We start from the raw sequence: 139,699 nt of genomic DNA, 5'->3' as shown, positions 1-139,699 counted from the left end.
CCTCCAGTACCCTGGTTGCTTCCAATAATTACAATTTCTGTCCCTCACTTTACCCCAGCCTCCCCCTCCTCCTATCCCCCGTCCAAGCTGTAACATGATTTTTCATAGGTGCTGCAGCTCCCATTGACTTCAACTGAAATTGTGGGTCCTTAGCATCCCTGAAAATCTGGCCCTTGGAGTATTTCCCTCCCCCCCATAAGTGTTAGATTTTTGTGAGCAGGTACATAACGAGAGAAGACATGTGATGTGCTGTTGTAAGTGGCTATAGGGCTCTTAAATCTCATAATCCTCTCACCACAAGATGTCAGTGTAGATTTATTTTATCAGGTGTAAGGTAGGTGTATTGTTTCCCCCTACAGATTAAAACACAAACTATTAGAGAGAAACAATAGGCTTGATTATGCTGTGGGATTTATTCCCTGTGGAGGAGTGGCATATCAAGAAAGGGAATAATGGAAGAGATGTTCAATCACGCACTAAAATGTGAGCAGTATCCTTTTTGTAACTGGTGGCACATTTTAACACTGGACAAATGCATCACATACAGTTCAATTAATGCTGAAATTGGGGGTGAATTTTATCCCCATCTTCTCTGAAACAAAATGTTAAAATATTGCACTCGAAAGAAAAAAAAGCTGAACTTTATCCATAGTAGAGATGTGTCCAAAATATTTTTTTACTTGTAAGACCTGAATACAGTTCTTGGTTCTACCTCTGACTTCCTGTGTCCCCTTTAGCAAATTCCTTAATTCCTTTGAAGCACAATTCCCCATCTGTAAAACAGGGATGATGACCTTTCCTTTCTCCCACCCTGGCTCTCTTCTCTATTGAGATTGTAAGTCCTGCCCTGAAGAATTTATCTGTTGCTATGTGTCTGCACGCTGCCTAAAACAGAGGCTCCCAACTTGTATTGTGGTAAACCTAGAGACCCCAACCACATCATGGGATTTCTGTTCACATTTTCACAGCTTGGAGGTTTGGAACCCTAGGAACAAGCTGGAATGACGGTCAAGATTTTGGGAATGCCCGTTTTGCCAAATAAAACGGGGGGAATAAAGGAAGAAAAATAAACTGAACAGACTGTTTCCTGATTGTTTGATTCAGAGCCATGTGAGCAAAGGCAAAGCTCCCATACGCGTCAGGGCTACAGAAGGTCCTTTAGTTGGAAAGTTACATTGATAACTCATTCATGATACAGTAGAATTATCGATATCTTTACAGTGTGGATGCAGAGCTACTGTCAGATTATTCTGCAGTAAAATGGGTGTTCAGGAAAAAACAAAACAAAAGCTAAACACCTATGCTGACATCTCAGTTCCCTCCCATGGTTTGAGCTTCCTCCTCCAAATCAGGGGCCCCCTTCCTGTGGATCTTGCAGATTGCTGCATGAGTTAGGGTTTGCAAGACTGATGCCTGGGTATGTACAGCTGTTGTTAAAATCTACAGTCTTATCATTTAAAGACATTGGGTCTCATCTTCTCATAGGCTGCAGCTGCTTTACGTTGTATGGTAGAGTAATCTGGCCTTATAGCAGGTCTAGGGAAAATCATCCAGTGCAAGGGTGATTCTTAAAATTGTAGAGCCAGCCTAGGGGCTCCTAGACCATTCTCCCTCCCTGTTACTAGCATAGCAACAGGAAAATAAAAACTGGCTGGAGGAAAAGGGGCTTGTTCTGACCATCCCGTTACTATGCAGAACACTATTGGCATTCTCCATTTCCTGTGACTTGACTCAGGAAGTCAGGCTTGTAGCGAGCAGGAGCAGGGGAGTGCAAAGAGGAGCTTTGTACTGATTTGTGCTCTTTGCATTTTAGCTGTAGCCAAGCCTTTGGCCTAGTAAGTTTCCCTAGCAATAGAAATCCCGCACCTCATCTCCACCTCTGGGCCATGCTGTCTCCAGTCACTGGGTGGAGTGGGATGGAAGATGCAAGAATCCTACTCTTTCCTTGCACCCCACTAAATGGGCAAGGAAGAGGCAAGTTCACACATCACTGCCCACTGGTGGGTGGGAACACATGCTATACCCTCTGTGATGCAATAGGCACGCTTCCCCTTGCACGCACAGGAGCTCTGGCAGGCTTGTTGAGGCACAATGCCTCTTAGATCCATCTCTGCAGAGGAAGGGCTGCATCTGAACAGTGCAATCTGGCTGTGTCTTAAGGTAGAGGCAAAACAATTCTCTACCTTTCCAGCATTTCATACCTCCCACCTTTTATGGCCATATTTTAAATAAAAGTGGAAAAAAAGTACATACACTTCCCCACCCCCTTTTCTTCTGCTGTTTCCCCAGCACCTGCCACACTGAGCTGTCAACCACAGATGTGAGCGCCTTACAATGTGTGGGTGGACTGAGATGTTCAGTGCTGCAGTCCGTAACTGACCTTGGTGTTCGAAAGCAGTAGGAACAAGAGCCGAAGAAAGATGATTCATTTAATGTAGTTAGCATTCTAGACCAGTGTGTCACCAAAAGGGGGATGGGAGGAAATCATGTATTTTTTTGTCAGTAGTATCAGATATAGTGGTGTTTTAGACCGGGGGGGGGGGGGGGGAGGAGATTAATATTCTTATATATTTCTGATGCCACTGCCGCTCTTGCACTTATTTTAGGACAGTCATAGTAAGATGCCCCATTTTCCTTGATGGTTCTAACGTGGATAATTCCATTCTGCTTACTTACATTCTCCATGTAGTTTTCTAACCTTCTTCCCCCCAACCCTCCCCGCTTTTTTTAAACCTACAGGTCACTTTGTAAGAGAGGGAACCTCTTACGTGGACTATATCTCCTCCCAGTCCTTCCCCCAATATCAATGCATTCTGTGGGCAACCAAGAAGAGCTCTCTGGGACAAGTGCTTGGCAGACCACAGCTTGAAATACTAGGAGATGGTATTCTTTGCTGCTTGCTGAAACTGTCATGCAGTATTGCTTTGCATTGTTATAGAGCTGTCTTGTTCCACTCCACTGGTAGTTATGCTTCATCATCATCATTTTGCAACGCGACTCTTTTATATAAAGGGCCAAATTCTGCTCTTGGATCCATGTGCTTGTCTCTCACTCAGTACAACATTTGTAAAGTACTTTGGGATCCCTTGGACAGAGGGACATCCTATACGGGTACTGTACTGTAAAATGTTATGTTAATGCTTTCCTTTAGCCACTGAGTAAATAGGGTGTGGGTGTTTTTCTTGTAAAAACGAGAAAACAATCCTATGTTTAAGGGCTAGATTGCAATGCTCACCACATAAGGAATATGTTCAATTACTCAGTGAAGTCAATGGGACAATGCATGTAACCGCTCATCAACCATGAGTAACAACTAGCCCTAAGTAACCACCTGTTAAAGTGGATATTTCCCTATTATCTTCCAAGTAGGAAGATGAACCTTTTAGGCATTTATTAAGAGTGAAAAGAGGTATTTAAATATCTGACCACTCTCTAGATAGGGTATTAGAAGATACCACACTGTTAAATGATATCATGAGTTTAAAAAAAAAAAAAAAAGATGGGGGGGAAGGGTTGCTTTGGGATAGTCACAAGACCTAGAGACCTAAGTCTGGCATTGTTAAACCAGATTTGCAATGATGTGGGATCAGTAAGTATCCAGATCCTGATTGCGGTACTATCTGCTCCTACCGGTGTAAACTAGGTTAGAACTTCCTATTGCTCCAAAAGCAGAAATAGCTGCCAGACTCATGAATGGGTGGTTTGGATTAAGCAGCACAGGGGCTCCAGTTTAATCAATTCTTCTGTCATAGAATCATAGAATCATAGAATATCAGGGTTGGAAGGGACCCCAGAAGGTCATCTAGTCCAACCCCCTGCTTGAAGCAGGACCAATTCCCAGTTAAATCATCCCAGCCAGGGCTTTGTCAAGCCTGACCTTAAAAACCTCTAAGGAAGGAGATTCTACCACCTCCCTAGGTAACGCATTCCAGTGTTTCACCACCCTCTTAGTGAAAAAGTTTTTCCTAATATCCAATCTAAACCTCCCCCATTGCAACTTGAGACCATTACTCCTCGTTCTGTCATCTGCTACCATTGAGAACAGTCTAGAGCCATCCTCTTTGGAACCCCCTTTCAGGTAGTTGAAAGCAGCTATCAAATCCCCCCTCATTCTTCTCTTCTGCAGACTAAACAATCCCAGCTCCCTCAGCCTCTCTTCATAAGTCATGTGCTCTAGACCCCTAATCATTTTTGTTGCCCTTCGCTGGACTCTCTCCAATTTATCCACATCCTTCTTGTAGTGTGGGGCCCAAAACTGGACACAGTACTCCAGTACTGTGTCATTACAGTACACATGATTTACTACCCAAATAGTTTTAGGAGATAAAGAATGATCAACAAAATTCAAAACAAACTAATTGCATGTGTTTTGCTGGTTGATGGAATATTGGAGGTGCGAGTTCTATGGCATGATGCAATTGGGCCATCCTGAATCCAATAAAAGTTGTTAACTTTACCAGGATGTAACAGAGATGAGAAAGGTTTCCTGCAGCTCCATAAAAGGCAGTGATCCTACTCAAGTTTAATTTTATACTTCCATGTCTTCCATCCCTGAAACCCTGCCCTCCTTTTTAATAAGCAACTTTGGTGGGTGTTTTAAAGCAGTTTCCATATATGTTCTTCTACTTTGAGGGTTACACTGGGAGACCCTTTGGTGACTTGTCCCTACTTAGGAGAAACCCTGCCTGAACAACGTGTGTCTTGTGTGTACTGAGATTTTTAGGGCCGTATCTTATTAGATGTAAAAGAGAAGCAATCAAAATGCTTTCACCCACCCCATTTTTTTTCCCAAAAGAAATCCACGCCAAAAGCACTCTCTTTTCCTGGGTTTCCTGGGGTCTCCGATTTGTGTGGCCTGTGCATCTTGGAACTCGTACTGCAACCTCTCACTCAGGTGAGTGATCCTACTGAAGGGCTTATGTTCTTATGCATTACTGAAATCAGTGGGACCGTCCACTGATGTCAATTAGCCCCAGGATGAAACCCCGTTTTGAGTAAGGACTAATCACATGGGTAAAGGACTGCAGGATTGGGCCTTTAGGCTGTAAAATTCTTGATGCAGGGGACCGTGTCGTCTTTCATGTCTTGTACAAAGTGAAGCTCATCCTTGGCAATAAAAAAAGCAAAATAATAATAATGGCATCTTTTAAGGAGCTCACCCCCATAGTATCTGCTTTGGCCTGCTTGTCTATGACAAACATGCAGCTGTAGATCTGACAAGAAAATATGTTGAAGAGGGAAATACTGGTTTCCAAACTGCAACTAGTTTTCTCTGCAATTATAATATGCAGGTTCAGTTTCAGCATAACTGTCAGTTAAGCCAGTTTTTCTGCAGTGTGACTGATAATAGCACTTATTAAAACTGAAGCTCAAATACCTAGATTAACATTTTGGCAGCATGAAATGAGAAGTTCTAAGGTTTTGGGCATTTTTAAGTACATGCCTAGACTGATTTTTCATTTCCTACACAAAAGATTAAAGGTAAGAAGGCAGGAGGGAAAGCACAAATGAAATCTTCAGGACAAATGAAATTCAAATGCCAAACCCAATGAGTTTAGCTTTGTTGCAAAAGCAAATGTGTTTATCTATAGCATAGGTTCTGTGGGACTGACAGCCGCAAAAACTTTTGTCTGTTAAATGAACAGAGAAGTAGTTCAAGACAAATTGAATTCCTTGCTAGACTTCGAAATATTTTCCAGCAGGATGACTAGCTAGTGCTGTGGTGTAGTGAGCAGACCTTTCACTGCTGGAATGGCATGTTTAAATTTGGCACACGGGAGCAAACGAAATGGGGTTTGATGGTTGAAGCTTAGCCCACAGTTAACAGTAGCCTGCATCATTAAACCACACACGCACATATTGACACATATACAATTTTGGGTCCCCTGGCAGCTTTACAGAAAGAAGCTCATGAATGACTGAGCACTAAGTCTTAGTTACCCGCCTGTTCCCCAGGGGCTGATCACTTCAGGTCAGGCATGCAGTTTGCTTTTGGAATGTCGTAAGGAAGCTTGCCTTGAGCTTTTCTGTCCTGCTTCCCAGCACTGTGAATAAACAGAGAGCTTCAGTCCGCCTCCACTGTTACATCAGTCTCCTCAAGCTGCTGCGGCTTCTAAATTCCTGACCCTGAATTTTAACAAAATAAAGATTTTTTTTTCAAGTTTAAATTTAGACCGTAACATTATTTTGGGGTTTAAAATGTGCTCATTCTCATGTCTCAATTAGTTTATTTTAGTAACAATTCATTTTCTCCTTCCTCTCCCCCTGAATATGTCCCCAAAACAGATATGTTTATTCAATTATTCAGTTCAAATGGAGTGGGCACAGAGCTTTGACCTGCATTACCACCACTTCTTCGGTATTTTAAAATTATTTCCTTAAGAAAAAAAACACCAAACATTCTTTCAGCAATCCGTGTGCCTTCTCCTGCTCCCATTAAAGTTAATTACAGTAGTCCCACCACTTTAATAGGAGCAGGATTGGGCCCTATTTCAATCTGGTGTTCTCCATTCCAGTTCTCTTCTTTCTTTCTTTATTAACTGTATTTGTTCCTACTCCTCAGTCCTCCTCTGAGAGTCCCACCCCAGTGTGACATCCCAGTTGGTTGCTGTGGAAATGATTAGATGACAGAGATTTATGACACCAAGTGAGAAATAAACACCAGAAGCAGATAAATTCTAAAGAAACAAAAGTTTAGTGTTTATAGGAATAAAAATGATTTATATCAACTCAGAGCTGCCCATTTAGAAACAATTCTACGTTTTCCATGAAATAGCTGCAAAGCCAGCTTTTGTGATCCACAAAACCCAGGAAGCATATGGAAGTGATTATGGGACAAGCCCAAATGTACCATAGGACTTTGGAATCTGCTTTTGGCTGAGGCCCTGATTCAGCAAGGCACATAAGCATGCGCCTAACTTTAAGCAGGTAAGTAGTCAATGGGGTTATTCATGGGTTTACTTAGGTCCATACTTAGGTACTTGGCTGAATCGGGTTTGAGAGCCTTGACACCCAGCTCACTGTGCCTCATTTTAGGTGCAGTTGGCAGAGCTAGCAGAGTGAAGACCAGTGTTGTCTCTACCGTCCTACTCTGGGAAAACAGTGAGACCTGTTAACCAAGCCTTCTCTACCCTGAGAGAAAGGGGAAGGGAAAATCTGCTACTCTCCTTTTCCAGCCATGGTGGAAAGAACCACAATTTACTTTCCAGTTTTTCACAACCAAAATCAGAAGAGCAAAGAGGATGTGGGGAGAGAAGAAAGGAGAAGTTGAGGAGATGGGGTCCCCATGAATAATTATGTTGGGGTCTACTGAAACCATAAAACCAGCCCAGGCATTGGCTGCTTGCAGGATGGTACTTATGTTTGTAAGTAAGGATAGTGTTTACTTGGTTATACAGCAAATATACAGGGCTAAACTGAATTAAATGGGTTTACCCAGGTGCAACTGAGAAATGTGGCCCATTGGTTGTTATAAAAGGACATTATCAAATGTGATTTATATTATTATTATTTTATTATTACTTCTATTGTTCCTGCTAGAGCCATATTCAATATACCATCCTCACTCATTACACAGGCAAAGCTCCCAGTAAGTAAAGAAGGCTAAATCCATCTTGGAAACTGGAGGTTTTTTTCCTTACCAATTTTGGCCTTCTCCATTTAGCAAACATTGCTATTCCCTCCCAACCCTGTTTTCAATGGAGCCAAAGACAGCCATATTGGCTTCCACTCCATTACAAACACCGGGGGATAGGGGAGGGGTTAATGTATGCCAAATAGAGAATGTCAAAACTGGTAGGAGGAAAAAATTATACTCCCAAATCGATGTCAATAGCAGCTAATACGAACTATGATGCCAGAGGGCAAATCTTGGAACAGTGAATATTAGCTAGCTATCTAATGGAAACCACACCAACAAGGGGAGTTCACACATTGATTTTTCATGGCTATTTATTTTTAGTGGCAAGTGTCTTCTGGGAAAAGAAAGTCTCTTCTACCCAGAGCTGGTGTCAGATTCTGGGACACATGGGTAATGGAGAAGAATACTTCCAGCTGAAGGTCTAAAACTAATAATACTTGATGACACATGGGTCATATTTACTGAGTGTACAAAAAAGGAGAATATACTGACAAGAGAACCAACCCTAGACTGATGAATTTGACTGAGCTGGGGTGTGAGTGGGACAAAGGACTTGGTTTTTTAATTTGACTAGTCTGCATCAGTTTCATGTGCATGTATCCATTCTACAGTTACACTCTCTAAACACAGAATCTTTGGGGTGAGGAAGGAGGACTTTAGGATATCTGTCAGAGACGCGCTGCCATGGAAAAGTGACATTCCTTCGGGCACAGCCTCACAATTGCAATGGCTAATTGGCTCCAGCACTGTCATGTTAATTCCAGATGTGCCCCTTATGGCAGCAACACTTTCAGGAATGACACTAAATAAGAGGTTTCAGAGTAGCAGCCGTATTAGTCTGTATTCACAGAAGAAAAGGAGGACTTGTGGCACCTTAGAGACTAACCAATTTATTTGAGCATAAGCTTTCGTGAGCTACAGCTCACCTCATCGGTGAAGTGAGCTGTAGCTCACGAAAGCTTATGCTCAAATAAATTTGTTAGTCTCTAAGGTGCCACAAGTACTCCTTTTCTTTTTACTAAATAAGAGGGCAATAGCCATTAGTGCAAGGTACTTTGGGTAGGCAAAGTACCTGGCCTCTCTAGGGGGCTCTGATAGGGTTGCCAATTTTGGTTGGAGATATTCCTGGAGGTTTCTTCGCATGCCATAATCTTTAATTAAAGATTAATCTTTAATTTTTGGAGACCCCAGGCTAATCCTGGAGGGTTGACAACCCTAGGCTCTAAATACTGAAAAGCATGGAGCTTACTGCTTGGAACTGATCCTTTCTGCTCTGTCTCAGATGTTAGCATTACATTTGACGTGTTCCAATGTTCCAAAACTCTACATTCACTGCAGCTAGCAAACACTTTGTGGGGTCAAGCGGCCTATATTTTTTTAACGTATGTAACCTGCACCCATGTGGTGTCATGCTCTGTTCCCCTCTAGTGGGGGCTGGAGCACCTAGAGAGGCTGATGAGCCTGTGACAGCCTCAGCTAACAGAGAGGGATCTTTTGACTCAGGCGGGAGAGGCTCATAGACTCAGAAATTTCAGCTTCAATAGCTACTGCTGACAACTGACCCAGGGGCAAGGAGTTATGCTTATAAATAACTGAGCATGAGCAGAGCACTAACAATAGGCCATTAGGCTGGCCACACTGATCACATCTCTATTAATTGTAAAATTCTATTAACCGCATGCTTTCAAATGAATCACTAACTGCTAATGCTCTTTCATTTACCACTCAGCATCAGTCTGTGTCTGTAGTGAGAGAAAGGTGTGGTCTACTGCTCTGAGCACATGAGTGAGAGCTGGGAACTTCTGAGTTCCAACACTGACTCCTGCCATGGCTTTGGGAAGGTCACAACTCCCCTGCCTCAACTTCCCCCCTGTTAAAATGAGAATAAGAATGGTGACTTCTACCCCACAGGTGTAATGTGACAATTAATCAGACAGGCCTCGGAAGATGAAAAGCATTATATAGGTTCTACGTACAAACTCCCACTTCTGTTTTGTCAGACATCCATCATGTGATTCATGACAGTCTGCTCATCATGAGGCACTGGTTGGCTACTAGGAGCAACAATGACAGTTTTGCACATTCCGATAGCGCTAGGGTTGCCAGGTGTCCAGTTTTTGACCGGAATACCCGGTCGAAAATGGACCTTGGCAGCTCCGGTCAGCATAGCTGATTGGGCCATTAAAAGTCCAATTGGCGTGGGGCCGGCAGGCTCCCTACCTGGTGGCTCCCCAGAAGCGGCAACATGTCCATTGGCTCCTAGGTGGAAGGATGGCCATGGGGGCTCCATGTGCTGCCCCAGCCCTGCCCTGAGTGACTGCTCCACAGCTCCCATTGGCCAGGAACCGTGAGCAATGGGAGCTGCAGGGGCAGCGCCTGCAGGGGGAGGCAGCATGCAGAGCTGCCTGGCCGCACCTCCACCTAGGAGCTTAGGGACATGTCGCTGCTTGGGGGGAGCTGTCCGAGGTAAGCACTGCCTGGAGCCCGCACCCTTAAACTCCTCCCGCGCCCCAATCCCCTGTCCCAGCTCCGAGCCCCCTCCCACATCCAAACGCCCTCCCAGAGCCTGCACCCTGAACTCTCTCCCATGCCCCAATCTGCTCCCTCAAGCCCCCTCCCGGACCCAAACACCCTCCTAGACCCTGCACCCTGAACCCCCTTCTGCGTCCCAATCCCCTGCCCCAGTTCAGAACCCCCTCCTGCACTCTGAACCCCTCTTCCCCAACCCCACCCCAGAGCCTGCACCCCCAGCCGGAGCCATCACCCCCCTGCACCCCAACTCCCTACCACAGCCTGGATCCCCCTCCCACACCCTGAACCCCTCATTTCTGGCCCCATCCCAGAGCCTGCACCCCTATCCCAGAGCCCGTACTGCCTCATAGAATCATAGAATATCAGGGTTGGAAGGGACCCCAGAAGGTCATCTAGTCCAACCCCCTGCTCGAAGCAGGACCAATTCCCAGTTAAATCATCCCAGCCAGGGCTTTGTCAAGCCTGACCTTAAAAACCTCTAAGGAAGGAGATTCTACCACCTCCCTAGGTAACGCATTCCAGTGTTTCACCACCCTCTTAGTGAAAAAGTTTTTCCTAATATCCAATCTAAACCTCCCCCATTGCAACTTGAGACCATTACTCCTCGTTCTGTCATCTGCTACCATTGAGAACAGTCTAGAGCCATCCTCTTTGGAACCCCCTTTCAGGTAGTTGAAAGCAGCTATCAAATCCCCCCTCATTCTTCTCTTCTGCAGACTAAACAATCCCAGCTCCCTCAGCCTCTCCTCATAAGTCATGTGCTCTAGACCCCTAATCATTTTTGTTGCCCTTCGCTGGACTCTCTCCAATTTATCCACATCCTTCTTGTAGTGTGGGGCCCAAAACTGGACACAGTACTCCAGATGAGGCCTCACCAGTGTCGAATAGAGGGGAACGATCACGTCCCTCGATCTGCTCGCTATGCCCCTACTTATACATCCCAAAATGCCATTGGCCTTCTTGGCAACAAGGGCACACTGCTGACTCATATCCAGCTTCTCGTCCACTGTCACCCCTAGGTCCTTTTCCGCAGAACTGCTGCCTAGCCATTCGGTCCCTAGTCTGTAGCGGTGCATTGGATTCTTCCATCCTAAGTGCAGGACCCTGCACTTGTCCTTATTGAACCTCATCAGATTTCTTTTGGCCCAATCCTCCAATTTGTCTAGGTCCTTCTGTATCCTATCCCTCCCCTCCAGCGTATCTACCACTCCTCCCAGTTTAGTATCATCCGCAAATTTGCTGAGAGTGCAATCCACACCATCCTCCAGATCATTTATGAAGATATTGAACAAAACCGGCCCCAGGACCGACCCCTGGGGCACTCCACTTGACACCGGCTGCCAACTAGACATGGAGCCATTGATCACTACCCGTTGAGCCCGACAATCTAGCCAGCTTTCTACCCACCTTATAGTGCATTCATCCAGCCCATACTTCCTTAACTTGCTGACAAGAATACTGTGGGAGACCGTGTCAAAAGCTTTGCTAAAGTCAAGAAACAATACATCCACTGCTTTCCCTTCATCCACAGAACCAGTAATCTCATCATAAAAGGCGATTAGATTAGTCAGGCATGACCTTCCCTTGGTGAATCCATGCTGACTGTTCCTGATCACTTTCCTCTCATGTAAGTGCTTCAGGATTGATTCTTTGAGGACCTGCTCCATGATTTTTCCAGGGACTGAGGTGAGGCTGACTGGCCTGTAGTTCCCAGGATCCTCCTTCTTCCCTTTTTTAAAGATTGGCACTACATTAGCCTTTTTCCAGTCATCCGGGACTTCCCCCGTTCGCCACGAGTTTTCAAAGATAATGGCCAAGGGCTCTGCAATCACAGCCGCCAATTCCTTCAGCACTCTCGGATGCAACTCGTCCGGCCCCATGGACTTGTGCACGTCCAGCTTCTCTAAATAGTCCCTAACCACCTCTATCTCCACAGAGGGCTGGCCATCTCTTCCCCATTCTGTGATGCCCAGCGCAGCAGTCTGGGAGCTGACCTTGTTAGTGAAAACAGAGGCAAAAAAAGCATTGAGTACATTAGCTTTTTCCACATCCTCTGTCACTAGGTTGCCTCCCTCATTCAGTAAGGGGCCCACACTTTCCTTGGCTTTCTTCTTTTTGCCAACATACCTGAAGAAACCCTTCTTGTTACTCTTAACATCTCTTGCTAGCTGCAGCTCCAGGTGCGATTTGGCCCTCCTGATATCTTTCCTACATGCCCGAGCGATATTTTTATACTCTTCCCTGGTCATATGTCCAACCTTCCACTTCTTGTAAGCTTCTTTTTTATGTTTAAGATCCGCTAGGATTTCACCATTAAGCCAAGCTGGTCGCCTGCCATATTTACTATTCTTTCGACTCATCGGGATGGTTTGTCCCTGTAACCTCAACAGGGATTCCTTGAAATACAGCCAGCTCTCCTGGACTCCCTTCCCCTTCATGTTAGTCCCCCAGGGGATCCTGGCCATCTGTTCCCTGTGGGAGTCGAAGTCTGCTTTCCTGAAGTCCAGGGTCCGTATCCTGCTGCTTACCTTTCTTCCCTGCGTCAGGATCCTGAACTCAACCAACTCATGGTCACTGCCTCCCAGATTCCCATCCACTTTTGCTTCCCCCACTAATTCTACCCGGTTTGTGAGCAGCAGGTCAAGAAAAGCGCCCCCCCTAGTTGGCTCCCCTAGCACTTGTGCCAGGAAATTGTCCCCTACGCTTTCCAAAAACTTCCTGGATTGTCTATGCACCGCTGTATTGCTCTCCCAGCAGATATCAGGAAAATTAAAGTCACCCATGAGAATCAGGGCATGCGATCTAGTAGCTTCCGTGAGTTGCCGGAAGAAAGCCTCATCCACCTCATCCCCCTGGTCTGGTGGTCTATAGCAGACTCCCACCACTACATCACTCTTGTTGCACACACTTCTAAACTTAATCCAGAGACACTCAGGTTTTTCCACAGTTTCGTACCGGAGCTCTGAACAGTCATACTCCTCCCACACCCCAACCTCCTGCCTCAGCATGGAGCCCCCTCCCACACTCCAAACCCCTCGGCCCCACCCCCGAGCCCCCGCCTGCACCCGAAACCTCTCATCTCTGGCCCCACCCCAGAGGCTGCACCCCCAGCTGACACCCTCACCCCCTCCTGCAGCCTAGCCGCAGCCTGGTGAAAATGAGCAAGTGAGTGAGGGTGGGGGGAGAGTGAGCAACAGAGGGAGGGAGGATGGAGTGAGCAGGGGCAGAGCAATTTGTGCAGTTAGAGACTTGGCAACCCTAGATAGCGCCTTTGCATTAGCTTCTACAATAATATGCTAAGTTATGAGAAACAAATCTTTGACTCCATTGCATTGTTTCTTACAGTGCGGAATGAGGGACAAGTGCCCAGATGTGGAGGTAAGGTCACAAGAAGATCTGGCTTTTGCAAAAGCCAGAATAGTGACTGGGGTTATTCTTCACTGACATCATAGGGCCTGATTATTTCCCTCCTTACACCAGTTTTACACTGGTGTAATGCCTTTAATTCGATGGAGTTATTTCTGGTGTACGCTGGGGCAACTGCAGGCAGAATCAAACTTAAAGGGTAGGCCTATATACAAAAATTAAATTCACACGATGGCTTTTCTCTGGACTTTTTTATTTCCAGGTACACCAAAAGTAAGACCAAAGGGGTATAGGTGCACTTCCCCACACACCTTTCATTTGTCTCTAATTCACATTTTGAACATAGAGAGCCTGATTTGCTGTTGTCCCGCACCTTGGTAGTGCTTTACACAGGAATAATGTGGGTAAAATGCTAGCTTTCTGTTTTTGTAGCATCTGATACCCATTCTGCACTGGGGATCATGATTACAGAAGTTGTGGGGGGCAACAAAAAAACCTAGCACACTAAGTCTTAACACACTTCTCACTTTGATACTCCTAATTAGGCAGTATAGAGCAGTGACTAATTTAAATTGTTTCTGTGGCTCTCCTCAGAGAGACTTTGTAGCATAGTGACTCAACTTATTGCTTATTTTAATTTGGCTGTGGAAAGACATGGCTCCCCTTTGTGGCATTTGACAGAATTCTTCAACCCCACAAATGCTGACGTGATTTTACTAGAATCAAGAATAACAAATCGAGGGATAAACTCTGGTATCTGATACTTCAGGTGACACATGAATTGCCTGGTTAGAGCAAACCGAAATCTTTATGAAGAGACCTGAATCCTTTTTAACTGTGAAACTGAATTGTACGTGTAAAATAAAATGGCACGGTCCCTGCTTTTAACAGGAATAGAAATAAAGAAATGAATCCAAACTCTCTAGGAGAAATTCTGCTCTGTGTTATGGCAGTGTAAATATGGAGTAACTCACTGATGAAGTCAAGAGTAACTGAGTTCTGAATTCACTAAAATTGTTCTGTAAAAGATATGAAAATAAAAGGCTCTCTTACTCTTTTTTCTAGGTATTAATTTACCTGAATTAGGCTATCAGAATAGTATTATCTAATACAAATTGCATACAAATTTAGGACAGAGTTAACTGAACTTAATTTGTACATAACTATGTATACTAATTGTTAAAAGTATCTTACCGTTTACTAGATAACATTTTTATCTGTTAACTTTCAAGCTGCTAGTACTAACACCAGCTACTCATGAAATGAGTCAGCTAACTTTCCTTTTAACCGTTTGTTTTTGCTCCTTAAAGGTGTTATGAAAGTTATGTGATGACAAGCTGGTCGAGGTTTATTCTTTTAAAGCTTATGTAGCAATTTTATTGTTGCAGTAGGCGCTTAAAAATGGGTCAGAGTTATTCAGCAATTGAGTGATAACAGTTACCACTCAAATTTGATGACCTGTTTAAAAAATCGATTTGGTTTAAAGAAAAATACTACAAAAATTATCTTTACAATATTTTGAAGCAGACAGATTTTGCTTTTTATTTAATTTGATTTTTAAAAAATCTCATTAATACCGGAATTATCCAGAAACAGTCAAGGCAGATGTATACTTAAGCTAAGACAGACTATGAAAAAATATAGTAAATTATTAATTCTAATCAAAACAAATCTGAATCATTAAAGGGCTGACAACATTCCCTAAAGGAATTGCATTAAAAGGATGTTACAATTCTCATTTCAGTTCCACCAAAAAAGTAGAAATTTGGAGCTGTGAACCAAGTACAGATTTCTTCTCTGATGTCAGCACAATGGGTTTGTGCTCTGATAGTTAGCTCTCACTTCCTGGGTGAAACTGCCATAGATGTCAATGGGACTTTCAACTATGAAGTGAGAACACAATAGCAGTAGACTTAAAAACTACTCTGTAGATCCTATGGCACTTTTCAAAAGAGAATGTTAACCCTAGTGTCTGGGTCAAATTCCAACTCAGATAAAACTACATCCTGGCTACCTAACTTACCTCTTACATTTTCAAATGTCTGTGGTATTCTTCTTTACTTCCTGTACTAACCGTTGGGTAGTGTTATAGCTATGCACTGTTGAACAGTTACTGCATTTCATACACTACCCCCCTTCCCACACCCTGTGAGGTATGAAAAGGAGATTTTATATAAAATGTATATAATCTTCTTTTTGTACCTCACAAGGATGGTTTTGCTTTGGTGTTTACAATGTGTTTGTAGATCCTTGGATGAAAAGTGCTGCTAAAGTGGAAAGCATTAAGCATTGTTATTTTTTCTAGAGCACTGTGATTTAATTATTCCTCTATCTGTAGTTTTGCATCAGATTCTTTATTTGTAAGTATAAAAACAAAGCCATTAATTGAATCATTATCAGAGGCCATTTTGGGTGGAATGTTGGGACTTTTGCATCACTGGTAAGTAAGGAACCAGAAACAAAATGGAACTTTCCAGGGAAGCATAACAACTACTGAAGGATGCCCCAGAACGGATAATTTATTAATCTGCTCAGGTGTGTTAGAGAGGCTGTCACAGCTGATGGGAAGAATATGAATTTGAGCCATTAGAATAGGGATCAAATGAATACCTAGGGCTGGCTACTCCACTGCAGTAAGGGGAACTGCATCTAGTTACACCAGCTATGATTTTGGCCCATGAAATAGACACTGCATGTGCTTTATCAGTTTGAAGCATATTGCTTTAGTGTTACATACCTGATCCAAAGCCCTTTAAAGTTGATGAAAAGATTCCCATTGACTTTAGTGGACTTTGGATCAGGTCCCAAGATCTCTTTTTATGAATTAGACCCAGACTACATGATATTTTTTAATATTTTTCTTTTTGTTGTAAACGGCTTCTTTCAGGGCTGCTCATCTTAAATCTTTAATCCACAGTGTAATTGGGTTTACCACCCACTGGGCTCCTTCGTTTGGCACCAGCATCGTCGTCAGATATACCAAATTCTTATAGGCTATAGGCTACTCTGTCCCCTCCCTCAGAGAAATCAGTAGAAGGATGGGGCAAGTGGCCAGGAAACTCTGTGAAATTACACTGGTGCAGTTTCAGGGCAATTATCTCCTGAGGTGGAAAGAGTCTTGGGTATTGGGGATTTGAGAGGAAAGGAAACACAGGATGAGTCATCTGTGCAGCTTTGCTGGCTCCACCCACCCTCTGTAGCATGGCTCCTCCTGCAAAAGCACTGCAATTAGCTGGGTCCCCTTTGCAGCAGCCCAACTCAAAGCAGCATCAACTCCTAGTTGGAGTTCCACAGAGAAATCCATGGAGCCAGTAGAAGACAATACTGGCAACAGCAGGTCGTCCACTGCCCTACCCAATCTTGCCCCGACTCCCCAACCCTGCAGTACACTGCCTCCACATTCAGAGGCGGATTAAGATTTATTGGGGCCCTGGGCACAAAGACCATTTGGGCCCTGCACACCCTCGGGGCCCAGAGGTGCCAGAACTGGGACGGCCATGCCCGCCCACTTTTTAATATGGGCATAGTAGCCTTGGGCAGACACAGAGTGGCAGCAGCATGGGTGTAGTTTGGGGGGGGCATTGCCCCCCAAACTGCAAGCCTCCGGCCAGAGGCGACAGGAGGAGCGTTGCTGCATGTGGGTGCTGCCTTGGGCACAAAGCTCAGGTGCCAGTGGGGGGAGCCTGTCACTGGGAGCAGGAGGGACCTGGCAGGGGCAGCCTGGCAGTGGGAACCCGGCTCAGGCACAGAGCGAGCCCAGGTGGAGTACAGCGGCTGCTGAGGCCGGGCCAGTAGCAGTTGGAGCTGCACCAGAGGAGCCCTCCCTGCCTGGCTCCTCACTGCCTGTGACCTTCCTGGGGTTCCCCACTGCCTTCCAGGCCAGGGCAGGGCCTCCTCTGCCTGCAGAGCATGTCTGCAGGTCCCGGGAAGGGGGCATGAGGCCAGACAGGAGCCCCTGCCCCTGGGTCCCACCGGCAGCGGCGTGCCCCGGGGGCTGGAGACATGGCTGGGGGCTGCTCTCAGGCACCCTGGCCCCCACCTAGGGCAGGTGGAGGGTCTGGGGCTCCCCATAGTGGCCTGAGCTCCCTGGGCGGCTCCTACCAGGGCCCGGCTCTGGCTTCTGTCCTGGCCAGAGGTGGGGCTCTGGGGGAAGAGGAGGACCAGGAGGTGGGGCCACAGTTCCAATACCGGTGGCTCCTCCACTTCTACCCAGGTTCTGGCATTCCTGCGGGGCCCCCCAAATTGACTAGAGCCCCTTGGCACAGGCCCCATGGGCGCATACGTTAATCTGCCACTGTCTACATTGCATAGGAGTTTCCCCAAAGTCCATAGGCAGTGGGTATAAGAGGCCAGGGCAGGTTAAACCTCCCCAAACAGCTGGCCCACCACCTTTGGAGCCTGCTGCTGCCGAAAGGGTGGGTGCCCTGGCCGTGGCCCTACCTATGCTCTGCCCCGAGGCCTTGCTTCCGTTCCTTCTCTTCCCCCACAAGGCTCCACCTCTTCCCTTTCCCCACTCTGCCCACACGACGGCCTTGTGGAAGAGGGTGAAGAGGCGCATGCAAGTGGTGAGTGGCCAGCTGGCAGGCAGGGGAGTCTGGGGGAGGGGCAAAGAGGTACATGTGGTAGGCGGGGGCCTCAGGGAGGAGGCCAAGCATGCCGGTGGTGGAGCATGGGAGGGGATTCAGGGGAAGGAGGCTGAGCGGGGGCGGGCCTCAGGGTGGGGCCGCAATCCAGGCATGTCCAGTTTCCCCAAATGAAGGAGTCATGTGCCGCCTATGCCAAGGTCCCAGGTAAGGTGGAAAAGCTGCCATGGGTCTGGAATGTGGATGGGTTGACAAATGGGCACTCCCCACATTCTGGCATAGTTACAGCCATCTTTTTTCCATCCATTTTCTCTCTCCCTTTTCTGCCTGCTCCTTTTCCCCTCCTTCTTGGCATCTTTTCCTTTCTGTGACTTCTTTTGTTTGCCACCTCTTTATCTTTTTGCTCACTTTTCTCCTTCCTATCTCTCTTCCTGTTTCCCCTTCTGTGCTAGCTCTGATCCTTCCCATTCTGCCACTCCACAGAACGCTACAGATGAAGGGAGACCATTAGTGCAACCCACAGCTGAACTGAGGGCCGTTGGAGAACAGAAGAGAAACTTGAGTAGGCTGGCTGCTGCCCTGAGCCTTCACTCTTGAATATGTACACCGCTTTTGCAGACAGCTACATTAGTGGCCACCATGGGGGCAGAGAGGGAGGTTGGTGGCTGGGATGATTTAATTGGGGATTGGTCCTGCTTTGAGCAGGGGGTTGGACTAGATGACCTCCTGAGGTCCCTTCCAACCCTGATATTCTATGATTCTATGATTTTCAAGGAGCCACCAGCTGCTTTATCTCAGATCCAACAGCACTTTTGCAGTATGCATGGCTGAATGGATCTGAATGGTTCTGCAACTTTCTCCATCAACACTGATCCCCTTCCTTTGCCCAAGGTCTCCCCAAGCCAGTTTGGTGTGTCCCACCTCACTCCCTCAGGCTGGGAAACACCACAACACTTTTGCTTTTACTTCATCCCACGAGAGACCCAAAACCTTATGTCAATATTTTCTTTATAGAGATGCTGTTAATTTTCCTTTAATTAATTTTAAAAGATAAAGTCCAATAATAATCTCCTGATAAATTTAAACCATTTACCCTTTTTTCACGGACTTAGGGCTTGTCTACATGGAGATTTAGTGAGTGGCACGCTTGGATATAAATCTACAGCACACTAGCTTGCCATGCACTAACTGGGTCTGTGGACAGTGCTACTATGCACTAAATGTTTTGTAGCACGCTCTGATGTACTGCTGCTGGAAATTTTAGTGCACAGTAGCAGGGTCCAAACAGCCAGCTAGTGTGCTGTAATTTACCCCTCAGCTTGCCATGCACTAAGTTTACATGTAGACAGGCCCTTATATGGGATATGTTCCTAATGCAAGTTAGTGGAAAACCGTGATGCAATCCTAAGGTCAGGACAAGTCAGTGGAAAGGCACTCAGAGCTAGATTCACAAGTGAAACGTAGGTGCCTAACTATCTCTTTAGGCACCTACGGCCAACATTTAGGTGCCACTGGCATTCACAAAACCACTGCTCAGCTGCCACCTAACTCTGCAGGTGCCTAAGATTCTACTGATAAAGTTCTCTAAATATCTGCTGCTGGGCATGCACGCATCTGCCTACATCTTGACATAACTGAATAGGTTTGTGCCTAACTCATGCCTAAGCCCTGGAGGAATGCACAAACTAGGTGTCTTCCTGCCTGTCCCACCTGCAGGCTGCCTATGAGCCTGCCCACCAGTTCAGACCTCACTCAAAACACAGCCGAGGAAGGGAGTAGTCTATATGCCCCCTTTATGCCCAATAGCTCAGTGATAAGAGCACTCACCCAGGATGTTGGAGACCTGATGTCAAATCCCCATTCTGCCTGATGTGGAGCAAGGACTTAAACCCAGGTGTCCTCCCTCCGACTGGGCTATAGCCTATTCTGGGACAGGTTTCTCTTAAGGTCTCCTATTGAGGCTGGTCCATGCCTCCTCCTTGGTTTTCCTTAAGAAAGGGATGAACTGTGTTAGGCGCCTAACTTCAGGATAGGATTCATGGCTGTGAATTCCAAGTGGAGGGAGGCACCTCCCTCTGGTCCAGAGTTAGGTGCTTAATTCCCTTTGAAGGGCAAGGCTTAGGTCACACCTGTCTCCTCAGCATTTGCTACTGGCTAGCTTAGGCAGCTCAGCATGATGCTTTTTGTGAATCCCCGTCTTAAGTGCCTAACTCTCTCCATGCATTGTATAGGGAGCCTGATGCCTAACTTGGGGTTATGAATGTCACTTGGCAGCAGGACACATAAAAGTTGGGCACTGCAATGCTCAGTGTTGTAATGTCTAGATCTCCCTTGTAAATCTCACCTCACAGCAGGGGCGCCGAAACAGCGGGAGGGGAAGGGGGGACCAACAGACAATGGCCCTCCCACTTCTTGAAAGTGGACGGGCCTGTCTTGTCCACTCTTTGACCGAGCCCGGCTCCCTGCCCCTTCTCTTCCTCCCCAAGGCCCTGCCTCCCGACCAGGCCGGAAGCTGGAGTCTGGACTGGGTAAGAGTGGCCCAGGGAGCTGTGGGGCGGCGTGGACTCCGCACCTGCCCGGGGCAGGGGGTGGCCCTGAGAGCAGCCCCAGCCCATGTCCGGCCCCTCACCCAGGGTAGGTGGAGGGTGGCTCTTTGGCCCCTGAGAGCCCACCCCCAGGCCAGGCTGGAAGCTGGAGCCAGGTCAAAGTAAGAGCCATGCGGGTAGCTGTGGGGGGCTGCAGATACTCCACCTATCCTGGGCGGGGAGCCCAGGGGCAGGGACATGGGTTGGGGGCTGCTCTTGGGCCCCCCACCCTGGGGAGGTGGAGGGACCTGAGCTCCCCAGCCAGGATCTGTCTTGCAGCTTGGCAGGGGGCGCGGCCTCAGAGAGGAGAGAGGGATAGGGGTAGGGCCACAAAGGGTGCAGGGCCTTGTGGCCCCCCCCACTTTTAGGCAGAATCTGTTGCTCCTGCCTCACAGACTCCTTCAAAAGGGGCATCATAAACAGATACTACTGTGCATGTCAGTGGGTTCTTTTTAATATTAATTTCATTATTTCAATATTATATGAAGAAAAATCCCCAGAGGTAATTCATATGAATGAAAACTAAGACCTTGCTCTAGAAAGCAATTAAGCCTAAGGGCTAAATTCAGTGGGACTACTAGCAGAGTGAGTACTGCTAAAACTAAGACCTGTCCACACTAAAAGTTAGGTTGACCCAGCTACATCACTCAGGGCTATAAATATCCACATCTTTGAGTGACGTAATTAAGGCAACCTAACATTGGTCAATTTTTGAAAAGAGAACCTGTATTACATCACAGGTCTCTATGCTGACTTTGGGTATAAAATTATTCTTCTTGAAACAGACATGTAGAAAACATTTTTTCAATGAAGTAAAGAGAAAAAGTAAAAACTAATTATCAAGCACTGCATCGGATTAAATCTTGAGGCCTCCTCAGGATGAAAGCAACAAGAACCACTGGATTATAGTGTAACTGTCAAATGTCCTGTTTTTAGTTTATTGTTTAAACATACAATTATTTAATATACAAATGCTATCATGTGATGCAAGTCAATTTTTCCTCCAGCAATATATCAGGGAAAAAACAAATGATGAATTCACTTAAAATGTTGAATGTAATATGTGAGAGAATATTATAATGGCTCATATATACGACAAAACAGAAACATGAGACCCTGGAAAATGCACACACTATTCATAGTATGTTTACTCCCAGGCAGATTGGCCTTTGCATATGGGTGGACCGTATGATTCTGTCAAAACTGAAACCTGATAAACTCTTACCTCCTGCTTTTACACTGAGTCAGTGATTGCACATGACACATTAAAAAGGGATATAACTATGCAGGCATTACTTTTGTTATTTTACTCGTCCATAGTAAACAACATATATAATTGCTATGTATTTTTAGCATTTTTTCATATACTTTAAAAATGTTTGATATGGAGTTCAGATTGCAATGGTTTATAGTAGAGCTGAGAGAATAATTTATGGCAATTTATTTGGTTGATTTAGCTTCTTTTTCTGCTCATGACATGCATATGAGCAGATTGTGATTTCCCCAAATGTATTCATCATATGAGTTCATTCAATGAATATCCTTTTAGTTTTTTTACTCAAAAATTGTTTATGTATAGTGGAAATTTGAGTTGTGTTAGTCACAGTCGGTCATGTTATTGTTTCTCATCCTTGACTGGTATGAATACCTATATGTATGAACTTAACATTTGGCTCTTGTGAGTATTCAAAGGTGCAACTTTGAAATTTTCTTCCCACAAAATTTTTTTGCCCATAAAGCTTATTTGTTTGAATTGTTTGCAGAAATGGAATACAAATGAGTTATGAACACTGCTAAGGTGAATTCGTCAACAAATATTTGCCAAACTTTTTGCATTATTTCCCTAGCTCTAGGTTATAGTGACACCTGTCTCCAAACATTTCAAGCATGCTCTGCAACTAGTACTAATTTAGTATTCAGGACATGTCAGTGGACCAGGTAATTTGGATTGCAGTTATACTGGTGTAAATCCAAGGTGGTGTCACTGTCTTTAACAGATTCATTCTGGATTTACACCAGTGTAACAGAGTGCAGAATTTTTTGTCCATCATCTCTGTTTAAGTTCTATGTTTTTGGTGCACGGACTGTTGTTTCCTATGTATTTGTACAGTGTCTAATGCAGTGACCTGATCTCAGCTGGGACTTCTAGATGCTGCTGTAAATAATAAATAAATTTTTAAAAATTAAACCAAATATTAGTCTTAATGGGCCAAACTCTGCTTGTTTTACTTCCACAATACTCCCATTTAAGTCAAACGTCAGTGTTCAGACCACTTCAACACTGATGGCTCAGAGACCATAGGTGCTGGAACTAAGGGTGCGGGGGGTGCTGCACCACCCCCTGGCTCGAAGTAGTTTCCATTATATACAGTTTGGTTCAATGGCTCTCAGCACCCCCCACTATGAAAATTGTTCCAGCATCTCTGGCTCAGACTGACACCATTGCATAGCTTACTCCTAGCCACCTCACAATCTTGGGGATGGGAGAAGGGAATAATGTATTACACATTTCCTAAGTGATATAAAATGCTTTGTTTTGATGTTCTGCTCATGTGTGGTACATAAAGGGCTGCTTTCAGCCCTGGATTACACTGGCTCCTGCTAGTATAACTAAAACCCAGGGCCCCCACCTGTGAAAAGGTAATCTGAATGGGAGTTGTAGTGACAGAGGACATCCACAAACGTTGCACTGTTAAGAGGTCTTCAGTCAGCCAGGGGAGAAGCCAAAGTGGATGGCATTGGCTGGGGCATTTAAACAGCACTGAATCCACATCTCTGCTGCCCAGGCTCCCATAGATCCTTGATCACAAACTGAAGCTACTCTCCTCTGACAGAAACTTGAGGGAGCGAAAGGGGGCGAGCAATGCAAAATACACCTGGCCCTCCTCCAGAAACGAATCCCTTCTGTAGCACCACAGCACTTATGGTACCTGGCATTGTCACTATTTTCGGTCTTTTATTAAAATAACGCTTTTAAAAATACATATACAAAAAAGGAGATATGCACTGAATACAGTGCTTTCCATTGCATATAATCCTTACTTATCTAATGAAAACTTCAGAAACTAAATTACATGGAAAGTATTAAAAAGAAAGCAGCTTCGACCCTTAATTTTGGTTGCCTCAAACAGGTGTTACTGCATAATTCAATGTTCAGCATGTGAATAGAAGACTATGCTTTATGCCAGTGTGAGCCCCCAAAAGGAAAATACAAAGCAATCTTCAGCCATTTATTCTGGGAAAAATATGAGCCGATGCTGTGGATGATAAAGGAGAATGGTTGGGAATGGAATGTGTAGGAGTAGAAAATGAATTGTGGTGCACCCATCACCATTTAGGGCATTGTGGGAGATGGGATGAACGTGGTCTGTAATGTCTCGTGCTGTGCAGTCTCTGTGTTAAACTATATTGGGACAAAGAACAATGCTGCACCTTTAGTAGAACCAAAAGAGGCTGTTTAGATGGTGGGAGAGTTTCCCTGAAAGTATTCAGTAATGTTGAAAAACTGGGGTTCGAAGTTAACATTATTTATTGTTTTGTGTCACAGTGGTACTTGGATTCTTAAATTGGTGGATGCGAAGGGGCCAGACCCTCCAATTTTTTTAGGTTGTGACTTGGAAAGCACTCCTATTCAGGAAAGCACTTGTGCACCTGCTTAAATGCTTTTCTGAATTGGGGCCTCTCATAAGTAATTCTTATTTAGACAGCTCACGCTGTTGAAGCCAGTAAGACTACTTGCATAAGTAAGGATTAGTCATTTTAGCAAAGTGTACAGGATCGGCCCATCTTTATTCTCTTAATAAAGATCTGTAGGGATGGAGCGGAATTTACGGTATGCAATAAGTCCAACACCCATTGGTTTTAATGATACAGTATTCAATCCTATGTGTTCCTTGTGTCTAGTCCTTGAATTGTCAATAAAATGCAGCATTTTGGAAATTTGGAAGTTTTGTTTCTTGGTATCTGCTTTGGCCATACTTCAACAATCCCACTAACAGGCAGTGCAAACTATTTGATATTTATGTTCACTGATAGGATCTGACCAAAAAGTGAGTGTGTCAATGACAACTGGCACAAACATGACAAAGAATGTGACAGAAGAGGAGGTAAACAATATCAACAATGTAACTGCTTTTCTGATAGGAAAATGCAATGTTAATCCTGTAAAATGGTCAAGGTAGAAAGATCAACACATAAGTAAGCTTGGCAGAATTCAATTTTTTTTATAATTTTGATGGATAATTTTTTACTTTAAAGCTTTTTAATATTTTTATTGATTTATATTTTCATAGTTGCATAAAATGATGAGGGAGTCAGACAGACAGATGTTGAGATTCAAAAAGTTAAAGATTTATAACTGTTAAAACACAAATTGTCAACATCACATCTCAAAATACATGAAGTAAATATTCTTAAATTACACTCTAATAAGCTCTTAAGCAGCATTTCCCCCCTGCTTTGCCTATTTGTAAATTTCAATTATCATCAATGGGAATATTTTCTCATTGGTTTGTGTGTGTATGGTGCAACTGACACTTACCAACATTTATTTATAAAAATCTAGTCCTTCGAAGACTACTGATAAATTATTACTGTAAAATTCTAGTAATCACTTTCTATACGGGTTAGGGAATATATATATATATATATATTTAATATCAATTAGTGTAGGATTTTAGAATTCTTAAATGAAACTCTGGTTTATAAAACCATTTGCTTTAATAGGATGAGTGCTATCTCAGTTCTTAAACCTCTTTCCAAACACCTGTGGAAGGAAAGGGAAAATGTTCTCAACCACACCTTTTTTGACTCCCCACTAAACATATCCAGTTCAGTTGCTGTTTCTTTCACACAGCACTGTAGTTTTCCTCGCTTTTCATTATGTAATCTTTGCTTCTTTAAATCTGGGTGCTTTCTCTCACTACAGGAAACCACTGTAATGTTGTGTAACACTGCTAAATAACTCCTCTCCAAACTGAAATGTGGCATGGAAGGTCTTAGGCTGAGTTGGGAATATTTTTATTTTTACAGAATTAAAAAAAATATTTTAAAATATACTGGTTTTATGTAAATATAACTCAGAAATGACAACTTAAAAACAAATAAACCCTGAAATTTGACAGGCAGCCAGCCTATAATAAGGTTTAATCACCTTTGTCATCCTGGAAAATAAACATGACACATACTGTTACACATTGGATTGGATTTCTCATTTCTCACCATACTTTTTGAAAAGAGTTTTTAAACTACAGACAACATTTATATGTGAATGTATGGTATATCATACAAATTATACATGCTGGGCCTAAATTTAGTCTCATACTGGTTTTACCCCACTGTTGCGGGGTAGATACACCCCATCATGGAGTTTTCAGTCATGTGTGACAAATAAGGGGTTCTGGCTCAAATGGCGAGAGTAGGTATTGCTATCCTAGCCTACAAAGCGGGTCAGAGCTGCCCAGTAGCCAGAGTCCTTGGGACTATCCTTGCTCTCAGAGGAGAGTGGCCTAATAGCCAAAATCCTTGCACAGTGCCCATACCCTGCAGTATGTGTGGGGCATGATGGGGGGACCTGGGCCCAACCATCTGCAATGGCTCCTGACCCAGGGCCCTGTGAAACCAGTGATCCATGATTTGGCTCAGTTTCCTATTTTAACAGTTACTTTCCCTGGGTCGCTTCCTATCAAGGGTTCCTGCTTTGTCAGTTCTCCCGGGGGTGTTGGCCTTCTGGCTCACTCTTGTCCTACAGGGTCAGCAGGGGTTCTGCGGTCAATCCCACTGGCTCGGCCTCCATAGTCTGTAGCTCCAGCCACGCCCTGGCAGGAGCTAGCAACATATATTCACTCTCCTCCTCAGCCAGCACAAACTGAGCTGGGCCACCCCCTTTTATAGCCTGTCTCCAGGTCGAGCATGCCTAGCAGGGGCAAGGCCTCTTCAGCCCACAGTGTGAGGTTGACCCCAGCTGGGTCAGTGCTAGGTAGACATATCCCATTGCACCCAGCTTAACTCTACTGACTTCATTATTGTTTTTCCTGATCAAAAGCTGTTTTTATAGGAGCAATGAGCTACATTTAAAAAACATTAACATTGCCCATCTTGATTTAAAGATAAGGGCAACAGCAACAGATCTACTGGCTGGAAGGTGAAAGCAACCCTGCCTCAGTGGGCTCCTTGAGATTCAACACAGTGGTGGGGTTAGTAATGTTTTAAGTGTCTAGCTTTGTACTGTATTACATCTAATCATTTATTTAAAAAAAAAAACAGTTGGAAAGAAACAAGAAGCCACAATGCCCAACTACCTATTTAGGTACTTATATACCTCCCTTACTATAGCATTCACTGTCCGAGGGGTGGGTGAAGGGCAGCAATGCTGGCAAGGTAACTTTTTAGTAGCTGGGATCCAAGAATGTAGGATTTGAAACCTATTTTTTGCTAGCAAAACCAAGAAATTACAATGTAGGGACCACTAAGCTCACACTCTTTAAATATTTAAACATAAAATTATGAGAATTAAGGATGAACTGTCAGCTGCTACTGATGAATTTTGTGATTTATTATTCCATGTCAAAAGTACATTATTAAATGTACTGCTGCTAGTAAGGACAAACGGGATCTTCTAAAATTTGGAGTTGCCAATTTGTAGGCAGTGTTGAAATGCAGTCATGCATCATCCTTTGTGATCTTTTCTCTATAAGAAAACATCTTTATTTTAATTTTAAATAGAACTTAAACTTCTATGTTCCTTGGAACATACTGCCCTTTGTATGTACATCCTGGAACCGATGTCTTATTGGGAGGGGAAAGTAAAGCCCTATTAAGTTATGTGGCCTTGGGGTTTGCTGAGAAAAGCAATATTAAATGTGTTAACTGTTAATTTGAAAATGTAATTATCTCAAGCTCATATACTGGCACACAATATAAAATATATATTCTGCAAAAACAGAAGGAATTTAAGTCAATGTTCACATCTCCTGGCAATGTATATTGGCCAAAAGGGAAGATGGTGAAGTTACACCAGCAATCACTTTGGTCCTCACTCCTCCCAGGCTGCTTTTACTACTGAGCAACAACCGGTTGTCAGGAAGAACAGAATGTCTGCCTGTGTTGGAAGAACTGTCTTTTAATTTATCCCATAGATTTTGTGTGCATGAGAAAAGGACATTAAATCATGCTTTTGTATGCTCTAAATCAAGAGCTGGCTCAGACTGACAAGACTGCAAAGGGTCTGTTATGCTGATGGTGACTGTTCTGTGTATGTCAGGTGGGTGGGTGGAGTAGTTCAATGGCCTTGTTGCTGCTTACAGCTGTCAGTCAGCAACAGCAAGTAGTCTGGATCTCCATGTGGTCAGGGAGAAATCCAAAGCCAGGATAGACAGTGGTAGCTACAGAAGCTATCTGTGTGCATCAGATCAGACGTTGCATAGTCCAACACTGCTGGCGGGAATTCTCTTTCTGAGGGGGTTGGATGCTGGCTCTTACCAACCCTAAAACCAATTGTCCGTTAAGGAGCTCTCAGGGAAAGCTTTCCCTTTCAAAATAAAGCCAGACAACAGAGTCCCTCACATGTTAAGAGAAAATAGGAGCTACCATAGCAGACTGATGATTTTCATAGAAAATAAATGCCACTGATAGAGGATGTGCGTGCTTGCGTTTGCATGTCTTTCTCTATCTACCTTAGGTACTTGTATAGCTCCCATTACCGTAGTCTTTGAATACCTCACAATGCTTACAGAGACAAGGTGGGTATTTTTTATTAGACCAATTTCTGTTGATAGTTGTTTTGTGTTTCCTACATGATTTCTAGGTAAGTTTCCTGATTTTTTTCTTCCAGTGGGCAGGTGCATGTGATGATTTCTTGTCTGAGATGGCCCATTCTGGAGTACATAAGGTGCAGCAAATGGTTCTTCAGTTTTTCACTCGCCTTGTCTCTCTAATATCCTGGGACTAACACAGCTCCCCCACCACGGCATATCACAGTCCTTAATGTGTTACTGTAATCCTCAAAACACACCTTTGAGGCAGGGAAGCACTGCTATATCCATTTTATACAGAGGAAAGCAGGGGTGCTTGAACAATTTGTATAGTGGGGGTGTAACAGCCACTGAACCAAACTGTAAACCCTGTATATGATGGAAACTCCTTCAAGCCAGGGGGTGCAGCACATATGGGGGGAACCCAGACACAGCCAGATAAGTGATTTGCAGCAGCTCTAGGTTTGTGACAGGGCAGGGAATCAAATCCAGGTCTGGCGAGCCCCTAACCTAGACCATCCTTCCTGTCATTTAGTTTTATTACCTGAGTGATAGTGGGTAACACCCAGAGAACCGATTGCACGCAATAAATTGAATGCCTTGCAGTGATAATTGCCAAATGACTACAGGGCAGCAGTCCAAGGGAAGCCCGCCTAGGAATCAGTGCAATGTGTATGCACATAGAGCTGAAAACAAACTCCTGCAGCCAGGCGAGTCCCGTTGCCGCAAAACCCTGGAGCAAACTCCAAAGCTGCTTCTCTGCTCATTTTGTAGTAAACAAAACCTGCTGCCTGCTCCGGCTGGAGGCACCGTACCACCGAGCCAGGCTCACGCAAACACTCTCCCCTCAGTGACTTACCAGCAGCCACACACACGAAACCCCTCATGGAAAATTGGCCTCTGCATAATGCGACAGGCAAATCGTTTCCTAAGCGGCGTGGGCCGCCCATTGGCTCGGGCGGGCCTGTCAATCACAAGGCGCAGGACGGGGGAGGAGGCGGGCCCCGCCGCGGCTGCGGGGCGGGCGGGAGTTCCAGTAAGTCAGCGCCGGGCCGCCGCTGAGTCGCTGCTGCCACGGCCGCGTCCCGAACACTCAACAGGCAGCTGCGCGACCACGGGGAGCAAGCCAGGCTGCAGCCGCCCTAAGCCCTGCGGACCCCACGGGAGCGCTGGCGGGTGCTCCGGCCGGGCAGCGCCGTCCCTCCCTGGGAGCCTTGATGAAGTGGCGGAGCTAAGTGTCCTTCTCCCTCCCCCGTCTCCGGGCTCCTGCCCCCCCTCCGCTCTCCCCGGGAGCGCTGCGCTCCCTCCAGCCCCGCTCCGCTCCTTCCTGCGGGCTCTCTGCCGGCAGCCTCCCCGGCTGCCCAGCGGGCTCCCCTGACTTCCCCCGAGCCGGCCCTTCCCCGGAGCCCGTCCCCTCCCCGCCACCACCATGGCTGAAGCGCCCCAGCTCGTGGACATCGACCCCGATTTCGAGCCGCTGCCCCGGCCCCGCTCCTGCACCTGGCCCTTGCCCAGACCGGAGTTCAACCCGTCCAGCTCGGCCACCTCCAGCCCGGCGCCGTCCTGCGGGGGGCAGCCCGACGGGGCCGCCTCTGCCTCGGCGGTCAGCGTCGATTTCATCGGCAACCTGAGCCTGCTGGAGGAGAGCGAGGACTTCGAGCCGCCGCCGCTGCCCCCGGCCGCCGCGGGTGCAGCAGAAGGGGCCGCTCCCGGGGGCGGCTGCCTCTGCGGGGACTTCCAGTGCCAGGAGGCCGGCTGCCTCCACCAGCAGCAACAGCCCGGGCCGCCGCTCCAGCCGCAGCAGCAGCACCCGCCAGTGTCTGCCCTGTCCGCAGGTCCCATCCCCGGCCAGCCCCGCAAGAGCAGCTCGGCCCGCCGCAACGCCTGGGGCAACCTGTCCTACGCCGACCTGATCACCAAGGCCATCGAGAGCGCCCCGGAGAAGCGGCTCACCTTGTCCCAGATCTACGAGTGGATGGTCAAGAGCGTCCCCTACTTCAAGGATAAGGGCGACAGCAACAGCTCGGCCGGCTGGAAGGTGAGGCGGTGGGGCGTGGGGAGAGCTTGCCGGCCCGGGACCCCGGCAGGAGCGGGGAGACTTGCCTCTTCCCACCTCGCTTCTTTCAGGGGAGGCAAGAAGCTCCTTCCAGGGCGCACACCCGGCCCCTCGCTAGCGGGCTGCGCCCCGGGCTTAGGGTGCACCGGGAACTGCGGACTCAGCATTGCGACCCCCTAGTGATCGGGGAGCTGGAGGGGAAGCAGGGCAGTTGCAGAGCGCTGCAAATTCTGCTCCCTCGCCCCCGTAAGTGAAGTGCACGAAGTTAGAGGCTGACGTAGTGGTTTGCAGGCTGCCCCCTGCCCTCGCTGGCTGTTCACTGACGCTGGGGTGGCCGGAGCTTACGCAGGTTGGCTTGGTTTGCAGTGTGGCTGAATACTTCTAAAAAGTGTGTCCTCCTCTCTCCCCCCAAGAGAGTTGAGGTAAGAGGCAGGAGGACGTGGCTTAAGGGGGAGATGCAAGGTTTACACTGTAACAGGTTGCATGTGCATGCGGCTGTCCCCGGGGGCGAGGGGGTTCCTGGCACTTTCCCCGGTGCCTAAAAGGGCAGCCGAAGTTGCTTGTGCCGGGTTTGTAACTTAGCAGCCAGCCGGCTATGGAGACTCGCTGTGTCATTTCCCTTTGCAGAGTTGGGACGAACTTAAAGTGACAGAGATTCAAGGGCTAGCCGAGAGCTAGAGAAGTGCAGTGTTAGGGTGCAACGTGCTGGGGGCGACAGGGCAGCAGACGCTAGCTCATTTTGCCTGTACTGTGCCCCGTGTGGAGCTAAAGTTCAAGCCTGTCAATGTGTGCAATGCATTTAAAGGGCCGGTGCCTCCTGCTTCAGATCTAGTCTGAAGACACATGGCAGCGCCTTTCACCCACTGTGTGAGACCTTCCCCTGTCAGTAAGTAAGGCAATACAGAGTCCTTTCCAACACAAACTTTAATTACAGTTAATCTTATTGAGGGAATTTGCCATTTTTTTTTAAAGCTAGCTTAGCTAGAGCTAGTAGTGCGCGAGTGCCATTTCAGGTCTAAGATATAAAATCACCTTTTCATCCCATTGTTCATTATGTGCTCAGGCATTTGATATATGCTTCACAGAAGCAAATAGACCAGTCCTTGCCCCAAGGAATTTCCAATCTAAATTCAGACATGACCCAGTGAATGGGGGAGGGGGTCATAAACTAAAATGGGGGAAGGAGCATAGGCATGACAAGGGTTATAATAACACTGCATGTTTACCCAGTGAGCTGTGTGTTCATTGTAATGGCTTTGTTAATTAAAAAAACCTGTAAACTAAATTTAAGGGGACTCTGTTTCCCTCAGAATGAAGTCTGCCTGTCTAGAAGTAGCAGACTGCTAGGTGACCTGTTGATCATAGGATTTGCTACTCTGCTTTTGTACAGACTGGAATGGGGTAGCAAGCACACACTAGCCCTGCATCAAGCCCTGATTCCAGCTTCAGGGTGGGGGTGACAATAATAACAAATAGGCAAGAGTTCTGGTCTTTGAGACTTCTAAGGCTGTTCAACGGTGGACATGTTCTCTTTAGCAAGTGGCTTGACCTCTCTAATATAGCAGGTTGTCTAGCCATCATTAGAGCTAAAGGCTGACTTTTAATCAGTTACTACTTTTCTAAAACTGGGTATTTGAATTGGATTACAAAGTGCCACTTGTCTGAATACACTGATTATTAATGCACCGCCTTTTCCTATAGTCTTTATTGGGGACAGTATTTAAACAGTTAACGTCTTTGAGGTAAATGAACCTTTGGTTTGATGCTGTATAAAATATGCTTTGTATACTTATTTTCATAACAGAGGTATATAGGGTTTTGTCACTACCTACCAGATTATTTTTAGAAGAGGTCTTCTGTTTTTTTGCCTCTGTAAAGGGAGAAAAATCCCCCACACAGTCAATTACATCATAGTAATTAATTTGATACCTCCACAGTATTTTACAAGTTTTAGTGTTTTCTACTGACTGGTTCATAATATAGTTTCAGTCAATATTAGTTAAACTTTGCAAAGTTGTAGATTTATCAGTTTTTTCAAATATGTTTTAATTGGGTTTCTAGATTAGATAATAATTAAGGCTTTTTAAATATTGGGGTAGTTGTCCATCCAAACAGTGTCTTTTAATTTTTTTCCCCTCTACCTTGGGATATGGTATTACGAAAGGTACGTTTTTGTTTTGTTTTTATAGGTGGATAACATCCTACAATAGTGTTCTAGTATAAAGTTACAAAAACAAAAGGACAACACTTAGCTCCTACCAGTAAATTTAGCTAAGAAACCTAAAGGATGATGTATGTGAAGAAATTTGAATGATAACCATTTCACTTTTGTTAAACTTTAATAGTAGATCTGGCAAAGCTGTAAATGAGAGAGACCAGCATTTAAAAACGAGATCTTTCAGGTGGCTTTGTTGTCTGTTGGTACATATTGAGATTATGTCAAGTGCATTTTCAGTTTGAGTAAAGGAGTATTTCAAAAACTAGGAAGTCTAAGAAGAATGTCACTGACTAATTACTTTGTATTCTATTACTTATCTTTTGGTGGTGCATTGTTTTAACAAGCCAAACATAGTTTCAGCTCTCAGATTCAAGACTTTCCTATTCCCAACATTTGTTTATAGACAAAAAATTGCTACTGTTACTTTTGTTGGATGTGGAATGTTTGAGTGTTTTTTGGGCTGTCATAGTACCCTAACTTATCAACTTCAATTTTGCATATAAATTTATCGTTTAACACAGTTAACTCTTTAAGTATGGCTTTTTAAATGTTTATTGTACTGTCTCCTTGGGCATAAGTCACCGTGATTCCTTTTTTCTCCTCGTGCATATTTTTGACAGGGTGGTAGGAAAGTTGTTAAACACCTATACACCCAGTCATTCCTAATTTCTTGCTTAGGTAGTAGGTGGAAGTTTGTTTTTTTTTTTTTTACATCCCCCACTCCACTTCAGGGTTAGTTATCTACCTCCCGTTGAAATGAAAACCCTGATGCAATCTTAACTATTGTCTTACTACTGCTCCACCATAATATGTTCTAAGAAATTTTGCTTTTAACCAGTTTTATGGCTGAGTTGACTGAGGCACAAGGAGTTCAAGTCACTTGCCTCATTTAACATGATGAATCAATGGCTCAGCTTGAATAAGGGTCTGTTTGGCTCAGGATCTGTTGTTTTAGTACTGTATTGTAATCAGTGGACTTCTTTAGGTGTAATTAAAACATTCTAAATTTCAGTCAGTTATGGGCCCTGAAAAAGGACTGTTACTTGGAAGGCTGAATGTAGATTAGAGAGGGTAAACTTTTACTGACAGAATTTGTAATGGGTCTTGGGTCAATTTATTTATGGCCTGCAATACACAGTGGTATAGCTGCCTCTTTCTCACTTGGATTGCATGTCTTATTTGGGTAAAATGTCTCGGAAAAAACTTTCCATATTGTTGTAATTAGAGTTTAGGTGCTTTTACAATTATAAACCTAATGTAGTGAGCTGTCAAATTACACACCTTGTTTTGAGGAGAAATTCAGAATGAAATGTTTAAACAAGATCTAATTTCCAGTGCCTTCAACCTTAGTTATGATATTCTGCATTGGTAACAGATTATTTAGGTGACTGAATATGTCTCCTCAGTTTCAAGTGTCTGTGATTCTATAACTACCAAATTGTAATTTCAATTGTTAAACTGCATTTTTCACTAAAAGAATTTATCTACGTCAACTTTATCAGGTATATTTCTTGATTAAAACTTCATCTCCATACTGTGAATAAAAGGAATGTGAAAGTCAAAGACAATATAATTTTACATTACACAGAAATTGTCCTTAAGTACATACTTAAGTAATGTTTACTAAAGTAGGTAAAATTGATCTCCGTTATACATGTGCGTAGTCTGCTCTAGAGTTCCTGAGAATTTCTAGTCTGAAATGTAAACTCTGCCAACCCCCCTCAAAAAACCAATGCCCACATGCTCATCAACTCTTCTGAATGAATCATGCAACAAAGGGAGAGCCTAAACATTCTTTACCAAACCCTTTTGTACTATTGAATGCTAACAAGCACTGTTGATAACCATATTTGCTTAAAAAGAATTGCAGAAAGACCAAGATCTGTTGTAGTGATAACAAGAAAGTTACTGAGTGTGTTGTACCATAAATCTTCGTGCTTCTTCACTATCCCAGTCAAAACAATCTCTTACTCAAGTTATGTGGATAAGGGTAGAATGTGGTTAAAAAATGGAGTCTGTTGTGGTGGCAGTAGACTTACCTCTGAGGGAAATAACTATGGGTAACTTTTTTTCTTTTTTCCTTGTTTTACTTCAGAAAAGTTGTGAGATTAATTATAAAGAACATCTATCACATCCCCTCTTTCAGCACTTGCTGCTCTTTGTCTTTTATTCAGCCTTTGAAAATGGAATAAAGCCAGAAGTTGACCCTACCAACATTCTGATATCCTCAGAGTAATTCTTTAGACAGAATGCTCTGTTGAAACAGAAAATACTACTAACTTTTATTGGCTTTTGCTGTAAATTGGGTATATTCTTTAAGTCTTGTGGAGATTAAGAGTGCATCACTGGTTACACCTTCTTGACTTCTGGCTTAGTGAAGGCTTGATCACCTAGATTTACCTGTTGTCCTGGCTATAGGAATGAGACTGGATGTTAGCAAGTTGCAGAAGTATGAGTGGAAGTATGCCTGATAGGGTGAGCCCAAAGCATATGCTGAGTTGAATGTCTTTGTCCATAAGAATTGTTGTAGTGGTCATGACTAACTCATAATTGAATAAGGGTCTGTACAAAGATGATTCTAAGGTGTGATATTGATTCAAAAGCCACATAACACAATCTTAAATAATTCAGAAGCCTTTTGCAAATAGAATACAGAGCACTTTACAAAAATTTGAAAAACCTTACTTTGGTATCTGAATAACTGAAATAACAAAAATACATTCCATGCTGAAGTATTTAAAATAGGTTTTATCGAACATGTAGGGGTTTTTGTAATATGGAAGGTGATAGGATACTAGTTGATAGACACTGAATTTACTCTGCAGAATTGCTATATGCTCAGTCAGTCATGATACAAGAAGTGTAGGTATCTACCTTTGTGCCTTTGCAATAGAAGTTGATACTTTCCTAACTGATTCATGGACTGATAACATCATACATTGCTATATGTCTTTAACTTTCAGTTAGAGGGACTCTGCCAACTTAAAACATATTTGTTCTGATGTCAAAATAAATCTTTCAGAGCCGTAAATGTCTGTCCACTGCCACCTCATTTCATACAAGCCACTAAATAACTCTCAGTAGTAACTTTCAGTCGCTGTCTTTAATAGGCAAGATTCAAACCAGTGACTCCAGTGAGAGGCTCTGTATAGAAGAGTGCCTGCGTTCTTATTTATGTGCTGAGATACTATGATCAGGAAAATAAAGCCAGTTTTGGGAATTGCTACTTGTGGCAAATAGCATACTTGTTTTAAAGGGATGTGTATGTATCTCAGATGCACAGGTTAGTTTAATGTAATATTAAAGCGATTCTGGCAACTTGAAAGCTAGCTAGTTTGGTTTAAAAAAAAAAAAGAATTAAGTGACTTCACGTCTGGGGTCTCCTTGCCAACTTCTGTGGCTTTATAAACTCATTTTCCTATTCTGTTTCAGACAACAGAAGACAAAGGTATTTTTAAAGGCCCACACAAATGGGCACGAAACTGACTATGTTGGGGCAACAGTGAAATTAATGGACAGAAAATGCTGTCAAATGCACATAAAAGATCTTTTCCATCTTTTAGTTACACCTGTTGTAACAGTAGTAGATTTAAAAAACCCTCACTTCTGTATGATTTAAAAAAAAAAAATTTATCTGGCCCCTGTAGGTTGCACAATTAAAGTAGCAGGAAGTCAGGAAATGTGAAAATTAAAAATTCAGACAGTAATGTTAATTTGATCATACTACAAATTCTATATATTTAAATGTAATATTAAGGTATATGATTGATCAAAAAACAAACCAAGACTGGAACATAGTATTTATGTCCAAGGTAGCATGAGTTAATGTTTCCGATTAAATTTTGAATGAGAACCTAAAATGTGCAGAATACACTGTATGCAATTTTGTTGCATTCCACAGTAAGATTACAATTTCTCTTCTTGATAAAGCAGGTGGTTTTTGGTGTGGATTTTCCAGTGTGTGTTTCATTAATGCTTATAATCTTCCTTATACAAACTGTTAATGCAGCAGCAGCCGCCCATGTCTCTGTGCAAGTCCCCTCCTAAGGCTGGGAAGTTTGAACATGCATTTCATATCCTAAAGAGGAACATACTTTCATTAGAATCTATTAAAAATCAGAGATGCATATTGAGCATGCTCTTAAGTGATTTTTTTTTTAAAAAAAGTGCTTTGACATTTTTATTTATTTCCTAATTTACTTGTTGTCTCCTCCCCATCCCCAAGCCCAAGTACTCTGTGGTAAGATGGATCTAGGTTTTGTGGTAAAAGCCCTGGATTCTGTCACCCTCTCATGGTGAAATAAAATTAGGCAATCTCTATGTTAGCTATTGTGGTGGTTGCTGTTATAGTACATTCAGTTTGGTTATGTCCTTTTCTGATATATTTTTTTTTATGTGCTCCAGATTTTTGTATTAACTGCATTGTAGAAGTTGTCAGTGGAGCTGGAGATTTTGGTAGCTGTGGCTTTTGGCACATGGGATGGTGTAAGAGGCAATCTGAGACACTGGGATAAAACTTCTATTTGGATGTTTCTGATAAAATAATCCACAGTAAAATAATTGGCAGTGTTTTCTAGATTTGAGTCAACACTATTGAGATAAATTGGGCAGTTCACGCGTCTATGAACTATTGTTTCAGGCTGCTGCAGATTCAAGATGACACTGCCTCGTTATTTTACAGACCGTGAATGCTAGACACCCTTTTTAAAATGAATGCTTTGAGAGCATAATTGCTGACAAATTCCATGGCAATGGAATTGAAAAATACACAGAACACTGGTTATGACCGTGCTGAGCTTCAGTCTTCAGCCACCTTTTTGTTTTGGAAAAAATGTGAAAACAGGGAGTTCTAATGGAAGTGATTTTGTAACTCTGAGTATAGCAGGTACTGACCCTGCCAGCTAACTCATGCAAAGACCTACCAAATATTTCTGGTAAATACACTTTTCCATTTTTTAAGAAGAAATTATATATGATAGAGACTCTGAGCTGATGATAGGCATCTGTTTGAAGTCAGGAGGAAACCTCAGGTTAAGTTATACATGCAGCAGTTAACTGTGACTTTCTTAGCATTTGCTAGTTTACACTAGAGTATTGATGAGTTGTGTAGAATTTTTATTTGTGAATTAAAATGCAAGGCAGTTGAATTTGATGTGGTATTGTAAGAATTCTGCCCTTTACCACACTAGCTCCAGCTTATTAAATCTAAAATGCACAAGGGAACAATCATGTATGTATTGGAGAACTGCATTTGTGCTTCTGCATATAGAATTTCACTAGTTTGGACTGTATTTAAATATTGTTTACTGCACTTTACCTACTGCAAAGAATATATTTGCTGAGTTTATTCATGTGTTTTCATCCAGCAGAGTTGCTGTGTAGCTGTCTTTTAGACTTGTAATGTGCAACTATCATATGTTAGCTCTGGTGCAGTGTAACATGACTGCTCTAGCACTAGCTTTCAATTAGGTCACAAATGAGGATATAGTGAATGAAATCAAATGTTATGATTGCACTGGAGACTGCTTCAGATTTTTGATTTCACTAGTCTTGGCGTCTATTTTAGATCTGTATATGAATATTGAAGAAACTACATGTCATGAAGTCGCTTAAGTTTGGAGAGATGCTTAAGGGGTGGGTTTATTTGCTCCATTTGAAACACTGTTGCAATAGTTGCTAAAGATTTTGAGGTACTTTACCATTTGTAGATACATCAGGTGACGAGGCTCAGTTTGAAAAGTGTTTGCTGAAAATCTACTGGAACTATGTGCATCGCTGGGTGGAGTGGAGTAGTCCTAGAATTTTGATGTGCAGAGGAAAACAATTAAGGCTTATTGCTGAATAATGTAGGATGAAAAACTGAGATTAAACAGAGGTAATGAGAAGACCTGGCTATGTTTCAGTACTCCTTAAACTTGTGCTGGTTCTGGACTTGCAGCTTACAAAGAGAATAGCTAAGTGGTGGTTGAGGTATCCTATCTGTGCTGCTGCTGCTTCCTATTGAGAAGGTCTCCTTATTCTAAGCCCAAGGCTGGTCATATTTAGGGCTGAAACGTCTCTGAAATAGTTGTTCTTGGCCTAGAAATTAATTTTTGGGCAAGCTAGAAAGTCCATTCAACTGTTTGGTTTGCAACAGCACAGAGTAATGTTCTCAGTGCTTATTGTGGCTGTCTTGTGCTCACATAATTCAAGCAGTTTAAACTCCAAATTTCACATGTATGTACTGAATATAGTATATTGTGCATGTGCAGTACATTCTCCTTACAAGAGTACTTATCCAGACTTATATTTTGAGCACCCCAAAATCTGCCTTACAAGCTAAAGTTGGCCCCTTTCCTGCAGAGTATTGAAACTAAATTATATCTGTGCACTTCAATACATAGAAGCATTTGCTTAAGTGATTAGATATTGAAATACATGAAGACTGTATATTATTCAGAAGTCCTCCCGTATTAGACCTTCCCAATCCTGGCACTGAAATGTAAAAGGACTGTGTAAATCCCACTGTCACTTCCCTTTTCTTTCTCTCTTTTGAAAGGTATTAAAAGGTAAAAAAAAAAAAAAAAAAACTCTGTTAATGCAGTGCAAAAACTGAGATTTTAATTGCCCACCAAAAAAAAGGGGGGGAAGGAATTGAAAGCTGTTGTTCCCACAACAACCAGAGCTCTGTCATAATGGATGTAGAAAGCATTGGGGAAATCAGATATAAAGTAATGAAATATTTATATGTGCAAGCAGCCATTTTATTCTCCATGGAAACTATAACTTTGCACAAAGTTAGAACTTTTATTTAAGGGGGCCAGATGGCGCAGTGCAACTACTTTGCTTCACATAGCCTAAAGTAACTGGTGTGGGGAGGATCACTCCAATGTAAAGCTGATCCTCTGCTGACATAGGCAACGTTCGGCTCTGATGGCACTCCCTCTCCCTGTTGCCCCGTTTTCTCTAATATAGAAGCATGGATGGGGGAAGCTGGTATGCCTGAAAAGCAGTTATACCCTGTTATTTCCCAGGCGTGTTTTCTGCCCCATGCAGCTGGTCTAAATTTGATCAGTTCTTCAGTCCTTATGTTGCACTAAGCCAGCACACAGGCTCTTTTAGAGAGCAGCAGCTGGATCAGGGAAGAGCAACATAATCTTTAAGCAACCTTTTCATCCTTCCCACCTAGTACGCTACTGATCAGCTGGACTGCTGGATCTGGCCTAGTCTCCGTTTTAACATTGCATTCATATAGATTTTATAAACTACATAGAATTTGTCTTTTTTTTTTCTTTTCACTTTATAGTTAATTCAGCAGGATTTTATTATTTAGACTGCCTTACTGCTAGACCACTTGTGACAGTCCTTATTTAACATCTTGTAAAGTAACTTTTCCCGTGGTCGTACATGCTGGGTTTTGTGAGTGTCTTAGGAGTGCTGAGGTGCAAGCATTGGTTATTTAAAGGAGTAGTTAAAATACAGATTACATCGACTTTTCAAATAAGTAATAGAACTACATAGGTCCAATCAGATTTTGGGTTTATCACTGACAATGCTAATTTGTGATTCGGTATTACAACAAAAGTTAGGAAGTTCTTTAATTCTTTCAGGTTTGACTCCAGAAATTATCATGCGGGTGGAGTTTCACTTACCTATCACCATTTAAACTAGGCAGTTAGATAAGACTGAAGCAACTTGTTCTAAATGTGGTGACTTGTTAGACTGCATTTATTGTGCAAATGAGCTTACATCCTGCAAGATCAGCAGAAACGTTTAAGGTTTACTTAAAGGGAAGTGGATTAAATTAGGTGACTTTAATTACTATGAGTTGCATACCTATCAGTAATGAGATTAAGGTATTGGATTTGTTACCCACTACGCTATAGAAGGCTGTCTTTCTATGCTCATAAAGTGAATAAGATAACTGCAAGTGGTGATTGAGCTAAAGCCACCCCAAATTTCATTTGCAAGTTGGCAAAGTGTTGCTGCTCCTGGAGTATGTTTAGCATGGCTTTTGAGCTGTGCTCCGGCTCTACTCCAGCTCCAGGCAAAAAACTGCAGCTCTGCGCTCCACCTCCAGGCTCCGCTCCAAAGCCCTGATCTTTCGAATCAGACATCACTTCTCTGCTAGTCCAGAAGGCAAATTTTGGCCTATTTTAAAGAGCTGAAGGGAGAAAGAGAACACTTACAATCTGAAAACATACTATCAAGGGACCTGATTCAGCTATGATTTGCACCAGTGTTACTCCATTGATTTGAATGGTGCTACTTCAGAGTAAAACTGGAATAAAGCAGTAATGAATCAGGGCTGAAGATTCCTAGTTTGTCTACAGTGGGTGCAATTTGTATATGCCAGATTAAATCAATCCCTTAAATAAAGTGTGTTCTTTGCAAACTCAAGTAATGAATATATTAAAATTTCTCTAGTGCTTGGGACCCAGTTTCACTACTCTTAGAGGGGTTGCTTTAGGATCATTGTGTTATGGAATTACTGTAGTTCTAGGTCTCTATTAAATTAGTGCTTTTAATTTCCAGTCAAGGTATCTGATTTTTGGGTTAAGAGGAACTTTTAATTCTTTTTTTAAAATCAATAGCTGCAAGAAGGAACTTTTTCTTTCCTCTCTGAAGCATCAACAGAGCTTGACTGCTACAGGTCTAACATTACTCACTCTGATTTGTTGAATGTAGTCCGGAGCAACCATCAATAATTCCCCCTTGAATCATTGTCAAATTCAAACCTTGGAAGAAGGAAAAACAGTTGGGAGATGCTTGTGGCAGGGTGAACCTAAATCTTTTCACTCTAAGGAGACTTGAGATTGGCCATCAAAATATTAGTTAATTGAATAGCAACAGGCCAGTTCACCAATTCCTTTTCATTAAGAGTTTGAATTATGAGCTAATAGCCCTTCTACGTCAGGATTTCAAGCTGGCTGGAGTCGTCTTAAAGACTTACTTTTAGTTCTTAGACTAGCTTGCAAATTTTTCATACTCTGGCAGTTCGTGTATCTGGCACTGATATACCGTAGGTAACAGGAAGGAATAAGACTTCCTGTTATGTATTACAGGGAGTATGTTAATCATCTAGTGATAAATATACACCAGTTAAGAGTAATTAAAGTAGAATATTTATGGTGGCTAGTCTTAAAAATATTGTGCTTTTGGTTCATCCCTGTTTATGTTCTTCCAGTAAAGCATTTTGGCTTTTTCTGATTGAACCAGCAAGGAAAGTAAATAGTTGCAGTAAAATGGAAGAGTCATGATAAAGAAGCAATTCAGAAAGAGAATTCTTGGTTAGGTTCCTTAAGGTGAAATCTCTGGTTTGTTGGCAGTCCTGATAACAGAATTCTTTTTTTAAAAATAAATAAATCTGGCTTGGTGTTGGTGCATGCATTTTATGCTAATGAACATGAAGGATTAATCTGCTAGAGACAGGTATGGTGCAGGTAGTGGGTTCTCTGCACAGCTCAGTCTCCAACTATTTCAAATTGCCTCATCTCTCTTAATTTAGACCTGGGCCTTTTGAACCAAGATTGCCTTGTGCCAAAATGGAGGCTTTAGCTAGACCGGGGTGGGCAAATTTTTTGGCCTGAGGGCCACATTGGGGTTCTGAAACTGTATGGAGGGCCAGGTAGGGAAGGCTGTGCCTCCCCAAACAGCCTGGCCCCTCCCCCCCATCTGCCCCCTTCTATGTCCTGTCATCTGACTGCCCCCCTCAGAACTCCCCTGTTCCTTGTCCCCTGACCGCCCCCCCGGGACTCCACCCCCATCCAACACTCTGACAGGCCCCCCGGGACTCCCACGCCTATCCAACCCCCCGTTCCCCAACCCCTGATCGCCCCCCTAGAACCTTTGCCCCATCCAACTGCTCCCTGTCCCCTGACTGCCCCCCGGGACCCCCTACCCCTTATCCAACTCTCCCCATTCCCCGCCTCCTTACCATGCCGCTCAGAGCAGCAGGACTGGCAGTCACGCTGCCTGGCTGGAGCCAGCCACGCCACCGTGCTGCCCAGCAGGAGCGCGCAGCCCTGCTGCCCGGCATGGTGAGCTGAGGCTGCGGGGGAGGAGGGACGGCAGGGGAGAGGCTGGGGGGCAGCCTCCCCGGATGGTACCGTGGGCCATAGTTTGCCCACCTCTGGGCTAGACCAATGTCCAAGAAAGTTTAGGGTGAGAGCACAAATTAGTTTTAACCTAATCAAATTGAACTTGATCTTTTGATTCAAACTTGATTTGAACCTAGATCTTAGGAGTTCACAGGGAAGGGGGAAACCCCCCCCCTCTTTTTCTGAAGGGGGATGGGGGACCCAAAATGTAATTAGATGCCTAATTAGAGGCCATTTGCTTTCTTTCGATTCATTAGGATGGCTTTGTGAAGTCACCCTAATCGAGGTCATAGATGTATAAATGTTATTTCAGAGGACATGGCTATGGCTGCACCGCTGTAAGCTCTCTAGTGTAGCTGCTCTAAACAGATGGGAGCGAGCTGTCCCCTCGGCTTAAATACTCCAGCCCCTGCAAGCGGCAGTAGCTATGTCATCGGGAGAAGCTCTCCCATGAGCATAGCACTGTCCACACCAACACTTAAGTTATGTCACTCAGGGGGTGGCTAATTCACACCCTTGAGGACATAACTTATGTTGACTTAAGTTGTAGCGTAGCCATAGCCAGCGTTATAATAAATTACTACTTTTCAAATAGACATCGTCTGACTCTACAAAAAGTGCGTGTCCTCCTTTATCACTTGCATGCTAAAATGAACAGCTTTTGAGCCCTAGTTTGAAATTAAAAACCTAAACATTCACCCATCTCTCCCCCTCACCCCCACCACTCCTTTTTCCTTGAACACGTATATCCACATTTAACGCTACAATAGACTTGTCCTCAAATTTCTACCACCAGGGAATCTGTGCTACAAGAACTGAACAGTTCTCTTCCAAAATTAAGGGTATTCATAAACTGACCCTCTGGGAGGAGTTTTTAGTCTGAGGCAAAGTGTCTAGGCAGTTTAGTCATCTGTCTAAAGAAAATGTCCTGAGGTGTGGCAGTTACTACTATGAGAGTAAAACAAAGAAAAAAGTATTGCATATAGATATCGTTTCAGTTGAATGCACTGTGCGTTAGCCCATCAGATCAGTATGTGAATGTTCAACATTCCACTCAACTTGTAACTTAATTTGTAACTTCCTACATTGTATTGTATTTCTCTGGAAGACATCCCACAGCCACTGACTCTTCCCCTTTGTGGTCAGGAAAACACAACTTTATTGCTGCTTTTATTTGGGCAAGTAAGTAGGTTTGATGGGGAAGGTGTTTATTAAAGTTACACGATGCAGACAGTCAACTTTTTCACTTCTTCTAACTTCGAAACTTCACTTTGACATACCAGCTGTCAAGGTTCCTTCCCCACTCTGAACTCTAGGGTACAGATGAGGGGACCTGCATGAAAACCCCCCTAAGCTTATTTTTACCAGCTTAGGTTAAAACTTCCCCAAGGTACAAACTATTTTACCTTTTGTCCCTGGACTTTATTGCTGCCACCACCAAGCGTCGAACAAATATAACAGGGAAAGAGCCCACTTAGAAACGTCTTTCACCCCCAAAAATCCCCCCAAGCCGTACACCCCCTTTCCTGGGGAAGGCTTGATTAAAAATCCTCACCAATTTGCATTGGTGAACACAGACCCAAACCCTTGGATCTTAAGAACAATGAAAAAGCAATCAGGTTCTTAAAAGAAGAATTTTAATTGAAGAAAAAGTAAAAGGATCACCTCTGTAAAATCAGGATGATAAACACCTTACAGGGTAATCGGATTCAAAACATAGCGAATCCCTCTAGGTAAAACCTTAAGTTACAAAAAGACACAGAAACAGGAATATACATTCCATTCAGCACAACTTATTTTATCAGCCATTTAAACAAAACAGAATCTAACGCATATCTAACTAGATTGCTTACTGACTTTTTACAGGAGTTCTGACCTGCATTCCTGCTCTGGTCTGGCAAAGGCAACACAGAGAGAGAACCCTTTGTCGTCCGTGTCCCCCCCCCCCCCCCCCCCCCCCCCCGCAGCTTTGAAAGTATCTTGTCTCCTCATTGGTCATTTTGGTCAGGTGCCAGCGAGGTTATCTTTAGCTTCTTAACCCTTTACAGGTGAAAGGGTTTTTCTTCTGGCCAGGAGGGATTTAAAGGTGGTTAGCCTTCCCTTTATATTTATGACACCAGCAATGGAGATATTGCTGGTTGGAAATATTGTATCTCCATATTATCTTGTCAGAATATCGATTTTTTTTTTATTGTCAAGCAATGGAGAATACTACTTGGGTATCTGAATAGAAATCTGTTAAGGATGTTCAAGCTAGATCTTTTTCTGTGGGTAACTGGTCAATGGTCAATCCTGAGGATTTAAGAGAATAAAATCCCTAACTGAATTCTGACTTGTAAATACTAGCATCAGTGCCACTAATAGTGAGCTGGGACATGCCTTCCATGCCTCATGGTGAATTATAGAATAGGAATAATAGCTAAGGGTATGGGGGGGGGGTGGCTCTTGTATCCCTTAATAAAACAACGGCAAGGCAACTTCTTAATCTTCTCTTGCAGTTTAGAGATGACCTGTATAATGTAGCTGTACAGTATCTCAAATGCTTTTTTTCATGTTTTTACTTTTGGAGGTTTATAGTTAGCAACTGAGCCTGTAAAAAGACTGAAGGCTGTTCTTGCCCATGCACCACATAGTCATTAGAAACTGAGGCTTAGCTGTAACCATCCAAAATTGGCTGGGTCTTAGTTGGTGTTGCACTTTGACTTTTTGCCTAACTTGTAGTATTTACTAATTTTTGGTGCAACACTGTGCAATATTTTGGTTGTCCCTGTTCTTTGCTCCTGTCAATATTAATCCTGGCAATAGGAGTAAATGAAAGCTGGTGTCTTCATATTTGCTGGGTGTTTTAGATTAAAAGAACAACTGAACTGCTTTTCAGAAGGCAGCACATATGAAAACATTTTCTACAGTGCAAAATATTGTTTCCCGGCCACATTATGGCTGAATGTGACCAGCAGACTGCACTGTGATCATCTTTTTAACAGGAACTCCAAAATGGTATGCTCCCAACTTCAAGGCCCTTCATATTAAAGTGCCTAAAGAAGTAAATTAACTTACATTTTGTGGGTCTGGTCTGGTCCTTGGCTACATCTATCCAACCCCATTAAAACTAGTGGGGTTATAAAAGTATAACTGAGTGCAGAATTTAGCCTAGTAGTCTTCAAACCAGTGGTCTCCAACCTTTTTGTGCACAAGATCACTTTTTGAATTTAAGTGCAACCCAGGATTTGCCTTGTCTCTTCCCCGAGGCCCTGCCCCGCTCACTCCATTGCCACTCCCTCTTTCGTTCACTCCTCACTCACTTTCACTGGGTTGGGGTTTGGGAGGGGGTGTGGGCTCTGGGCTGAGGCCAAGGGGTTTGGAGTGTGGGAGGGGTATGCAGGCTGAGCCTAGGGCAGGGGGTTGGGTGCAGGAGGTGGTGCAAGCTCTGGGAGAGAGTTTGGGTGCAGGAGGGGGCTCTGCGCTGGGGCAGAGTGTTGGGATGCAGGAGTGGGTATGGGGTGCTGGCTCCACAAGGGGGTTCAGGGCTGGGGCAGGGGATTCAGGGAGCAGGAGGAGCCTCGCGGTACTGGCTCTGGGAGGGGGTTCAGGGCTGGGGCAGGGGGTTTAAGGTGCAGGAAGGAGTACCGAGTGCTGGCTCCAGGAGGGGGCTGGAGGTTGGGGCGCAAGAAGGGTGCGGGCTCCCACTGGGTGGGTCCCAGTCTGCGGTGCAGCAGGGCTAAGGCAGGCTCCCTGCCTGCTCCGTCCCCACGCCGCTCTCAGAAGCGGCCATCACACCTCTATGGCCCCTGGCAGGGGGGGACACACACATGGCTCTGTGCACTGCCCCTGTCTGCGGGCACCGCCCCCACAGTTCCCATTGGCCACAGTTCCCCATTCCTGGCCAATGGGAGCTGCGGGGGCAGTGCTTGCAGGGAGAGCAGTGGGCAGAGACCCCTGCCTCTCCTCCCTTGGGCATGCTGGCCTCTTCCGGGAGGGGCATGGGACCAGGGCAGGCAGGGAGCCTGCCTTAGCCTTACTGCGCCACCAGACTTTTAGCGGTGCAGGGGTGAATGCCCATCATAACATACCCATATAGCAGAGTGTTTAAAGCTGTGGTCACCAACCAGGAGATCACGATCGAAAGGCAGAGGCTCCGGGATCAACCAGTCGATCGCGATCTGCCAGTTGGTGACTACTGCTTTTAAACACTTTGCTATATGGGTATGTTATGGTGAGAATTCACCCTAGAGTCCCCTGGTGTAGAAACACAATTGGGTCTGTGCCTCAGTTTCCCCTAGTTGGCTTTCAGAAAGCTCAGTGAGGCTTGTATACAGTGAACAATACCCCTTCATGGGGTCTAGTTTATTTAATCAACTGCCAAACATATGTAAACAAGCCTTCTCCTTCTGCTGTAAGTCCCCAGGCTTCTCAGCTGCCTGGATCTTTGCTGTCTCTCTCATGCTGACTCATGGTGTTTCCCAGGCCTCCCTTCCTGGGGAGTTGTGTAGGCTGTCTCCTCTTGAGCTTTCTCTCTCTGCGTTCTGAGGCTATTCCTCTCTCTGGAAGCCTCTGCTCTCTAGGTAGATGCCCCTGGGTGTAATTTTCTACCCAGTTTGCCTGAGAAGCTCTCTCCCTGGGAGCTTCCTCTGTGTTCTGGGGTCCTGCCTGAGTCCTCAGAACCCTTTAGGGCCCTGGGTGTTCCTTAACTAACTGCTGCTCAGCCATGTAGCCAGTTAACTGTGCACAGGTGGATCTGGATTGGCTGGTTCTCCTTAGAAGAGACTTAGCTGGGGGCCAGCCCTGGTGACAGAGTACTAATCAGTGACTGTTGCAGAAGAAGGTAATGCCATCTGGGTAGTATTTCTCATAGGCAATGAGTAATGACTACATTGTAGTTTATGAAAGTTCTGGTTAACACATTACATTTTTTTGACTATAGTTACTCTTGTGCATCCATCCCAATTTTTGCTTAATTTTCTTCTAGATACTACGAATACCCAGAGCTGTACTGAAAATTATGTGAAGTAAAGCTAAGACTTCAATCAATCAAATAAAGCCCTTCAAAAAACCTCAGTATTTTAAATATTTCTCTTGGAGAAACATTCTCCATTTAGAGTTTTAACAGAATGTTAGATATTGGGGTAATTTTAAGGGTTAATTGCTTTTTTGATGATAAATTTAAGACTGAGATTGTTCTATTGAGATTCACATGTAATTGGGCCTACGTTATCTCTTCTGCTAGCACGTTAAAATGAAACATAGCTTATATTTTAAAACAAGTATTTTTCAGTGTTGATTCTTCTAGACTGGGATTTTAAATTTCCTTAACGCTTTTGGTTGTTGCATTCAGTTTAGTATGCCAAAAGGATAAACAGAAGTCTGTGTAGGTTTGTTCTAACTTAGAACTTTTTTTAACCTGTTTGGGAAACCCACCTCTGAAGTGAGTTCTGTATATTTATTCTAATATGCTAATACATGCAGTTGCTTAAATATTGATTATCATTTTATCTGCCGTACCTTTCCCCAAAGCCAGTAAATTGCACGTTTTCTTCAGAATGCCTCTCTCTTATGCAAAGTACTTACGACTTTTCAATTTTAATTGCCAGTTCATTCTTTCTCACAGCTACACATCGTATCATGACATGTTACCTCATACCTTTTATGCTGTTTGGAGGAGGTAGACATCCAGGCACAGAATGTTTTAATAAATAGCCAGTCTAGCAGTGCTGCAGATGCTATTCATGGCTGGAAGAGCTAAGTTTGACACAGTCTTTGGAACCAAAATTGCAAGTTGAAGTTGCTGAATGTCTTGGAAGGTATGGATTCATAACCTGGAGGAGTCGGAAGGGATTTTCCTTCTCTCTGGATGTTCTAGTAATTGTTCTTTGTGACAACACTAGCAGTTTCCTCAGCGAAAATTGCATATAATATCAGTCCTTTAAATACTTTTTAAAATTACTGGCTAAGTGAATTTTTATGTAATATTTTAAACTTTTTCCCCTCACTTTCATTTTCTCAAAGCTCTAATTTCCTGATAAATAGACTTAACTGAATGCCTTTCTTTATACATATGTGAAAATACTAATAAAGGTCACTTAACGTTTTATTGACATTTTGAACTTTTAATAGAGATTTTAGCTACACACTGTTTGTTGTACCTCAAAACCGTATTTAAAAACTATCGTTTAATACCTCACTCTAAACACCAGCACATACTAGTGGAGTGTACAGCCATATCCAGAGTGCATACTTGGGCTGGAAAAACCCCAAAAATTAATTCTGTCAAAGCTTATAAAACTCTGCCGGCTGTGTTTTCTTCTCCCAATCAAACAGGACTATTTTAATTACCAAGAATGAAAAGCTAAGATTTTGTCCATTTGTAAAAGTTGTGCTACAGATAAAACTGACACATGGGGAAAGTTCTACTTCCCATAGCTGATGATGAATTTATGCCCTGAAGCAAATGGATTATTAACACTTGTAATTTTATTTTAACTAGTGTAACAGCAGATGCTGCTGTTCATAAAAATATCAAATTGCTCTTTAATTACAAACAATTTGCCTCAAATTATCCTGCAGCCCTGGGTTCCACAGGTTAATTTCATATTCTGTAAAACATTACATTTTTTGTTTTCCATTTGTGATATTTTAGTTTTGAGTGCCTTGCATGATGGATTTAGGTAAATGGGAGCAAATGACTAGCTGTTCTGTTTCAGCCCTTCGAACAGAGGAGTCAGACAACTCAAATTTAATTAGACCGTTAAAATTAATTTGTGCTTCTTCAAGAAAATGACTGTAGGGATACGGGTGTGGATTTATCATGGAAGTGAAATTAAGCATATTTTGTGAAACTGTTCCTTTTGTTTTCAAAATTTGTTATGAATAAATCTTGAAACTGAAAAACATTTCACAGTCTTAGCAGCAACGTGGTGGTGGTGTAACGACCTGTAAGTGAAACAACCTGTGAATGACTTTTGAAACCTTCTCAGTGAAATGCATGTTTTTTAAAAATAAAGACAGAGTGAAAGTTCTTTAAATTTTCATTTGTAATCTAAACTGAAATATAGGTAAGGAATTTTAGAAAAATATATTTAAATAATTTGTGGGGCTCGGCATTTTTTGTTTAATGTTAAATTTATCCCAAATTATGGACAGATAACTACATTCTTCATATTAGTGTCCACAGATCTGTTACAATGGGTACTTCAGCCTGTTTGTAGCTGGGGGCAGAAACAGACTGTCTTGTCCCACCAGCTGAAGGTCCCTCCATATTTTTTCCCCCCCCTTATCCCCGCAGTGGTAGGCAACTTAGCCAGACCTCCTTGCTCAGAGTAGTTTTGAGGGAAATTCCAAACTTCACTTCATGTTTTTAGATTGAGTTTCGTTCAATAATATGACTGATTCCCAGCCAGGGACATCATCTCCTCAGCTCCACTTCTCTTTCTGAGGCATTTGTAGGGGCTGGTGCCCCTGCATTCTTCTGGGAGTGAGCAAGCTAGGCTGAGAAAGGCCAGAGGCAAAAAGAAGGGTCTGTGTATTCTGCTCTCCACCCCATGACTCATTTTTTGGGGTGGGGGTGGGGAGGCTCAGCTGGCAGGTTCCAGTTTCCTCCTCATAGTAGATTTGAGTTATCCTGGCTGTGGAAGTTCTCAGCTGGATGGAACTTCAGGATGTGGGGCATTCCACTGCTGCTGGTGCCTGACTGATCTGATTCTGCTTTCATCCTGCAAGCAGGCTGTAGTACCCATTGTGAACTTTATTACTCAAATAATGGAACTTTATTACTCAAAGAACGGAAGTTTTCACATAAGCAGGAATACATTTTCCTACTGTTCAATGATTGGGAACTCCTTTTCCAACACGTACAAAGTTTGCATTAGTGTTGTTCAACTAGGATAGTAGCGCTAAGGGAAGTAGACAACTTCTTGGCCACTTAGGATTCCCCCTTGTATTATTAGCCCAGTTAAAGAGCATCACTATAAAGCTGATGGAATTCATTTGTGCATGAGTACAGCTAGATTTTGAAAATCTTCTTTCTGACCTTGGAAAGCCACAAAAGGAGGAAAACAGGCAGTCTTGTTTGTCACTGTACAGTGAGCTAGTGTGTGAGCCACTGTCCTCTTCCACACAGAATGTGTAAGACCTGCTATAATGTTTTTCTTCTGCTGATTCAACCAGCAGAGCAGTTTTTTACTTCACTAACTTTCGTATTTGAAAATCATTCAACCTGTTCAACATGCTTCTTGCTTTGAGAGAGGCTCTTGGTTAAGAGGGGATGGGAATGAAAATAGACATGAAGTCCTGGGTGTTTTATAAATTAAACTTACAGCAATTCGGGAAATAGTGAAGAACAATCAAACTTCTGTACAAAATAACAGTGCCACTTTCAGGTCTGTAGTCCAGAGCTTGCAGGACTAACAGTTATGTCTATACAACTCCTGGAGGACTGTGTGCACAATCTGATAACTTTTAGATTAAGCAATTCATACTATAAAATGATCATAACCTCAAAACTGATACAATTCTCAGATTAATTTCGTCTCTCCATTACCAGACTAATGGAGCAAAAAAACCCAAACCACTAAAATTTATGCTCTGTCACAGAATTGCAAAATGCTTATGTCGTCACATGTGCATGCTTTTGTATGGACATTAACCACCAGGCATTTGTCTGAATCCAGAGATTGTCATGACAGCTGTCAGTTGCAACTTTTCCTGCTCTCAGAACAGATGTGAGGAATGTACTTAACTGTAAATTATTTGGTGCTAGTTAGGAAGCCTAAAAGGCTGAATATTTTAAGTATTAGAACAAAGGAACTAAGAGTGCAGTCTTCTGGTAATCTGAAAATATTTCACTGGCGAAAATCCCTCCCCCCCCCCACTTGGAGGTGTGGCTTTTAAAAATGAAAGCTAACATTTTTTTTTTCTTGGCAAATGAAGTGGAGGAACTGAGAAATGATTTTGAAATCTGTTGAGCTAAACAGTGACTGGCATGTTGTAGCATATATAGACAAGCAGAACATAAGGTATATGATGTTGGCTTTTTGGTCACTTTTGGCTAAGTAAAACACTACGCTGTGTCATTGTAAGCAAGAAAGTAAAATTTTCTTGTAAAGAAGAACAGTGTGTGTCAGGAGGAACATTTTGAAAACATCTAATTTGTTACATAATGGAAGATAGTTTTGGAAAAGAAACTGAGTACAACCTATAGGATTTCCCACTATTTTTTAAAGAAGACAGCCTTTACCTACAACCATAAAAGCTTCAATAGTATGTTTTAAATGCATTTGAGATTGAAAGAACCAAGTGTCAAACAGTGTGAGTATTAAACTTCCAAATTAAAAAGTAATCTAATATTACACAATTTTTGTTAAGCACATGTCTGTGCTGTAAGTGTTCCAGTACTAATTATTTTAAAATAAATATACATACTACCATTTTGTATTCCGTCTGGGCCAGGGATGAAAGTAACTTAACAGACTTACCGGTACGCAGGGGAGTCAGGGTCCTGGGCAAGGTGTATGTGTGGTGCGGGGAAGGGGGCAGCCCTTGGCCCCTAGAAGGGGCAGGCCCTTGGGCGGAAGGGGTGCAGCTGGGACCAGACTTCTCCAGCTAGCCCTTCAGCGCAGTCTGGCCTACCCCACCCGGGGCTCTGGTGGCGATTTAAAGGGCTTGGGGCTCCAGCCATCCCTGCAGCTACCATGGCAGCAGCTGAAGCCCCGGGCCCTTTAAATCGCTGCTGGAGCCCAGGGGTAGCAGCAACGGCCAGGGGCTCCAGTGGCAATTTAAAGGGCCAAGGGCTCCAGCCGCTGCCAGGATCCCCGGGCCCTTTTAAATCACTGGGCTCCAAGGCAGCTGCCCCTTTTGCACACCCCCCCACCCCCACACACAATTGGTCGGTCAGCTGTGTACCAGCAGCCACTTTCTTACTTTCGCCTCTGGTCTGGGGCAAAAATAGATTTAGAACTCAAAACCAACTGGAGAGCAGAAAGCTTTTGTTTTAAAAGTTTAAATAAGACTTGCCATCTGTAGTGTTGCAATATGTCTGCTTATATTTGCCAGCCAGCATTAAAAATCTGTAAAATGGGGGACAGACTAAAACATAAATACACATCTTGACTCTGAAATATAGTGTAGTACGGGAGATTTGAAGGATGGAGCAGAAAATGCTAAATGTTTGGCTAAAAAATGAATTGGCATGTATCTGTACTGGGCTTGCAAATTCTCATACTCAAAATTTCTCTCCATTATGAACACTGGCTATTTTTCCTTCACTTTCTGTTGATCTTTCTTTGATTTTATGACTCCTTTAAAATGTGGTTCTAGTGTGACAGGTGTTTTTAAAGTGGCACTGGAATTCCTCGATTACAGTCTATGCCTTCCACATAAAATTTTACTCATTTTAGAAATAAAATAATCTCTTCATGAACCAGAAGCCAGAAATGAATGCAGCTCACTTTCCCATAGCAATGTAGTAATGCTATAGCTTACAGGAATAAGAAGTAGTGAGAACTTATTTGTTTTGTTGGAGCAGTACGTTTCTATGATGAAGAATAAACAAAAGGAGCAGATCTGAGTGAGGTACCATTTTTACATAGTCATTCTAATGTTCTACAGAATTTGTGTATTGATAAGTTTCAACAGAATGAGAATTTTTTGTATTTGGATAGTTTTTCTATATCAGTGTCATACTTTAATATTGTCACTTATTTTGGCTTGTATGTAGTGTATGAATAGTGACTTAGTGTATGAATAGGTGATACTTTGGATGTCTCAAACGACCTCTGTGTGCTTTACAAAAATTAGTTTATCCTGAACACCCCTCTGAGTTAGAAGTACTCCTGTCCCCGTTTTACAGATAGGGAAACTGAGGCATGGAGGTTAAGTAAGTCTCCCAAGGTCATAAGGAGTTTGTGGTAGAGCCAGGACTAGAACTCAAAAAAAATCCTGTGTCTTTACTACAAGATCATCTTTCCTTCTGAATGGATGCTTTAGAGTTAATAGTTTGCCATGGTTTAACAGGGGTAGATAGAGAACACAAGAACTGTTCATTTTTTTTCAGCTAAAAGACAGCAGGGGGTAGAAACCAAAACATAGTGACTTGTCAGCAAGCTGTGGCACAGGTAGGTGGGTGGGTGGATTGGTTTTGTGTGTGTGAGAGAGAGAAAAAAGCAGCCCTACAGCAGTTGTGGCTCTATGTCTTGATCACTGTGACCCAAAAGATCTTGTGGTTTCGACAGTCATGATAAATTTGAGCTCTTATTAAACAATGCTTAAAGAACTGAAGAAACTTTATTCAAGTAATTGAAGATAATGCCTTTTTGCAGTTTTATAAATGTCAGTTTACAAGCTGCTGTTTGCCAAGAGGAGCTGCAGAACTTCAAAAGAAAAGCAGGAGAATATATCTTACACTTGCATCTATATTTTGAATACAGTATTGTACATTGTTCTTAAATACCTTTAATGGTTATGGAGTGAGTACATGCCTCTCTCCTGCATGCAAAGTTGATCGTAGTCTGAATGGAAGGCTTGTTCTATACTACCAACTTTTGCTGATGTAGCTTTGTTGGCTAGAGGTGTGAAAAAAGTCACGTCCCTAACTGATGTAGGTGGGTGTTGTGTAATGTTACAAACTGCTGACTGTCAGAATTTTCACTTTGCTGATACTGAGCATGCTCAGTAACATCTGTTGAAGCTGCTGCCCTGATTCGGTTCTTCATGGGGATAGCAATATGCTCCCTGCTGCTCACAGGAGTTGCAGGGGTCAAACTGAATGCACAGGAGGCTCAAAGAGTGGAGACAGGGGAAAGAGGAGGAAGGGGCCAAATCAGGGATGGGTGGGGTAGGAGCTGGGATTGAGAATGGGGTTGAAGCTCTGCCAGATAGTGGCAGAGGGGAAATCCCCGGGATGGGGAGGAGCAGAGGGGGTAACAGTTACCCCAGATGGGATGCACCATCTTTAGTCCCTGCAAAAATGGGGTCTTGGGGGGCAGAAAGACTTTTCTCCCCTTGAGGGATGGTTCATCTCATCATGTGCTTCCCAGGGCTGTGATCTTAAAGGCACAATTCATCCCAGTATTTGGGCAAGTCAACAAACCATTATTAGTTTGTGTCTGTATAAAGCCTCATTGCACTTCACAGATTTGTCTTATCTGCTGTTCTGATTTCCTGAAGGGTACTTTTTCTTGCAAGCCACTGTAAATGGAGTGTCACTCCTTTAAATGATTTACTTTTTAAAATGTTATTTTTAATACTCTTAGCACTTCATTTATCTTCGTTAACAATGTGGAGGTTGATGCTATTGATATTTTTTGTAGCAATAATCACTGAAAATATTCATGGTCGCTGGTAGCGTCAGCAATCACATTTCAGCCTTTCTAATGTACTGACATTAGTATTTAATTTTAAATTTTTGCTTTTTCATTTTTGTTTTAATGCACAAGTTTATTCTTTGGGATCATATGACATCAAGACTGATTGACTTTCCTGGGTTGATGACAAAAATACCTCAGTTTCCTATAATCCACCAGCGGGGATTGCCTCTGTCAACTGTTGTTTTGCCTCTCTATCTGGCACCCTCATCCTTTTTCACGTCACCACTAGTGTGTAGAACTTGGCTCCCAAATAGTCACTACAGGCCAGATTTTTAAAGGCTGAAAGCATCAAGATGCTTTTGAAAAATCCCCTTAGTCACCTACATTCCTTTTAAAAATCTGGCCCTTAGGGTACTATAGTATCTTGTATAAAATCTTTCTCAAAGATAAAGATTGACAACCACAAATATTCAAAGATTGTGAGCTATGAACCTAAAAGTAATGAAATTAAAACAAATAAATAAATACATTTCTTTTAATTTGCCATTTTGTTTTTGAGTCTTTAGGGCACACTAACTTCATACTTTTTGTTACTTCTCCCAAAGAATCCATATACCTGAAACAGTTGTACATTCCTTTACCATTCAGTTCTATTTTGGACTTCTAGTAACATTATTTCCCCATACCTTTGTAATTGAAAATTTATTAACAATCCTTATTTCTCCAAGTAATTCTCCATCCTACAAATACTGAAGTGCAGAGTTTATTCTTCTGTTGCTTCAGTTGTTGCATACATAAATGTTTTTTCCTACAGAATTGTTTATATTTCTATTTGAATATTTTAATTTAATAGCCTTTTATATATGCTATGTATTTTGTTAATGACAGTTTTCAGTCATGTTCTTCATTCTGACAAGCTTACTGTTCTGTACTACCAAAATCAAGGTGTTTTTTTTTTTTTTAAAGAAGAATTATCCTGTTACTCCTTTGCATTGGTTGCCTTTTGGAGATGCTAAATTGCCTTGTCTCCTTTGTGTTTTTACAGGGCTAATGCATATAAAGTGATGGCACTTTTGTCCCATTAGAATTAATCAATTGAGCCATGTTTTTGATGCTTAAACTGTAAAGATACCTCTTTGATCACAGCATCTACCTGTTTGCTAACCACACTTGATATAAACCTTATCTTGTACTAAGTATGTGCTCCCCGGAAAATTTAACTTATAAACACAGCATTTGTTGTGTGTGTTCCTTTCTTACATTATGAGGGTAATATTAATGTCTATTATTGCAATATCCGTAAAGGTGTGATGACACAGTATGATAGGCTGCAACAAAAAATATTTTCAACTTACTTGAAACATTGTGGTGTTGTGTCTCAGACACCTCACCTGACCCAGAAACATTCATAAATATGGTGTGTTAGTTACTAGACATGATCAGTCTTTGTTTCTGAAGCTGCATAGGATATTTCCACTGTAGGCCAGCACTTGGCAGGTCGCTCTGTTTCCTCACCTAACCAAAACTCAAGAGGGGGAAATGGTATAAATATATCTGCTGTAGACAGCCCTGTGACATCAGTGGCTGATCATCACAAGAACATGCACAATGTATGGCTGGAAGGCACTTTGAGAAGTCAAGTCCAGTCCCCTGGGCTGAGGTGGGACCAACTAACCCCCTAGACTATCCCTGACATGTATATATTTAACCTGTTCTTAAAAACCTCCAATGATGGGGATTCCACAACTTCCGTTGGAAGCATATTCCAAAGAATAACTACCCTTATAGTTAGTTTGTTTTTTTTTCCTAATCTCTAACCTAAATATTCCTTACTGCAGATTAAGCCCATTACTTCTTGTCCTACCTTCTGTGAAAATGGAGAACAACAGATCACTGTCCTCTTCATAACAGCCCTTAACATGTTGGAAGATAGCTCAGGGGAGACCTGTTAACCATCTTTTCTCAAGACTAAACAGCCAGTTTTTTTAATCTTTCCTCATAGGTCAAGTTTTCTAAACTGTTAATCATTTTTGTTGCTCTCCTCTGGACTCCTGTTAATGCACCCCAGAGTGGTATTAGCTTTTTTCACAGTTGGATCATGTTGTTAATTCTTATTCCAAGCTGTGATCCACTATAACCCCCAGATCTACTTCATTACTACTGCCTAGACAGTTATTTCCATTTTGTAGTTATGCAGAGGAAAGGAAATCCTTTGCACTTGTCTCTATTGAATTTCATCTCGTTGAATTCAGACCAATCCTCCAATTTGTCAAGGTCATTTGAATTCTAGTCCTGCCCTCCAAAGTGCTTGTAATCCCTCCCAGCTTGGTGTGGTCTGCAGATTTTTATAAGCACACTCTCTACTCTGTTATCCAAGTCATTAATGAAAATATTGACTAGTACTGGACCCAGGACTGAGCTGTGCAGGACCCCACTAGAAATACCCTCCCAGTTTGTCAGTGAACCAGGTTTTACTATAGGTGATGTTCAGGACATTCTGGTAGTAAATGGTGATGGGAGTACCCCCCAATCACCAGAACTTATTACCACTGCATCAGGAGGTGGGGAAAGGTGAGAGCTATCAAATCGTGACAGGCATACCCCTGTTAATCACAATTTGCTACCCCTGGACCAGAGGGGATTGGGAAAGGCAGTGGCAGCTAATTATGACGGAGCAGCAAAAACGCCTAGATGTTAGGTTTCAGATGTTAGTAATTACTACTGGTAGAAAATTGTAATGGTAGCAGTTTGTAACGTTACACTTGCTGCATCTCCAGTAGGGTGCTTTGCTGACATAGTTACACTAGCAAAGACTCGGTAGCGTAGACAAGCCCTAAGTGATTTCTCAGTGAGGATTATAAATGTAATGTCATGTGATGTGACATTTATACAAGTCAAAGATATTAGAGATGGCAATTCGGTGCTGGATTGTTGGCTATTGTACACTTACGTTTAGGACAGTGTATTTAAAGTATGCAGAGTTATGGAGTTTACATTCAGCCTGGAGTTTACTTTCCTTTGACCTTTCTTATTATTGCTGGTATTTATGCAGTACTTCTTTTCACTATGCTAAATATTTTCACTCCCTCCTTGGTATATGCACGCTTCATATACATTTCAACTTAAAATGTTTGGTATGCACCGTAGAAGTGCATTAAGTCTGACAAATAAAAGATGTCCCCACCTCAAGCAAGGAACTTACGTTCAGATTTTGAGACAAGGTACATGAGTGATGTATGGACAGACATGTAGGGGAATTGAAGGCTGTAGAAATAAGATGAGGTTGTTGAAAATATTGATGCTTTCATATAACCTGCGGGACTGTTCTTTGTAGACACTGGCCCCAACCCTGAGCTGTCACTTCAGCGAGTTGTGTTTTACTTACTCTCTATTTAATCTTTATTCATATCAGTCCCTTCAGCCCCTTGCTTGCTTGCTTTTCTCTGAACTTCCTCAAACTTGTCTTGGTGAGAGAGTGTCCAGGACTAAATTTGGTATTCCAGCTGCAGTCACACTAGGGCAGCGTGAAGTGGGATGAATACCTCTAGGATGTGATGCCCCAAAATATGTAGCCTAAAATTCCATTGGCCCTTCTTTTATAGGGCCACATTCTGTTGCAAACTGATATATTTGCTTATCACATCGCACTTGGCATTGTTGCTCTCTGTTTCCCTCTCCACCTTCCCCACCTCAAACAGATTTTTTTTTCCCCACTCATTTTTCCCCAAAGATGAATGTCTCTTCATTTTCTGCCCACATTTCTAATCTCTGTCTCGTGGTGGTGGTATATCTGACTTTCTCAGAACTCCTCCCAGTTAAGCATCCTCTGTATGTTTCATTAGTGGGCTATTTATTCTGTCACTAATGGAAACCGGACTTAATAGATGCTTACTGTACACTACTAAATGCCTCTACCTCTCCTTTGAGAACTTCCAGTGTACCAACCAACTTGCAAAATTCTGTCCACTCAATAGAGACAAGCCTCTTTTAGGATTCTCCTACTGCCTTCCATACTAGTGAATTTGTAATCCATCCTCCAGGGCTGAAAAATTTAAATAATGATTTAAATAATCAAGTGGAAAGTCTCAAATTTTAAATAATTGATTTAGTCACCTTTTCGATTTGCACGTTGGTAATTTTCTACAGAAAGCTGCATTTTCATTAACTGTTATAACCATTAAAACACATTGATTTACAACTAAATAGAGCCTTTACACTAGATTTGGTGTATTTCTGCTGGTTAGGAGGGTACACTACAACTATATACTTTCATTGAAGCAAGTATGTAGCTTAATATTTTCAGATTTTTAAGTGTACATTTTTACTATGTTAAAAAATGGAGAATGATATATTGCTTATATAATATATTTAATTTTTTGCTCAGGATTTGTCAAGCTGCATTTAATTTAATTAAACATACAAAACAGCATATACATTTTTTGTTTATTAAATAAAACAAACCCCTAATACAGTATGTGACCTATTGTGCCACATTTATAAAGCTTGATCTGAAAAGTTAGTATCTGGGGGAAAACATCTTTCATTATACAGAAAAGCAGACTTTAACTTGGTTTTTGATAGCTCATGGATTCAGCGTAATTATTTCTTGTTTAAATGTTTTAAGAGATTATAATAGTTTAGGCCACAAAATATTTTGTATTAAATTCAGATTTCATGTTAAGCAGGTTTATTTTTAAAAAGAGAAAAAATAAAATAAAATAAAATCCAATTTAAACAAAAAAAATCTTATTTCCTCAAAAAATAAAATCCCCTCATCAGACTTCATTTACTAGATTTTAAAAACTCATCATTATTTAATTTCTCTAAAGCTAATACTTTTTATGTGCAATGTGCGATTTATGTTCAATGATTGGGGTTGGGAGAGCTGAGGAGAAGCAACTGTCTACTCTATTAGCTATTGAAATAAAATATTACATGATCCTTTTTATTTATCTCCACACACAGATTATTATCCAAAAAAATTTTAAATACAGTATGAGATAAAGCCAGCACATATTTGTATCTTCTCATGAATGCTGTATTTTCACAATGGAATAAAAGCAACTTTAGTATGTGTATTGTAGGTAAAAAAACAAAACAAAAACAGTTTTAGATTGCAGGTAGTTGTACCATAGAAAAAGTATAGCTTGTCTATTTAAAATCGTGATATGGAGGGGAGGGTGGTTAAGAACCTAAGAACAACCATACTGGATCAGACCAATGGTCCATTTAGTTCAGTATCTTGTCTCTCACAGTGACTTGTACCAGAGCTTCAGTGGGAGTGTACAAAACAGGGCAGTTGGAACGATATACCCCACTCTTCTGCTTCCAGCCTCTGGCAATCAGAGGTTTAGGGTTGCCCTGAACATAGGGTTGCATCCCTGCCCATCTTTGGCTAATAGCTATTGGTGGACCTGTCCTCCATGAACATATCTATTTCTTTTTAGAATTCAGTTATGCTTTTGGGCATCACAACATCCCATGGCAATGAGTTTCATAAGTTAACTTTGTGTTGTGTGAAAAAGTACTTCCTCATGTTTGTATTAAACATGCTGTCTGTCAATTTCGTCAGGTAACCCCTGGTGGTTATATTGTGCGAAAGGATAAATAACACTTCTATTCACTGTTTCCGCACTATTCATGATTTTATAGAACTCTGCGTATCCTCCCTTAGTTGTCTCTTTTCTAAGCTAAACAGCTCTAATCTTTGTAGTTTCTCCTCATATGGGAAGCTGTTCCATACCCTTAGTCATCATTGTTGTCCTTCTCTGAACCTTGTCCAGTTCCCCTATATTGTTTTTGAGATGGGGTGACCAGCACTGGACACAGTATTCAATGTTTGGGTGCAAAATAGTTATATAGTGACATTATATTTTCCATCTTATTTTCTATCCCTTTCCTAACATTCTGTTAGCCTTTTTGACTGCTGCTATGCATTGAGCTGAAGTTTATAGAGAAATATCCACAGTGACTCCAAGATCTATCTTGAGTGGTAACTAATTGAGTGGTAGCTAATTTAGAACCCATCGTTATATATGTGTAGTTGGGATTATTTTTTCCAATGTATATTGCTTTGCACTTTTCAAAGTTGAATTTCATCTGCCATTTTGTTTCCCAGTCACCCAGTTTTGTTAGATTCCCCCTGTAGCTCTTCGTGGTCAGCTTTGGACATCACTATCTTGAATAATTTTGTCGTCTGTAAACTTTGCCACTTCACTGCTTACTTTCTTTTCCAGACAAAGATGTTGAACAGCACAAGTCTCCGTACAGATCTTTCGGTGACCCAACTGTTTACCACTCTCCATTGTAAAAACTGGCCATTTATTTCTACTCTTCAGTTTCCTATCTTTTAACCAGTTATTGATCAATGAATTACTGATCTTATCCCATGACTACTTACTTTGCTTAAGACCTTCTGGTGTCAAAAGCTTTCTGAAAATCTAAGTACACTGTATCAGCTGGATCACCCTTATTCACAGGCTTGTTTACCCCCTCAAATAATTATAATAGAGTGGTGAGGCATGACTTCCCTTTACAAAAGCCATGTTGGCTCTTCCCCAACAAATCATGTTTATGTATGTATCTGATAATTTTGTTGTTTACTATAATTTCTAGCAGTTTGCCTGGTACTGATGTTAGGCTCACTGGCCTGTAATTGCCTGGATTGCCTCTGGAGCCCTTTTTAAAATTTGGTATTACGTTACCTACAGTCCTGTCATCTGGTACAGAGGCTTGTTGCAGTGATAGGTTAAATACTACAGTTAAGTAGTTCTACAGTTTCATATTTGAGTTCCTTCAGAACTCTAGGGTGAATCCCATCTGGTCCTGGTGACTTATTACTGTTAAATTTATCAATTTGTTCTAAAAAAACCAACAACCGTCGTCTTGCTTTTGTCATTAAAGCATAGGATAGAACCTCAGAAATCTGAATTCAGCTCATGGCTCAGTCGCTGATTTCCTATGTGACCTTAAGCAAATCAACTAATCTCTGTGCCTTAGTTCCTTACCTGTAAAATGATGATGCTTACTTTATCCTGTCCTTTGTCTGTCTTGTCTATTTAGACTGTAAACTCTTTGGGGCAGGAACTGTCGGGTCTCTATGCAGATCCTTGCACAATCCTTTCTATTTTAATTGGAGTCTATAGGTATAATTGTACTACTACCGCTAATATATATGTTAGCTATATATGCTTCTGTAGTAAATTGGAGACCAACTTTTGGTGCCTGGTCCAGTTTCCCTTCTATATGTGAGAAACTCTATAAATTTCTCTGGGAATTCCTGCACAAAGAGTTGTTACTGAACATTTACATTGCAGGTAGCACCCAAAGGTCCCAGTCAGGAGTAGAGTTACTTTATGCTGTACACTGCATGAACACCTAGCAACAGGCATTCCTTGCCCTGAGGAACTCGCAGTCATGGGCCCTGATTCTGCAAACATTTAATTGAGTAACTTTTCAGCATGTATTTATCCCATCAAGGCCTAGGAAAGAAAAAAAAAGAGAGCAACTCCTTGGAGTAAGGGGTTGCAGGATCAGGTCTTATGTTTTCACTTCAAATGAAGTAGTCGGTTGTTTACATTGGTTGAGTAGTTCAGTCATTTTGGCAGAAGAGGGTGTTTATCACAGACTTAATATTCTTGACTGTTTATGCTATTTGCTCTTCTACAGTTTTTCTTGGGTATTGTTTTTGTGCACCATATTGAAAACGTGCTTTTTCTATTCTAATTTGATTGTAGTAAGGGCTTTGTTAATCAAAAATAAGAGCAGTAAGGCAGAATGACTTAGTTATTTTTACATTTTCCTGTAAAAAAAAAAAACAGGCTCTGTAAGTGAGCCACAATGAGCCGTGATGTATTTCCTCCATCAGGATGGAAAATAAGCCACTTATTATTTCAGCTCTGACTCACAGTGAACCTGCTGACACTGAGACATTTTAAAATCATAATCATAAGGAACAGGTTAGGGCAGCAACTTGGACGCCAGGCTAGGATTACCTACTTATTACGGCGTTTTACAACCTGGATGCTTTAGATTTTCTGCCAGAATGTCCTAAACACCACCACCTTGTTGTACAATTACTGCTTGCAGGTTTTACTGTAGATAGAAAGTTGCCTTCATTACAGTTCTTTTTTTATTATATGGAAAGATTTCATCCTTTTAATCCAAACATATTTTACTGTTCTTGAAAGTGACACCAGTAGGTATACTTCCAGCTATACTGTCTTTTGCTGTGTTCTTAAACTAATCTGGGTTGGGCCTGATCAGTATGTAAATGGGAGATCTCCAAGGAAAACCCAGATTCTACAGGAAGAGGTACTGATGACTCAGTAGATGGCACCCAGTAGTCACTGCAAGATCCCTTGGCACATTTTGTAAGAACAGCAGCGTTAACCCCGGTATCCTGGCCTAATTCCAATTACATAATTACATTCTTCTTGCCTTGAATTCCCCCTGTAGCTTCAACAGGAGAAATTAAGCTTCGTTTCCATTCTTATAAACGGTTATGTAGTATTAGGTTTCAGAGTAGCAGCCGTGTTAGTCTGTATTCGCAAAAAGAAAAGGAGGACTTGTGGCACCTTAGAGACTAACCAATTTATTTGAGCATAAGCTTTCGTGAGCTACAGCTCACTTCATCAGATGCAACTCACGATGCAGCTGTAGCTCACGAAAGCTTATGCTCAAATAAATTGGTTAGTCTCTAAGGTGCCACAGGTACTCCTTTTCTTTATGTAGTATTAGTGCAGAATGACTACTACCTTAGATCTTGGAGAGAGCTGTATTTCAGTGGTGGGCAAGTAATTGGATCCCTTTTTAAATATAGTCTGTAAAGAACTTTGGGAACTTTCTGGATAATAGGTGCTCTATTTATTTCTTCAGATTTAAGTGTCTGTCCTGTTGGTTTAGGTATTTATACAAGTACGTTTAAAATATACATACTGAGGATAAAAATGCCTAGAACATGAGTACTTGACAGGCCAAACCACTTCCCTCGCGCGCCCCCCTCCCCCCATGGCCTGATAAAAGTAAAAGGTGCATCAGTGTGCAATCTCTCGCCTAATTACTCCATATATTCTTCTTCCACCTTCTTAATAACCATCTGAGGCTATTGATGACTTTCAGGCCATCTGCAAGGTTCAGCAAACGTAGGTTCTGTTGGAAACAAGGTGTGGGAAGTGAGAAAGGGACTGAGTTCCACATTGGAGGATGTCACAGAACACACTTCCCAGGTCGCTGTTGGCTAAAATACCACTGCTGATCTACTATTTTGGTATCTCCTAGAGATGGAGATATATTACTCAGAGCCCCCAGCATGCTCGAGTCTATGCCTCCTAATGGACTCCAACATGTTGAACAGGAGAAATAGCTAGACAGAACTCGGTAGTATCCCTCATGAGAGAGCCTTCAAGGCGACTGAGTGTGGCTCTGGGCACGCTCGGAAAGAAATGTACTTGCTTTCTCTGTTGGGGGGCCCTTCATGTGTCATTAAATAAAAGCCGTGATCGTACTGACTACATCCAAATGCAGTGCATAAAGATACAGTACCAGCTTTCGCAAGTAGAGCAGATCTGCCAGTATTTCCTTATTCCTTCCTGCAACAACAGTGTAATTCCAATTCTCGCATTTTTCTGAGAGGATGTGACTGACTAGTCCAGAAATTGCTTGGTCCAGGTGATCTCTTTTAACTTGCCACCCAATCTAATTTGTCCCCAGGCTTCCACAACTGAAGGGCTATTGTGTTGAGTAGATTTTTTTTTTTTTCCTTTACGTGATTTTGTTAATGGATGACAAATGGAGTTTGATTCATATGTAGCTGTGTACTTTTAAAACAAAAGATTAAAGTTACAGGAAACAGACTGAAGATGGAAGAATTGATTGACACTTCTGAAGACTGTAGACCAGGGGTGGCCAACCTGACTCTGAGAAGGAGCCAGAATTTACCAATGTACATTGCCAAAGAGCCACAGTAATATGTCAGCAGCCCCCTATTAGCTCCCCCGGCCTCCCACCCACCAGCAGCCCCGCCAATCAGTGCCTCCCCTTCCCTCCCCACCAGCTGTTTCGTGTCATGCAAGAGGCTCTCAGGGGGAGAGGGGAAGTAGCCAGGGCATGGCAGGCTCAAGGGAGGGGGCGGGAAGGGGTGGAGTGGGGGCAGGGCCTGTGTCAGAGCCAGGGGTTGAGCAGTGAGCACCCCCCAGGACGTTGGAAAGTTGGCACCTGTAGCTCTAGCCCCGGAGTTGGTGCCTATACAAGGAGCCACATATTAACTTCTGAAGAGCTGCATGTGGCTCCGGAGCCACAGGTCAGCCACCCCTGCTATAGACACTTTAATTTCATGATAGAGTTTGTATTTGCAAGATCCAGGAGTGTCTGTGTGAGGAAGATTGCACAGGGCCAGGTTCTCACTTTCATGAGAATTAAATTTTGTTCTCAGATTTGTGCAAGGGAAAAACCCAAATACAGTTTCTTTCTCTGAATATTGAATAGTATAAACTAGATCTCCTGGTGACCTTGCCAGTTGTCATTCTGCTCTTAAATGGAAAATATTAGATTTAAAAAATTAGATTTAAATTCACTAAAACTTTCTATGCATATAATAGCTATTTCCTTGCCATCCACCTTCTTCATGGCCACTGCACAATGACTGTCTACTTCATTAGAGGACTAAGCAGATTTTTTTTTGTGTGCGCTTGTGTAACACTATTCTTTAATTAGCTATAGAGTCCACTATTAGTCTGTGTAACTTATTTCTTCTCTTTCTCTACCCCTGCCTAGGTGAGTTGAGATCACTGCTGTTACAGCATTCCTACAGCCTGCCAACATTGGTTTAACAGTGGTTGATATCAGACTGCTAATGTGAAAAAGGAGCAATCTTCTGCATAAATTATATAGAAATGTGGGTTCTGTTACTTCAGGTAATTGATCTTGCTAGGTTTTATGGCTTTGAGACTTTGGCCTGTATCACATATGTCAACAGGAAGGTGGTACCAAACCAGAACTTCTGAAAGAGGGATTTGTTTTGCTAGGATGGATTGAAAACCACCCTCCCTGTCACTGGTTGGAGTAACCCACTGAGTCAGCCATAAAACATCGAAAAGTAACTATCAAAATGTATGAGAACATACTCTTCTAGAGTCGTGATATTACACTCAGAGAAAGGGGGTGGGGGGAAAGAGGGCAGTGACTGAAATACTGTAGAGAAACTTATGAGAGTGCAACTTGTATTTGATTATTCTAGTTTGTGTAGGTACTTAAACGAATTTTAAACTCCATCACCATCAGAGGGATCAGTTTTAGTGGAGTTTTTTTACTGATTTTTTTTTTCCATTAGCATATTCAGAAGTTATAAATACACATAGAATGTGAAGTTACAAACACCGAAAACAGAGTAGGCAGATGAATGCTGTATATTTGTGAATATCTAGTTCCTTCCCCACCCAACCGGTACTATACCATGTTACCTTTCACTCCTCCAAAAAAATGAGGAGAGAGAAAGGAAAAGTTGCCTCTGTATAGTCTGCAAGAACTCTAAACCAGGATTTTCTAAAAGTATACCACTGAATGGTCTGATTCATCTAAACCAACCCTTTTTCAAAAGATCGTGTTTACTGCACTAATTACTGAACAATTTCAGCTGTATAACTGTGAGTAGCTGTAAGTCATAGCTAATGTCTCCTAGAGCCATGGGCCAAATTTGTTCTGCCTCCATGAGCAGCAGGTTTCAGATTTGGTGAAACTGATGCAGGGGTGCAACCTCTGCTGCATCATCCTTCTCTTTCCACATGCCAATCCCTCCCAGGAATCTGACAAGGCAGAGCTACTCTGACACAACCTCTCCCAGATAAACCTGCAGGAAATACAAGATTGTGATGCTAGGGTCAGTATTAGTTTGCTCCTTTTCCTCACTGCCACCCGGGTGCTCTAAAACAACCTCAAGAAGGGGCGCTGGAACAATTTGTATAGTAGGGGGGGTGCTGAGATCCGTTGAACCAAACTGTAAACCTTGTATATAATGGAAACCACTTCAAGCCAGGGGGTGCAGTAGCATCCCCCGCACCTCTAGTTCCAGCACCTATGATCTCAAGGGAAGATTTGGTGACAGCAGTCACGGTGAAGAGGCCTGTGACAGCTTGGCTATGGAGTTGTTGCCATAGAGATACTGGGATAGATGTTGGGACAGGATGCAGTATTGAGTCTCAGCCCTGGCCCCCCAGTGGATGTGCCAAAAATCCATGAGTTTCATGGGTGGAAGGGGAGGGAGAAATCCCATATCCCCTAGAGGGAACTGACAGGAACTCCATGAGTGGGAGAAAGGGGCAAAAAATATGTAGGGGATGATCTGGACTGATGCTCTGTTTGTGAAGTTTCAAAACAGAAGAATGATGAAATAAGAGGTGCTCTTGTGCACATTCTGCAGGGTGCACTGAAGCACAGTACATTTGGTGATGAGGATTTGTGGCATGTTAGATGATTTGCATTTCTGAGCAAGTTAAAGTGATGTAACAATGATCTTTTTGAATACATTATCTCAAATCCTAAAATCAAAGAAGTGTAAGAAGACTGGCTGGCTTGTGCAAATATATAATACACACACACACACCACAAACAGGACAAAGTTCACAAGTAATCAGCAAACTGGCTTTTGAGCACAAATTGTAAAATGCATAGGATTACTGTATACTTAAAGCTTCATGTTTAGGTTATGGCAGGCATGACATGGAAAAAGCAGCTTAAAACATATATTTAAGGACTCTCTTTTTAATTTTGTTTTAATTTGAATTAATTAGTTTGAATAATTTAGATTGAGTCACTTGACTGGATTTCACCATCCTCACCTCCTCCTTTACCCTCTTTAAAAAAACAAACAAAAAAAAATCCCAACCCCAATTAGAGATTACTAGCTGCTGTATGAGTAAGTTTCTTAAGGCCTTGCAAAGTGTGATCTGAAACCATGCTAAAATGAAGTCCTTGGAGAAATATAAAAGTAGCCACTCATTATTATGCCGAGAAGTTAGTTTGCTATAGAATCTTGATGTTACTACAAAGGAAGAAGTGTTAACCATGTGTAGTGCTTTTAAGGCATTTAACATCTTCAGAGTGTTATGCAACTCCTAGTAACACTCCTTTTTCATGGATTCGTTCAGAGATTCAGAGGCTTTCAGAAGGGTCCACTCTGATCATCTTGTCTTACCTCCTGTATACACAGGCCATTTTTGTGTGTGCAGAAGTTGAATTAAAACATGTCTTTTAAAAAGATATCTAATTTCTTCTCTTAAAAATACATATTTAAAGACTACCTCCCCTGGTTAGTTGTTCCAATATTTAATTACCTTTACCGCTAGGCAACTGCAGTAAGGTTACCGAATTCAAGGTTGAATTCGTCTAACTTCAACTTCCAGCCATTGGATCTTGTTATGCCTTTTGTCAACAAGGTTGAAAAGCCCCCCCCCCCCCCCCCGTCAGATATTTTTTCTATGTATAAGTAACTATACACAGTGATCGAGTCACATCTCAATCTTCACTTTGATAAGATGAATATATTGAACTCCTTAAGCCTCACATCATCAGACTTGTTTTCTAGCCCTGGATAATTTTTGTAGCCCTACTTTGAACTCTCTCCGGCATTCCCCCATCCTCCTGGAAGTGTGCAGACCAGAACTGGACACAGTATTCTAGTAGTCTTACCAGTGCTGTGTACAGAGGCAATGCCCCTTTCCTATGTTTACTTATTTACTTTTGTATATGTCCAGGGATAGCATTAGCCCTGTAAATGCGCCAGCATTCCATTGAGAATTCATGTGGAGGCAATTATCTACAATGACCTCTAGGTCCTTTTCTTAGTCACTGCTTTCCAAGACAGTCTTACATCTTGTTGGTATAGTCTGCATTCTTTGTTTCCAGATGTATTACCTTGCGTTTGGCTGTATCAAAGTGCATTTTGTTGGACTATGACCATTTACACAGGCAATTCAGATCACTCTAATAGTAACTCAGTCCTCATTATTTACTACCCCACCAACCTTTGTCATCTGCAAACTTATCTAGATCATCGATAAAAAATATCAAACAGTATTGTACCAAGAATCGATCCCTGCGGGACTCCTGTAACAGCTCCACCCATTGATAGCTTAACTACATTTAGAGATATGTCAGTGAGGCAGTTTTTAACCCATCTAGTATGTGCCCAGTTAATTCCATATAATGGAAGTTTTTTAGTCAAGATGTCATATGATACTAAGTCAAACACCTTGGAGAAATCCAAGTCTAGCATATCAGTACAGTTTCTTTATCAACTGCCCATAATCTTGTTTTTTGAAAAAAGGTAACAAGTTTGCTTGGCAGTACCTACATTCTATGAAACCATGCTGACTGATATTAATTATATTTTTAGCTTCTTAATTTTTTGTTAATAGAGTGAATTAACTGTTGGCTTATTTTGCCCAGGATTGACATCAGGCTAACCAGTACATAGTCCTGAGTCATCCTTTACCCCTTTCAAAATACTGAAATTAGGTTGGCAGTCGTAATATCCTTTAGAGTTACCTCAGTTTTCCAGGATTAGGTAAAAATTAACATTAGTGGTTCAGAGAGCTCCTCAGCTGCTTCCTTTAAGATTTTTAGGTGTAATTGATCTGGGCCTGTTGATTTGAAAATGTTCAGATCTGGGGAATTTCAACCTAGGGAACACTTGCTGGATATCAGCATGTGGCCGTGTGATATCTCATGTGGCCAATAGCAAAACTTACTTAGAATTTCTGAAAATAATTGATTTTTTCTTAACACAAAGTCCTATACACAACACAGGGTAACTCAATATTGGATCTAATTCTGACGGACAACGAGTTAATCACTGAACTAAAAATTAGCAGTTGCTTAAGTACCTGTGGTTCTGGTCTTATTACACTTTCTTTGTCCAAACAGAATATGGCACCTGCTAGTAACATGTGTACTTAAAACTTTAAAAGGGCCAATTTCCCCAAGCTTAAATCAATTTTTGGCATAACTAACTGGGAACAAACTTAAAGTGAAACGTATTAAAAAAATCTGGGACTTGTTCAAGGACATTCATGTTTGTGGAATCGTGGCTTTTGGAGAAAGTTACACTGGTCAAAAAACCATCCTGGCTAAAAGATGACGTGAAAGCAGAAATAAAACATAAAAAAAAAAAAATCACTGTATAAAGAATGGAAAAAAGAAGTTAATGGCAATGAATATGTTACAATTTATAAAAAAAAAAAAAGTGTCTGATGGGGAAGCTAAAGGAATCAATGAAATATCAGTAGCAAATAAGGTTAAAGATAATGAAAAGGCATTTTAAAAACATTAAGAACAAAAAGAACCCTAAGTCAGGCAGAGATCCGTTGTTTGATGCATATGGTAACATCAAATAGTGATGCAGAAAAGGTGGGAATGTTCAATAGATATTTGTTCTGTATTTAGAATGAAGCAGGAGGATATATCCATCCCATATGATGAGGTGAATGGAATAGAAAGCTCTGAATAAAGAAGGATGTGAGGCAGCATCTGCTAAAATTAAACACCACTTTGAGGTAGCTAAGCAATTAGTCCTATTTTACAGATGGATACACTGAGGCAAAGGGGTTCTCTAATTTTCCCTAGACTAGATAGTAAATCAGGTAGTGGCCCACCTGGCCTGGGACCTATCTGAGAGACCACCCCTCCTTTTTCATTATACTACACCTGAGATCTGCAGAGGTTCTTTCATGCTGTATGACTAGAGACTGTTGGATTAGTTTTCTCTGCTAGTTTCCTCTTCCCTGTCTGAAATAGCCCAGGTCAGCCTCTCTGTAGGCCAACCTTGTCAAGGCCAGCCATTGTAGGAGAGTTTTCAGGGTGGGAAATGCTGTTTGATGGATGATAAAAAAAATCATCCCATTCTCATCTAATCATCTGCAGTGTACGTTTTATGTTCTTGTATTATAATTTGTGGGGTTGCTGCTTGCTCTTTTATTAATTGTACTTTCATTGTCAACAGTCCTACGATGTAAAATAGGCACCCATGTGGTTTTAAAAAAGTTGAAATAGGTCATGGAGCACTTCACTCCTAATCTTGTGCTCAGTCCTATAGCCATTTCTGCTACATTAAATTCTAGTGCTTGTATTCACTTTTCACTCCGCATTTAAGGGTACCCGGGGTATTCTGGGAACAAAATGGTTTGTATAAGGCCAAAAAAAAAATCTCATTGGGTGCTTCACCCTAAATAATGTTCACCTGTAAGCTTCTTTTCAAAACAGTCTGAAATATTATGAATGGTAGTTTAAAATTCAACTGCGTGGCATGCATGTGAAAATGGCTTGCTGTGCTTTTGAAGAATTTTTGCAGGAAACAGAACCGATATGGGTACTGTAGTTAATAATCTCCTTTAGCTGCTTATTCCCAAAAGGCCAATTTCCACTGGCAAAATTCTTGCCATCAGAGTATAACTTTCTATACCTACGTGTCTTTTTATGCGTGAAATTATGACATACAGAAGATAAACTGGTGAACTCTTTCCATAAACATAATTGTGTTCTCTTAGGCAGCACAGAAAGGTGGTGTGGAAATCCTTTCTCAAGACTCACTTCTGATGTAATCTCTTGCAAGAAATCTCTCTCCTGTTTAATGGCTGGGCTAAGGAGCAGTTGGGGGAAAACTTCATGTTTGTTAACATATACATGTATGAAAACTGTATATTTCATAGAATCCGCCCATTCTTCATGCATTGCTTGTCTCATTAGAGTTGTGGGTTTTTTTGTTTTTTTCACCAGTGACCCTGTGTATTTCAGTGCCTCTTAAATACCTGGTATAACAAGGCCCCCTTTTGATCAGTGCCTATGGGTGCTACTGCAATATAAATATTTTTAGTAAAAAAATCATAACCATCTTATCAGGACGTTGTTTAATTGTTAGTTCAGCCACATGCCAAGTATTTTAGATTAACAAATGTTCAAACTGGCTGTTACACAAAATGTAAAGACTTCTATGAAAGAACCAGGTGGTCATGTTTACCATCTAGTAGTACGTAGGTACTGCCTGGCTTTTCTTATGAACAAAATGTACATGAAGTGATTTTATTTAATAGCAGTTTGAAAATTTGTGGACTTGATAAGCTTGAGACAGGAGGAATTTGATTATTTTATATCTAAGATGTAAAACATAGATTTGCAGGAGATTTAGAATTAACTATGCATTTGTGTTAAACATTATTTTAAAAATCACTTTTGGCAATGAAGGAGTTAATTGAGGTTTAATACACATTTTCTTTCAGAGGAATTAGAAGAAAAGCCTTCAACTATACTTGACTTTTTTTTAATCTCGATTACTTTTTATTGTTCAGTATTTGCCACTTCTTCTTGGTAAATATCTAGGAAAATCCAGGTGTTCTTCCAGCCAAACTTTTTTACTCCTTACTCCACCTTTTCCAGCCCAGTTTGTTTATTGTTCCATATTAATTCTTGGTCTATATGAGCACTAATACTATCCATTACCAAGCAATGAAAACTTGTAATGAAAGCAGTGGATTGAGTTTCTAGCAACCTCTAAAGTTATACACAAGAGGTATACAAAAGGATACTACTTAACTCCTTGCACTCTTCCATATAAAAAACAAAATAAAAATCAGAGACAAGGTAGGTGAGGTAATATTTATTATTGGACCACCTTCTGTTGGTGAGAGAGAGAAAAGCTTTTGTGTTTACACAGAGCTGCTCTTACCTATTTCCACTAATGACACTTGAATAATCCACAGTTTGAGTGGAATATTATCAGTCATATAATTAACTAAAATGTCTATTGAATACATTTATTTTCTTATTTTTTTTTTTTGTAATCACAGATTGTATTCTAGTGTCTATACATAATAATTTGAAGTGAAAGCATAATAAGTATGGGGAAAGGCTACGAAGTGTCAGCAGTTCTAAAAACTGATACAATTTTCTCTCTCAAATGTAGAGTAGTAGTTTCTACACTTACGTTCCTCAAAGATGAAGAATGAAGCTAATCAAAATGGTACAACTTGTTTCTAAACTTTAGTGGGTACAGTTGACTATTGTGTGCTCAAGTGAAAATATAGTGAGAGTTGTTGCTTTTCTTCAGTGTTGAATGGATTTTCTTCCTCGAAGGTCTCCTTGCTAGAAAATGAGTTCATGGAAGATGCTTTTATAATTGCTACTTGCCTTTTCTTCATTGTGGGCTATATTCTGTCCTCAAAGACCATTCTAGCTAGTGGGAATTGCTCCATATTTTTCTAAGGGTAGAATTTGTCCCAAACTATTTATTTTTTTAATGATGAACTCAAGAAGGGGATGGAAGTACTACTTCCTCTGTCTAGCAGCATCAGCAAATAAATGTGAACACATCAAGGAAAAAAAAAGAGAAAAATAGACCTTTCTTATTACCTTTTAGTATCAAATATTGAATTATTCTTTGTTAGGCAGAGACGTCATTAGAATGGATTATGCTATTTTAAGAATTTGCATCAGATTGTCATGTCTGTCTTTAGCCAGTGGTGGTCATTTCTGTTATGCTTTTACTTTCTGTCAGAATACTTTGGGAATATTTTTATCAGTTTTCATATAGCTTTTTAGTTTGCAAGAATAACTGTCTTGTGAACAATGTTGATATTTGCATCCTTCCTGTACAGTTTTATACCACCTTCTCTCATATCTGAAAAATCAGTGGATTTGTCTATTACTTCAATATTTTTCTGTCATATAAATGTTTTTCTGTTGCAGTCTTGTGTGTGTGTGTGTTTTGTTTTAGTGTTTTTTTTGCCAAAGAGTAAGAACCTGGGACCATAAAGTTATCCTGCAGCTACAGGTTAATAGGAATAGTATTACTCAGCAGGCAGTCTCTTCTTAGCACATTCCTTTCAGGTTGGAGACTGAAGTACTAGATGTTCTGATTATTAACATACCTCTAATCTCTTTCAAAAGACTTTCAGATGGTGGAAGTTTCTGTGGGCACTGAGAGAGAGAGGATCTCAGATACATGTTCATAGCTGTTTGGGTCTTCTAGGGTAACTTAAGTCTTATCCACACAATAGTTGAAATACTGGAAACTGTACTAGAACAGTACTGGCAACAACTATCTCTTGTTTGCTCAGTTTCAGACCTCGCATACATAAGAACCTAAATTACTTTGCCTGAGCCTTTCAAGGCCATCGTGAATCAATATTTGAGGAATTGCTCAGAGGCCATATGTTGGAGCCTGGTCCTATTTCTATTGTAGTAATTGGAAGCCTTGTTCCAAGTGATTAGGAAATCCAGTTTCTACAGTATCCTGTCCCAGGACCATTCTAGCAGGGGTACAGAGGATGCTCAGATCAGGTTGTGATTTAAGACAGGGATATAAGTGTATTCCTTCCTGATGAACTCTGTCTATCAGAATTATCAGGATCTTCATGGAGACAAAGGGGCAGACGACAAACTGAAGGAGAGAAGACAAACTGGTAATGCCGATCATCTAAGGGGAAGAAGGGAAAGTGCCAGTGGCCCAGGTGGATGGGGACATGAAGGTAGATGTCCCATAGTTCAGTTAAGAAATGAAAATCACTCTGAGAAAAGGACATGAGACTAGACTTAGAGGTGTTTCCATTTGAAATTTGCATTAGCAAAAATCAGAGGACACAAGACCCCATGCATTTTCATCCTTCTCTCTAGCCTTGATAAGTGCAACTTTGCCCCTCTCATATTGATGCAGAATGTTGTTGTTGCCAAAATCATTTCGCTAGCCTTTCGCTTTGACCCTATCACCCCTCTCTTTGCCTTTCTCCACTGGCTCTCCCTCTCTGTCACCTCAAACATAAGCTACTTCTCTTCGCTTCCAGAGCTCTTTAATTCCTGCCCCCATTCTACCTAACAGCTCTCATTCACTATTGAGATACTGACTCCCACCTCAGATCAGCCCATAATGCCAGCCGCCATCACCCACTTACTAATTTTTCAACCAGGCACGTTTGTGCTTTCTCCCGTGGTGCTGCTCATGCTTGAGTGGAGCTCTCTGTAAACTTCTGCAGAACCTTCCTTAAAACTCTCCTCTTCCATGATGCCTACAAAAAAAATGGATAACAGGTAAGTTGTTAGTGTGCTGAGACCACTGTCTATCATGCTGACCAGTCTTGTCTCATGGTTTCCTTGTATTCCTCATTTGTTTTGTGATAAGGAGGGCCAGGGAGCAGTGGGAGAGTGGTAGAGGGGAAATATATAAGCCCTAGGCTAATTAAGGCATGGTTCCCTGTAGACTAGGGAGGGTGGCTACAGGTTTAGTAGAGCACCCGTTGTCAATTAAAGCCCTGTCGGGAACCTAATAAACCCCCCTGCTTCAGGCAGTCAAAGAGGAGGAAGGAGAGAGGACTGGAGCTTGGAGGTGTGTTTTGAAAAACCAGAACCAGAAAAACCAGGGAGACCCTGCCCCAGCAGGGGAGGGAGACTTCCTTCCCCAGCGTCTAAGGACCAAAGGTACTCCACCCAAGGGGTAAGAGGGTAAGAACCCTCAGGGGCTGAGAGGGGCTGGGGCTCAGAGTGAGGAGCAAACCCAGACCCCTCCCCCACTTTCCTCCTCTACCACCTTCCCGGGCCACTGGTGGGGCCCCAAGAGCAGGGGCAAGGAGTGGCATCTTAGCCCCCCACCAAGAAAAGCGTAGGACTCTCCATACTAACATCAGCCATCTTGTCACAGTTTGTATCCATCTCTTGCCTTAGTTTGCAATCTGAGGATCTGTGGGTGAGGCAAGGATGGTCTGTTGGTTCTGTGTTTGTACAGCACCAAGTACTAGGGCTCTGGTCTATGGCTAGGGCTAGAAGGCACTATAGTAGTACAGATAATAATAATTAATAGTAAATCCTTGAGCCCTCTCACCTGGGGAGTGGGAAACTGAGCAAATGGCTTCCTTGTCCAGAAGGTCCTGAATTTCAGAGTGCAAATGCTGGTGTTAAAGGGCCTGGAGGAACTTGGTCTAGTAACCCTCTTTAGCAATCTTTCTCACTCAGAGGATGTGGTCAAAATCCCTGCAAATTGCTACAACTGGGGTCTGATTTGAGAAGGGAACAGAGGCTAGGGTGGCCTGATTTCAATATGGCTGATCAAATTATTATTTTTATTAATTGTGTGCAGCATTCAATAGGGGCATCAAACAATATTGAGGCCAACAGGAGAGAAAATAGTATGATTATTTGTGATATATATTGGAATAATTCTGTTGTGTATTCAGGCCTTCTGTTAATCTGATTATATTTATAAAATGAAAACAAAGCTCCTAGCTGCTGCCAGTCTAACACTAGATCTAGCAGTAGTAAAGGTTATAGTAGCTTTTTTCCTGTGTATTAATTTCAGCATGTGCAACATCACTCTCTCCGTATCTACAAACGTGTGTGTATATGATAGTGATTACTCTCTATAATTACAAGCCAAACTGAAAATACTAACAGATGATGTTCTTATACTGCACCCCATCACCTTGTTAGCTTCCTGTCGCAAGCTTAAAGCAGAAATGCACAAATTTTCTAATGTTCTTGTGAGGATTGAAGTGTCCAAAAGATTAATGGTGTTGGCAAACAAATATATATTTTTAATTGTTTTTGAAAGCACGTTTTGCATTTGAAAGCAAAAAGAGTCACCATTACCACCGCACGTAGGACTTTCATTAGTGATAACCCAAATTCCATGTTACTTTAGTGATCAGATCGACACCGTTTTCCTTTAATATTTTAAATATTGCTTTTGAACGTGAGTTATTTCTGACTAACCGTTTTCCGCCATGTTATGTTATAATACAGTTCTGATTTATCTGTGTCATTGGCCTCCTAGATTACTAATGGCTCTTCATCATCATGGCTACTGATACACTGAAGGCTCAGAAATGCCTGTTTTAATGTTCTTAAGTATTCTTAATAGGTTGAGAATTACAAAGAAAAATTTAGTTGTGGTATTTTTCTAAGTGTACTTTACAAGGGCAAAATTGAGATTAAATAAATAGAAGTGACCTCATACTCTGTTTATTTTACAGAACAAAGTTTAAACAATTAAGAATTGCCCCAGCAGCAGCCGGTGCTCCTGGGCCAGCCGCTCTGGTCACTGCAGAAGTCAAGGAGGTCCCAGAAAGTCATGGAATCAGTGACTTCCGTGACCTCCATGACAAACTCGCAGCCTTAATCATAATTGACTTCATGGTCATCAGGTATTTTCCTGCTCTCTAACCAGAGTGTATGTAAGCATGCTTTTGTACTCCTTTCAACCACCCAGAATGCTCATAGCACAGTTAACATAAAAATGAATTCTTCTTAAATGAGAAATGCTAGCTTATTAGCTTGTTTTATTGAAGTACTGGCAAAGAAAATAGTGACTCTATGCCGCAGCTCTTATCACGTACATATGATTAACACGGCACTACTAAACATACGATATGTCCTCAACATACATTTAGAACGTAAGAATGGCCATACTGTGCCAGACCAATGGTCCGCCTAACTCACTATCCTGTCTTCTGACAGTGGCCAATTCCAGGTGCTTCAGAGGGAATGAACAGAACAGGCAATCAAGTGAACCATCCCCTTTCGTCCACTCCTAGCTTCTGGCAGTCAAAGGCTAGGGACGCTCAAAGCATAGGGTTGTATCCTTGACCATCTTGGCTAATAGCCTTTGTTGGATCTATCTTCCATGAACTTACTAGTTCTTTTTTGAACACTGCTATAGTTTTGGCCTTCACAACATCACCTGGCAACAAGTTCCACAGGTGCAGGGTTCAAATTTGGAGAATCCTTGGTGTTTTGGGTTGTTGCATCTGTGGTAGGAATGGATATCAGTAATTTTTATATAAACCTAAGACTTAATTTTGACAAATTTTAAGTCCCCAAGTAAGGGTAAAATATATAAAGTGTTACACCCATAGATGTATTACAGGTTTGGTTTTTGTTCCTGTTATTTCTTTCCCTTGGGCTCTGTTGAATGCAACCAAATCTTTAGCCTGTAAGCATACTGCCTGTGGTCATCTCATAGGCTAAATAAAGTTTGACCAGGTCAATATTGAGACAAAACCTACAAGGAAAAAATGGCACATAGTTAACATCTGTGCCTCAGACTGTAATGCTCTTCCTATCAAGAAATCTCATTCTGCAGTTCTTGTTTCACTTCTCCTTCCATCTTATCCATATTTCGTTTTTAAGTCTGTATGCAAAATGTAACATAACAGTTATTTAGACGTGAATATGACAATTTTGGTTGAAGTGCCAAGCTTGAAAATTTTGGTTATAGCTTTTTCATAGAATCCTAGAATGGAAAAACTCCTGTAAGTTACGTAGACCATTCCTTGATCAATCCATGTCTGTTTCCTACAGTATATTTTCTAGTGTTGTGTTTCTATTTTTTGCAAATAATAATGTATCCAAAAGTTGGCTGCTGTCAAGCACAGCTATTACTGGCATAAGATGTACTTAAGGTAAGAATTCATATATATCGAGTGTCTGTATTTTAAAACAAAAACATATTAAATACATGCCAATCTTCTGCTCTCTTGCTAATTGTTTCAATATATCTTGGAATCCCCGTTGGTTCAGTAGCTTTGCAAACAAAAATTGGGATTAGGTATGGTTGGCTTATTGCATATGTAAAATTTAGTCGTTTTAAAAAAACAAACTACCAAAACAAAACAGATCCAATCTATGAGCCAAGTAGCAAAATTCTAGATGAATTATACAAAGACTTTCCACTATAATTGCTAAATAAGACTTTACAAGCTTCTCTATATAATTCTGCTAGCCTTGGTCCCCTGAAAACGGTATACAAGAACTTGCTTAAACATCTGTGTTTAGTCTTGAGTCATGCTCTGGTGACCAGCCCTAGAACTGTGACAGTTTTCATGCCTCAGCTCATATAATGCACTGTTGATGCAAAACTGTTCATTAATGGAACTTAAAGATTATACATATGAACATGCAGGATTGAGGAAATTGGGAAAGTTAAGACTTCTATGGTTATGAAAATTTAGACTTAGCACATGCATACCTTTTGGCTGCTTGTCTGCAGAGTAGTTGTGTGCTAGCACAGAACTTCGCATGCATGGACATCCTGAAGTGAGAGGTGCAATGGGTACAAGCACAAACTGTCACTTTCTGTTGCTCAGCCTGTCCACCCACATGCTCAGGAGACATCCTGTGTGGTGCCTGTCGTGGCCAATTTTTGTCACCTTTGTTCAGTTTGTATGTGAAATCACTCTGAGAATTCATTTGGTGGCATAGTCCATGTGAAGGTGGTCCCTGGTCCCACTGAATGAAATGTCAAGATCAGGAATGACCAGTTTGGGGGGCTCTCATGGTGTCTAACAGATTACAGTGGGGATAAAATAGCTACCTGATATTTAGTGTCGACTTTCTTTTTGTTTTGTGATTTTGTTTCTGGTGGGTGGCTGGATTAGATTGCTTTCCTGTGTGTCTTGAATTTAGCTTTAATTAAGAGCTCAGAGGCTTGTGGTTAGCAAGAGCCCTGTGTGTGTGCAGGGGGAATTCGAGGGGAGATTGTAGCACAAAGTTAAATGAACATTCAGTTTGGATTAAATATTTATATTTGGAACTGAGAGTGGGTTATTCTTGGATGCTTATTTTTCAGAAATCCATCTGTATGATATGTTGCCAGAATTTCTGGTACAAATATTTTGTCATATGCTCTTGAGACAATCTGGAATTTCAGTCCTGGGTGAAGTTTTCTGAAATGCTGCTTGAGATGTCATAGAAATATCTTCAGTTAAAATCACTAAGTACACTGTCTTTAACCTTCGCGGTAAACAATCTAAGCAGTTTATTTCTGTAGTACCCACTGTGCTGCACCAATTTGAATACTTAGTTATAGGTTGTTCTATCTGTTTTTTCTAGGGAGTAATCCCAGGACTCAAACATTTGGTGTTCAGTTACTCCACCCTTTCTTGTTGCTTTCTGTTCTTGTTAGCATTGTGATCAGAAAGCCTTCTTCCATCGGCAGACTTTATTCTCCTTCATCCTCTCAGAATGGACAAGTGACAAAAGTCTAGCATCTATCAGGCAATGATGTTGTAATATATAGCTTGATATAGTTGCCTTGTGTATAACCCTTTGCATTTAAAGAAGCATATTGAGTCTTAACTCATGGGTTGTAAACCTAGTTCTGGAACTGACTTGTGTGATATTGAACAAGTCTTTGCTTCAGTTTCCCTATATAAAATAGAGACAATACGTATGTCCAGTTGGTGGTTTTACAGCTTAACTGTAAATTGCTTTGAGAACATTGGATGAATTGCTCCAGGGGTTCTCAAACTGGGGGTCGGGACCCCTCGGGGTCGGGAGGTTATTACATGGGGGGGGTTGCGAGCTGTCCGCCTTCACCTCAAACCTCACTTTGCATCCAGCATTTATAATGGTGTTAAATACATAAAAAAGTGTTTTTAATTTTTAAGGGTGGTCGCACTCAGAGGCTTGCTATGTGAAAGGGGTCACCAGTACAAAAGTTTGAGAACTACTGCTCTAATCGGAGATCTAAACTTGTGTACACTCAAGCTTTGCTACATACGGTTTGTCATTCACCTCCAGTTTTATGTTAGCAACTCTGTGGTTGTCTCATTCATGAAGTGGATGGTGTAGGCAGTACTTGCTAGTAGTAATCCCACCAGTATTATGTTGTTCATTGGTTACTGCTGAAGTTCCACTGGACTGTTTTGAGGAGTCATTTCTTTCTTGAAAGGTTTTGGTTCTGCCAAAGCCTCTTAGTGTAACCCAGGCATCCCACCCTAGTTTATGGTGAAGGTAGAAATACTTTATTTTAAAAACGAAGTTTATATTTATGCATATTTTGATGGATTGAAAGTGCATCTCCATCATTTGAGATGTTTTTACAATTATTAGATATATAAAATATAAAAATCCAAAGTGCAGGCATAAAAATAAACTAAGTTTTTGTGTGTCTCCAACTGAACAGCGTGAAATAGGATAGCCCTCTAACAGAAGTGATGACAGGAAAACTGTTTGCTATTGGTGAAAATAAACATAAACTCCTTGGTTAGTATAGGAGTTTACCTGTTCTTTTGGTTCTTCTATTTAACTGACAGGGTCTGAAAAATCCACTCCCAAGTTAGAGGGCAGAGGGAGGGTGAAGCCGTCAATATGTGCAGAATTTAAGCTTTCAGATAAGTGAAACATTCATAACCCTGCAAGGTAATGTTCCAGCTGTTAGCTTATGCAGTGACATCTCCCTGAATCTGCAGACAGCTCCAATATCTGTCACTGCTTACAGCTTTCTCCAGCAGCGACTTGAAATTAAGAAGCCTTTGGTCAGTTTAACATGTCGGAAAAAGCTATGAACAGCAGCAGTAGAAAGCCACTGAAGTTATTAATGGAGAAGAGAGAACTGGAAAAAAAACCATGGAACCTGAGTAAAATATCATCAACACTTAAGAACAAAGGGATGTATAGAGAGCCCCTTCCGGAAGCCAGAGGGTGTTCAGGTGTGGCAGGGAGGACTTCAAATGTTCTATTCACATTTATTATCCAGAAATTAATATGAAATATGGAGCCCTTGTGTAAGTTCCATTGAGAGAACCTCTATAGGAACCCCCTCCCCTCCTCTTTTCCGGCAGCTGAGCTTCTCACCAGGTATTGCCCAGGGTCCTAACCGGTGCCCCTCCAGTCAGTCTCTTGGTTTTGGTCTCTGGATATCATGTCTGGCAAATTGTCAAGCCCTGTTTAACTCCAATGCCAGGAGAGTTCTGAAGGATTTACAGTGCATAGTTTTGCTAGTCTTAACTTTCATTGATCTATCTTTATTTTTTTAAAATTGACACGTTGAAGGGGAAAAGCAGGGGAGGAAAAATGCTAGGAGATTAAAAAATGAAGCTACTTCCTCCTCAACTAATATTTTTGTGTGTTGTTTCTTCTCTTCAAACAGTGGGGTGAGTTTGATCCCCATAGCTATTAGACTTACTATTGTTTTATTCATATATCCTTTGCTTGCATTTGGTATACGTTTCTGTTAGTAACAAATACACTTTATATGCCTAGATTGTGAGCATTCTTGGGCAGGGTCTGTAGTGTAGTGCCTGCTAAAATAGTGCGCTAATGCTTGTTTGAGGTCCTCAGGTGCTGCTTCATTAATACTTATTAATCATGTGGAATAATAACTATAAACATATATTAATGCCTGTTAGTAAAAATTAAAGCTCCATAATTTTGGTTTTGTCCCTTTTAGTTTAAAAAACTATACAGTATTTAATACTTAAGAACATGGAAGTCCAGTGTCTAGAACGTAATTTCTTACAATTAATCAATTTAATCTTATTTTTACAAAGTGTAAGGGGGGCTGTTTGTTTTGCTGAACAGGAGAAAGTTAGATTTGTAGTATAAAACAGGAAGCAGATGGGTACTAATTAAAGTCCTGTTGCTGATGAAAGGGTGACTGAGCTTGAAACAGCTGCTTTCCTAATTTAAACTTATTTTTGTGCATTTTCTATAAGGGCAGACCTCCCTACATTTCATTGTTTTCTTAAAGCTGGAGGAAGTTGCTTGCAAATCCTGAAACAACCCCCCTCCCATCCCCCGATAATTGAAAAAGGTGCATTTTTAGTGTTTGACAAAGATGCCAGACTATTCCTCTTTCTCCCTACGTCACAGAGCAGGTACAGTTCAGACAGCTGTGCTTAGCAATGAGCGGTAGATGAGATCAAGCTTCTCTATGCTACCCTCCAACATTTCTTAATGCAGTGATATGGGAGAGATGCTTCTAGCAGTGAGATGCAAGCTCCGTTTCTCTGATTCTTTCGTCGCTATGCAGAATTTGCCAAACTTGCCAGCTAAGTGTCCACTCTCCTCTATGCATGATGCATCATAATTAAGGCTAAGTTTTATTCACAGGTATTTTTAGTAAAAGTCATGGACAGTAAACAAAAATTCACGACCTGTGACCTGTCCATGACCTGTATGGCTAAATCTTGGGAGGGGCAGCCTGTGGGTGCTCAGGGGGTGGGGGTGGAGTTGGTGGGGCTGGCAGACTCCCTACCTGGCTCCTCTCGGCTCCCCAGAAGCAGCGGCATGTCCCACTCTCTCAGCTCCTAGCTCTGTGCACTGCCCCCACCCCAAGCGCTGGCTCCGCAGCTCCCATTGGCCGGGCACTGCGTCCAGTGGGAGTTGTGGGGGCGGTGCCTGTGGGCGGAGGCAGGGTGTGGAGGTAGGAGCTGAGAGGGAGGGACATGTTGCCTCTTCCGGGGAGCCTCCCAAGGTAAGCGCCCACAGCCCTCACCGCCTCCTGCATCACAGCCCTAAGCCCCCCTCCCACATGCACCCAAATGCCTGTTGCTGTTGAGGGGAGCGGTGGCTCGAGACTTCCCTAGGAGCAGCCAGTGTGGCTGGCCCAGGGGCTGCCCGAGCTCCTCAGGCGGCCCCCGGGTCAGCTGCACCAGCTGCTGCAGAAGTCATGGAGGTCCCAGTAAGTCACAGAATCCGTGACCTCCGTGACAGACTCACAGCCTTAATCATAATTGACTTCATGGTCACCAGGTATTTTCTTGCCCTCTAACCTGAGTGTATGTAAGCATGGTTTTGTACTCCTTTCTATCACCTGGAATGCTCATAGTACAGTTAACATAAAAATGAATTCTTCTTAAATGAGAAATGCTAGCTTATTAGCTTGTTTTATTGAGGTACTGGCAAAGAAAAATAGTCACTCAATGCCTTAGCCCTTACCATGTACATATAATAGTTTAGTAGTGTTAATCCTGTGCTCTAAACATAGAGAACATAAGAATGGCGATACTGTATCAGACCAGTGGTCCATCTAGCTCAATATGCTGTCTGCCAACAGTAACCGGCACCAAAGGCTTCAGATGGAATGAACAGAACTGAGCATTTACCAAGTGATCCATCCCCTGTTGTTCACTCCCAGCTTCTAGCAGTCAGAAGTTTAGGGATACCCAGAATGTGGGGTTCTGTTCCTGACCATCTTGGCTGATAACCATCGATCCTCCAGCAACTTGCTTAATTCTTTTTTTAACCCATGTATACTTTTGGCTTTGACAACATCCCCTGGCCAACCAGTTTCACACGTTGACTGTGTGTTGTGTGAAGTACTTCCTTATGTTTGTTTTAAACCTGCTGTCTCTATTAATTTCATTGGGTGACCCCTGGTTCTTGTGTTATATGAAGTGGTAAGTAACACTTCCTTTCTTCACTTTCTCCAAATCATTCATGCTTTTATCAACCTCTGTCATATCCCCCCTTCGTTGTCTTTCTACGCTGAATGGTCCCAGTCTTTTTAATCTCTACTCACATGGAAACTATTCCATACTTCTAATCATTTTTGTTGCCCTTCTCAGAACTTTTCCCATTTCGAATACACCTTTTTTGAAACGGGTTGACCAAAACTGCATGCAGTGTTCCAGGTTTGAATTTATATAATGGCATTATGAGATTTTTCTGTTTCTGTCCCTTTCCTAGTGGATCCTAACATTTTAGGTTTTTTTTACTACTGCTGCACCTTGAACAGATGTTTTCAGAGAACTATCCATGATGACGCCAAGATCTTTCTTGAGTAGTAACTGCTAATTAAGACCTCCTGATTTTTGTATGTATAGTTGGGATTGTTTTCCAATGCGCATTACATTGCATTTATCAACCCTGAATATCGTCTGCCATTGTGTTGCCCAGCCAGCCAGTTTAGTGAGATCTCTTTGTAACCTCTTTGCAGTCAGGTTTGGATTTAATTATATTGAGTAATTTATTATCTTCTGTAAACTGTCACCTCACTGTTTATCCTCTTTTCCTGATAATTTATGAATATGTAAAACAGCACTGCTCTCAGTACAGATCCATGGGGGACCCTGCTATTTAGAATAATAGAATCATAGAATATCAGGGTTGGCAGGGACCTCAGGAGGTCATCTAGTCCAACCCCCTGCTCAAAGCAGGACCAATCCCCAGTTTTTGCCCCAATCCCTCAGTGGCCCCCTCAAGGATTGAACTCACAACCCTGGGTTTTATTTACCTCTCTTTCCATTGTGGAAAACCAACCATTTATTCCTAACTTTTGTTTCCTATCTTTTAACCAGTTACCAATCCATGAGAGGACCTTCCCTCTTATCCCCATGACTGCATATTTTGCTTAAGAGCCTTTGGTGAGGGACCTTGTCAGAGGCTTTCTGAAAGTCCAAGTACACTCTATTGATTGGATCACCCTTGTTCACACATTTGTTGACACCATCAAAGAATTCTAATAGAGTGGTCAGGCATGACTGCTCCTTACAAAAGCTGGGTTGGGAGGGGGCTCAGGGCTTGGAGTGCAGGAGGGGGTTCAGGGTGCTGGCTCTGAGAGGGGGCTCAGGGCTGGCAGTTGGGGTGCAGTCTCCCACTGGGCAGCACTTACCTCCAGTGGCTCCCGGTTCGCTGTGCAGCATGGCTGCCACTAAGGCAGGCTTCCTGCCTACCCCAGCCCCCACACCTCTCCTGGAAGGGGCCAATGTGCCACTGCGGCCCCTGGGGGTGGTGGGCGGCACGCGGCTGTGCGCGCTGCCCCTCTCTGCAAGCACCGCCCCTGCAGCTCCCATTAGGCACAGCTCCTTCCTGGCCAACGGGAGCTGCGAGGGTGGTGCTTGCAGGCAAGAGCAGCAGCGTGCAGAGGGAGACCCCTCTCCCCCCACCCCCAGGACCACACTGGCTGATTCCGGGAGCGGTGTGGGACTGGAGCAGGCAGGGAGCCTGTCTTAGCAGCAGCCCTGCTGTGCCAATGGAGATAGCGATCGACTGGAAGATCCTCTAGGATCGACCAGTCGATTGTGATCGACCAGTTGGTGACCACTGCTTTAGCATCTTGATTGTCTAGTGCAGTGGTTCTCAAAGCCGGTCCGCTGCTTGTTCAGGGAAAGCCCCTGGCGGGCCGGACTGGTTTGTTTACCTGCCGCGTCCGCAGGTTCGGCCGATCGCGGCTCCCACTGGCCGCGGTTCGCCGCTCCAGGCCAATGGGGGCTGCGGGAAGGGCGGCCAGCACGTCCCTTGGCCCACGCCGCTTCCCGCAGCCCCCGTTGGCCTGGAGCGGCGAACCGCGGCCAGTGGGAGCGGCTATTGGCCGAACCTGCGGATGCAGCAGGTAAACAAACCGGTCCGGCCTGCCAGGGGCTTTCCCTGAACAAGCAGCGGACCAGCTTTGAGAACCACTGGTCTAGTGGACCCACAGACTGTTTGTTTCATGGGCTTCCTGCTTCTGATGTACTTAACTTTTTTTCTGTTAGTTTGTGTCTTTTACTAGTTGCTCTTCAAATTTTTTTGGCCTTCCTAATTATACTTGTGCGCTTGACTTGTCAGTCTTTATGTTCCTTTTCAATTTTCCTCAGTAGGATTTGACTTCCAATTTTTAAAGGATGTCTTTGTCTCTAACCACCTCTTTTACTCTTTGTTTAGACATGGTAGCATTTTTTGCAGGGTCTTCTGTTCCTTTTTAATTCAAGTATACATATAGTTTGAGCAATGGTAGTATTATGGTATTTTTTAAACGTTTCCATGCAGCAGGTATTTCATTCTTGTGACTGTTTTTTAATTTCAATTTAGTTAGCCTCCTTCTTTTTAGTTAGCCTCTTCAGTGCCTACCTGTACTTATTGTCTGTCTTCTACTCTATATCCTATGAAAGAGGAACCCCTTTAATAAATCCCCCCATAGGATATGTCTGTCTGAACCATGTGCTCCTCTGCACCTGTCAGCTTTCCCCCAGCCTCTAGTTTAAAAACTCCTCTACAACCTTTTTAATTTTACGTGCTAGCAACCTGGTTCTGTTTTGGTTTAGGTGGAGCCAATCCTTCCTTTATTGGCTGCTCCTTTCCCAAAAGGTTCCCCAGTTCATAATAAACCTAAATCCCTCCTCCCTACATCATTGTCTCATACGTGCATTGAGACCTCATAGATAAGCAAGTAAATGATAAAACTCCCATTGACTTCAATGTGAACAATATTTTGCCCAGAATCTAGTATAAAATTATATAAGAATTATTTTGTCATCTGCTGTCACTAGCCAAGCAGTCTGTGTGAGCTTTCATTTATGCTGCTACTTACCCTGGAAAGTGTTTGCTTTTCAGTGTTGATGTAGAATCGACAGTCATTACAGTAGCATTTAAGTACTTGGCAAATATGTAAATTGGGATAACATTTCATCAGACATTGGTTTGAGACATTATAAAAGGGGAATGAGCTAGAAAACTTAATTGGTTAGTTGCAACTGCCGGTGTAGGAAAAGTCTGTTTTCCTACAGAGAGATGATAATATGGGCAAAAACTTGAATTTCTGTGCCCTGTACTGATTGACTATTTGCTTCAACTTTCTCCCTTCAGTCTTTTCACCTGTAATTCCATACCTGCTCCCTTTACCCTCTTCTCCCCTGCCTTGTCACTTCACCCTCTTTCCCTTCTCTTTTCTTTCCATTTAACTTATCCCCTCCTACCAAAATCCACCCCTCCAAAAAAAAAAAAAATCATAGAACATTGTTTACTCTGCTTGTGTTATATCCCTTCCCCGACCCCGTGCCTGTCTTTTCAGTTTAGATTGTAAGATCTTCTGGCCAGAGACACTCTGCTACTCAATGTTCGTACAGTGCCTAGCCCAATTCTTTGGTGGCCCTTAAACTCTACTGCAGTAAACATAATTAATAACTAAAAATATTCCAATCTTAATTTCCAAATCAGTGAAGTTCCTAATAGAGAGAAACCCAAATGTCTTTTGTCAAGAAGAAATTGCCCTTCAGTGTCAAAGTCACTAAAGTGGGTGTAAATTCCTAGTTTACTGCTCTTTTGTAGAACAAGTTTGTTTGTTTTAAGAACAATGGTCTGGCTTCTTACTGCCTCACAAGTTAAGCAACATTATTGCTCGGTCAGTAACTGAATGGTAAGTCAAGGAAAAGCTCCACATGTCCTAGGAAGTGGTATTTGATTGAGAAGACAGCACTCTTTCCCTTCCGTCATTATGGAACTAATGCCACAGTAAGGCATAAATGTGCAATGTGCTTCTGATAAGATTTAAAACAGTCTAGAACAGTGTTTCTCAACCTTTTTGATACCAGGGACCAGCGCCAGTCCATGGACTGGTCGTTGAGAAACATTGATCTAGAACACATCTGTTCCAATTCTTTGAGACTACTTGAAAGAATAGAAGTGTTAACTCTGGTCTTGGCCAAATTTGAAGGTGGGTTATTATAATTCAGTCTACCTGGAACACTCTCTGTAGATTTAACTGGATATGCTAATCTTCGCTTCCTGTCCTAAATTGTTAAGCACTGCTTTGTGCAGTTAAATCTTGCGATGATGCATTTTTAATGGTTGGAAAGTACTTTTATTCAATAGCATCTTTCAAACTACAGTATACAGTAAGTTGTTGATATGTTTTGAATAGTTTTGAGTTAATGCTATCTGTGGTTGAAAGGATTTGTTCAGCATGTTTTTCCATTCCTCATTTTTACTTCTTTTTAAATTTATCACTGTTTTTCTATATTTTATTGGTAATACCTTTTTTATTAAAAACACCACACAAATAGGAAAGCATTGTGTGACTGAAGCCATAATACCACTTCTGTAACACTGTATTGAGTATCGTGCAGCATACTCTAGTTGCATTACTACCTGCATTATCTGAATAATTTTAAACTGTTAGTGTATGAAAGATTCTTTAGTGTATAGTGCTGTTAGAATACTTTTTGAATTTTAGTTAGATATAAATATTATAGGATTATATACTTTAGACTGTTCTGGCTGGAATTACTTACACTAAGTTTGCCAGCATGTTAAAAGGTCAAATTTACCTTTGGACAATGTAGTCTTTGACAGTGAAGGCCTTGTATATGAAAATACCTATATTTGTTCAGGAGCAAGGTCAAAGGTATTGACAATTGGACATGTAATTAAAACTATATTTTTTTTTCCCTTGGATAAAAGTGCCTTTTTTTCATAGGGCATATTGACGTATTTAATGGGGCAACATTAAATTTCATAAATATCAATGTTAATGCATATGTGAACCAAACAATGATTTATAAGATGCTAGAAATATTTCAGTACGGAGCTGAAAAATATATTTACCCACATTTGTTAAGTTGCTGGGGGACTCAAAAGATAACTACTTATACATGGTCAAAAATTCAACATATATCAGTATTCAAAAATTATTTAAAACTACGGCTGTAGCAAAAGTGAATTTTAAGATTGCTTCAAAGGAGGAATACTGAAGTTGGTTATACACACTGTAGCACTGAGTGGCATGTTCTCAGATGTTAATACAAATTAAAAGGCCGCCTTCTTGTTGCTTTGTTACATTGCTTTTATATCAAGCACCTCCTTCACAGTTGCCTGTCTTTTCCATGGAGCAGGTTGTAGCGGAAATGAGCTTTTCCTCTCTATGAGGGAGCGAGGCATCGGAATGGCTATCACATGCATCTTTCCCTTATAAATAATTGGAATGTTTGGTAGTGTGAGACATTAAAATTTGTCAGGAATACTTCCTAATTCAGAATCTTCCTTTGTCTGCTGTGACACTTTACAGCAGCGGTCTCCAACCTTTTCTATGCCCAAGATCACTTTTTCAATTTAAGGGCAACCCAGGATCTACCCCATCCCTTCCCAAAAGCCCTGCTCCACTCACTCCATTCCCTCCTCCCTCCATTGCTCGTTCTCCCCGACCCTCACTCACTTTCACTGGCTGGGGCAGGGGGTTGGGGTTCGGGAGGGGGTGCGGGCTCTGGGCTGGGGCTGAGGGGTTCACAGTGTGGGAGGGGGCTCTGGGCTGAGCCTGGGGCAGAGTATTGGGGTGCAGGAGGGGGTCAGGGCTGGGGTTGGAGGTTGGGATGCAGGAGGGGTTTTGGAGTGCTGGCTCCAGGAGGGGGCTCAGGGCTGGGTGTTGGGGTGTGGCCTCCCATGAGGCAGCACTTACCTCCGATGGCTCCCGGTTGGTGGTGCAGCATGGCTGCCGCTAAGGCAGGCTCCCTGCCTACCCTGGCTCCACACCACTCCTGGAAGGGGCCAGTGCACCCCTGGGGGGGCAGGTGGCATGTGGCTCTGCGTGCTGCCCCTCTCTGTAAGCACCGCCCCGGCAGCTCCCATTGGCCACAGCTCCCCGTTCCTGGCCAATGGGAGCTGCGGTGGTGGTATTTGCAGGTAAGATCAGCGTGCGGAGGGAGACCCCTGCCCCCCATACCCTGGGGTTGTGCTGGCTGCTTCTGGGAGCAGCGTGGGGCCAGGGCAGGCAGGGAGCCTCTCTTAGTGGCAGCCACGCTACGCCTCCGGAGATTGCGATTGACTGGGAGGTGACCACTGCTTTACAAAAAGAAAAGGAGTACTTGTGGCACCTTAGAGACTAACAAATTTATTTGAGCATAAGCTTTCGTGAGCTACAGCTCACTTCATCGGATGCATTTGTTAGTCTCTAAGGTGCCACAAGTACTCCTTTTCTTTTTGCGAATACAGACTAACACAGCTGCTACTCTGAAACCACTGCTTTACAGTATCTCAGACTTTAAAGTCTATCAAGTGTCTCTACAGAAACAGCTCTAGTCATAGATTTGCCTGCCCTGAGTGGGAACAAAGCCTGTCAGAAGTGAGAAGAGGGAGCGGCGTTTAGGAGAATGGGTCTGTGCCCTTTATGTGCCTTGACCCTGCAAAAGCAGTATTGTTTGCTAGTTGTTACTATGTTCTCTAAGCTGTCCCTTTCTAAATTTAAATGTTTACTTCTCACCTTTTGAATGGTTTCATCCTTTTGAGGCAGCTGTAACAAGGACCCTGTCCTGCAGACTAGATCACAGAGAACAGCACTAGGAAGAGAGGAACAAGAAACTACAAGAATTTGGGAGAAAGGGAACAGGTTTTTGCTCTCTTCCGATCTAAGAAAATAATGTTTTTATATGAGGAGAGTTGGGTTCCTTTTCTCTTAAGCCAAGTCTGCGGGTCGCAGCCAGTGCTCCATTTCCCACCTATCTCCAGAACTCTCATCCATTCCTCAGCAAGCTCAGTCACTGCATCTCCCACACTCTCCTCTGTGCGTGTGCAGTAAACAGACAAAAATTCAGAAGCTGGAAAGTTTGTGTTCAAATTTTTAGTAAAACTATTCTGTTTTTCATTGCAAACGGTCCCTTTCACATTTTTTTGTGAAACTCATGACAAAGCTTTTACTGAAAGTCAAAAGTCCTCAAAAGCACAGTTCTCAAATGCACATTTGCACGCTTCTGGTGCACCTTCTGTAGTGTTAGACTCTTAACTTTTTTGCTTTATTTTTTGACATACTCCGTAACAGTTTTCAAGTATCTATTGATAGGCGACTCACCACTACATTGACATCTTAACGCAGCAATGCTCACTGAAATAAATCTGGTTTAAGCTTGTTTTCCCACACTGACCCTTTAGCAAAGTTTGGGAACAGTGTTCAAACATAGTGTAAACATGGTTCTTACTGTACTGGCTTCTAGTGTAAAGAAGAAAAAATGTGGATGAAGTCAAATGGTTAAAACCATTCTGTAGCCTGTAAGCTAGAGAGATGCTAAAGGGATGTCTGTACTGATTTAAAAACCATTGTCGGGGGCCTAATTAAAACATGATAGTTCACGTGCATGTTTAAAATCCTTTTTTCATAGTACCTAATGATATCCCCAAATTGTCTCAAAGTTGGATAAACCTAGGCAGTAACACAGGTTGAGGGGCCATTTAAAAATTAGGTCTCAGCTGCATTACAAGGTTGAATTATACCTTTAATCATGCTAGGAGACGGGCATATTGTAACTGGGTCTCTGAGAAGTTTGTTTATGAGGTGAAAGGAATCTAAAAGTGGTTTAAACATGGCTTCACATCGTCCACATTAGTCAGCCAAACCATACAGAAATTGATTTAACTGGAACAGTATTGAAACTGAGATTAAACGTTTCTCCAAAACTCTCCCAAAGGCTGAATGTGTAGCCTTAAAAGTTTTTTTTTTAATCATATGCTTTCTTTTAAATGCTCCTTGAAGGCTTCTCCAATTCAAAGAAGTTAGCAAAAGTGACTAAAATGGGTGAGAGATGCTGCTGTTTCTAGCTTTTAGTTTAAAATATGTTTTTGAAATAAGATCTCTTCCACTGTTTGCAGCGTTGTTGTAGCCATGTGTGTCCCAGGATATGAGAGAGACAAGGTGGGTGAAGTAATATCTCTTATTGGACCAGCTGCTCCTCGTGAAAGAGACATGCTTTTGAGCTTCACAGACCTGAAGAAGAGACCTGAGTGAAGCTCACCATTGGAAGCTGGTCCAATAAAAGATATTACCTTATGTCTTTTCAAAATAAGCCCTAGGGATTGCTACTGATAGATCAGGCTTCTGTAGTCTTAGTTAGCAGAGTAAATGTAGGGATGCTAAAATTCTTCTTAGAAAATCATTCAGATGTCCTTCTGGAACAAGGTTTTTAAGAAACTTTGACCCTGATATCTCAAGACCTCTTTATATGATGTACTGGCATTAAGTTTAATGCTGCCTTTCCCCTCCCTCAAACCAGCTATACAGGGGCCCTTCATGCCCTCCTCTCACTGTCGTCTGCCTTCCTGGGGAAGCCCTAAGCAATGTTGCCAGCTTCCATGATGTTAGTGTGAGCCTAACAATGTTTTGTTAGGTGTTTTTCCTAAAGCCCCAGCTCCTGAAATCATTTGACTACATGAGAATCTCGCTTCCGTTGTAATAAAGTAAATTTCTAGACCTGGTGGTTGTAGAGAAAAGTTTGTGTAAACAATTCATAAAAGCTCAAAAAACAGAATGCAAGTACCCCCCCCCATTCTGTTTTTTAAAATATGATTTTTGAATGCTTGGGGTTGGCAATATGGATACGTGGGATTCTGGATTTGATGGTACAGGAGCAATAATTGGAGAGAAGCGTGCTGGGGAGCTAAGCTCCTCCATTCTAAGTGCCTCATTTGAGGCAGAGGATGGGGAGGCTGGCAAAGAAGAAGGCAAGACAGAGGTGTAAATTTAGTCTCCCCTACCCTGAAGGTATCTGTGCACAGTGAATCTACTGTGTAAAAATGTAAGCCAAACACAAGAAGCAGTGTAAGCCAAGTTCAACAATAAACTTAGAGTTAGATTTGAATGCTGCTGTATCCTTTGGCACAACACTCAAGTGTTGTATGTAATGCTGAAAGATCCAAGTCATCGGTGGGCAGGATCGAACCTGGGACCTCTGGAGCTTAGTGCATGAGCCTCTACCGCATGAGGTAAAAGCCAGCTGGCTGATAGCTAAGGCTGTAGAGCAAACTCATTAATCTCTCTATGTGGTCTCTGTGCCACTAGATGGGACAGAACACCACACCCAGGAGGTGTGTGGGTTACATTATCATTTGGCATTTTTACACTATTAAAAGGCAGCATGGCTTCTTTTGTGGTAACTTGTAGTACAGAATGGCTAAGGCTTTGGCTAGCAGATTCCACGTCATTCTCATTTAAATCAGCCTTCCCACAGCCTTTTGAAAAAGACTGAATCTTTAAAAATAGCTCTTCTACAGGACCCATCTCACAAGATTGTTATTCTCATAGTTTTTCCTTGATTTAAGTATTTTTTTTAAAAAGGATATAAAGTTTCATGCTTCAGAGCATAAGACAACCACCAACTAATGAAAATTAGGAATAATACTTCTGTGGACAAAAGTTTACTCCATAAAGTATCCACCATGGTGTTTTTAGTACCCTTTTAAAGCATCTGGTACTGGCTGTGTCAGACACAGGATACTTGATCTAGTTGGACATTGGTATGATCTGGCGTGTTAATTGCTATGTTCCAAAGATTCTTCTAATGTTGCTCTCTCCAGTTTAATATGCCTAGAAAATTGGGGCGGAGCGGAAGCAAAGATGGATGTTAGAACTACCCTATATAGCCCCAAAACCCTCATGAATAGATGCAGGTGACAATATCCATAGGAAAACTTATTCCCCTGTTGCTAATAATTTGACCCATTCAAATCTCTGATCACTAGTTATTAGAGGTTATATAACATCATAAAATTTAGAGATGGAAAAGATTTATTATATCGTCTTATTAATCTGCATGCAAGGGCTTGCTCCCTCACAAAGGTTTTCCATTGTTTTATCTAGCTAACTTCTTGCATGCTTTATAACAAGCTTTTATGCTGTCTGCTGTGCCAAAAGTATTAGGCAGATGAATTGAGCAAGCTAGTTGAATGTGTTCCAGTTCCAAAAGAAGGGTATTTTTGGATATCCATACTCTGCTGTGATTTAATCAGTAGATTTCCAGAAAAAGTTCATTTTGGCAGTCTATAGAGTCCTTCAATTTGGGGAGTCAAATGGTTGTCAAATGAAATAGCAGAAAAACCTGTTTCTTCCCAGCAAATGTGTTTTTTGAGGCTCAAATTGAGATGATCCAAACATAAGGTTTGTTTTTGTTTTGTTTTGTTTTGTTTTTAAATCGGGATCTTCACCTCCTGTTCTCTTAACCAACAAAAGCAGGTTTGTGTACCTTAGATGAAACTAGTGTCTTGCCTTCTTGCTGTGTGGCCTCTTAAGTGATATGTATTTTTTATTGTTATTTTGGAACTGATTCCTGAGAGTTTTGGAGAAATCTTGCTTCCCTCAAAACTGACTAAAGCAAAGCATTTAATGAAGTTGGAGGGATCTTCCCCATTACTTTGTATTCTGATGACTAGAAGGTTATCCCTCTCTTTATAGGTGATTTGCCAATCTTTATGTTCCTCTTGTTTCATAATCAAACGACAGAAAAAGCTGGAAAACTCTGTCTCCTTCTTTTAAACAACCCGATTTGAGTGTTTATCCTTGAAAATAGTAACTAAATTGGGAAAGCTCTTTACTCTGCAAATCCACATGAAACCCATATGCAATTGATATTTTTTCCCTAAAACTGACCTACAGATTTTCTGTGGTATGAACAAGAATTTAGCAGCACTGGGTGTGAACACCATAACTTTAGGGATAGTATACTGGTAGGCATACCTATCAATTCCAACTTGACCAATAAGAAGACATTTATTTCCAGTGATACCAAAGCACAGTTTACTCTACTCAGCTATATCCAGTTGTTTTTTTGTACTTTGATTTTTTTTAACATAGATCTAGAATACATAATTATTTTGTTCTCCAGTGTTAATAAAAAGTGCCTGTTATTATAATACCATCTTTGGGAGCCAAGTAATGAAAAATAAATGGCTTTAAACGGTGTTTAGTTGTTGCAAAAGAAGGTAGTGGGAAGTGTAGTGGAGACGTGTCTGCAAAGCAGCATTGCATTAAGACAATGATTTCACCAGCTTGAACATTGTTAAAGGTACACGTGCAGTACGTGTAGGTGCATGCATACGTATATTCTCTGTGTGTACTATGTATTCAAATATTTCTTAGAACTCTGCTTTCTTAGTGTTACAAACTGACACTTTCTAGTTAATATTACTATCTTCACCCTTGTTCCTGTTGAATAGGCATTGTATTGCTGCTTAGCCACTAGGTTATATCCCACTGTAAAAACATTCAGATACCGCTTATTTCCTTTTTTGCTGTTCAAAACAACCTGAGATGTTATGACCAGGCCTAAACAATAACCTAAAGGAACAAAAATAAACATTTTAAAACAGAAGAGGTATGGCCTGCCAAATACTGCAAATAATTTATGAATGTATGAATGATCAACCAACAAAATGTTTGAAAACACTCTGCATTCCTGGGGGGAACTTCTTATTTTTTATTTTTAAAGCAAGACAAATTTGGAAACGTTCCCCAAATCTTTTAAATTAAAAATAATAAAATAAGCAAATCATGGACCTTAATCTATGGCCCTTTTTCTTCCAGCTGTTCAATGAATGCTTGGTTATGAACTTGTTCGTAAACTTTGTGCACGGGTAAACTAATGATACAGTAGTGGAAAATTGCTACAGTAACTCTATAAACTGTAGTTTACCTTTAGATGTGATTGTATAAGTAATATTAAAAACTAAAGCTACAGAAAACTTGCATTCCTTTTTTTCTTTCAAGTTTATTTTTAAGAGATTCAACTAGGCCTTAAAATATCCTCCAGTATCTTGGAAGCTGTTGCAAATGGCAGTTCTTATAGATAACATTCTGATAATCTAAAGTTCTAAATTTTAAAAACGAGTGTATCGCATTCCAAACCAATGTATGAATTGTCTCTTTGAAGAGATCTTGTGTCACCATTTGGCTATCTTTTAAACTCTGTATTAAATATCTAGTTTAAATATACGAAAGAGAAAAACAAAATTGGAATCCTTAAAAGAAATAGCTACCAGAAGGGAATGAATAGTTGTAAGGCCTTGACACGTGTGCCTTTATATTTAAAAAACAAAACAAAAAACAACTAGTCTTTTGGGTTGTTAAGATGCCTTTTAACTGTTTGTCAGTATTTTCATTGAAACTGTTTCAGAAATGTATAATTTGCTGGCTTAAATGGTAAGGGGAAAAATATTTTGCTCAAGGCTCAAACATGGCAGTTGGAATATGAATCTTACAGCAAAGTTTACAATTTGTTTTAAAAGTTAGACTGTTGTCATAAGTTTTAAATAAGTAAACAGAAAAAGGCATAGATTTAGCAGCTGGGTACTTTGGTCTTAAAGAATGTCCATGGTTTGTATCCATACCGCCTTGAGATTAGGCCCAGTCAGTAACTTTATGGGAGACCTTCAGGAGAAATACACAAAGCTGCAGGTTGCAGTGTTGGTGTTTTGGGTAAGGTGGTTGTCTTTTTGCTTTGAATCGCTGCTCCAGTTGGGTGTTGGATTCTGCAGTGTTGGAGATGCTTTCTTTTAGATGAAGCTGAAGACTGATATATCCTGACTACCTCCGGATATTAAACATGCTATGGTGGTTTTTGCAAGAATAGGGTGTTGGCCCGTGTCCTGGTTATATACCTGTTTCTGTTCAGTCTGTTTCCTCTTGTAGATTCAGTTGCATAAAGCAGTGTTCTCTTCCTGACTTAGAGTGAAGAGGTGGTGTGGTGGTCAATAGTGCCTAGGATACCCAGTCTTAGACCAGGGCCCCACTGTGCTAGGCACTGTACAAATGCAACATAAGCACAGTGCCTGCACTGAGGAGATGACAGTCTAAGTCCAAGATAAAAGACAATAGATGGATACAATAACTGGACAAGGGGAGCACAAGGAAATAACGAGACAATACTGGTCAGCATGAAAAGCAGTGGTCACAGCACACCATTGTCAAGATTTTTTTGGTAGGCCTAGTGTTGCTATCGGCTGTTCAACAGCTGCTGTAGTTGCATTTCATTCCGGAGGTGGGTGAAGTGATATCTGTGTGTGTGGCATGGCATCTGTGTGTGTGGCATGTACACTGTTCTCCTGTACTTGTGTGCACACATTCAAGAAGTGCACAAGGAAAGGAACCCAGGCCACATTAGCTTTGTCCAGCCTGAGCGCACATAGTATTTTATGTTACCATTTGCAATTATTAATACTTTTATCAGTTAAGTTGCATTTTAATTAACTTTGTGAGATCCTTGAGCGTCCTGACATTTTGTGTTTAAATTCTCACAGTAATAATTTTTTAAACTAAAAGGTGGGGTTTTTGTTTTGTTTTTGTGAAGGGTTGTGGGGGAAGGAGGGAAAGTAAAAGCAAAAACTAAAGTTAAGTGATCTCTGCTTGCAGAGGCACTTCTGTGTTAATGTGGAATTTGAATTAAACCAGTAAATTTGTTTCCCGTTTACTGTGTGCTGTATAACCTACATTAATGGAGTCATGAGATTACACCTTCTCCAAAATTGGGATAGGGAGAAGAAACATTATCTTCTAGTTTTTCTGCCCTCTGCTTGCTTGCCAAGGCTAGCTTTGAGAAATAATATTCTGCCTCCTGTGAATAAGGTCCATTGAACCCTTATAAACATGCCTTAGAGTAACATTGTTTAGAGTCAGTGATATAAACACTTTTTTTCCACAAGCCTTACAGAGCATCACAATGTTATACAAACAGATGTCATAAAAACAAGCAGTGACGGATATTAATGTTTCTCACACAGGAGAACTGCAAGCTAAACACATCTCAAAGGCAGTTTCAAAGATGATGGCAGCAATATTAAGATGCATAGCTATCAACCATCAGTTCTGTGTCCACTTAAGACAAATATACGACTCTGACCATCCAAACTACAATTGCATCAGCATACCTTATTGTTGCCCAGAATACTGGTAGTGTAATCTGGCTTCTCACCTGCATGTATGCTTAGCTAACTTCCTCAAGGGAAAAAATCTAGCTCTCTTATTGCACTTCGCCAGTAATACAGTGGATATTTGTGCTTCTGCGATTCTGGCCAAGGCACAGTGAACATAGTCCCTTTCAACAAGGGAGTTCACAGGCAACAGCGGAATGTGGCTGACTTGGTGTAGGGAAGACAGTGCTCTGAAGATGGACAAAGGATTGAAGGACCTTGTGAAGCCAACAGAGATGGCATGGTCAGCCAGCTACTGCTGTAGACTGCAGGTCTGCCAGATCCTAGCATCAGTCCCACCCTAACAAAGCTGTGATGAGACCAGGAGGCACCCAACACACGTACCCTGGTTTGGCCCATCTGTGGTTTTTTTCCCCTGGACGTTTCATCTTTCGGACTTCAGCTTTCCCACCAATCAGGCAGTTTTCTAAATATGGAGTCTAATCCTTTCAGGGACTGCTGCTTCCATATGTCTGACCACAGGGGAGATGGCCCATTCTCTCCCAGGACCAGGTACTATCCAGAGAGACTGTGCTGAAAGAAGCCCCAGAAAGGAAGAAATGGCCAAGTCTGAGACATGGAGGGATCCCCTCACAGATCATTGGGTGCATCTTAGATCTGTTCCCTTCTCCTCTTTAACAGGTCCACAGTGGGCCCAAAGTGTGGGGGAGGGATAGCTCAGTGGTTTGAGCATTGGCCTGCTAAACCCAGGGTTGTGAGTTCAATCCTTGAGGGGGCCATTTAGGGATCTGGGGCAAAAATTGGGGATTCGTCCTGCTTTGAGCAGTGGTTTGGACTAGATGACCTCCTGAGGTCCTTTCCAGCCTAGGGAGTCTATGATCCTATGAAAGTAAAATGCCATGTTCTATGGGGAAAAACGCATAAGCCTCCAAAGAAGATTTGTAGGCCACCCCAATCTGGGCTAAATAGAAAAAAACCCGATGAATCCATCTTCCTAATGTGCAAATTCCACCAATTCCAAGCACTGAAGTCCCCACATATAACACCCTCCCCCCCCAAAACCTCTTAACTGAAAGACTGTGTGGGAAGAGGGCTAACTGTCTGACTCGGTTTATCCTGCACATCTTCTCTTGTGCCTCTGGTTCTCTTCTACCCCAGGTCACTTGGAGACCTGGCTCTGGAGAGAAGGCAGGCCCAAAATGAGGAAATGCTTTATCAAACTAGGACTTTTATTGTCCTGTCCACTTGGCTCTGGAGGATGTCATCTGATCACAGTGGGAACCAGTAACCTGAATGCTGCAGTAGACATGCTACAAAAGGATCTGCAGTGTTCACCAGTGTAATTCACATTTGGTCACCCTACCTAAGGAACATTATCCTTTGTAAAGGAAACAACAATTCCTAATGAAGGAGATTTCCTTCCGAAGGACTCCACAGGGAGGATAGGGGGGACTTATCCCTAAGAGGAAACTGAGTCCACATTAGCGTCCCCAAGAGCATCATCGGCATCCACATGCTTGGCAGAGATGGGTGCTACTGGATGGATTGTTTCTACAAGCTAAGACCACCCACCGACTGAGACCCACTCAGACAATTATTTGGTGTCTCATACATCAGATGCATCCATAGAGACTCCTTGCTTTTTGTCTAGAGTGGTTGGGTACCACATGGTGTCTTGTAGGTGTATATGGCTCCATAAATGGAACTATGACATGCAGGAAAATACACATGCAGGAAAACAAGAAAGTTGCTTGGTGAGTCAATGGACAAGATAATGATTGAGTCCTCCAACAAGAATAAAAAGACACACCAACCCTCTAGGCAGCACAAGAGGGAGCACCAGCTGCTTTATAAGATCGAAGAGTCTTTTCATAGCTCTTTCTCCACAAAGTACAGTAGAAGGGATAACCAGTTCCACAGAGGCAGATGGTACAAGGCCCAGGAGTGCCAGATTCTCCAATAAAGGAGAATTTTGAGGTCAGTCTTCATTGACCTCAAAACAAAATGTTTGACTTCCAGCCAAAGCAGCCTAAGGAAGACCCCCAACTGGGGACAGGCTTTATCTCTACAGAGAGAGAGATGACAAGCTACTACATCAGTCTTTATCCTGGGTAGTTACCTTTCACCTAATATGGGTGCCCAAACAAAGACTTGTATTTTTCTAGCAGTTTATTCCCAAAGCCCTAATGTGATGGACTATTTTTTAATCCCTATGATTTTCCTTCCCTGAAAGCCCTCCCAGTGTTAACTTAGCCTAACATAATAAAGACAAGGTAATTACATTTTATTTTCAAATGTCAATATATTTCTCATTTTATGGGCATACATTAAGACTAGACTCCCACTCTCTTGCATCTTCTGGGTGGGAGGGTGTTTATAGTATTTTAAGAGTCCTCTGTTGTCAAATAGAATTGATATATTTAGTTCACATGAGAACTTCTGCATGTTAATTAGAGCTAAAACACTTCAGTTAAGCTACCTTAAAAAAAAAATTTTTTTTTTCTGTAAACAGTGCCACACTCTCTATTTGTGATGACTTGGGTGTAACTGGAGAGTGTGGCAAAGGTGAAATAGGCTGTCTGTTAAACAGGAAATTAGTGATTAACATTTTTGTCTGAGTGATTGTAATCATTCCTGCTGTCTGGAAAAACAAAACAAAAAAGCCACACCCATTATAGTTGTGGAATAATATTTTTAAATGATTTCTAGGGATTCTGGCACTGGATCATTATTCTGTTACTTTATTAATATATAGTGTCATCCTTCACAGCTAGTCTGCAAATCTCAATCTTTTGTAGTCTGTTTTTATTTATATCCTAGTTCAGTATTTTGACTCTCAATTCTAAGCAAAGTCTATTGTTTATATAAAGTATCCAGTTCAGATACTGCATCCAATCAAAGATTAGTTTTCTTTAACAGAATCTTCAACAGTTACCACACTGTAGTATTTGTTGGTATTTTCCCCACGTAGTTGTGTTGATGGTAGCTGCACAAAATTTAATTTTAAATCTTAATGTAGGCTGAATTTTTTAATGGAGGGACTGCCTTTCTATATCTCACAAATGTCTCTGGCGATCATTACTGTGCTTTTCACCTCAAATAATTCTGATTGTCCTATGTTACATTTCCTCCAGCACAAACTTATTCCCATTAAAAGTAAAATGATATATTAGCAAGTATTCATGTACATAGTGCACAATATATTCATATTACACTCAAGCATGAAGCTGGGAATCCTTTTTATACAAAGAGTAGTTATAAAGGTTTAATTTGCACTCATTTAGATGATCTACATACATTGCGAGTGGCTTTGTCCCTGTTAGAAATAGAAATATGTAAGTGTGACGTGATAGCAGGGTTATATCAGCATGAGTTTGGAATGGGTGCATTACTGTTCCTTTCTCTGTATTTGCATGTGTGTATATTCTGTATCATTACTGTTATACTTAACGCTTACATAACGTTTTACAGTTCTAGAGTGTTTGCTTTGATCCTTTCCTCACCCCCTGTGAGGCAAATAGGAAAATGTTATCAACCCAGTTTTACAAATTGGAAAACGGAGATAAAGAGGTTTCTGTGTTACCTGCCCAATGCCCCCCCAGTGAGTTAGTGGCAGATGTGGAATTAGACATCTGAAGCTCTTCGTAGAGTGTCGATGTGGATCCCGCTGTAGGTGTATGTGCGTGCGAGATCAGTCTTTTGAAGAGCAATGCCTATTGGGGGTGTTCATGTGCTCTCTGCCTCCTTTTGCTTCTGTAGGAGGGCCTTATGGGCAGGGCAGCTGTGACCCTCAGTTCCTTCGTACTAACCACGGCAGCGACACAGAGGCCAGCGAGTGTGCAACTTGCTAGTCTGTAGCTTCAACTACATCTTCCCAAACTCCTTCAAAACTCTTCCGTTTCATCTGTGAAGAACTGCTGCGATGAATTTGATCTGTCTGGACTAAAAATTAGGTTGTCAGGCTCCCCCACTCTTCCATAAGACTTTCTGTATAAGACACCTCAACATGGCAAATCGTAAGCATGTGGGCTCCAAGCCCTGCCTTCCTGTGACAGATTAATCCCACTGCAAAATGAGCTCAGCAAATGCCTTTTTTGTCTAGGAGAGTCCCATATAATGAGTAGATGCTCAGTATGCCTGGTGAAAAGGAGTACTTGTGGCACCTTAGAGACTAACCAATTTATTTGAGCATGAGCTTTCGTGAGCTACAGCTCACTTCATCGGATGCATGAAACAAAACCATGAAACAATACGTCCTCCCACCCCACTCTCCTGCTGGTAATAGCTTATCTAAAGTGATCATCAGCGTGGGCCATTTCCAGCACAAATCCAGGTTTTCTCACCCCCCCACCCCACTCTCCAGTAGGAGAGTGAGTTTGTATGTGTATATGGGGGTGGAGGGTGAGAGAACCTGGATTTGTGCTGGAAATGGCCCAACTTGATGATCACTTTAGATAAGCTATTACCAGCAGGAGAGTGGGGTGGGAGGAGGTATTATTTCATGGTCTCTGTGTATATAATGTCTTCTGCAGTTTCCACAGTATGCATCCGATGAAGTGAGCTGTAGCTCACGAAAGCTCATGCTCAAATAAATTGGTTAGTCTCTAAGGTGCCACAAGTACTCCTTTTCTTTTTGCGAATACAGACTAACACGGCTGTTACTCTGAAACCTGTCAGTATGCCTGGTGTTCACAGTGAGAACGTGTAAGTCGCAAGATGTGAGGTTGATACAAGGTTGCTAGAACTAGGGGTGATGGCGGCAGCACCCCCTGACTTGAAGTGGTTTCCATCATATGCAGGGTTTACAATTTGGTTCAATGGCTCTCAGCACAATCACTATAAAAATTGTTCCAATGCCACCAAAAACTTCATCTCCTGGAACAATTTGTGAGGTTTCTTCACATGGAGAAGAGAGAGTCACCAGAGGCCTGGTACTGGACAAATCAGCTTTGTCCAGCTTCCAACCTGGCAAACATGACACCGAAGACCAGCGTTAGCACTGATACCAGCACCAAAGCAGAGCCCACCAGCAGAGAAGACAACACCAGCACCAAAGCAGGTGCTGACCGCTCCACTACTGAAGTCCAGCACCAAGAGAGAAGACTGTGAACACAGAGGCAAAGAATCCAGGTGTCGCTCAGTGCCTTCACGCATGGTCAATCTTCTTAAGGCCTCACGAGAGAGAACCACTAAGCCCCAGGTGGCATGGAGAGCTGCTGATACATAGTGGTCTGCAGGACAGGAAAAATGCCTCCAACACCAACCCCAGTACCAGTGATCCAAGGATGCAGCATCCATGCTTGTACCAGAACCACAGCTACTTGATGTGTCCCTACAAGAACCAGGATTGTGTTTTGATACAGAGGCACTTACTGGTACCAATGAAGATCCTGGTACTGAGAGCACCATATACCTTAGTGCCACCTCAAGAGGAAATCTACTCTTTCCCTCCATCACCAGGGTATATGTACTCACATCCTTTTGAGCAAAGAACCCTCTCATCTGAGATCCATAGGTGACACCACTGAAAGGCCAGCGGGCTCTCCCTCAGGGGCCTGCTGCTCCACCCTCAGGTGACTAATATCTAACAAGTCTGCCACATCCTTATGGCATGTTGCTGGGGCCCTACAGGATGTACTGGGGTTTGTCCTTCACATTCTTCTAGCAGTCGATCTCCAGTACACTCTAGGAACAGGAAGAGAACACTCTCCCCAGCGACATTCCTGGCCAGGCCAGGCCAGGCCACTGACAGTTGTGAGGGAACTGAGGAAGGATTGTGGCTGCCCTACCAGTTATGGACTTGTAAGATATCACGAGGAGGCAGAGGGTGCATGCACAGCTCTAACGGGCAGTGCTATTCAAAAGACTTCGATCTGACGCACGAGGTGCATGCGTGGCTATAGTGGGGTGCACATTGACAACCATAGTTATTGTAGGGTAAGTTACCTATCTTTCCTACTTCTCAGTCCCATGTTTGCATCATCTTTCGGTATGAAGAAAATAAAACCAACCTAATTGTACATATTTCTCTTGTCCATATTTATTAATCTGGATATACTGCAGTGGAGATGTTTTCTCAAATGTCCCTTGCTCCACACAGTTAACCAAAAATATGACTTCAGAGAACAATTTACTTTGTAAACAGTGTGAAATCTACCCCCCCCACAAAAAAAACGAAAAAAAACAAACGGTGTTCTCCCTTTAGAGAAGGAGAGAATGAAGATGGAAAATGGAAGATGAAGAAAATGAAGAAAGCTATCGTTTTCAGGCATCTGCCAATTAATTTTGGATTGCTTGTTTTTTTAATACATTTATATCCTTGCCTTAAATTCAGTATATTAGCAGCTGAAGTCACTATGTCACAGGGAAAAGGGGTGGGGCGGATTGAGAGATTTTTACCTCATTTTAAAATTGGTTGAAGTAAATTTATAGCTAAAAAATTTGTGCATTGACAGAAACAAATAGCTTCCACGGGTCCTCCTAAATTTGATTATATATTTGCTAATTACAAAGTCAGTACTGTATTTGTTAATTACAGTGGTACATTCTGACTCTCAGATAAGTAAATAATAGCAAGCAGTCATAAACCATAGTCTATACTGAAATACAGCAGAGCCAGTTTTTTTTCAAAGGTCAAATAGAACTGGAGACTTCATTAACTTTCTTTTAGGATCAAAGATATAGAATCAATCCCAAGGACCACCCCACAGGTGGCAGCAGTCCTACCATATTCATAATTAGCTTTTGATAAAATTCCAGCTTGCATGCTTTGAAATTTAACTGGCACGCTTTGCTTGTGTGCATTAAAATCAGTTTAAATACAATTTGCATTTCATGGCTTTCAAATCCAGTTTAAAGGGTTGACTTCAAATTAAATTTTAAAGAACAGTTTTTAAGTGATCCGCAGCAAAAAAAGCTACACGTTGGCGCTTGGCTGGTGGTTCGGAAACGAATGCCTCTGAATCTTGCAACCACACTTGCTCATCTTGCTGCCAAGTTCCATTGCTGAAACTACACTTTTTATCAGTCATGTTTGTGTCTGGCAAAGGTCTGTAGACACAACATCACTTTAACAGCCATGCATATTTTCACAAGATTTACCTCTTCAACACTTTTTCCAAGTTAGTAAATCATAGCTTCTTTAATGTCCTGCTGGCTGTGTGAAAAACAGGAATTTATGTAACAAGCTCTGTGCTGCAAACTTTTTCCTGTTAGGAAAATTTTTTTTATTGTTGGCGAAGTTAGGAGACAGCTCTGTTACTCAAAGAGTGACCTCAAATGTCCTCAGTACACTAATACCCGTTTATAACATTTTTGATGACTAAGGAATTGCAGTAATTTCTTAAATATTTAACACTTTTTTTTAAGGGAAGGAGGAGTTAAATGTTGCTGCATTTGTATGGCCTAATGTTTTGTGTGTTTGATACTTTTCTTTATAGTAAACACTAAATCTGTGCCAAGGTGGAGTATGTTTACAAAATACAATAAAAATGAACGAGTGCAGGAGGCTTTTAATCAACAGCCTTGCAGAATAATTTTCTTTTAACATTGAGTTGTTGCCACTCAAGAGTGCTTCAGATGGAGTCAGTTCAGCCTGTAGAAGGGGCAACAGTGAACTTTATGGTTGACCGAAGAGTGACATTTGGTCCTCCACAGGGGTTGTGTTTTGGCCCTCATTGGCTTATAGCCAGTACCTAAGATGCCAGGTGTGGTGAAAAGAAGGGCATTCGATCTGGGTACAGCAAGGTACTGAGAGCCCTAAACTCCCAGCAAAGATGATGGTGGTTAAGAGGTACACAGCATCAACAGGCAGTATTATCACCTAACAGGGTCAGGCCCTTATATGAGAATAAAAAATGGTGATCCCCACTGTTCTAACTAGAGTACATATCCTCGGATCAGAGATGAAAGATGTAGTATGCCAAAGAAGGGCATATCCCCATTCTAACTATTTCATATTAGAGAGCCTGTTTCAAACAAACAAAAACATCCCCTTCACAATGGAGGGTGGAAACTCTGGCCTTAATATTGATATGTATTTTTTTAATTGTATTACTTTTTACCTTTTAAAAAGACAATTTTAAACTTTTTTTGTTTCTAAAATTCTTCTAGATTCCCTGCAGCAGTGAGGCAGCTCACATTTGCAGCAGAGCCTTTGGCAATACTCTTAGCTTTGTTTTTGAAGTCTTGAAGATCTTCAGTGTACCTGACCCTGAAAGCATCTTCAGTAGCTAGCGTGGGAGAGGAGCCTGCCACTGCTGACTTGCTGGCAGCATTTTGTATCTCCACCTGGATATAGATCTGCCTCTGCCACCATTGCATGGAAAAAGAGAGACAGTGTGCCTCTTGAGATGCCCCAAGTTGCTAGAGCCATTGTCAGGAAGGTATTGCTACCCTTGCTCACTTCTGTCTTTCTCCTTCAGACAGAACAGAAGAACAGGCCACCCTCCTTAAACTGTTTTCTGTGGCCCCAGGAGCTGGACTAAAAAGAGATTGGTGTCACAGAGCTGGGACATCAATATTTGCTCATCTCCACATGTGGCAGAGCCCCTCCTCACAAAGAGAATCCTCTGACAGGTCCCATAGCAGCTAGAGACTTCAGATGGTTGAGAGACAATACTCTAGTTGCCTTCTCTGGTCTCAACCAAGTCAGCAAGCTAACCTCTTCCATCTGGGTGTTGGTACAGGCAGTGAGATGTACTCATTAGTTGAATGATGGTAGCTTTAAGGAAAGGGTGGTTGTATTAATTTCAGAGGAACAAGTGGGCCCAAAGAGGCGAAGGTGTTAACATGGCCCTGTCAGTGTATAACACTAAGCACTTTTAAATGTCTCTGCACTCAAAACCCTGAGACCTCAGCCTGGTTAGTCCTGTGGCAAACACATTAGAAATGTCACACCAGGATTTAGAACTATATTGATTAGAATACATGAGAGAGACAGAGAGAATCAAAAATGAAACATAAAGCATTTTGGAAATGAAGTTGTTTGGCATAACTCAGTGTGATTCATTGTGATTAAAAGTTCCTTTTTCAGAGAGAAGATATTGGTTAGTCTCTTATTTTGTGAAATAATCCTTTGTGGGGAAGAAAGGGTTAGTTCTGCTGTAAAATGTTGAGTTGACCCTGTGACTGGTGGTTACTTTTCCTGCGTTTGACAAACCAGAAACAAGGGGGAAAGAAGAGATAGCAATGGTGGAGGACTGTGGCTTTTTGTTGATGTTCTTATGACTTGAGGTGGCTGGTCAGTCACGGGTAGATGCTTTGAGCTGTCTGGCCACTCATGACCACTCTTGCTCTAGACCCTGACTTGCTTGCTTGCTTCCCTGCTGGCTGCCCCGGTCAGGTTCCTCTTTCACCAGTCCTCCTCAGGCTGGGAAGGGCTGGATGGGCCATCTTATTCCATTAGGCTGGTGCAGTTGAAAAGCTGAGGGAGAGAGAGGATAGGAGGACAGAAAGGAACACACAAGGGAAGGAAGGACAGAGCAGAATCTCATATATATCAATCCCATAGTTCTCGCTGGTCCAGCAGTGGTGGTCAGGTGTTCCAACTGGTGTCCTGAGGTCTGAGTGTCAAAATGACCCTTGCGGCTCACCAGAGACGGGCACAGTCTCTGGAGTGAAGCAGAGGCCTGCCAGCCTTTCCTGAGGAATCCACAAGGAGTCCATTTTGCCATTTTAATCCCTAAAGTCTCTCTTTAAGTACCTCAAAAGGGGGTGATGGGTGGAATAAGCCATCTTCTCAGATCTTATTTTGCCCACCAATTAGGCCTAATTTCCAGCACACCAATTTTGATCCATCATTTTCCAGTTCCATTCTCCTGTTTAAAAGTCATGACAGTTCTTGGGTCTGATAGGCCCTCTAATTTGCACTAATCCAGTCTTTCTGCATCTCTTCATACCCTTTCTGTCAATACTCACTGTTGTAGGTAGTATAACATTTTGAGCTTTCACCCAGTTTCTGACCATTGAACTCACAACTGGGGGTAGACCACAATTGTAACAACAGGGCTGTGGCCCTGCAGCAGCATATGGAGGGGGAAAAAGCTCCCTGGGTTGGTCAGGACTGGAGAAGGTGCATCTGGAGACTTGTCTGTCCTCCACCGACCAGTGTCCAGTTGTCAGATGGCCTTAGCATGAGGATGGTCTTTTGGGGATGCTGTCCCCTATTCCTCATGTGGGATCCTCAGTTATTGGGTTCCTGCCTGATGGTTCGGTCCCCTTTGATCTTGGCTCATGTACTTGAGGAATAATACCAGGAACATTTAGGCAGACATGCTGCCCCTTTCTTGCCTTCAGCAGGAATGGGGGCCTTGGGCTAGGCTATGCAAAATTGCTTATCAATGGCATGAGATTTCAGAGTGTTCTCTGGCTGGCTGTGGATCTCCTGGGGTCAGTGGCTTTTCTGAAGCCATTCATGTCTCAGAAGGTGGCTAGAAGCTCCAGTGGCTCTGGTGAAGATATGAGCAGTGTCTTCTCTTTGCAGAGGTACAGTCATCCTTTAACTCTTGTGCCTTTGGGTATTAGAATGGTTAATTTCACATACTAAAATGTTCAAGGAGAAAAAGATGGTTTTAAGGATGAAGTTTAGCTCTCCATGAGTCATGTTTCCTCTCTGCTGTTTGTCTTCGCTCTTTCCTCATTGTTTAGCAATTGCAATTTTTATCTGTTTAACTTGGGACCTGATCCTGAAATTACTTATGCATGTGAATAGGCTCAGAGAGTTCAATGGGGACTACTTGTGTGTGTTTGCAGGTTGGGGCTTACGTGATTGTATTCTTGAGGCTGGGTCATGCTTTAGCTTTAAAGTGCTATCAACAACATTAATATTAATAAACTCTGGACTTTCTTGTAGTTGCTGTCTTACAGCAATCCCATGTTTTAGCATAATTTTTGAGTTTTATTTAAAATAAAAAAGAAATATTACAGAAAAATAGGTTTTTACAACTTGATTGTAATGAATCCAGTCTCGTATGAGGCCTGCATTTAGGAGTTTTTATAAAGGGTAAATTTTTGAACCGGTGAATAAACCGTTTGTTGTGTTAATAAATGTTTTGTCACAAAACTATAATTATTCAAATCTTCTTTGTTTAGAAGTAACCCTCCTGAAGCTGTGATATTACTGCAGGGTAGTATGTGTGATGAGAGAGAGAGAGAGAGAGAGAGAGATAGAAATGGAACAGTTGCTCATGTACTGGGTTAAAAAATCCATTTGTTTAATAAAATTGCCTAAATGCAGGCTACACTTTAGCAGGGACTCATACAATCAAGTTGAGAACCAGTTCTTCAGTGAATTTTTCTGGTTTTGGTGTCCTCTTATCATGTTTCAAATTGATGCCTCTGGCACATGCCAATTTCTTCTTTTTATCATGTCAAATGCAATTAAACCATATGATAAATTATATGACAATGCATGGCTAACTGGTTCAAAACTGGCTTGAACAAATACATATCTTTCTCAATTAGCACCCTTCCAAGCTTTACCGTTACACTTAAGTTTTCAAACCAAATGAAAAATTGAAGGGTTTTTTCGTCTCTCCAGCGAAGGAGTTAAAATCATGTAAATAAGGATGTCTAGCAGAACCTGCTGGTAATGCCCCTGGTTGTGTTTATAAGGAGATTTGATGCACAAAATATTTTTTGACATATAGGTTACATTAATGGTATTAAGCAAAATATTCCTTTTCCACAAAAGATACTGGGTACAGCAGTTAAGTTTTTGGTGTTTTGTACAGTAATTCAGTCATCATTATTTTTATAGCATCTTTCACACAAGTAGCATCAGAACGGCTTGCTCATTTAAATGTTGCATGTTGAGATAAAGAGAACTGGCCCTTTTCTTATCCCATATTTTATCTTTCAGAATTCAATTCGTCATAACCTGTCGCTGCACAGCAAGTTTATCAGGGTGCAGAATGAGGGAACAGGAAAAAGTTCTTGGTGGATGCTCAACCCTGAAGGAGGAAAGAGTGGAAAGTCACCTAGGAGAAGAGCAGCATCCATGGACAACAACAGCAAGTTTGCGAAAAGCAGAGGAAGAGCTGCCAAGAAAAAGGCAGCCCTTCAGTCAGGCCAAGAAGGAAATGGAGACAGCCCAGGATCACAGTTTTCAAAGTGGCCTGCAAGCCCCAACTCTCACAGTAATGATGACTTTGATAACTGGAGTACCTTTAGACCTAGAACTAGCTCTAATGCTAGTACAATTAGTGGAAGACTTTCTCCAATCTTGCCAGAACAAGATGACCTTGGAGATGGGGATGTGCACTCTATGGTATATCCTTCATCAGCAACCAAAATGGCTTCTACTCTACCCAGCCTTTCAGAGATGAGCAATTCTGAAAATATGGAGAATCTTTTGGATAATCTCAACCTGTTGTCACCTAGTACATCACTGACCGTATCGACCCAGTCTTCACCAGCGACAATGATGCAGCAAACACCAGGTTATTCATTTGCATCACCAACCACAAGTATAGGTTCACCAAATCCAGACTACCGAAAATTTACATATGCTCAAGCTGGCATGAACTCTTTGCCCCAGATGCCTATGCAAACTCTTCAAGACAGTAAATCAAGCTATGGAACGATCAGCCAATATAACTGTCCTGCAGGACTCCTGAAGGAGTTACTAACTTCTGATTCTCCTCCGCACAATGATATCTTGGCATCAGTAGATACTGGCGTTTCTCAACCTAGTGGTAGAGTATTGGGCCAAAATGTGCTGATGGTCTCAGATTCAGTGATGTCAACATATGGTAATCAACCATCCCACAACAAGATGATGACTCCCAATGCCCACCCACACCAAGGACGTAATCAGCCAACAGTTGCAGTTAATGGTCGTGCCTTGTCACACACAGTGAATGCCATGTCACATACTTCAGGTTTAAATCGTTTGTCCACAGTGAAAACTTCATTACAAGTGCCTATGAGTCACCCAATGCATATGAATACAATGAACCCTTATGCTGCTGTTAACAGTTGCAATGGCTATGGAAGAGTGGGAATTGTTTCTCTCCATCAGGAGAAGCTTCCCAGTGACTTAGATGACATGTTAATTGAACGGTTGGACTGTGACATGGAGTCAATTATTCGTAATGACCTTATGGATGGAGAAACATTAGATTTTAACTTTGACAGTGTGTTGCCTAACCAAAGTTTTCCACACAGTGTGAAGACCACCACACATAGCTGGGTGTCGGGCTAGGAGTTAGTGCAAGGTAAATTCTCATACTATTTAAAAAAAAAAATCTGAAAATGAGTTTAAAGGAAAAGTACAGGCTTTAACAGATTTGGAATTGCTTAAAGCTTTAATGGTTTGCAGTGCCTGCATCTACCATCATTTTGTTGTCTAACTTGCTAGTTTTTTTAATGGGTTGTAAATTAGTTTACACTTACACATATGCAATGAGGATACCTAATACAGACTTCTAGCATTTATTTAGAGCTATTTGGAGCATGTATTCTATCTCTTTTGCTTCTTTGTGAACATTAATTTTGTATTTTGTTTCATTGTGTTTTTTCTGTTTTTTTCCCCTAGGCTACAGTTTAAAGCTCTTCAGACTTGTCTGACAACAGGAACCGAGAAAAGTAGTCCAAAGATGTCCTTCGCCCCTCTTTTAGTTTTCTTGATAAAACTGTTCTCATTTTTTCCTTTTGTCAAAATTGGCAGCAAACAGACTTTTCCTGTACAGGATGTTTGCCCAGTGTTTGCAGGTTATGTGCTGCTGTAGATAAGAACTGTGCCATTGGAAATTTCATTACTCTGAAGTGCCAAATTCACTACACCATATAATCGCAGAAAATACTTTTGCATCATGTTGTGCTTTCAGTTTTTGTACAGTATGAGCTGTAGATGGAGAATTATTTTTTAAAAAAATATCTGTTTGGTCCAAAAAAAACCCTATAAACTTCTTGTAATACTGTGGTGGTCTCATGCCCTGAGTAAGTTTAACTTTTATTGAAGTTACCCGTGTTCTGTTGAACTGATGAATTGAGATAACTATGGACATTGTTTTGCAGCTGTATGAACTGCCTTGTATTTGTTAAAATTGATACACATTTCATATGAGAAAACAGAGGCCTGGTAAATAAGATCCAGATAAGGTCATTGAATAGTCAATGTTCAAAACAAACAATAGATTATATACCAATTGGTATGTTACCGATCTTTTTATTATGTAAATTTACGCAAAAATATTTGTGGGTCTGATTTCCAGATTAATGAATGGTATTGTTGGACTTGAGAGAATATTTGGAATAGTTATAAAGCTATTTTGTTCTTATAATTAAAGTTTACTTTGTTATATAGCCTACCTAAAAAAATTTACAGAATCTAAAATCTGGCAGCATTCATAACCTTCATTTATACAGTATTTTAACTGGATGAAGTGAACATTTTTATATATTTGCTTAGCACCTTAGAGTGCTACTAAAGAAAGAAAAAAGCTTAATGAGTACCTTGCATTCAGAACATTTCTGTCCCATATTTTTTGGCAGAAGAGTGATGTGTATAGACAGACACTTTCCGTTTCATGTTTAGGAAATATTTAATCGGTTTTATATATGCATTTTTAGAAACTTCATCAGCTTCTATTACCATTTTAACTCTGACTACCACAAAGTGTTAAGTATTCATTGTTAGATGCTTGTACAATGCTTCATGTTGTATTTATTTCATGGAGGTCTCATAATGTTTGTGGACTCAAAAGCAGGATCTTTGTTTTAAGAATGTTCATATTTTAATAAAGTTAATGACAGAATTTCCATTTGTATTTAGCATTAGTTTTAGGGTCTGTCAGCATTTTTATTATCACACCCTATTTTAGGGGGTTTGAAAGTGCTACTATAAAACTACATGGGGGATAAAACTTGCATTATATACCATTTCAGGGCAAGGACATATTTGTTCTCGATTTCTGGGGGTGGGGAAGATTAGCGAAATAGCAAAGTTACATAAACACAAGAGTTTTAGGGAGAAGGGATAGCTTTAGTTACTAAGGCTTTGGTCCTGCAAACCTTTACCTTTAGGCAATTGGGCCCATTGCAGGGTTTACAGGATTGGGCCTTTACTTGGTAAATATTTGCTGTATTTACATAGTTAAATTGTGTTTTGAGGGATGAATGGGGAGGTAAACCTGCCTGCCTGCCACTGATTACTGCACATTGTTTATTAAAAAAACAAAAACCAACTAAAAAACTGAGGATTTTTATTCTGCACTTACAATATTTGCAATTTTTACAATAGGCCCAGGGATGGAAATGAATTTTTCTGCTGTACTATTTTCAAGTGATCCATAACTGGAAAGTGATTATAATCCCAATTTAGCTCCCATCTTCTCCATCGTCATTCTCCAGATCATTTGTGGGATGTGCCAGCCGAGTGAAGATTAACAAACACAACATAAAAAAGTCCATGATATTAATTACAGTGTGTGCTCAGTGCTGGCAGATCACTAAAACAGCCTGCATTTGTCTAATAACTTCCCTATTAAATTAATGATATCTGAAATGTGATCACAGCTCTTGGCCATGGCACAAGCAGAAGACTCTGGGACCAGTTTCCAAAGAGCCTCCTTTTTGGTGCATGTGCAGAATTTTTGCTCTCCAATGGCAATTGACTAGAGTAAGTGAAGTACTGAGTCATATAATTATTTGACCTCTATGTGCCAAAAGAGAGACCCTTTGAAATTTGAAATTTGAAATCCTCCTCTGGTGCAGGAGCTGAAAATTCTACATTTAACAGTTTACCTCTTATAATTTTATTGCTACTGTATAACTTACAAACATTCTTTCTTTTATAGCTATGATGAGCTTGAACGCAACAGTTCCTTAATTAAAATAGACTGCAGGAAGTCCTGTTTGATCATTATCAGAATAGATACTTATAGATGGTGGGAATTTTGGTTCTGCATTTTCTTTTTATTTCGTTTGTGTGTCAAAGTTCTAATATTTTTGCTTGTAACTGTGGGATACTGTGAAATCTAATGAAGGGTAGGTTGTCTGTCATGAAAGCAAACATTATGTGACCTCTAGTAATAAATTCTTTTCAGTAAAAGAACCGAACTGTTGGAGTAAATTAGTTTGTCAGAATTATTGTAAATGATTGCTTTGTGAATTGTGCAGATGATCTTACCTATGCAGCTTTGGTTTTGACTTTTCTCTGGTTTGTACTGTTATTAAAAGTATATTGTATTATAGAGCTGTTCAGATATTTTAAATATAAAGATGTATTGTTTCCATAATATAGCTATATGATATATGTTTAGATAGTAGATGCATTAATTGGAAAGCTCTGCTTTGATAAACTGACAAATTGCCTACATGTATAAGCAAAAGTTGTACTGCTTATTATTGGCTTAAGTCAACAGAGCATCCCTAAGAAGAGGAGAGAACTTAAAATTGGACCAATTATAAAATAGTATAAAATTTGCACTTGTTAAACCACTGGATGTATGTTAGTACTTTTTTATTTTTTTACTGATTTGAAGTTCATATTTTCATTATGAAATTGCTAGGATTCTTAATTTATAACTGATTTTAGATAAGATGTTGTCATGTTTTTTGTAATCATTACGTAAAAATGCAGCGTGGTTTATGCAAACAAACAAAAAACCTTGGCATTAAAACTTGCCTCCTTTTTGAGGGTTGTTCCACAAACCAGCAATATCACCAGAGAATGGCTTGTAAATATGGCTAATTTTACTCGTGGGTGGTGTAACAACACTTCTGTGTTCCACTGCTCTTATTCAGCAACATCGCAGAATTAAAGTTCATATTTGGATATTTTCAGAGAAGTGCCTGATGTACCTACAGACACAAGAACAATCCTTTACTGTTGTATAAAGCCATAAATGTATATAAATTATGTTAAAAAGGTTTTGTGTCCTTTCTTGTATACTGGAAATGAGATTTGTACCAGGATTCTACTTGTGATTAGCAGTTGTCATATTCAAACACTGTAGTAATTACATTCCTTACTGCCTAATATTTTTAATAATGATGATCCCATTTGGACAATCTTGTTGGCATTAGCAATTTTATGTGGAAAAATACCTCATGGTACCAAGTCTTGGATTTCAGCAAGATGATACCATATTAATAAGCAAACACTAACTGCAAAATAGCTAACAGATTTTCCAGTACTTCATGTAAGGGGAATTATCTCTTGGAATTTCTTCTGGAATTGGAATGGTATCAGGTACAGTAACTTAATAGGGCTGTGTTAAGTATTTTATCACAACATATTGTGATAAAACTAACTTGTTTATAACTCTTTGGGACTAAACACAAGAAGAATCCATGCCTGAGTTGACAAGATATATTGTGTAGATATACTTTGTTGCTGGAAGCTGCTCTACCCAGCTCAAGCATTGTTGCCATTGGTTCAACAAGCCTGGTTCAGAGAAAATTGCAAAAATTCCTGAAATCCCTTCAGAATGCATATTTGTAAGTATAAGCTTTTAATAAAATTGCTATGACATGAGATGGTGATTAATGTATTAGAACTTTATGTAATATATTTAGAAAATGTGAAACAAAAACTTAAATAAAACCACAGGAAGGAATTACTCTTAAATTAGCACACGTTACAGCTTAGATCCTAAAATCATTAGATGTGGGAAGGGGAACAGGTTTTGGAGGGGGTGCGAGTGGGGTGTCAGCAGAACCTTTTTTAAAAAACGATGGAGCACATTATTATAATCTGAGGGTGCTTAATCCAGAAATAACCCGGGTGGTTGAATAAATTCTGAAATGGAAGAGGAGGTGTTTGTAGCAATTTTCTGAAGCCAAAGATCTCAAGTTTATTAGCCCGGGACATGATAGTTCCAGGTAAACAGCTTCAAGTCTCTGCTATGCTTCAATGTTTAATTATTCAAATTTCCATGCTGAAGAATTTAAAAATCTATTGACCCTGTTTTTCCCTACTCTTTTCTCTCCCTCCTCTTCCTCTTCCTCTTCATTTCCATCTTTTCATTTCTCCCCACCCCCCCAGGACAGCAATGCTTTTTCTCCCATAACAGCTGCAATTCATAGGCCAGATTGTATGGTTGACTTATTATGCAAATAGTCTTGTTATAATCAATAGGGGGCAACTCCCATGAATAGAGAGCCAGATTTGACCCTAATTCTTGTTTAGGTTATGTTTCCAAACAAAACTGAGAGGGGCTAACTCCCAGTTTTATTAGATAATAACTGCCTCTTTTCCCCTACAAACCAAGTAACAAGTTTCTCAGAGCCCTGCAAAGGGAGGGGGAGAGAAGGGGATTACAGAAGGCTAAATCCAGCTTCCATTCAAGTCACTGGCAAAAATACCCACTGACCTTAAAGCGAGCAGGACTGTACCTGAAGAAGAGAAAGAGACTAGTTTTCGCTTTCCTACGTTTTGCAGTCCCATATTTCTGAGCCTTCCCTGTGTCCCTCCTGCACTTTTCAAGTAAATGGTGGGGTCCCCCCCCCAAGTTTTAGCTACATAAAAAAGATGTTTAAGTATCTCCATTTTAACAGTTTGGAAATGCTGAGTTCTGGAGCAGAAGGATTATAGTAACCAATGAGTCAAGTGATTTGCATATTCATAATAGTGCTGGAAAGAATTGTGAAGTTTATGCAAATTCTTGACTAGTAATGGGTGTCAGCCAGTTGCAGAGGACAGGTAGTTACAAACTATGTCACTGAGAAATAACTCCACAGTGCTTATGCAGATGTGACAGCAAGGCCAATCAGAATACAAGGACTAGACTGACCAGGGAAGGAAAACTACTGTATAGCATCCCTGTACTCTAACTGTCTAAGGCCTAGTCTACACTACGGGGTTAGGTCGAATTTAGCTGCATTAGGTCAATTTAAAAATGACTGCATCCACACAACCAACCCCATTCCGTTGACCTAAAGGGCTCTTAAAATCGACTTCTGTACTCCTCCTGACGAGGGAAGTAGAGCTAAAATCGACCTTGCTGGGTCGAATTTGGGGTAGTGCTGACACAAATTGATGGTATTGGCCTCCAGGAGCTATCCCAGAGTGCTCCATTGTGACTGCTCTGGACAGCACTTTGAACTCCAATGCACTAGCCAGTTACACAGGAAAAGCCCTAGGAACTTTTGAATTTCATTTCCTGTTTGGTCAGCATGGCGTACTCAGCAGCACAGGTGACCATGCAGTCCCCCCAGAATCGTAGAGTGTAGAATGTTTCTACGCTCTTCCTATCATCTCCATCCCTGAGGTTGTTGCAGATTAGAAGGTGAAAAAAATGCACTTGCGATGACATGTTTTCCAAGCTCATGCAGTCCTCCCACACTGATAGGGCACAGCTTAATGCATGGAGGCATTCAGTGGCAGAGGCCAGGAAAGAATTAAGTGAGTGTGAAGAGTGGAGGCAGGACACGATGCTGAGGCTAATGCGGAAGCAAACGGACATCTAGAAGCATCTGTTGGGGGAGCAAATGGACATGATGAAGCATCTGTTGCAGCTGCAGGAAAGCCAACAAGAGCACAGACCCCAGCTGCATCCACTGTATAACCACCTACCCTCCTCCCCATGTTCCATAGCCGCCTCACCCAGACACCCAAGAATGCGGAGGGGCAGGGGGAGGCTCCGGGCACCTAGCCACTCCACTCCAGAGGATGGCCCAAGCAACAGAAGGCGGTCATTCAAACTGTTTGATTTTTAGTGTGGCTACAGTAAGCAATGTGGCCTTTCCTTCCTTCCTCCCCCACCCCTCCTGGGCTACCTTGTCCGTTATTTTTTTTAATAAAGAATGAATGCATGGTTTCAAAATAATAGTTTATTTCAAAGGGGGGGTGGTGGTTGGCTTACAGGGAATTAAAATCAACAAAGGGGGTGGGTTTGCATCAAGGAGAAACCCACACAACTGTCACACCAAAGCCTGGCCAGTCATGAAACTGGTTTTTAAAGCCTCTCTGATGCGCAGCGCGCCTTGCTGTGCTCTTCTAATCGCCCTGGTGTCTGGCTGCTCAAAATCAGACACCAGGCGATTTGCCTCAACCTCCCACCCCACCATAAACGTCTTCCCCCTTACTCTCACAGATATTGTGGAGGACACAGCAAGCAGCAATAGCAATGGGAATGTTGGTTGCACTGAGGTCTGACCTAGTCAGCAGCCAGCACCAGCGAGCTTTTAAACATCCAAAGGCACATTATACCACCATTCTGCACTTGCTCAGCCTATAGTTGAACTGCTCCTTGCTACTGTCCAGGCTTCGTGAGCCATGGGAGCAAGGGGCAGGCTGGGGTAGGTGCGACCACATGGTGCTGCTGGCTGGGAGAGCAGCCTGAGGCAGAAGCCTCCAGCTTGCATGATATTCTAGGCAGGACTGAATCTCCCTGAGACGGAACTTAAAGAAGAGAATGACCTGGAGTCTCTGGCTCCCATTCGGTGTTCTAAGAGGAGAATAGCCAAGTCTGTCCAGGCGCCCCGATTGACCTCACCAAGGTCTGCCAGGAGCACCCAGGAGATGTACAATGGCTATCAGTCCTTCTGCACCGTCTGCCGCGAAGGCAAGGAGCTGCTGCTGTGTAGTAATGCAGTACAGCATCTGCCAGCAGCACCCAGGAGGCGTATGGTGACAGTTAGCTGAGCGGGCTCCACGCTTGCCGTGGTATGGCGTCTGCACGGGTAACCCAGGAAAAAAGGCGCAAAACGATTGCTGTTGCTTTCACGGAGGGAGGGGGGCCTGACGACTGTACCCAAAACCACCTGCGACAATGTTTTTGCCCCATCAGGCACTGGGAGCTTAACTCAGAATCGCAGTGGGCAGCGGAGGCTGTGGGAACTGTGGGATATCTACCCACAGTGCACTGCTCTGTAAGTCGATGCTAGCCACGGTAGTGAGGACGCACTCTGCCGACTTAATGCGCTTAGTGTGGACATATGCAATTGAATGTATAAAATCGGTTTCTAAAAATCAACTTCTATAAAATTGACCTAATTTCGTAGTGTAGACATACCCTAAGGCAGTTTTATTTCAGTACGATACATTTTGCAGAAATGCCAGCTAGATCCTTAGATTAAAATATTCTAATTGCAAGTACAAATAAAGGCAAATTCATTTACAGCTGGTGGTGAAATAATCCATGTTTTGAAATAACTCCTGAAGGAAAATTAATTTGCAGTGAAAATTGCCTTTATGCATCCCTCCTTTTCGAGTCATGTGTCACTCCTTGACCATTAAAAACAGTGTTACCTTATCTGGGGTCATGCTCTCAGACCCATGTGCCAAAGTGACACCTAAAAAAAGTAGGCCCAGCGGAACCTCCTTTCCCCTTCATTACAGTTGTTTTACCTATTTTTGGACCCTGGGGTCCTTTCATGTTTTAAAGTTAAATTTCTTGTTACTAGTTTTGGTTTGAGTGCTTGTCAGTGACTTTGGCAGTGAGTTAGAGACAAGAATGGTTATGAACAAAACACATTTTCTAGTGCCTCAAACTTAATTCTAGCAAGTTACAATCTTTGCCAAAGCAGTTTCCTTACTGACACCAAGTTATCAGCATCCTTAATCCTCCAGACCTGAGGACCCAACTTTCATAAGGCTTGCAGCGTGCAATGCCCTATTGTCCCCTTAGGGATGGATAATAAAATGGCTTTTTGCTTCTGTTTGTATCTTCCTAAAGTTCACTGACCCTGTTTGAAGAGGCAGAAAGGCTTCCTGGGGGGTGCAGTCTCCAGCACTGGTCAAAATTGTTAACTCGCCGCCATCCCCCAGTTGCTTGCCTGCTGGCTTTGTTTACCTTCCATGTAAATGTACTTTTCCTTGGCTTTGGTCTCACCTTGTCTAATTTACACTGGAGACAGTCAAGCCTGCAAACCAGTGTTGCTTTGTGTAGGACAGACTGGGCTTAGGCACACATCGATAATTCTTTGTACACCTCCCATATGTGCACCACACAATAATGTTAATGACCAGTGTGTTACCAGTTTGCATATGACACCTGACACGACACCTTTTAGGTACAGATGATGACATCAGTGAGTTGGGGCTGTGAATGTGTCAGGGCTGATGGGAATTATGAGATGGTGTGCCCTCTGCCAGTTGGCATTGATGGGTTCTCTGGGTCTTTTACACACTCTCTCTCTCTCTGTGGTTCTTTGTTTCCCTGAGTGGGGGGTTCAGTATCTCTCTCTGCTTCTTCGATCGCACCTCACGTCCCTTTTAGGCTTATTCTTGTGTCTTTCCCTACTGAGCGGTCAAGGAGATTCTAGCTCTGTTTCCGGAGTGGCCTGGACACTCTCCAACCTCTGTCTGCCTGAGGAATTCCATCTGCGTGAGGAAGAAATTAGTTTTCCTTCCTTTGTGAAGAAATATCTAGTGTGGTTCCAGCCCCAACTCCTGACCTCAGTTCTTACAAAGAGCTCATTCATAAATTGGCTGTGAACTTTTGAAGTTCCTTTCTCCATGATCATCTATGCAGTGTTTCTCAACAACCGGTCTGTGGACTGGTGCCGGTCCCCGAGATCTCCCGGACACAGTTTAGGAAAGCAGCAAGCCGGTCCCTGGCATCAAAAAGGTTGACAAACACTGATCTATAATACCCTCTTCAGCCCAAGAACAAGGTGTCCCCTCCAAACAGTCATGTCTACTGTGCTGAAGAGTAAATGAGTTATGTGACAGGGCGTGCGCTGTCTACCCAAAGCATCTGGATGAGTTTCACTGAACTCTGATGCCACTAAGGCGTTGCATGGCAATGTATACATTACTTATGAAATCATTCCACAAGCTTCAGTTGTATTGAAAGCTTAGGAGGGTACAGCAAAATGAAAATATATTACAAAACGATGTCTTTGCACAGTAACAAGGTTATCACCATTTTAGGACTAAACATGCTGTGGGAGGTCTGTGGCTGGCTGGGAAATCAAGGCAAGCAACAGCCTGAGGGTCAAAAAGGGCTTTAGCTCTTCTGGGGGAGACGGAACTGAGCTGGAGCAGAACTTCCCTTCTGTCAGATTTTAAAGTTGCATGTGGCAGTTGCCTTCTGCTATGGCATAATGTCCTAAGCTGTGCAGGGGCTGTTCGTTGTTTTGGTGGCCTGCCAGCAGAAGATGGTTACCAGGAGGAGCTACTAGACCCTGCAGGAGCTGAATTCTCAGCTTAAGTGCCTAAATAAATTACCACCTCCTGCTGCCTTGTTCCAGACAGAGTGCTTCAGATGCCTTTTCAGAGATGGCCTCGTTGGGCAAGTTACTGTACTTGGTAAGTTGAATCACGAAATGGCCTGTCAGGTTGCCTTCTGTGCCCTTTTAAGGGTAGGAATTGATAACCCACCTAACTTCTTGTGGAACATGGGAAAACAGACATGAAGAAGGAAGCCCAGATGCTGAGCAGATAAGATGGCAGGAAAATTGCCATTTTTGTAGAGCAAGGTGACACATTGGAGGGGCTTTGGACAAAAGATAAATATTTGGAGCAGCTACATGCCTCCTTAATTACATCTATACACAGGATTCTGCTTCCTAATAATGGAAGTCCGATCTGGGAAAAGAAGAATCTAGACAGAGCTGCAACAGCAGCTGGTTGAAAGCATGCCAGGTTCTTTTAAGACCTTAAATGGGACTGTCAAAATTAAAGGTTATTTTCTCCGTTGAGTGAGCTTCTAATTCATTAGAGGTGTAAGCCTGAACTCCCTCAGTCATTCCATTCCAATGCTGATTCCAAGTGAATCTCTTTGAGGTGGGAAGGGCTATTGATCCATGATCCTTTCCGTATGGGTTGCTATCAAGTAGTCCTCATTTGAGAACCTATGCAAAAACATGCTTACAACCCACAACGCATGCTAAAGCCAGGTGTAACACTGACAGATCCTGGTCATCAGCATGCAGGATTAAACCTGGGAACCTCTGGAGCTAAATGCATGAGTTTCTACTGCATGAGCTAAAAGCCACATGCCTCTTAGCTAAGCTGTAGCAGACTCATTAATCGCTAAGCGGTCTCTGTACCACTAGAGGGGACAGAACACCCCACCCAGGGTTCCACAGTCAGACAGCTGGTTTAGTAACTGAAGGCATTAGACCTCTCTCAAACACTCCTTTCCCTATCCCTCTCTCTCTCTCTCTCAAAAAAAATCACCCCTATTAATCTTGCAGTCTTGCATTGAAGGAACTTCCACACTAATGTATTAAGAAGGTGTTTGTTTAATGCAGCCATCTCCCTCCATTATGCAGTGATGGTAAAAATGCATCCAATGTGGATTAATTGTTTCCAGGGTGGACACAGTAAGAGCTACAGCTCTATCATCTTTCGAATCCTCAGGTATCTGCCTGTCTTTCTTTTAGTGATTCTAGAGTGTGGATACAGCCGGTCAAATTGGCAGCACGACTTTAGTTCATTTGTTATAGGATGGGGAATGGGCACAGCCAGAGCCGTTTGCCACAAATCATTTGAGACAAGATGATAGAGCCTCAAGTCTTCTCTCCAATTTACAGGCTGTGGTGATGAACTCCTTTCTTCTTGTATTTCACTTGCTGCTAGAGGTACCACTTGAGATCAGAATCTCATTGTGGTAGAAGGCACTTTGAAAAAACACCCAGGAAAAGCCAGTTCCTGCCCCCCGAAAACTTACATCTAAACAGCCAAGACAAACAAAGGGTAGGAGAAAGGAAGTATTTGTTTTATCAACTAGCTGGACCCAAGGATACAATGGGTATAGTGAGGCGATGGAGTACCACATTTTACATATCGAAAAACCTGGTGAAGAGCATACGGGCTCCGACACCTTGCAGGATGTTAAAGTCCCTGTCTCAGACGTATTGGGGCCTTGGAGAGAATGTGATCCAAGCTACTGCCCAGGTAGCTGGTGAGAGAAGTTCTGGAGTTAATTGTATGTCTGTGGTGGCAGCTCCCCGAGCACTATCCAGTCCTTAGCCCGTCATGAAATTTAAAGTGTGAGGAACTACTGAAGAAAGATCAGACCTGACTCTTGGACTCGAACGGTTATCAATGCTGCTGGGGCTAAACCTGCACGGTCGCTCACCGGGCCTATGCACAGGAAACCACAAAACCTCACTCGGGGTGAAAATACGGTGCTAATGAACTCCCACATACATTGCAAACTTGGCTTTCTTTTCTCAGAGCTCTGTCCAGTGGTGCTTCCTCTGTGAGGCATTTCCACTGCTCTGAGATGTGATATCTGATCAATGCTGGCTCTTGCTTAAAAATGCAGAAAGGATTTTCATATATTTTTAAATTTCATCAGTCCATGCTCTATCAGGCCGACAGCAATATGCTTGTGAAAGGTACTTTACTTAGATGGATCTTTCTTTACTACCATAGGTGGAAAGTTAGTTTTGGCAGCTGGAAAGATGGTGTGCAAGTTTTAGAACCTCAAATATTTTATTTATTATTATTAGTTTCTAGGAGTGTCTTCATTGTGCTAGGCACTTCCAAACATAATAGAAAATATTTTCCTAAAAGGGTTTACAGTCTACAATGTTTGTGTATCCCTTTTGATGTTTGGGGGTATAGTATATCTGTTTCCTCCCAGTTTTACAGAGCTTGCATGTGTACCACCTTTCAGATACATCAGGCATCTGAATATACTTTTAGTCTAGGCAAATACTGTGCTGGAAACCAGGAGCGGATATGCAACATCTTTCATTTGCTGCTATTTCTATTTCTGTGCATTTCCTAGTTCTTATTGAGCAAAACCTCCTATACCCTCACTTTAGCAGCAGTTGAGTATCAACCCTCTTCAACCTTTTACAGATAGTTAACTGAGAGGCTGTACAAAGTCATCGCTGGCAGAGATGGGAATAGAACCACTGGCTCTCATGGCCCATCACATGGCCTTTCAGAATGAATGTACCATATTGACAGGCTTGGCACTGCTAACTGTAACCACAAGAGCATAACTCCCACCCACAGTAAGGGGCAACAGTTACTCTGGTCTAACAAATAATGATATAACCCACTAGCAAAGTGCGTGCCACATCGACCTCTAAAGGCTGCACAAAAAAGAGGCTAATAGTTACTCCTTCTGTTCAATTGGTAGCAGTCTGTGGTCAGAACTCCTGATGTTGCATGTGTGTGGTTGCATGTGACGGAATTTCTGATTTTGTCCAGTTTTCTTTATAAAATAATTATTTATTTGACTTTCCCAGAGGGAAAATACCCTTTAAAACAAGTGTTACAGTTTTAAAACATTATAATCGGTCAGTTATGAGTGACACACAACAAAATAGACGGTTTACATTTCAGTCACATCACACATTGTGACTGGTTGTTACTCATAAGCAGGCTTGAAGGTTGAGAGGTCTGATGGGAATGGCTAGATTCACAAAAGGATTTAGACATCTAATTGCCTCTTAGGTGCCTACGTCCAACATTTAGATGCCACTGACATTCCAAAAACCACTGTTCAGCTGCTGCCTAATCCTGTAGGCTCCTAAATCCCCCAAGGTGCCTACGTTTCTGCTGGAAGATGTGGGGAAAACTGATCAAATCTTGATGCTACCTCACCGTTGTTAAGCTGCTCTGAGCCCTCCTTCATGCTTAAGCCCCAGCAGGATTCTCAAACTCTGTGTCTCCCCACCCCCCCCATCTCACCTGTGGTACCTGCTCCCGTAGGTATGGTCAAAATGTGACTGGGGCGAGTAGATCCAGATTGGGAATGTATGAGTCACAGTCTAGTAGTTAGGCTGCTCATCCAAGAGGTTGAAGACTCCAGTTCAAATCCTTGTCTTCCTGATTTGGAACAGGGATTTGAACTCAGCTGTCCCATATCCCTGGGGAGTATCCTAGCCGATGGGCTATAGCATCACTCTTTCTTTGGTCTAAGGAGATTATATATATATAAAAAAAAACAGGTTTTCCACATCCTAGGTGATTATACCAAAAAGCCAAGTGGGTAGAGCAATGAGGCAGCAACTCTCTTTCTGTGGTTTTTGATGAGAGAGGGACAACCTGGCTTAGGTGCCTAACTCTAAGAGAAGGTTCATGGCTGAGAATTATGAGTGGAGATCACTTGGAATTCGACACCTAACTACTAGGGCTGTCAAATGATTAAAAAAATTAATCGTGATTAATCTCACTGTTAAACAATAATAGAATACCATTTATTTAAGTATTTTTGGATGTTTTCTACATTTTCAAATATATTGATTTCAATTACAACACAGAATGCAAAGTGCACAGTGCTCACTTTATATTTATGTTTTGATTACAAGTATTTGCACTGTAAAAAACAAAATAAATAGTATTTTTAAATTCACCTAATACAAGTACTGTAATGAAATCTCTTTATCATGAAAATTGAACTTACAAATGCAGAATTATGCCTGCATTCAAAAATAAAACAATGTAAAATTTTAGAGCCTGAAAGTCCACTCAGTCCTACTACTTGTTCAGCCAATCACTCAGACAAACAAGTTTGTTTACATTTTCAGGAGATAAATCTGCCCGCTTCTTGTTTATGTCACCTGAAAGTGAGAACAGGCGTTCTTGTGGCAGTGTTGTAGCCGGCATCGTAAGATATTTATGTGCCAGGTGCACTAAAGATTCACATGTCCCTTCATGCTTCAACCACCATCCCAGAAGACATGCGTCCATGCTGATGACAGGTTCTGCTCTGGCCCACGTGCTCAGAGTTTAGCTGATCACCATATCTGGGGTCGGGAAGGAATTTTCCTCCAGGGCAGATTGGCAAAGGCCCTGGGGGGTTTTCGCCTTCCTCTGCAGCATGGGGCACAGGTCACTTGCTGGAGGATTCTCTGCACCTTGAAGTCTTTAAACCATGATTTGAGGACTTCAAGAGCTCAGACATCGTTCTGGGGTTTGTTACAGGAGTGGGTGGGTGAGATTCTGTGGCCTGCATTGTGCACGAGGTCAGACTAGATGATCATAATGGTCCCTTCTGACCTTAAAGTCTATGATTCTATGATAACAATCCAAAGCAGTGCGGACCGACGCATGTTCATTTTCATTATCTGCGTCAGATGCCACCAGCAGAAGGTTGATTTTCTTTTTTGGTGGTTCAGGTTCTGTAGTTTACCCATCAGTGTGTTGCTCTTTTAAGACTTCTGAAAGCAAGCTCCACACCTTGTCCTTCTCAGATTTTGGAAGGCACTTCAGATTCTTAAACCTTGGGTTGAATGCTGTAGCTATCTTTAGAAATCTCACATTGGTACCTCCTTTGCATTTTGTCAAATCTGCAGTGAAAGTATTCTTAAAATGAACAACATGTCATCATCTGAGACTGCTACAACAGGAAATATATGGCAGAATGCGCAGGTAAAACAGACCAAGGGACATACAATTCTGCCTCAAGAAGTTCAGTCAGAAATTTAATTAATGCTTATTTTTTTAATATGCGTCATCAGCATCAAAGCATGTCCTCTGGAGTGGGTGGCTGAAGCATGAAGGGGCATATGGATGTTTAGTATATCTGGCACGTAAATACCTTGCAATGCCGGCTACTAAAGTGCCATGCAAATGCCTGTTCTCACATTCTGGTGACACTGTGAATAAGAAGAGGGCAGCATTATCTCCCTTAAATGTAAACAAACTTGTTTGACTTCACGACTGGCTGAACAAGAAGTAGGACTGAGTGGACTTGTAGGCTCTGAAATTTTACATTGGTTTGTTTTTGGGTGCAGTCATGTAACAAAAAAAAATTTACGTTTGTAAGTTGCACTTCCACGACAAAGATTGCACTACAATACTTGTATGAGGTGAATTGCAAAATACTATTTCTTTTGTTTATCATTTTTACAGTGCAAATATTTGTAATAAAAAATAATATACACCTTGATATCAATTACAACACAGAATACAATATATATGAAATTGTAGAAAAACATCCAAAATATTTAATAAATTTCAATTGGTATTCTATTATTTAACAGTGCAATTAAAACTGCGATTAATCAACAGCCCTACTAACTACCTTTGTGGATCTGGGCCCTAAGTCTCACCTCTTTCCTCTGCATTTCTGTCTTGGCTCACTTAAGTGGCTCCCCATTCAGCATGCTGACTTCTAAGAATCCTTTTCTTAGGTGTCTAACTCTCCTCATCCAATGCATGGGAAGCCAGGATGCCTAACTCAGGACTGTGAATTCCACTGGGTGGCAGGGCATCCAGGCATTGGGTGTTGCAACACCTAAGTTCTCTTTGTGAATCTAGCCCTTAAAGAAACAGTGGTCATCTTCCTTGAGGGTAATTGGTGGCATTAGTGCCATTTGAACCAATGGGAGATGGCAGCCATCTTTACTGGGGGCAGGCTTCCTTTTTATAAAACTAGTGAAATGGCAGCCAGCTTCCTTAAGAGAAACCTAATTTCTGTAGAAATGGTGTTTGAGATTCTCAGAAGCATGGCTTTAGGATCAAGGTTTATATATCATGTGTCAAAATGCTTAGTTAATGCTCTGGTTAGAATTCATGCCAGTATCTCTACAGTAACTGAGCTAAAATGAGAAATGAAGTAAGGTTTTTGCTTCTGGCTGTTTGATGTGGCTGCATCAGGAACTCTTTAATGAGCTGCAAATCAAAAAGGAAGCTTACAAAAAGTGGAAATGTGGACAAACTGTTAAGGATAAGTTCAAAAGAATGACCCAAGCATGAAAGGACAAAATCAGAAAGGCGAAGGCACAAAATTAGTTGCACCTAGCAAGAGTATAAAAGGCAATAAGAATAGGAATATATTAAAGCAACAGATACTTTATCAAAATATATGAAGGGCAACAAAAAGACAAAGGAAAGTATAAATTCACCATTTGGGGGGAAGGAGAGCTAATAATAGACAACACCAAGAAAGCAGAAGTGCTTAATGGCTACTTTACCTCAGTCTTCACTTAAAAAGTTAACGGTGGATGGATGCTTAATACGATTGGTATTAACAGCAAAGAGGAAGGAACACAGGCAAGAACAGATTAACGGATACTGTCATATGTTAGATGCATTCAAGACAAATTTCACCCTTGGTTACTCAAAGAAGTAGCTGAAGCAATCTTAGAACCCTTAGCGATTATCTTTGAGAGCTCACGCAGGAAGAGCGAAGCCCCAAAAAACTGCAGAAGGGGAAATATAGGATTTATCTTTAAAAAGGGAGAACAAAGGGGACCTGGATAATAACAGACCAGTCAATTTAACTTCAATTCCTGGAAAGATGCTAGGACACATTATTAAACAACCAATTTGTAAGCACCTAAAGGAAAATAGGGTGATAAGGAATAGCCAACATGGATTTGTCAAGAACAAATCATACCAAGCCAACCTAATTTCCTTCTTTGATTGGGTTACTGGAGTGGGGGAGGGGGGAAGCAGTAGACGTGATATATCTTGATTTTTAGTAAGTCTGTAGACAGTGTCCCATATAATATGCTCATAAGCTAATTAGGGAAATGTGGTAAAGATGAAATTACGAGAAGGTGGGTGCAAAACTGGTTGTAAAACCATACTCAAAGAGTAGTTAGCACTGTTTCACTATCAAACTGAGAGGACATGTCCAGGGGGATCCCGCAGTGGTCAGTCCTGGGTCCAGTACTGTTCAATATTTTCACTAAAGCCTTCGATAATGGAGTGGAGAGTATGCTTATAAAATTCACAGATGACACCAAGCTGGGTGAGGTTGCAAGCCTTTTGGAGGACAGGATCAGAATTCAAATGACCTTGATAAATTGGAAAATTGGTCTGAAATCAATAAGATGACATTCAGTGAAGACAAGTGCAAAGTACTACACATAGGAAAGAAAAATCAAATGCACAAATACAAAATGGGAAATAACTGGCTAGGCAGTAGTACTGCAGAAAAGGATCTGGAGATTATAGTGGGCCACAGATTGAATCTGAGCCAACACTGTGATGCAGTTGCAAAAAAGGCTAATATCAGTTCGGGCTGTATTAACAAGAATGTTGTCTGTAAGACACAGGAGGAAATTGTCCAGCTCTACTCTGCATTGGTGAGGTGTCAGATGGAATATTGTGTCTGGTTTTGAATGCCTCCTTTTAAGGATATGGACAAACTGGAAAGAGTCCAGAGGAGAGCAATAAAAATGATATAAGGAAAACCTGACCTATAAGGAAAGGTTAAAACAACTGGACATGTTTAGTTTTGAGGAAAAAAGACTGAGGGGGAACTGATAATTTTCAAACATGAGAAGGGCTGTTATAAAGAGGATCAATTGTTATCCATGCCCAATGACGGTAGGACAAGATGCAGATTTTTAAAAAAATTGCTTTAGTCACAGACTTCAACAAGTGGATGTTTCGAAAATGCAGCAGAATTTGGGCAGTGTTCTGGCTATTAGATTAATGAGGAGTAATTGTTATGTTGGCAGTTTGACCCAGTGATACATAGAGAAGTATTTTGAAAAATGGATCAGAACAAATATAACCCCTATCTGTGTGAGGTGAAGAGAGAGAGCGCATGAGAAATTTTGGAGAATTATGTGAAGTGTGATAACTGTATTAGAAGTACTAAAGAACTGATGATTATAAGTGAGAGTTCTTGGTTATTTATATTGTTCCTGGGTAGAGCTGCTGGGCCCCAACACTAATCTATTTAATATCTTACAAAACCACACGTGCCTTTTGTGTTCAGTACATGCCTAGAGTGTTTGGTGTATCTACACTTGATCAATAAAACTATGAACTATATACCTATGTGATCCTTGGTGAATAAATGCATTTGGAGATTGGTTAAGAATAACTAAGTGGCCTCTTGAAAAATACTCTCCAAGATAAAGTGGGCCTGGAAAGAACCTAGTGGTAAAATCAGTAAGGTAATGCTCCCTGGATTCAATACAAAGAGATTTCCTAATGAAATTCCAGTCAGATACTGGCGATAACGCTTATCCAATTGGCAAATCTTATTTGGTAGATTTCAGCTTTCACATCTAACTGGCCCCTCAGAAAATTCATGTCATGCTTATGTAACCCACACACCTCCTGCTCTGTCCCATCTAGTGCCACCGAGACCACTCAGAGAGAGAGATTAATGAGACTGCTCTACAGAGTCAGCCAACAGCCATGCAGTAGAGGCACATGCATTTAGCTCCAGAGATCCCAGATTTGGTCCCGCCTGTGACAAGCAAGGTCTGTTGGCGTTACACTTACATAATTCAGTAGCAATAACAGAGTCCCTGCTGGACTTTTTGGAGTCTCTGGCAATTCTCTCTTTTCTGGATAAAAACTCAGCTTCCAGGAGAGTGAGAGTTTTTGATTTTTTTTTTTTAGACCATCTTAATTTCCTTTGACACCCCTCGTCCCTAACGAACCTCTAACAGTGTTGTCACTAGGACTATGCTTGCTGTGCAGTAGGTCTCATTTTCAGAGAATACCAGCCTTCATCATAACAGTCAAGTGGTATGTGGCCAGGTGCAGCAAGTTATAGCTTCTCGTCTAATGACCAGTTCAAACATAGTTTTGTGGTAAGGCGTGATCGTGCCTGCAACACGTGATACTTGGAATAGATCACTGTTGGGATATTTTTCTCTGTTTTATTAAACTGTCCTCAATTTGAACTGGCTGGTTAGAGCAATAAAACTCAGCACCTGTGAGAAGTATGTCAGATGCTGAGGGGACCTTTGTACTTAGGTTAAGCCTGATATCTTGGGTCTGGGAGCTACAGCCTTGGAGAGTTTAAGCTATAATACTGCATTTGTTGGAAAAATTCAAGCTGCTAAATCCATTAACGCTCCAGTTTTAAGGTATCAAATTCAGCATTTATTTAGTTTCTAGCTAATTCATTTCCAACAGAAATATGTTTTTAAAGAATCCGCGGTGTCGTCCTACAGAGACTGTGGCTATAATACCTACTTCACAGAAGGGTTTGGAAGCTTAATTAATTTGTTTGTTAGACATTTGTAAGCAGCTTTGAGATTTTTGGACGAAAGGCACAATGTATGCGCAAATTATTATTACAAAGGCCCTCTTATTTAAAATGCCAATGTGTTTTCTCTCATCTCTGTGAAGACAATGGAGAGTAGGTCTGTTTGGTACAAGTTTTTCAGACAGGAGAACTGAAGGAGCCAATCAGCCAACTGATGAGATTTTTTTTTTTTCAGAAGTTAAATTGACAAAGGTAATGCGTGTTTGCCACTCAGGAGTTTTGGGTTCAGCCTGCCCTATGCCTGTGAGCAGTGAAAGAGAAAAAAACTGGTTGAAAACATCATGTAATGACTTAGCTCAGCTGATCACAAGCTACAATTTTCTGTCACCAGGAGGTACAGAAAGCAGCCAGAAGTCTTCTGTTCCTAGCAACTTATCTTAGTAACAGTGTCCTATGCCTGTGGCGGCTTTTATGTGGCAGCTCAACCACTTGTTAGTGGATTGGATTCTTGGCTGGCAGCTGCTCTTATATGATCTAATGGTGAAACAAGTTCTTTGAGTTATGTGGTATATTGCACATATATATTTCATGTGGTAGTTTGAAAATAATCATGTCATCTCTTTAGGGTACTTCTGTTTTTTCATACTTTTAAAACTACATCTTCATTCCTTGGGACTCTTACTGCCTCACTATCCTATTCCTAAAGTGTTTTGGAGACAGGTTGAACTTACATTTGTCTTTAGTCAGCCATGGAACTTTCATAGCCTTAAGAATAGTTTTAGAATGCTGAGGTGCAACTCTGTGGCATTTCAACCCAGACGAAACAATCAGATTGTTCTCCCTAATTTACAATAGTGACAGTGAGTGTTTCCTTCCATAGAGTCACAATAAGACAAGTAAAATAGCCTGTCTAACTTCTCTTTCTCGTTCTCCTTCAGGTTCTTACTGAGATGGAATCTTGAGAGCTGAGAAGTAAGTAACCTGAGTGAATGTTGATTGTATAGAGAAAAAACCCATTCCTGGTAGGTCTCCTCTTTAAAATCTCAGTTTTACCAGGAGCACGGGCAAACTTCTCAGAACCACTGGTAAGATCTTATCCCCGTCTGGTTGTGCTGTTTCTTGCTAGTGAGTGTAAAACATCAATGCTTCTGAAGCTTTTTAAATAGCTTCCCAAAGGTACTTCTTGGAATCGGCCTGTGCAGCTCATAAAACTCCATTGTGAGGCACAGTGTTGTCATTTCACAGGTAAGACAGTGTAAATAAACAGTAAATTCCCTAGTCCAGCGGTTCTCAAATTTTAGCAATCCGAGGACCCTCATTTTGATTTAAATTTTTTCGTGGACCCCCAAGCTCCCTGCTCAGCCCCCGCCCCCACTCCACCCCTTCCCCTAAGGCCCCATCCCCGCCTCTTCCTGCCCCTGCTCCACCCCTGCCCCTCCTCTTCCCTGACTCTTTCCACCCCCTCTCCCGAGCACACCATGTCCCTGCTCTTCCCCTCCCTCCCAGCACCTCCTGCACACCGCTGAACAGCTGTTCCCTTGTGTGCAGGAGGTGCTGGAAAGGAGGGGGAGGAGTTGATCAGCGGGGCCCACAGACACCCTGGAGTACCCTCACAGACTCCCAGGGGTCCGCAGACACCAGTTTGAGAAACACTGCCCTAGTGTAAATAAAACCTATCCCTTCATCTTTAACTGTAAGTCAAGAAACTCAAAAGTATTTGCAGTTGCAGGTCTATTGCTGGAATATTGTTAGGCTGAAGTGAGCGCTGCTAGTTTATCAAGCAAGCCAAGAGCTTGTTTCCAATGTACCAGGTTGGGGCATTCTCACATTGCTGCTCAAGACCCAGCAGATGCAAGTAAGAATTTGAAAGGTTGCTTTACTTCTGTTTCTACCCTATAAGGCATTGCCTTCTCTGTATAATAGCAAATGCACAAAGATCCACAATGTCCAGTATAAATAAATGTATTATCAGTATGTGCAGAATTAAAGATAGACTACCAAAAACCTGGCCAAGTGTATTGAGGCAGTTCTGTTTTTAATATCTCTAAGAACTATCTTTTCAGAATTAGTGAAGGTCATACATGAAGGCACAGTTAAAGGGGAAAAGAGAATGTGGGGGATCCAGCCTTATTAACTGTGAAAAGCAATAATGTTCTGACTGTAGCTACTCTGTATATGGCAGACTATGGTTCCTGTAAATGTAAGCATTTGTGAATCTGTTAGAACATCTTAGTCTAAATCTGTGTCACTTCCCGTATCTCACAGAATTGCCTCTTCGAATGTAGAAAATGTAGCCTTTAGCCATAAACGCTTGACCCGCAAATCCACTGGAAAGGACCCTACTCCTCTGAGAACTGGAACTCGAATGTTGACAAAATGTTGTTCACCTGGATGGCTATGAGGTTAAATAAGTTTGGCAAAAACTTAACCTTTACGTGGCTTTTTTTTAAACTCATAAACTCATTAACTTATGGAACTAAAATTTGTTGAGAATGTTTGCTTTTGACAGCCCTGGGACTTAGACTGTGAACTCTGAAGAGGAAGGAGTAAAGTACCATTAGCTCCCTGCAGCAGGTGGACATTGCACAGATCAAGCCCACTTATCTGAGACTAGCCATGAGAGGCACCGGGCAGGGCAAAGGTTTTGAAGTGTGCTGCTATCTGTTGTAAGAAATGAGGCAGACCAGAACATGTTGCTAGATGTTTAGAGAAGTAAGGAAGATGGCATCTAAAATTTCAGTGATCCGTTTCAGCTAGGCACAACCATTGCCATAGGCCAGACAGTCAGGGCAGAGGGGCTGATCAGTATTAGTGAATTAATGCAGTTGATAGGCTGTCTTACAGTCAAAGCCTTTGCAAAGGGGGTTAATGCTGTTATGAATATTGGATGACCACTTGAATGTCTTCATGATTAGAGTGAACCAGGACACAGTACTTTCAGAGACAAAGGAGGAAGGCTAAGGACCTATCTGACGGTCTGATTGTGAAGGCAGAATAGCTACTAACATGAAAATATCCTTCTAAGGATATTTCATGCTGGAAGTGGAGTTCTTGTGGGGGAGGAAATGGATATTATCCGGTGGAAGCTATTGCCAAGATTCTTCCATTATTCACAGGATCAACATACTCTGAGCTCTGGGGAGAGGCACTTCAGTAAACGGGGTTGTAGTCCAGGAGTTATTTCACTATCAGCCTCTGGCATAATGGGTCATTCAGAAGAGTTTAGGAGCCTGTGAATGGAATAGTCACTGCCCAGTATTGTGTTGTAAACTACTGGGGCACTCTACAAGAGAAGTTTGATGTTTGTGAGAATAGAAGCCAGGACTAAGGCCTAGAACATCCTCCCACCTGCAACAGGTTGCTTTGTAAATTGGGGGCTTGAAGCCTGGGCTTCATTAAGGATGTAGCCCTTGAAAGTGGTTATCAATCCCATGCATGAACTTAGTACCATAACAGCCCTGTTTAGTGCCTCGTGAAGAGAAGCAGTTCAGAAATGTCAAGAGAGAGCAAACCACGAACAAGGGAACTCCTTGCTGTACTCTCATGATGACTTTAACAATGGAGACCCCCCACCCCCCGCCGCATCTATCTATGTGCAGTTTAGCATCTCTCCTCAGCTCTCCAACTCAGGAGACTCCTAGGCAGGAGAACTTTAGAAAGTGGCTAAAAATGGGAGACAACTGACCAAAATAGAATGTGTGATAGGTCTGAGTAGATTTAGTGGACCAAAGAATTTGGTTCATAAACCATGTCAACATTTGACAGCTAGCAATAGGGGCCTCTGGACAGGGAAAATAAGGATGTCTTTAAGACTTATTATTTTTAAAAAAGAGGGTGGGAACTGATGCAATTTTTGGTGAGAGAAAGTGAAGAGAGTCACTTTTTTTTGCACTAAAAATCCAGGCTAGCTGGAGGGTATGAGGCAATGTTGTGAATTTCTGTGTGTGTGTGTTGTGTGTCTGCCTATAGAGTCGAAGTAACAGGAAGCAAGGCTTTTAGAGCTTCTGCCAGAAAACCTCAAAGCTTTTGATGGTATTTTAAATGTCAAGTATATTTTAAAAATGAGGAAAGTAGCAGACTTTGTTCCGGAGAAGACAATAGAGACTTGATGGTATTACAGGAAGTCATATGTGAAAATTACATAGAAGTTCGTGGTATAATACCCTGTAAAAAGCGAGTTCCTACCCATTTAACTCACACCTCCTTAGGCGCATATTCCAAGGCACACAATAAAGAGTGTGTCATTCTGGTTAAATTGTAGAGTTTAGCATTGCTGTTTAAAAAGCACTAAAATAGAGTCCTGCTCTGAAAGCCTATGGCAGGATCTTCCACGTGGCAAAGTTTAAAAAAAAAAAGGGGGGGGCAGCAGAACTTGTGCTTACTTGTGTGCACTTCACTTTACGATTTACAACAAAATCAAGAAAGCTGGTGGGACAAGACCATCATATCTAGCCTGAAAGATTCTCTGATCACTGGCGAACTAGTGAATGTGGAATAGCTATAGGTCCTATGCAGCAGGTGTACCAACAGTTTCTCATCTGTGCATCTTTTGTGGCCTTAGATGTACTTCAAAATAAGCAAGCAGATAAGAATTCCTACAGTGACTGCTATATCCTGGCAGTATTCTTAGAGTGGTAAAAGCTTAGATTACATGCTTAGATTGGACATACTGTAGGAAGCTTAGAATCCAGAATGACCCTGAGAATTCTATTTCAGCAAGCTGCCACTCCTTAACTGTTGGCCTTCTACCAAACAACGATGATTTTATCTTGGCTGCATTCAAGCAGAACTTCTTATAATCTACTCAAGATTAAATTGCATTCAGATAATTGGACAGCAGAAACACTGAATTAAAAAGTACAACTGTATCCCTGCTAGAGTATTAAAAATGTATCTAGGGGTCTTGAACTAGTGCCCCTACACACTTCATTCTGCAGCTTTTTAAATATATTTTTTGTCTTTGCATAAAGGGTTGAGGAGAGAGTTTGAAGTGATAATGGACCTGCTCTTAAGTCCTGTATTTAATTTTTTTTCTTTAAAAATGTTGTTCTTTTTCATAAGCATTGGAACACATTTTCATGCCCCATAGTATTCTGAGGTTGAACAGGGAATACAAAGCTGATTGCATGTAATTTTCAAATATGCTATTGTCTATCTAAACTAAAAGAGAGAATAACAAGCTATCTTCAGTAAAAAGCCCACTGGGAATGGAGTCTTTGTTTTGTTGCTGGAAAGTATCTATCCTGTTTAAGATTTATGAATCAGTAAATGGAGAAGACATCCTGTGAACCTGATGCATGTCTTGCCCTCCTGAAAGTGTCCCATTATATGGGTTGCAGAGAGAGGAAGGGAACACTGAAATCACCTTTTTTTAAGTGCTCTCTTTCCTCATTGAGCAGGCTGGAACATGCCAAGTCTCGGGAGTCACCAAACATTGAGAACTTTATACACAAGGAGGATGAAATTCCCTTCTGTACAGAGGGCAAGTACGAGGCTGAGGTGTCACTTCCCCTTCCGCACAGCAGGACATTTCACCCAGAGAGCTGGCTCATATGGAGCGCTGAGCATCTTTAACCCACCCATTAGCTTTATCAGGAAATGAAGGGCTTTGGCAACTCTCAGGATGAGGCTCTGAGCTTTTCCTGACAACTTTCTCCAAACTGGCTTAGCTCTTAAAAAAAATTATTTGAGGGCTTGATTCATACATTCCAAGGCCAGGCAGGACCATTATGATCATCCAGTCTGATCTCCTGTATGACACAGGCCAGAGAACTTCCCACAATAATTTTAGAAAACATCTAATATTGATTTAAAAATTCAGTGTTGGAGAATCCTCCACAACCCCTGATCAATTGTTTCATGGGTTAATTATCCTCACTGTCAAAAATGTATGCCATATTTCAAAGTTCACTGAAGTCAACAGGAAGATCCCATTGACAACACTGGCCTAAGGTCCTGATCCTACAAACGCTTACATACATGCTTAGCTTCTTGGACGTGAGAAGTCAATGATCTGTTGAGAAAGTCTGTTGAAGTCAATGGGACAATTCCCAGACCTAAAGTTAAGCAAATACATAAGAGCTTGCAGGATTAGGTCTTTGGTACCTAACGTAAGATGTGAATGGAATCATAGAATATCATAGAATCATAGAATATCAGGGTTGGAAGGGACCCCAGAAGGTCATCTAGTCCAACCCCCTGCTCGAAGCAGGACCAATTCCCAGTTAAATCATCCCAGCCAGGGCTTTGTCAAGCCTGACCTTAAAAACCTCTAAGGAAGGAGATTCTACCACCTCCCTAGGTAACGCAATTCCCTAGGAAATGTCAGAGGGAGCTGCTTGTGGGACAGGAAGGAGAGAGAAGGACTCTTCAACCCACTAAGGGGGTGATTCAAGAGGAGACACTCTGGCCCCAGTTCAGGAAAGCTCTTAATCACATGCTTACAGTTAAGCATGTGCTTAAGTGCTTTCCCGAATTGGGGCCTTTGTGTTGGCAGAGGACGGAGAGGAGCAGGAGAGAACGAGGGGTGGGGAGAAGAATTTTTAAAAGCATTTTAGGGGTAGTATTAAAAAAAAAAAGAGAGGCTGCTCTTGACTTAATGAGGCTACAATTCCATGGAGAAGTTATGGTGACCTACATATTAAAGTTTCAACACGTAAACCACTTTATAACTGCTAAGAGTTATCTTATTTATTGGGCCAAATCTTGATATCTTTACTCCTTTTTTACTTGCCTTACTCAGGCAGAATTCCTAATGACTGAAATGGGAATGGGTCTGAGTAAAATAGGCATCAGGATTTCAAGTTTTAGCCCATTTTTATCATTATTCGTTCTGTTTTACTTCTAGAGTTTTGAAGATTATAAGAACCACCTGATCACAGGTATTTGGATGCTGATATTATTTTTCCACATGCTGGAAAAAAAGCTTAGGGTATTTTTGTCCCAGGGCAAAAAATCTTTCAGAAAGTACACTTCCCTTTCTCAAAATAAAGTTCGCTAATGATCTGGGTTTTACAAACCATTTTCAGGTTGCTCGGCCCTCATTATGGGATGGATTCTCAGCTAGTGTAAATCAGCATAGCTCCCGTGTTTGCACTGTCTTTGATCATGCTAAATTGAGTCTTGAAACCCAGCCATTTTCATGAGTTAAATGGACACAAACGTTGTCTTGCAGACATGGCACTTTCAAAGAAGACTTGAATTGGTCTACTTTCGTAGTGCCAAAACAGGCTCACTGAACCAGCTCACAAGCAAAACAGAAGCACCAAAAAGACAATATACCTTCCTTCCTCAGGGAGATATTTCAGGGGTTGGGGAAACACAGTTTCCTGTGTTCTCACACGGATTTCGATAAACTCTTGGGCTGTTTCTGAGAGAATAGAACCCTAAATAACTGTTGAGAATAATGCTGTGTTATTGCGTAATGTGCACTAGTACAAAACTACCAGCTGTAGTGGAAAGTACTGAGTACATGTCCTACAAAACAAACATACAGCATCCAGTCTGCCTTCAGTCTTTTAATAATACGGTTGGACCAGGGAGGGAAAAGGCTGGGGAAGAGAGTAGCAGAAAGAAAGAAAGATGTGTAGCAAGAATTATTATGAATGGGCTTGAAAGGTTTAGGCTATTGCCATTTTTAAAAAAATTATTATTATTATTGGCAGGGCCAATAGCAGAGCCGATTATTAAGGTTCCCTCACACTCCCCATGGTAAGACCCTGTTTTCAGTTGCTCATAATTTTTGCCAAATTTTAACCATTTGAGCTGAAATTTTTCCATGCTAAGAGTCTGCCTCAGGCTGAATCTTTTCTGGAAAACATTAACTAAAATAGCTGTGTCATACCCATGAAGGAGGCTAGGGAAAAATATGTTTTGCCCACCTCAACAACTTCTGGTGACTTTTTCTTTGAAATGCTCTAGTGCCCATGATACTTTGAGCAGGGACTTGAATTTTGGCAGGGGTTATGGCCTTTGTGTCAGGGATGTGCCTTTTGCTAGCCCCATGAAAATCTGCCTATATTTGGCCACGTCTTTGAAAGCAGTTTGCACAAGCTCAGCAAAGACTTGCTAGAGCTTAATAGCTAAAATCTCCAAAGATTCCCTCCTCAATGAGCATGCTCAGCCCTCTCTCAGATCCTAGTGCTAACCAGGCTGTGCATGCACCATCCCCACAAAGCGTCTGATCATGTTTCACATCAGGACTATGATGGCTCAGAAGGACTTTCCTGGTATTTGCTGCTCCAGGCCAGGCTGGGGCTGGGCACTGGAAGGAAAGCAGTGCACCTTTCTCTCCTGTGCTCTTGATGACAAGCTCTCCCCCCCGCGCCCCCAGCCCCTCGCTGGTTCCCTGGCACTGTGGAGGAGGAAGGAAGCCACCTGAATCAAATGTAGAGGGGAGGAAAAGAAGTGGATTGGGAAAAGGATCCTCATCAAATCGGGCCTGGAAGTGGGGAGAGAAATTGGGGCTGAGAGTTGGAGTGGGGAGAGTGGGATTGGTTGGGTGAGGAGACTGAAACAGCAAGATGGGTGGGGAGGCTGGGCCTGGTTGGTCAAGGAGACTAGAACTGGGGACCTGGTGAGGGAAATGGACTGGCTGTGGGGGAAAAGAGGGAAGAGAGACACATTTGACAAGGAGCTGGGGTATGGAGGTAGAACTGGGACTGGCTGGACAGAGAGATTGGGTCAAGGAGCCGAG

The 139,699-nt window shown here is 41.9% G+C and overlaps 1 protein-coding gene across 1 annotated transcript; it reads left to right on the top strand.

Moving 5' to 3' along the window:
* Positions 1 to 29,495: 29,495 nt before the first annotated feature.
* Positions 29,496 to 115,789, top strand: FOXO1 (forkhead box O1). The gene is made up of 3 exons (XM_074960041.1): positions 29,496 to 30,494; positions 110,094 to 111,450; positions 111,771 to 115,789. The coding sequence occupies exons 1-2, from the start codon at positions 29,886 to 29,888 to the stop codon at positions 111,435 to 111,437; spliced, it is 1,953 nt and encodes a 650-aa protein (XP_074816142.1). The 5' UTR covers positions 29,496 to 29,885; the 3' UTR covers positions 111,438 to 111,450; positions 111,771 to 115,789.
* The last annotated feature ends 23,910 nt before the right edge of the window (positions 115,790 to 139,699 follow it).

This window comes from Natator depressus, chromosome 1 (assembly GCF_965152275.1).
Source record: "Natator depressus isolate rNatDep1 chromosome 1, rNatDep2.hap1, whole genome shotgun sequence".
Lineage (NCBI taxonomy): Eukaryota > Metazoa > Chordata > Testudines > Cheloniidae > Natator > Natator depressus.
The sequence above is the reverse complement of the archived record's forward strand: the minus strand, read 5'-3'. Positions and strand labels throughout refer to the sequence as shown.

What these genes read in the sequence shown, in the direction of transcription:
- FOXO1 (XM_074960041.1), top strand. Translation starts at nt 29,886, where the DNA reads ATGGCTGAAGCGCCCCAGCTCGTGGACATCGACCCCGATTTCGAGCCG. An exon ending in ACAGCTCGGCCGGCTGGAAG is followed by an intron (nt 30,495 to 110,093) that starts GTGAGGCGGTGG and finishes TTTATCTTTCAG; the next exon opens with AATTCAATTCGTCATAACCT.